Genomic DNA, 144,179 nt, shown 5'->3' on the forward strand with positions numbered 1-144,179 from the left:
TGATGATTGGAAATATATAAAGATCAGGAAATGAATTTGATAACATTTTAAGTGAATATACCTTTTATTTTTCACTGTGAGACCTAAATACATTTGAAAAATAGTAATGTATATGGAGAACTATTACTTCTTCAGAAAATGCTTAGTAGCCATATAAAATCTCTTATAATACTTTCAGGAGGCCTCAGGTCCATAAGTTGGGGACTATTAAGAACTTTTATACTTTTGTCTTCAAGAGATAGAGATTATATTGATTTTTCACTACTTATCTTTCCGTGACGTGACTGCCCAAATTTATAAAATCCTTCCAGGAAGTAGGAACCACTAATACATTAAATTACGCTCAACATATTATATTCCAATTGTTTGTAAATTAACCACCCATTTGTGGTGTCTATGATATTACCTAATAATTATAATGTTAGATTTCTTATATCACTGCATTTCTCAGTTATACTGGAAAATAGAGCACTTACTATGTAATCCCATATAAGTTATTTCTAAATGGGATATTTCTATCCTTCCATAATTAAAGATAAATTTCTCTAATTATAACTAATTTCTCTGAATATGTCATGTTTTGTGATATTTGCTCAATTTTAGGCCAAATATCACAATTTCCACTTCTTCTTTTCTTTTTTCTTCCTGTCTCCTTCCTTCCTTTAAAATGTCTAAAATCTAGCTTAGTTGCATATTTTCTAAATAATTTAAAGTTTAAGCTAAATAATTTAATTGGTTAATAGTTAAGTTTAGTTGGATATTTTTCTAACTGTTAAAAACTTCTAAGTGACATGGATTATCTTCTATCTTGCTAAACATCTTTTAAAAGAACCTACTGAAGGCTGGAAATTCAGCCAATTAATTGACTGAAGTAATTGATTTGCCTGACATTAAACAAATGGAATTTGTTTGCACTGAGGTTTGTTGAATTTTGGAGTGAATTTCCCTAAATATCCTCATTGTTTCTATTTTGCATAATGTGCACATATACTAATAAATGTACTTCTCTTTAAACTAATACAAAGAGTAGACAAAAACTTTAGTCTGGATTCCACCCAAGAAATAGCAGAAGAGCACTACTTTTGCCTGGCTGTATGGGCTTTTCCTCTGGCTGCCTAAACTCTGCCTTTATTTTAGATTTTTTTATTTTTCCTTTTTCTCCGAAATCCCCCCGGTACATAGTTATGTATTTTTAGTTGTGGGTCCTTCTAGTTGTGGCATGTGGGATGCCGCCTCAGCATGGCTTGATGAGTGGTGCCATGTCCGCACCCAGTATTCAAACCAAGGAACCCTGGGCCGCTGAAGCAGAGCACGCAAACTTAATCACTCAGCCATGGGTCGGACCCTGTGGGCAGCCTTTTGGTGATCAGGTCGGTGTTGCTGGTGCAGTCTGGCTGTCTGCAGCTTTTCTCTGGTCTACTTGGGACTTTAGTGACAGGCTGGGGCACTTCAGGAATGGCAGGGTAGGAGGTGAATGTTTTATGCAGTAAGTAATATCAGCCCAGGCAGCCTGGGCCACCAGTAGGGTGACAGGTCAACCTCTTATCTAGCTTTCTTTTATCCTTGAAATTCAGGTTAAATTGTCACCACCCTTTGGAATCTCTTCATAGTCCCATGGTCGTTGCTTCTTTTTTGTGCATTTTCCCTATTATTTCAAATATCCCTTGATCCCGACATTTATCACATTCTCTTGGAATTATTTGTGTATGTTTCCATCTCCCTCATCAGACTATGGACCCCTCAGGACAGTGACTTCTCATCTTCAGATATGGAAGTGTCCCGTGATGACTAGTGAACAAATGGAAGGCCAGCCACATTGCTAAGTACTCTGATGAGCATGAAGGACACGCAAAATCACGTTGCTGCCTGATTGTACATGGCATGTCCTCTATTACAACTTCTCCCCCTCTTCTATATATCTCCTAAACTCAGCAATACAGATACTTATAATTTTCTGAACATACCATGTTATTTCGTGCAGCTCTCTGCCTTTAAATTTTCAAATTTATACACACACCCACTTTGGGGAGGGGAGGGCTGGCAAAACCCTACCCTTCTCTTAAGTCTCAGTTCACAGCATCTTCTTCCCCAAGAAACCCTGCCATCTGTCTCCATTCTCCCTCCTCCCAAAGTTGAACAGGATGTCCCTCCTCTCTGCTACCACAAGATCCTTTCTTTTAACTGATGGGCCACTTTAATCCATGTTCTCCATTTCTTCCGGAAAAGATAATGACCGATGCCCACAGCAAAATGAATGTTCTTCAACAGGAGGACGCACTGGAATGCCCACACGCTTCTGTACCCCCACTCCTTAAGTTGGATGCTTACTGAGGTCCAATGTGTTTGTTCCCAAACCTATTTTTGCTAGTTGTACCCATTAGTGTAATAAAGTAATTTAGTTAGATGTAACTTACAGAATAGCATATGAGTGAAAAGAAAGAGTTGTGTTTTCTATGAAAACGGATGGATGTTTTGGAAAGATAAGCTGCTAAAAACTGTACTGTTGCATTAGGTGTAGGCAAGAGAACAAAGATGGGGGAGGGGTATGTCGAAATCTTGAAGGAATCTCCTCTCAGATTGTTTAAGTGCCTTTAATTTTTAACTCCACTTTAAAATCCCATACTGGTGGCTGGCCCAGTGGTGGAGTGCTTAAAGTTCTGTGTGTTCTGCCTTGGCGCCCCGGGTTCATGGGTTCAGACCCCAGGTGCGGACCTACACCACTCATCAAGCCATGTTGCAGCAGCAACCGACATACAAAATAGAGGAAGATTGGCATAGATGTAAGCTCAGGGTGAATCTTTCTCAGGAAAAAAAATTTAAAATAAAACCCCATACTGGAAATTGTTCAGGAGGCCTTATGAGAGTGGTTTTTGGAACTCCATCAGCATACTCATAGCACAATAGAAGCTTTTAGCCCTACATCAAAGATTATTGAAGTGCATGTTTTTTAAGTCAAAATAAAATGTCTAAGGCACGCATGTATTGTTTTTAACTGTCGAAGCCATGTGTTGCATTGAAATGATTGGGGTGGGAGCGAGGGGCAGTCTGTCTCCTTCACTAGATTGTAAGTTTCTTTCTTTCTTTTTTTTTTTTGAGGAAGATTAGCCCTGAGCTGACTGCTGCCAATCCTCCTCTTTTTGCTGGGGAAGACTGGTCCTGAGCTAACATCCGTGCCCATCTTCCTCTACTTTATATGTGGGACGCCTACCACAGCATGGCTTGCCAAGGGGTGCCATGGGCGCACCCGGGATCCAAACCAGTGAACCCCAGGCTGCTGAAGTGGAACGTGTGAACTTAACCGCTGTGCCACTGGCCAGCCCAGTTGTGACTTTCTTGATGACAGGGACCACATCTTGCTCATCTTGGTAGTACCTGTGCCTGGGAAGAGTATTTGGATCTTACAGGACTTTCACTAAGGGCTTGTTGACCCAAGGGAAATGCTGCATTTTTTTTGTACTGAGTGGCTTCAACAATTAGGTCTCTTTTAGGCATTACAGCCACTAGGGGGCAATGTAGCTGCATTCCTTGGGAAGGACCATCCAGGGGAGGTTCCTCCAAGTGAGATCCCCTAAAATGTGATAAGCCTCCCAAACTGTGTTGAAGATCCTGTGGCATAAACATCTCACCAACACTGGCATTCTTTGTATTTGTGTTTCTCTTGTTTATCTGATTCTATCTTATCTAAACAATAAAAGGACCAAGTAGTAATCACCACCTCATTAAGCTAATTATTAAAGCCCAGCCAGTTCCTGGAAGGAAGAAAATAGGAAGAAGAAAGAACCCTCATGCAAATTTTGTGAGTAGTCTCAAGGATTATAAATTGGTACAATGTCGGCCACAGTGCTTTACAGTGGAGTCTTGGAGGAAACACTGCGGAGAAAGTTGCGGAGAGTGTGTGCAGAGTGGACAGACCTCAATCCTTCCTCCCTTCCCCTGAGTGAATCTTCTCCCACTTGTGATGTGCTTGCATCAGACTCCCAAAATTAAGCTGCTAGTTGCTCCTGTCTTTTCAGAAGGAATGTCCCCTCCTAGGAGCGAGAGGGTAATGAGCTGAAAAAGAATTCAAGACATTGCCTTTAAAAGAAAGACCCTGGGAAAATACAAAAAGAATGATTATTTTACTTTTCAGAGTGTTGCCCTGCTGAATTACAACTAAACTGATGATCTATGATGTTAAGGGTGTTAAGCAATCCAGCTTGGGTTCAGGGGAGCTGAGGCCTCCTATTTCACAAGCCTTTGGAAGTCGTAAACGGATATCTGTTCTGAAGCACTATTTGAGGATTAATTAAATCTAAAGCAAGATAAACAGCCCAGCTTACAAGAATCCTGGGGTCTTGAAATAGTTGACCTGGAGGCTGATTTTGTGGACAGAGAGCATTTGGGGAGTTGGCTGACCCGGGTTTGAGTCTCAACTCTGCCCCTAACTAGTGACTAGGGTCAGATTACCTCCCTTCTCTCAGCCCAGTCTTACATTGCCCATATGTAAAATAAAGGGGTAGGGAAATTGGACAAACTATCTCAAAACCTCTCCCAGGTCTAAACAATCATATATTTCTTTTCCAGGAAGTAGCCTTTGGGGATTTGCCCATAACTTCCTACTGTTTCAAGAACACAGCGTTTTTAGAGGCACTATTAAAAAAAAGTCACGTAAATTGCTATGTCTCTATCCACACTTAATTTACCTTCCCTCTTAGGGCAGGATCTGGCAGGATCTGGCAGGATCCAAGATATGGTTGGAATCGATACAAAAGGATTTTTCCAATGAAATTACAATGGGATGTTACTGTTGAAACATCACATAAATTCAAAATGTGTTAGTTTGTGTGCAGAACAGCAACTCAAACCCAGTATTTGCCCCCTAGCTGCTGACAGTTGAAGGGAGTGGCGTCACCTTATTCGAAATGAGTAGGAAAATAAATATACTCACATTCCAAGACTGTACAAACAGGCAGGCTGCCTTTTAAGTTTTTTGACTCCTGGTTATTTCCCTTTCCCACCTTCCCATGGAGAAGGGCGGTCAGCAAATACTCAGATCTTCAGGTGCTGTCTGGAAACCTGGCAGTCTTCCAGAAATACAATTAGGTAGAAAGAAATGTTTCATCCCTCACCTCCTTAGCATATAACTTTTCTAGCCCTTTCACAGAAGGAAGACCAAACTGGAACGAGCAGCGTGGCCCTTGTGCATCTTCATGGACCTTTTGCCTGTACTGGCCTATTGATCTGTTTGTGACATTATGCAAGGAGTTAAGGTACAAAGTGGTGTGAGACCCCAGTAACTGCCCTCAAGGTGCTTGTCACTAAGCATAGGCTCTCTCCTCCTTACCTCTGCTTGTCCCAGACATTTGGGTTTTTTAAGAGAGTTGCCTCACGCTGTCCTCTGATAAAACCTTGCAGCCCCATGGTCTAGGCTGTGAACCTCAACTTGGGCCTCCTTTTTCCTTTCCCCACAGCGCCCATCCTAGTTACCGAACACACAGACGTACTACAAGAGTACTTGGGGGATGGACTGAAACAAGTCGCTGGGCTGCCCTCGGTCATTTTCTGGGGCTGGCCTTGCTTAATTGACTTCGTGAGGAGGGGCAGTGCTTCAGCTGGCCCATCTGTAACATACGGAAAATATTGTGAGCTCCAAACGAGTGAATTCATGTAACCCCTGAGCACCGTGCCGGATGCATACGGCGCAGGCAAGCACTACCCTCGTGATTTTATCTTCATCATGTATGATGACACTGGTGCAGAAAGCCCGTCCTGTGGAGGCTGACAGCCCGGGTTTGAATCCCCTCAGGTGGAATATAACCTTGAGAAAGTTTGAAAGCCTCACTTGCTTCATTTGTAAAATGGGGAGAAAGCAGGACTTGATGCCTGGGGCGGGGGGCGCATGAGGCTTAAGGCAAGCTCAGTAGGGCGCAGAGTGAGGATCAATAAATGTTCACTAACCGTCGCTGTTACTACTGCGAATGAAGACGAGCTGGGCGTCGGTACTCGCTGAGGATCATGCCAACAAGCCTGGCAGTTTCAAGCATCCTTGCTCTTAACCAACTAAGCCCTTAAGTCCCAGAGGCAGGAAGGCCTCCTTGAAGAGGCGGGGGTGGGGGGGAGGGGGTGGTGGGAGGAAGGGGACGCTGTGACCCGCCGGGCGTGGGAAGGGTGAGGGTGAACTTGACCCGGGGGTGTGCGCGGGGCAGGCCAATCCGCCCCTCGGGCCGCCAGGTCCTACCTCGGACCTGGGCTGGCGGGGCAGCTCCCGCGAGTAGGGAGCCGCGCCGGGGACCCCGCCCAGACGGCGGCCGGGTCCCCTGGGCTGGGCGCTGCTGGCGGAGCCGACGGGGCGGAGAGGAGCGCGGCGGGAGGAGGAGTAGGAGGAGGGGGCTGGTCAAGGGAAGTGCGACGTGTCTGCGGAGCCTTTTTATACCTCCTTCTCCAGAGTTCGGTAGCAGACGCTGCCGCCGCCACCGCCATCTGCGCGTCCTCGCGTCTCTGCTCCCAGGAGCCGGGCTCCGAGTTCCAGCTCGCCGGGTACAGCCGCAGCCAGCCAGTATGTCGGGGCTCAAGAAGCAGAAGACGGTAGGCTTCGAGTCGCCTGCCTTCCTCCTCCCCTCCAACCGTACGGCGGCGACCCCGCCGGGGCACTTGGATCCCACCCTCCCCGGGAGGAGGCGAGCGGCCGCGGCGCGGAGGCTCGGGCGCCGGGAGGAGGAGGAGCGGGAGGAAGAGGAGGGCGCGGCGGAGGGAGAGCAGGAGGGCGAGGCTCGGCTGGGATTCCCCGGGCAGCCCTCTCCTGGCAGGTCTCTCTCCACCCCGCGCCTCTGGGAACCTGCGCTCCTGAGTCGTCACGCCGGGTTAGACCCCCCAGAGCTTGCAAAGTGGGTCCCGATAAAGAGCAAGGACCAGAGATAGGAAATTTCCTTTCTTCCCCAAGAGCTCTTCCAGACCCGCCTTTTCTCCTGTATGATCTCCTCGCAGGTCGAGCGGGTGGTGGGTTGAGCTGACCAAGGATCTGCCAGGTCTGGTCGCTGGGCACACGTCAGCGACAGTCATTGGGGTTTTGTCCACGGAACCTCCTTGGAGTGGACGTTAATGACAGACATTCATAGAGGAAACGGCAATTATCTAGACTTACAGGAGGAAATTGAATTTCTACGCTGGCAGGATTTAACCTTCTAGCTTCGCTCAGCTCCCTGTTGGCACCGGGTGGCACTTCAAGTTCAGTCCTGGGGGACGACTCGGCTTGGGGGAGTGAGATGAGGGGACTGTTTGGAGAGGGCTCTGTTCTCTTCGGAATGAATTTGAGCCATCCCCTTTATGGAAAACAGAGGGCTTGCCAAAAAGAAAAGTTCCTTTCCTACTTAGCAATAGGGGCTCCTATAAATTTTGCATCCTTAACAATGGAAGCAGTAATCACAGACTCTTAGAGCTGGAAGGCGCCCTGTAGGCAGCATTTGGGCCACACCAAAGATGCTCTGCAAGCCTTGTTAAGATCCCAACCAGCAGTCTGACGGCTGAGCACTCCTCTTTAACACCACCCTGCAAGCCTCAGAAGATTATGGTGGTTATGGAATCGGCTGACCTCTCTCAAATAGTTGTGCTTGGCACATAGTAATAAACATTTATTGAGCACCTATTATTACGAGTAATGTATTAGTAATGTAATGCATTTGTAGTGTGTGTAATAGTATTATCACTATTATCTTATAATGTTTAGCACTAAAATATCTTTGAAGTGTATTTTGGTGGGCCAGAGGAGAGATGAAAAAAAACAAGAACTGGGAAGGAGAGTGGCGGTATCCTCGGGGACTAGAAGTGTGGGCTTGAGCACAAGGGAAAGGGAGTGAGGGCTCTGTGGTTTCAGGGGACCACACTGGACCAGCAGGAGGGGCCGGGAGGAAGGCAGCATCAATTTGAAAAGGGAGAATGGTAGGGGTCCAGCTACCTTCTATAGGAGGGATTTGAGAGTGGGAGACTCTCAGTATTGTAATATATTTCAAAATATAGTCAAGTGAAAATCACTTGTGTTACATTCCTATTTCATTTAATTTCAGTAAAATTCTAAATGATGTCTTCTAAATGACAAGCTGCTGTGGCACTTAGTGGCTTTTTGTATCGGTGGAGTTTTAATTATTTTTCCCTGCTTGCATCAAGAATTCCTTTCCAGTTCTGGTGGGGAGGGGGGGCTTTTTCAAGCATTAGTAATAAAGGGGCTGGTGCTCTTTCCCCTTCATGCCTCTAGTCAGCAAGAGCCTGTGAAATGGAGGGTTTGAGAACAGGACTTTACAAAATGATTGTGGGAACCGCACAGTCAGTTCTCAGAGAGTGAGAAATTTGAGGCCCAGAGGGTTCGTTTTTGGCATTGGTACATTTTGAACCTTCTGTTGATTGTTTGGGGTGTATGTGTGTTCTGTATAGGATTAAATTAACACCTGAAACAGCCAACAGGACTCCTGAACTTTTATTTAGCTAACATGATTATAATCCAGGCACCACCACGAGTTCCCAAATGGTCCAGAAAGATACTATGGGGTAAAGCAAGCCCCCTGTAAATGCGTATGAAATTTCTCAACCATTAAATGTTAACTCAAAATGTATTTTGAAATCTTGTAGGCCAAAGCAAAATCTGTCCAGACGTGTAACCTCCGAACTAACCAATTGTTTGAGAAGTGAGTTTTGCCAATCTAGGAAGCTCTCTTAGAAACAAGGTTGGGCTGACCTTTTCAGGGCCTCACGGAGAATTGTGGTGTTATTTTCTGCCATTGTCAACAGAGGACACGCGTCAGTCACTGCAGTCACTTCAGATCTTTGCTGAGCCCTACTGTGTGCCAGGCAGTCTACCGGGCTGAATACACCTTTCCCAGGGGTTTTTCCACAGTATCTGGATGAATATAACCTTTAAGTTCAGACCACTCTAAGAAGAGTAAATAGTTTTGGTTTAAATAAGAGAATGTAGGATAATTTTATCACAAACTTGAGAAAAAATGCAATGTTCTTTTATAAGGGAAGGGAGCATATTCCTTCTGTGCTAGGCCTCCTGACCATGGCAACCTGACAGCTACGTGTTGCATTCCTCCCTCCTGCCCTTGACTTACCTCCAGCTCTGGCCACCTCCCACCCCCACACACATATAGGTACCCAGGAGAAGGAAAGGGGCAGGTCTCCTCAACGACTGGAAAGAAAGGCAGAGACCTGATCCTTTCTTCTTGCATTGTTCCCTGGATTAGCATTTTTCAAGGCCCACAGACCATGTTATTATGTCCTGTAGGTAACCAGTCCAAAAAGTCAACTGAGATATTAAATATTTTCCAAAGGATCAAACAAGCCAATGGTTGAGAAGGAGTGAAAGGCTATTGAGAACTTAAAGCTCTCCATAAATGTAAGAGATTATCTACCTTTTTATCATTTTAAAAATTCTGGACAATACTACCTTATTTTCCTGGAAGTAACTACTCTTAAAACTATTTGAAGATGCTGCCAAATGCCAGACATGAATTTCCAGATAAGTAACCATTGGAAGGAAGGAGAAACAAGCAGTTCCCAGAGGCCAGGCCCTCAGACACGCTGTATTTCATTTCCTTCCTATGGCAGCCTTCACCCCAGAAAACTGAGTCTCCTTCTAGGGGAAGAGAAATGCCAGGGGCAGGGCAGGATTTAAGTTCAGATCTGTCCATCTTTGAGCTCATGCTTTTGCTCCCCCTATATCTCTGCTTCAGGATGTACCCTCTCTGGCCCATAGTTTGCTCCTCTGTAAGATGGTGGTAATAATGACTTACCCCTTAAAATCGTTGTGAGGAGTAAATAACTCCTAAAAAGTGGCTTATACAGTTCCAGGTGCCGAGGAAGTCACGTCTATGCAGTCGCTGTTGTAATCATTATTATTACACCACATTTGGTGTGTTTGATTACACCAAATCACTGTCGTGATTTGGCAAGCAAGGAGAAGAAAGCAAGCGCAGGTCATACCATTCTGATGATTCAGAAACTGGCAACTACCAGAATATCTAATAAGAGCGAACAAATGCAGAAGTCTAGAGCTGACAGTTTGGATCCTTATTGTGAAAAGCTGGAGAGAAGACAAAGGTTGATAATTGGTGTGGACGCAGCAGAGTAACCCAAATGTCAGTAAGATTTTGTCAAGATGTTGCCCAGGAAAGACAATCCCTATATAAGTCAATATTGGACTAACTTCTCTCCACCCTTCCTGTGCTTTCAGCTTTCCAGATCTACCTGAAAAAATGTTGTCCTAGTTTGTGCTGTTATTCCAAGATCATCTGTTTGAACATTTACAATTGAAGATAAATGTTAACCTGCATTTTAGGTCTCTGAGATAGTCTTTGTCTTCCATCACATTTCTGTTAATGCACGTGGCTCTGTGGTTTTTTAGGGGATTAGACTTAACTTGAACGTGGAACCTTTAGGGAATGAGAGTCTGGGAAAGGAATGAACGATGTCAATCTCAGTCCTAGGAGATTACTATTTATTTCACAATCTATCACTAAATAATAATGGGCACTCATTTGTCCTTGCGTTTGAAGCCTTAGGAAAGTACAGAAACTAAAGGTAAATAAACATAATGGTAGTTCAACTAACCTCTCATCTCCTGGGTGATTTGTTCAGATGACGGCTGAAATGGCATGTGCACCCCGCAGCCTGGCACAGAGTAGCTACTCAATAAACATTGTTGCATAAATGGCTGCCGAATTCGTTAGAGAATGAATTTGCTTTTGGGATCTATATTTTTCTTAGGTTTCCTCCTCTCCTCTCTTATCTGTGCTTTTGGATGCTCGCTTATTTTTGCCTGGATATTTGTCATGACCACTGAAAAATTACTTGTAGAGATTCTTTGAGGCTTAGGATGAATGGCCTTTTTTTTTTCCAGAGGATTTGCTTTTGTTTCTGCCAGGTGTGTGGCGGCACTGCTAGTCTGGGACCACTTCAAACTAAATTTACCTCTGAACGTGTTTTAGACGACCCAGGTCATGTGAATTGGAGCTGCGATTTTGCACACAAGGGCCAGCTTGTGAATACACCTTCTCAGGGACCCCACCCCCCTACATGTACTTTCAATGCCAAGGCAGCTGTCCTTGCAGTCTCTCGGGTGGGAAGTGGGTTTATTCTGGTTCCCTCTTATTTTGAGGGTGTGACTCTTAGGAGCCTCACCTTAATGTAAGGAAGGCCTTTTTATTCTCCCGACTTGGGTGGGTTCTGCCTTTGATTTCTGTTTCACCTCCCCTGTGAGGCTGTCAAACTCAGTTCAAATCTGCCCCCATCAGGATCCAAGTGTCTCCCTGCTTGCCTACCTCTTGGGCTCCTGTCTTCTCAAAGATTTTGGTCTGGCAGTTTCTTACTGTTTTGTGAGCTCTTTGATATTTTTAATTGGATTATTTTATATTATAACCAGCATTTTTTTTATTAATCTCTGCCTCTTCTTGATTCCTGTGTACCGTTAACATTTCATATCGTACCTACACCTTACCATACCTGTATCATTCTTATAAAGGGAGCACTTTAGGAACAAGTAAACTTAAGTCAAATCGCTAGACAGAAATATTTAATTTAATCCTTTTTCCCTACAAAGCGCTAAGGCCTGGGGTGGTGAGTGCTCACCATGCCTTGGTGGCCTCTGCCTGTGCAAGCATCCTTAGAGATGAGCGTTGTCCTGTCTCATCCTTAGTGTTGGTCCAGTTCAAGTGCATTCCTGTATGAAAGCACCCTTCAGTTTCAACATCCTCCTTGCTTCTTCTGTGCTCCCCTTGGGTACTCTAAGGTCACTGTGCTGCTCTGGCACAACTCTGGGGGAAACTCAGTGAGGCTGGCTAAGATCCTTGACACTTCCCCAGTGCTCCCACAAGTGTGAGAACTGGGCTCCTTCTCTGACGTGACCATTCTGGGACTTTGAGGAGCTCCAGGGGCTGCTGGAATCTGTCCATGCTTCCTCTCCCCTGGGGTCTCTCTGGGATCAGAAGCACACTGAGTGCCCCCTGCTTTCAGAGCCCCCAAAGCTTTTTGTCCCCTCTCTCCGGAAGCCTGGCACCAGGCACAGGACACCACTCCTTTTCAGACTCACACTGGCATCTAAGCTCCCTTTGCTTCTAATAAAGATTAAATACAGCTTTTCAGGAGGTTCATTGGTTAATCAACAACACTGGATTTGTTGCAAATTTGGTCTTGTTCCTCTTTTTGGCATTTTCGATCGCCAAATAATTTTTTCAATTTAGAATAAATTGGTTCACCAGATGGAAATATTTTTTCTCTCTGCAAGAGAGCCACTGTATTAAAACTTGAAATATAGCTTGCTTCTGATAACACATAGTGTATAAAAAGACTTCCATCAGTTCGCTGGTGTGACTTCCTTTAAAATCTTATCAGCAATTGTTTCTGCATTTCGAATTTACTCCTGAAGTTGATTTTGCTGTAACTAGTATTGTGGAAGCATGACTGCGTCATAAACATGACAAGCTCAGTCTGTGAGCACCAAATACTAATTTTTGGCAATAAAAGTATATGGTCTGTGACCTGTTATAAAGCTTTTCTAAAAGAGTTACATGACTACATTATATTAAAGGCTACATCATTAAAGATGATTATTTCTATGCCAGGTTAATATTTGCTTTAAATACCTAGTTAACAACTCCTTTATATGTTTTGTTATAAAAATGTATTAATTTTTATCCACTAAACATCTACGTCCAGTCTAATAATACCACAGTTACCTTTTCTTTTTAATTTATGCTGATGTGTGCCTTAAAAATCATTTGGAGACCTTACTCAGTGACTTAAACTTCCTACAGTAAAGTCTGATTTATCCCTATTACCTCATTCACCTATACCCTTCCCCACTCATTATTGATTTACGGATAATTCATGCCTTCCCAGTTTCTAGCAAAATCGTCAACTCAAGATATTGGTGATGATTTTTATTTTCATAATTTTCCTACTATTAAAAATCTGAATGAGTGGCCTGCCCAGTAGCATAGTGGTTAAATTCATGTGCTCCACTTCAGCAGTCCAGGGTTCACAGGTTCAGATCCTGGGCACAGACCTACACCATTCCTCAGCAGCCATGCTGTGGCAGCAACCTACATACAAAAATAGAGGAAGATTGGCACAGATGTTAGCTCAGAGACGATCTTCCTCAAGCGAAAAGAGGAAGATTGGCAACAGATGTTCACTCAGGGCCACTCTTCCTTACAAAAAAACCCAAAAAGCATAAAAACCCTGAATGAACTTTTTGGTCCTCCACTGCTGGTCCTGTTGTGTATTATTCTGTTTTCCGTATGGTCTCTAAAATCCCTTCCCTTTTTAGTTCCTGTCAAATCCTCACTTATGTATTTGTTCACTTCATTCACTAAATATTTATTGAATGACCCAATCAGGAACTGCGCCTGCCATAATTAGCTATAGCTACAAAGCCTTATAGTCTTTAATTATAGATTTTTAGCCCATTCAAACTCTGTTTTAAAGTATATTCTAAACATAGCCTTTACTTTTTCTAATTGCAATACCCTACCCACAGCCTTTATATTCTTTCAACCTTTTGCCCAGTCGGTCTTACCGTGGCCTTCAGCCAAAAGCAATAAAAATACCAACTGACTTTTTATATATTTTTTAAATTCCTTTTTCTACTAGGTTAAAATTTTAAATTATTTACTTTTTATTCAGGCTGTTCCTACTTTAAAAATATGTTTTTTAAAGAACCCTAGCATTTTACTTCTGGAAGGAAAATTAAGAGCTGTCTTCAAGCCCTTTATATTACAGTTGATACACAGTATTTAAGAGCTTTGCTACAGCCCAGGGCCATCTTCCCGGCCGGCTGTTCTCAATACTGGCCCTAAGCTGGAACTCTGACCTCCTAATTGCACACTTAGCACTTTTCTCTTTATCACATGCTCTTTGAAAGAGGCCCTACCCATTTTCTACAGCTTTATTTCTTCTTTTATTTACTGGGAAATATTTTCCTTAAATTAAAAAAAAAGAAAAAAAAAAAAAACGCTCCCAAGTTGATTATCGGTGAGTCATAGTTACACCCTGATTTAGCCTTAGCATTTTGTTTTGACACTCTAGAGATAGAAAATACAGACTAAAGAGCAGTCTTTGAAAAATGTACCTTTACCATTTTGAAATAGTTTTAGTCGGCCAGCCTGTTTCTCTTTAGAAAATTCAGCCCACTCCCCTAACCTTACTCACTTCCTTAAGCCTTCTCAAAAGGTTTAATCATTTTATGAAAAAAAAAAAAAGATGCCAATGATTGCATAATGTGCCATACAGATAAAACTATATTAGGCGAGAGTTGGGCCAAGTTCAGTTCCACACTAAAGCCTTAGTTGTTGTAGGTCTCAGAATTTCCCATTTTGTCTCTTAACCCTTCCATTTCCATTGTTTCATAAATTTGTGAAGTACCACAAAGTTGATTACAGTAATTGTGTGGTCCTGCCACATATATCTACCTAAGTTGCTGAGTCCCAATAGAGAGTCTTTTCTTAAATTGTATGAGTAATTACAGCTCTCGGACCCCTGGGCACTAATACAACAAAGTTTTGAGGAAAAATTTTTGCATTCATTCATTGTGTTTAAATTAGCCATATGAATAAGAAGAGATCTAATAAAACCTAGACATTAAAATTTCAACTGTGGGATTTGCATGTTTCTCAGGAGTTGTGATTTTTAGAGCATGTTTTGATAGAAAGTTACTCCTCTGTTTTGACTTGCTTATCACCGGCATTGAGCGCTTCTTTTGTGGCTGTCACAGTTCCAGAGGTTTCCTGCGTATTAACTCATTGAGTCCTCACCATCTCATGAAGCGAGTTTGTGAACAAATAGTCAGACAGGAACTCATTTAAGTGAAGTAAATCTTTAGAGAGTTACCCTTAGGAGAAGCTAAAATCTTATTAGCTCTTCTGTGGTTAGTAAGTTGTTTATTTCACAGAGGCAATGAGACTTCAGGCCAAGTAGCCAACACAGCTGGGTAGGTAACAGCAATGTTTTACTACTTCATTTGTAAAATATTTTGGCAGCTGCCTACTGCTAATATCTCAAGATAATAATAATGAATTCTATTTAGAGACGTTCCCCAACACTTTTTAAAAAAGACCGACTGGCTCCCACTAGCAAATGCATGTTACCTTCGTCATCACACACGTTTCTTTCCTTATGGTGACATAAAGTGAATAATTGGAAAATAAATTTTCTTTGTGCTCAGACTCAGCAAGTGTGGGTAATAGTTTTTCTTGCTTAGCCTTACCACCATGTCAGTATTCAGCAAATGTGAACAGAATGACTTGTTTCCGCCACAGCTGCTAATACTTGCGCCAAGTGATAAGTGTGGTTTGTAGATGATAAAAGGAAAGCGGGCCACCAATGTGTTTTTCACATTTGACCCAACTTGAAGTCAAGGCTTAAGGATGTTGGCAACCAGATAATGCTTCTATTTCACTGGGGACCAATAAGGAGTGCCTAGAAATAGGGAGATTGTAAAAGGCACCTTCCATGATTGGATGAAACATCTTGGGGAGTTGTCTCATTCTACACTTATAGGTCAGGAACGTCCAAGTTTTTAGCAATCCTGGGCCATAGTCTCAGTGATGGCCACTAGAAAGGCCTGGATTCTGATTCTGAGGAGACCATTTTGTGAGAGGCTGGACCCGTTGCTCATGTGGAGGAGAGTGGCATTGGCTGGGTGTAATTGTAGGAGGTGAGATGGGACTCCTTTACTGGAGAGGAGTTATGTTATTTAAATGAAGAGAGTAGTGGTGATAGTATAGAAATTAAATCACGGGAACCATGCCTTCCCAGGGTGAGACACCTTGGATACAAAATTCTGTCAAAAGGACATATTGTCTCTGCACAGTAGCCACATTTAGTGAATGGAAAAATCTGAGTCATCATAAATACCTGGTTTCTTCCATTTTCTTCTCAGTGTTGAGGCTGTGATTTAATAAGCCTTTTAAACATCACACTATGATATTAATTCTTGATGACATTATAAGTCTCCGTCAGGGTTCAGGAAGGTACCTTGTTGATCCAACTGGGTTCTTCTTTTTAGGTTCCTGGACCCAGTTCCAAAGTGTGTGTGTGTGTGTGTGTGTGTGTGTGTATAGGCTTCCCCACACCAACAAGTGTTCTCGGATGCCAGCAGTATCTGAGAATTATTCTGACACTACCTACCCAGAGACACAATCAGATTCCACAGGTAAAGAACTCAGTCCTACAAGACCGCTGTCCACTTCAGAGCCTGTCTCAAGTCCAGTTTGTTACCTGTGCTCCTGACTGACTGGCCATAGATCATAAGTTCCCAGGAACCACGACACCCTCCTCTGGTTTAATTTGCTACAACAGCTCACAGAACTCAAGAGAACCCATTTACTCACTAGATTATTGATTTATTACAAAGGATATTAAAGGATACGAATAAACAGCCAGATGAAGAGATACATAGGGTGAGGTCCTGAACAAAAGAGCTCCTGTCTTCATGGAACTTGGAGCCTGGATTCAACCTCAAGCCTCCCACCCCTCCCGGAACTCGGTTGGGGGTGGGGATGTTCTGAAAGCTCCAATCCTTTGATCACATGGCCGGTTCTCCTGGCAACTAGCCCTCACCCTTGGGTGGGGTCCACAGATCACCTTCGCTGACATAAACAAGCCATCCATTTCACTTTTATGGCCCTGGGCTATTTTCAGGAGCTGAGGACAATAGACCAAATGTTATTACAAAAGATGCTCCTGTTGTGTTTATCGCTCAGGAAATTCCAAGGATTTGGGGAGCTGTGAACCAGGACTTGTGGATGAAGACCAAATTTATCTGAGAAATATATTTCAGCCATCTGAATGACCAAATATATATATTTCTTATAAATGACAATTTTGCAGTTCCCTAAATAGGGGAAGGAAACAGGCATTTATTTAGGGACTTTCCATACAGTATTTCATCTCATCTTCATAATGGCCTATGAAGTAGTTGATGTTCTTATCCACATTTTATAGTTGAGAACTGTAAGGCTTATTGAGCTTAAATAACTTGCCTGAGGACAAACAACCGTAAGTGGAAATGACTACCTCCTAACCATCAATACCATGTTTTCAATCATTTTTTATCCTTCGTTTAATGTTACAGATGTAACGGATACTATGACTGTCGTAATGAAGAAGATTATTCTGATTATTTAAGCATAGATTTTAATTTTGTCTTTGTGGATGCAGATTAATGCAGTGAAGAAACTAAAAAGACGTTGTGGTTTCTTTGAAAGTGATTTTCCTCAGGGTTTTTTTTTGGAATGTTGTATAATTTTTAGAAGATGTGGATTTTAGCAAATGCTATTAAAAGGCAATAAATGTTAGTTTGGCTGAGGCTCCGCGGCCAGTTATAGGAACAGTAGTGTTTGGAATGGAACCCAACATTTCACCTTAATGATACAAAGCTTCAGTGTTCTAGTGGGTGAATGCATATACTCAAGAATGAGTGTCCCTGGAAATAATTGCAGTGACTTACATGTAACTCTAGACCTTGCCTTGTTCGTTATGTGAGCTCCGCACAGTCGAGCATTCATGAGCTACAAGTTCCCAAAGCCCTACAGGCTACGGGCCTGTTCTCTGGATGTACTAGAGGTTTCATTGGCATTTCCACAGCTCAGCACAGAATTTAATCTTTCATGGTTGAAGAAGCCCGTGTCATATACACAGCCTCATTACCAGAACCAATTGTGAAAGCATAAGAAAACACAGAGAGGTAACGAAACCTACCCTACGGTGGAACACTTACAGAGCCAGCATTTGGAAGGGCTGCTGGGACCTGTGTTGAACACTAGGCTCATGTAGTTTAGGATCATCTTCTGAGTGCAGTTACACATTTCTAGGAGACTTGATTTGATGTGCATTGTGTTTCCATGAGGGTAATTGCCACCTCCCTGAATTATAACGGGGTTCCTCTGGGTATGCCTAATACCTTTCTTTCGTCATGCTCAGTAAGGCTTATTCACAAATTCTTATTAATTATCCTAGCAGCTCCCCAGAATGGGTAGTTATCAGTATTATAAATCATAGATGAGGACACTAAAATAGGGAGCAGCGGTAAATTCCCCGGGGCATTCTGGTCTGCCAATATAATAATAGAGACAACCCAAGTTTACCAAGTTCAGTGGCCTAGTACTTTGTTTTGTTTCAGAATAGATAGAAGCTCAGGGACATCTGAATGACATTTGGAATGAAGGGTTTCTTACTGGCATTGTACCGAGTTAATTGTGTGCTGTGAAACATGATACGGCCTCGTTTTCACTGGGAGCTCTAGTTCTGGAAAGGCTACAACACACAAAGTAAGTGATTCAGCTGATTATACATATTTTTATAGGCTTCTAAAAAACTAACATATGATCCTGGAACTAGAGAAAGTTGTACATTCAAATTTTTCTGCCCTTTTTTGTATGTTTCTGTGTGTGTTTATTTTAATGAAGAGACTGGGAACTAAACCATTCTTTGCTGCTAGTTCATCCTAGATTACCTTCTTATTTCCATGGAGCGTGAAAATTCTGAAGCCGCGTCTGTCTTCGTTGTATCATGCTGGTTGTCTTTGTGTATAGTTGTATATAAAATGTGGACCTAGTAATTACCTGAAAATTTGATGTAGGCAGCGTCTCGAGGAAAGAGAAGGATACAAGAGTCAAGGAGCTGTCTGGGGGACCTCGACCCTGTGGACCAGGAGTTAGGAAATTATATCCTGTGGGCTGCATTCGGTCCCCTGCCTGTTTTGGTCTGACCTGTGAGCTAAGAATGGTTTTTACATTTTTTAAATGGTTGGGTAAAAATCTCAAAGGAAGAATTATATTTTATGACATGTGAAAAGTATATGAAATTCAGATTTCAGTGTCTATAAATAAAGATGATTGGAACACGGCGGCGCCCATTCATTTACACATTGTCTGTGGGGGCTTTCACAAGAGATAAGTATTTGCAATAGACCATACGGTCTGTAAAGCTGGAAATATTTACTGTCTGACCCTTTAAGAAAAGTTTGCCACCTCTTGCTGTTGACCATGGGGCCAGTGTTCAGTTCTGACTGACTGACCCAGGTCAGTGGCCTGTCAGGATGTCACTCACATCTGAATTCAGAAAGCTGAGTACCTGGCTTTCCTTCATGAGTCCCCATTGAGTTGTGTTTGGTGTGTTGCTATTGTTTTGTTTTAAAAAAATATTATTTTTAAAAAGGTTCTGTGGAACTCGTTGTGCTTCCTTTAATGATGTTATTGAGGTTATTCTTCCTTAGTTATGACACGTTAGTCTCCCTGTAAAGAGCCATGGAAGAAATTTCTATCTTGTTTTAGTACGAGGAGGGTTATACTTTTCTGAGGTTTGTTCTAGAAATTCCTAGAGCTCTCCTTATGGTCCCTCCTCAGAGAGCCCTTCACCTTCTCCCTATTATTTTAAGACTATCCAGGGCTCTGTGTCCGCAGGGCCTTATTGAAACCAGTTCATTGAGTGCTTTCTGGTCTAATGTTCTACCTTTCCCGGAGGCTTATAAACAAATCCCTTCAAGATGGATACAGACGGAGATCAGAGATTCTTCATCTAGAGTACAGAGAATTCAGGGAGGTTGTGAATATGGGTGGGGAAATTATATTTTATGACCTATCACAGAAATTTCTTGCTTCCTTTCATGATGAACACAGACAACAAACCACAGTAGTGTTAGCAGGAAGTTGTGATTGTGTCGCCAATAGAAATGACAGATATTTTCTTATCACATTATGTTGTTGCTTATGTCACAAAAATATCTGTGCTCTTTGCTACTACACGATTAAGATAGTTGTCACAGCTATCTAAACAGCTAGATCTTGTTATTTAATGTGTTGATAAAGAAGTATATTTATTACTGTGCTGTAATTTTTAAAAACCATTTTGATAACTGTAGTTAGTTTTTTTCTTTGTAATCTTTTGTGTTTTATTTTATATGTTTAAAAATGTTTTTCTGAGAAGGGGTCCATAGGCTACCAACAGGCTTCTTGACTCAAAAAAGGATAAGACACCTCCGTGCGTGGTATACCCATGCGGGCACAGGCACATAATTTTTATATGCAGTGTCAGAGGGTCCACAGACCCCCTACAAAGCCCATGTCTGCTATCTGGAGTTTAAGAACCCATGCCCTATTGGCTAAAATTCAAGATAGCCAGCCACATGAGGAAGGGTTTTTATCTTCTTTTATTTTTTGAGGCCCCATTCAAATGAATCACTTATAGGAATCGATCTACAATACCCACTTCGTCATGGTATTGATTCTGGCTGTCATCATTTAGTATTATCTCTTTATTCCATAAAACAAGGATGGTATATATCCTCATAAAATAATTCTCTTGGCTTTTGCCATATCATCTCTTGATGTTTTTCAGTGAGAAATTAAAAATCTACCGCTTAATACTCTTTGATTTGTAGTTTGTATTAGAAAAAGATTTTAGTCTTTGACTTTTCAGAGCTTGACATGTATGTATTTCAAAAGTTTGAAAGCAGAGACGAAGTACCAATGCCACCAGAGGTTAGTGACATGCTCCTATGTCATAGTGACATAGTTCATGTTGTTCTATGCCTTGAGTAGTTTTGTAGTTGTTTTGATTAATCAAGAGTATTCACTGCTCCTGTATAGGGAAGCCAAGTTTCATTTGAGAATATCATTCTCTGCTAATGCTTGTGTGCTGTAAGTCCCTGGTTAGGATTCGCTTTACACCTGCACAAGTGTTATGCTCTCTTGTGTTCCTTTCATAATGCTGGTATTCTGAATGCTTCCCTAATTTATTAAGATCTGAATGGGACCTTATTGATGATCTCATCTGGTGTTTCTCAGCCCTGCTATGCTTTACAAAATATTGATGCCTGGACCCCACTCCCAGAAAATCTGATTGAATTACTCTGTGTTGGGTTGTTTAAAAGCTGCCTGGGAGGCCCTCGGTTCAGCCTGGCTTGAGAACCACAGCCTAGCCCAGTCCCTCTCCCTTACAAATGTGGAGCCTTGTGACATGCCCGAGGGCCACTAGCTAGCTAGTAACAGCTTGGTTTTCTCTACTTCAGAATGCTATTTGCCCTTCTCAGATTTTTTTCAAAAACGTTAGGCCATTTACCAGTTAAGGCAGACTTCTGTGATTGCTGCATTCCTCATGGAGTATTTAAAATTAAATATTCCAGCTGGAGTGTTTAAAAGCTTGCCATCCATGTCCTGTTTTGCCATTACCTAGTGAGCAGAGAGCTTCCTGGAAAAACCTGAAGACCATTCTTCCTTAGTCAGCTGTTCTTGGCTGTGGTGACTATTTGTCCCTATTTATGGGAAATTTGCCCCATTCCCATATCACAATTAAGAGAGTGGCCCATTTTTTTAAATACTTTGTGATTCCTGATAAGTTTCCAGACCTCACTGTTGAACCTGATATGTTGCAATGGGAAGAAATCAAAATAGATTCCCTTGTCACATTTGCTGGACTTGAGTATTAAGAACTCACATTGGAAAAACCCTCCAAAAATGAGTGCCTTTCCTTTCTGAGTTGTCAGTGTAACTCTTGCATTTCTGGGAACGATATATAAGTACCTTAGGGGCAGAAATGCTGTCCATTTATGTATTTCAAACCTATCATCTAAAATTACTTAGAGTGAATCAAATTAATTTATAATCTTTGTGCCTTTTCCACCCAAGCTGATTTCTTGCCTTTAATGATCATGGGTTTTGATCAACTTTATCTCATTAGGTTCAAAAAATTAATAATACATTGACTTAAAAAGCACTTATCTTCACAGAGATTATTCATTATTAATGCAATAAATAAAAGAAAAAGCAGACATTTATTGCCAATATTTAGGCTTAAAAAGATTAGACGCATCAAGCTTAAATTCTTAAAATGATGCTTAAATTAACTGCAGGTTTTCTGATTTACAGTTGGTTTCTTTAGAACAGAAGCTTTCTTTTACTTTTTCCTTCTTTCTTATTTTGAAGTGAGTTTGGTTATAATTATTTTGAAAACTATATGTCCATATATGTTAAATCTAAAAGAAATTAACATTTTACCTTGTTGTGTACCTCTTCTGGACTGTCTTCATTTTCCTAGGCAATATAATTTTGAAATTTTGTAGAGTAGAATCCCTTTCTCAAGTTACTTCTGGAGAGCCATCCACTATGTCTTTATAGGATAACACATTAACTATATAAGATTTTTCACATGCATGCATGTGGATTGTACTTTAAACCATTCTATATCCAAGGCCGTATAGGCATGCACCTGCCAAAGTATGGAGGTTAAAACAATGTGATCACAGAGTTGAGAAAACAAACTCTTTTGTAAAGCTATATTTAGCCTTATGAATAGAGATAAGCATTTAAATGTATATTTTAAGAATTGATTTTGAAAATAAAAGATTTCATGGAGCAAAGATTTAAGCATTAAAAAAACCCCGTAAAATGGCAAGAAAAAATAAGAATCTTTTACTATTTCAGAAGCAGGAAGACCTAAGTGTGACACACAAACTCAGATACCACACACATATACACACAAAAAATAGGTGAATATAAAAACATTTTAAAAATTACATGCCCCCAATTTTTTAAAATTAAAACTAAGTCAAAAGACCAACAGTAAACTGGGGGAAGGTTTGTGACTCGTAGAAGACAGAAGGCTGCTTTCCAAAATATATAAAACTCTTACAAATCAATATTTAAAAAGTCAGCCATCCAGTAGAAAAAAATGTGAGGAAAGAATATGGAAGTTCACAAAAAATATATAAATGGCTCTTACACATATGAAAAGATGCTCAATCTCATTCTTTATAAGCAATGCAAATTAAAAGTATGAGATTTAATTTTTTTACTGGTCAGATTGACATAGGGAAAAACTTAAGCCAACATGTTATATTGGTAAGGGTGTGAAGGAACAAGCAGCACATATGTTGCTTGTGGAGATGTGCGACAGTACGATCTTTAGAGAGATGTTTGGAAATATCTATCAAAATTAAAAATTAAAAATTAAAATGAACATGTTCTTTGAGTTAGCAATTTAAATTCTAGAACTTTTTTCTATAGAGATCTTGCAAATGGATATTCTTGGCAGCATTTTGTAACAAAGGGTTGCAAACTAAGTGTCAATCAATAGGCTTGTTAAAGTACATTGTCTGTACTATTTTGTTATTATAATATCCATAGTAGAGACTAATTTGCAACAGTTAAAAAAGAATGAAGGACCCCCTAAATGTACCAGTATGAAAAGATCTCCAAGCATTTTGTTAAGTAAAAAATGGCATAGTACAAAACAGTGTCTATAGTCTGGTACCATTTAGGAGAAAAAAGAAAAAAGGATACATATATATAAAAATGCGTAGAATATTTCTGGAAAGACACATAGTAAGCTAATAGTATTGTTGCCTCCAGCAAAGAGAACTGAGTGGCTGGTTAGGAGATTTACTTTTCAAAAACAGAAAACTATATCTATTTATCTAATGTATAGGTATAGTCAAGAACTATGAAGGGTCTGCAATTTTATCCCACTTGCAATCTAATAGTTAGCTTGCCATAGTTTTATGCATGCTGGCAGAAAACATGAGACTCCTGGGTCAGAGACAAAAGACTTTATTATTTATGGCACAGCGAGCAGTATGAACATCAGCGTGTGTGTTGGTTTCTCTTCCCCCATCTCCCATTGAGGTGGCATGAATGCTTCTAGATGGATATCCACACAGGAAGTGAGTTGCATTACAAGAGAGGAACTGTAAGTGCAGGGAACCTGACTCTTTTACAATGAGCAATAGGCAGCCTGGCCCTTTGTTCTGGAGGGAGATATTATCTCTGTTGTACAAAGCTGTTCACTATACAGACATCCTTGAAGAGATAGTCTAGCATAAATGGAGTTAGCACCCCACTCAAAAGATATGGAGACACAAGAGACCCATGGAGAATTGTCTGTCTCTTATTTATTTACTTGTAAATGTGTGCATGCATATACATAGACGAGGTTTGAAGGCTGATTGTAACTCCTGATACTTTGAGACTTTCAGATAATTTGTGTGGAGTGTGAACTTGTTGGTCATTGGTCAGATTATTAGGCCTGGGTCTGGTGTCACCTAACTCTGCCTAGATCAAGGGACGCTGTGGTCACAAACTCCACTCTTGCACCTGATCCACTATCTGCAAGGACAAGTTATTGGTCAAGAGGGGCCCCAGCTGAGAATGAGAACATGAATTAATTAGCACAACTCATTCTCTGCTACTGTAACAAACAACAGTAGTTGCTACTTTGGGCACTCGTGGTACTCTCAGATTTGAGAACTAGACCCATTATTTTCTTTTCGCTGGAGTGAACCTTCCTTTGTTTGGCTTCATTTAGCTTGATTTCACACTGAAATCAATTTTAGGCCTGTGCTGTGCAAGTATGAATTGAAAACGGGCAGGGGGTGGGGGTGGCTTTCTTGGCTTTGGCACCTGGATGACAAAGTACTCCAGAAACAAGCTTTCATTCATCCACGGGACACACTGGATTTCTGTCTTACAGTTCTGAGTGGGCCAGAAGGAGTCACTGTGGATCTTTGGAGGGATGAATTAGCATCCTGTAAACAAGGTGTTGAGTCCCTCCTGAGTCACCTTGAATGCTCCCTTTTTTTGCAGGGGCAATGATCCATATTTTTAAACTTTAAGTATAAGATGTAATATACGTATAGAAAAAGATATAAATCGTAAGTGTACTGCCCAATGAATTTTCATAAAGTGGACACACTGTGTAACCAGCATCCAGATTAAGAAACAGAATACTATCTGAATCCCAGAAGCTGTTTCCAATCACTAAGTCTCTCTCCCAAGGTAACCATCCAATTAGTCTTGCCTAGTTTTGAACTTTATTTAAGTGGAATTGTGCATCATATACTCTTGTGTGTATGGCTTCTTTTGCATCCAAGTTATATTTGTGAGAGTCTGGCATATTGTCCATATTGTTCGTGTGTAGTTGAAATTTGTTCATTCTCATTTCTGCATAGCAGTGATTCTCAACCAGGGGTGATTCTGCCCCTCAGGGGACATTTGACAATGTCTGCAGATATTTTCTGGTTGTCACAACTTGGGGCGGGGGAAAGGCTGCTGCTAACCATCCTACAATGCACAGGACAGCCCCCTACGACAAGGCCCAAAATATCAATAGTGCTGAGGTTGAGAAACCCTGCTATATAGTATTCCATCATGTGACTATACCACAATTTAAGAAATACGTAGTATTTAGAGCCTCAACTTTAGCATTCACGAGCATTACACAGCTCAGCCCTGGCTTTGAAATTCTTGAAACCATGCCCTACCACAGTCTCCTCAAAATAAAGAAATACCAAACAGGAGATGTTTTTACATTTAAGATAAGTATTACAGTCAAAATGAATTATGTATAGTCTTGGTCATAGAAAAAAATTGTATATTTTGGAACTACTCCAAGAATTTAAAGAGATTCCCAGAGTAAGAGCATGAATTGGGCTAACTCAAGGTTTTCATCAAAGAACGAAGACATGAGGGATGGTTCTTAAAAACAGCTTTATTGAAGTATAATTTGCATATCATAAAATTCACCCAATTTAAGTGTACTATTCAAAGACTCCTAGTAAATTACAGAGTTGTGCAACCATCACCACAATCTAATTTTAGAACATTCATCACACCAAAAAGATTCTTTGTGCCCATTTGCAGTCACTCCTGTTCCTATCCTGAGTCCTAAGAAACCAGCAGTTTACTTTCTGTCTCCCAATATTTTGCTTTTCTGAATGTTTCCCACAAATGGAATCACAAAATACGTGGTCTTTTGTCTCTGGCTTCTTTCACTTAGCATAATGTGTTCAAGGTTCATCCATGTTGTAGCAAGTATTATTACTTCATTCTTTTTTATGGTAGAATAGTATTCCATTGTATGAATATATGACAGTTTGTTTATCCATTCACAAGTTGATGGACATTGGGTTGTTTCTAGTTTGGGGCTGTTATGAAAAATGGACATGGAGGATTCTGAAGCACAGCTAGGTAAATGGCTAATACAAATAGGCTTTTGAAAAAGGGACATGATTCTGCAGGAGATGATCTATATCGTTTTCAAGGATAATTTTTTGAGCACTTAAAAAATAGAATAAGAAGGAGAAAAGACTAGAGAATGACACAAGGAGTATTAAGACTTTACAGGGAAAAGAGACCTCTGATTTTTACCCATACAGACTATAGCACTTTTGAAGACATTTTATAAACAAGTAGGCTAAGCAAAGCTCTGCCTTAAAGGGAAGGATAACACATAATTGTTTGGTTGCAATAAAAGAAGTCATAAAGATGCCTCATTTTAGTAATCTCATGGTAAAATAAGTCATAATTCAAAAGGACAGATCGTTGCAAGGACAGATACCTATGGGGCCAGCGTATTCATTATGAAAAGATGTTGTAGAGAAAGGAGAACTCAGGTTGAAGTCAGGGCTTGTACCTCATAGGATTGTGAAGATCACATATAGGAGTTGCCTGAAAGTTCTTTTTAAATCATAAGGCATTCTATACAGGTGTGAGGATTTACTGTAACTAAACAAAGTAAGGTCCCTGAAGCCACTCATATGGAAATTGGATGTTGAGAGCCAAAGGAGTTACCTAGAGGCAGGATTGCATCCATAGGAGGTGAATTTGTGCCAAACACCAGTAGAATGGGATGCCTCCAAAGTAGTGAACCCCTGACCCAAGCCCCTTCACCTTTCACTGAAGATGTTCAAACAATGGGAATCTATTTAACTGTGTGGGATCACGTGGCTTCATGGAATGAAAGCTGTTCATTTTATTAGACCACAGTAATGATTCTGTAGCTGTGAGTGGGAGAGGTTGGGGAGAATGGAGAGGGTCAAAACACTTCATCCTGACTACTGCTTTCTCTTTCCTCCCCGTCTCCTCGCTCCCTCCTCCAAGGGAGAACACTTTATATAACTAAACAAAAATTCTTAACATAGCAACTAAACCTCTCCTTTGCAATAAAATAAACAAGATAAGGGACTTTTCACATTACGAAAAGATGTCAATGCCTTTTAGTAGTTCCTTCTCAAGGATTTGTTTATACAGCATTACATATACAACATTATATACTCAATAGGGCAAAATGAAGCTGAACTATTGAAAAAAGTTAAGATAAAGCAAGTCATAATAAATTTTTCTATCATAAGTTTTTTTTTCTCATTTTACTAGAAAGGAGGTTAAACTGGTATACCAGAAGGTCAAACCCATGTTGTTGGCAATGCTATTAGTGTTTCCCAAGCTAATGTGGCCTATGACCACTTTTTAATTTTTTTCACAGAAAACCATAATATCTCAAGAGACAATCCGAAGAACATGGTTTACAAAATGTGGATATGGCCAAACCTCCTCATTTGTGGTTGGCTTTTTATTCACATTATAGATTGAACTCTCATATGAATCAAATTGTTTATTTTAGATGAGAAATTGAGTGGCACTTCATTCTCATTCAATAAACTGTCAGGTTTTTATAGTGCCTCCGATGAGGTGGGTTGGCTGTACAATTACTGATCGTAATAATAGGACATCTGGTACAACTCATTAGCCAACTGCATTGCTGCACCCAAATGAATTATTTGTCTTGAAATCTTATTCTCAAATTTTAATTCCTCAATCTTAGTTGAATAAATATTTGTCGTCTTTAGTGTATATATATTCAGGCTTAATCTGTCACTCTGGCTGCTGGAAAATGTGAAATCTACGTAAGTAACAGAGAAAACAAAATTAAAGTGTAATGCATGTTCCCCCCCCCCCCCCCCCCCATCCAAAAGTAGAGCGTTCCTGTATAACCTTTCATAAGCTGAAATGGCCTAAAGAAAAGAAGCAGTTACCATTAATTTATACGGGAAAAATTTTTGAGCATTCTCAGACCCAAAATATAACCTAAAAAATCATACCAAATAACACATAAAACCTAAAATAACACTAACATATAGTAAAAGCAGGAATGATACGATAAATACACAGCCTATGTAAAGTAGGAGTAATGTCTGTACCATGTGGGTTCACTTACCAGAATCAAGAAGACAGCAAACACCCTGGAGAGCTGAGAAGTGGTGATGGTGATGATGGGGTGTGAGGCTGAGTTGTTGGAGGCTGGGGTAGGATGTACAGGAGACTGGGGTGGAGGAGAGAGAGGAAGAGGGGCCTCTATTAACATCTCATCGTTGTCTGAATCCATTGGGGCAGGCAGGTCGCTACCATCTACATCTTCTGTGTCTGCCTGCCTCTGTGTCCAAGGTCAAGGTTCGTCGTCTGCTGTGCTGATGTGGAAGGCTTGAAATACAGCAGTGTTCTCGACTGCCTGGCCTCTATAATGGCTCACTGCAACATGAACACAACGCCATTTTTGCTTTTCACCTTTTTTTGTAAAAGCAAAAGTCCTCTTGAGATTTCTTTCTTTCAGTGCAAACAGCTACTAAGCTAGGTCTTTCCTAAAAGTGAACTTTCGGATAGTGAGGGGACCTGTATTGGGAAATTAACAATATCCATGCTTTTCAAATCATGTTTTTATCATGTCAATTCAAAGAAATTCAAATTTACATTTCTATCCAAGTTTGACAAATGCCCTATACATGAAAAAAAGAAAGGAAGGAAGGGAGGGAGGGAGGGCAGGGGAGGGAAAGCGAGAGAAAAGGAAACACAAGAAATGAAAGCTTTTGCTCACCTCACCAGGTTTCCATTATGATGGTTATGTCCATAAAAGATCTCTGTTTGCTCAAGGTTGGTTCGGTCAGCGCGTTCTTGTGGGTCTGCAAGGCATAACACCCCGCCTCCCCTTGTCTTGCTTGCACAAAGGGACGTCTTGTGAGGCAGGTCCACAGAATCCAGTCAGCACAGCCTTGAGGCTAATTTTTCCAGTTAAACCAAGAAGACCCTTGTTTTTTGGTAGCTGTAATAGCTAACATTCAAACAAGACATCTTTATAATGTACACTCCAAGAGGATTTCCTAGGGCTGTAAAACTACCTTAATTCCCTGGGGCTTGCTCTCCATGCTAGAGTTGGAGCTCTAAGATGAAGTCCTTAAGATGGAAAGTGCATGTTTGACAGTCACACAGAATATTTGTGTTCAAGAAAACATGGGAAGAAGCGTGGCAAGAAAGCATGTTCAAGAAGCATGGCATCTAAAAAGATATTCAAAAAAGAAAGAAAATATTCACTAAAAACAAGAATGAAATGATAAAGAATAGTCCCACCATCAGTGTCAAGCCATCTGCATCAAAGGAAACTATGGCTGACAGTGCAGATGTTAGAGGATATGCAGAACACTAAAGAGGGGTGGCTGCAATGCTCCCCTTTTGGCTTCCTCTACATAGATAAGTGGAGGTGACTGGGTGTAGTCAGAAGGAAGAGACCTGAGGAAAACATGTCAGATTGAGAGGTTCAGAGGTAGAGCTGAGCCAGCTGACTGCTGAGAGTAAAGGTGAAGCATCTGGAAGCCTCTGGTTTTAAGTCCTGAGATGCAGCTTGTGCTTTCCCCACAGATTCGGAGGGCAGTGCAGAGTATTCCAAACTGGGTAGCCTTGCATATGCAAAGCAGGCCCAGAACCACGTTAGTTGAAGAAAGTGCGCCTTGTGTACATAGGAGGGAATATGCCTTAAAATTCACCCTGTTTCCACCAAGTGACAGGAACCAAACAGAGCTCTATGGTGTAAATTTGCATCAGTGTGTAAGGATGTGCATGATGATCCTGCATAACTGTGGTCAGAAACCTTTGTCTTCATGTGGATTCCTGAAGATTTAAACACATGGTCAGAGAATCAGGCTCACGATTACCTATTTTAAGCTGCTTCTGCTTATTCAGATGAAATATCTTGCATATACTACATAGTAGCAAAAAATTAGAGTTGATATGCAGCCTGCACAGCCATTTTGAATCCATTTACAGTTACATTGTATCAATACATGTCTGCAAAATAAAGAGTTACATAATAATTTTAGTACATGATCAATGAAGAGTGAAACCAGCTTTGAAGCTAGCCCATCAAGTTAATCTTGTTTAAAAAAAAAAAAAACTAAAAAAATCCTAGTCTTTCCCCTCAGGATCTCAGCTTTTGACTTGACTAGTTGGATAATGGTTGTGGGAGTCTCTTTGCATCTGCCTGTGTGAAAGCAGCCACGGGGTAGCTGATTAAATGTAGACCGTTTGTCATTCCAGTTGCAGTGGCAAAGGTACACCACGTTTCTCAGGCTCTCCTCCCAGCTTACTAATGCTTTGTGTAAGTCCTCAGGGAGCAGCTCACTGTGCTCGTGACAGGTCCAGTTCACCGTGTGACGTGTCAAATGCACAGTCACTCTCTCAGGATGTCCGCCCTGTCTTTGAACACTATGGATTATTTGCTTTGTCTCTTTTTGAACTTTAGATAAATGGGATCATAGGGGGTGTGCTCCTTTCATGTCTGACTTCTTTCAACATTGTATTTGTAAGACCCGTTCTTATGATTGTGTGTTGTCGTCATTTGTTCTCGTTCCTGTGTAGCGTTCCATTGTGTAAAGACGCCATGATTTATTTACCAGACTATCGTTGAATGGCACTTGGGTGTCTTTCAATATTTATAACAACCCTGTGAGGTAGGTGCTGTTATTTCATTCAGTCCACAGATGGAGAAACGAAGGCTTTGAGCAAGCTCAGTATTCATTTAGCTCAAGTCACACAGGTCTTTGGGATCTAGCCAGGCCTCGAGCCCAGGCAGCCTGACTTGAGAGCCCATGCTGTCCACCCTCACGCTACTATGTCACCATGCCTAACGAGCTCTTTAGTGAAGCAGTTCCTTGATCTGTTTCTGTCTTTCTTCTGTCCTTATAAAGGATTCAATTATGAGGCCATGCAAGCTGGACCAGGAGACAAATCTCTGTCACTAGGCTACACACAGGCTCATCCCTTCCCCTGAGATTAAAGCTTTGCTCCTAGGTCAAGTTTACTGTGCTCAGAGGACGGGCTTTCCCAGGTGGTCCTGTTAGTTCATCTGACATGTCTGAATACCTGGTAAATTCTGTGTATGCTCAGGCTGGGCCCCCGACTTCGAAAGTCTATTTAAAAGCTGAATTGACTCTTGAGAGGAGAATTTAGCATGGCTATTTGGTTAGTGTATCTTTGACTTTTACTGTTTAGGCTCCGCTTTTGTCACATGGAATATGAAGAAACCTGAGAACTGTTTGGTGGGGCTTTTTTTTTTTTTCCCCCTGTATTGAGCAATTCTTTTTCCTGTACTGAGCCTTCTCTAGCTATTTGTTGGAAAAGAAATGTCAATTCACATTTTATGTTTTTTAGGGAATTTTCATGAATGCAGACTAACATTGAAAAGAAAGATCAGTTTCGTAGCCTTGTGTCTGGACCTCTGTGCCAGGAAGTTGATGGGAGGTCAGTTCCTCTCCTCTCTCTGGATGGAAATGGAAGGACATAAATAGGGCCACCCACTTCCAAACTCCATTGTCAGTAGAAAATGAGAGGTTCTGCTCCTGCATGTTTCCCTGACGATCTTAAGTGCAAAAGTTTGTGGAATCTTTGGTGTGATCATGAGAGAGAGTACTGGGGAAGCCCACACCTCCTTCTCTCAGAGACCAGATATTCCCAGCCCAGGAAGGCAGATCCTACACTTTGTTTCCTTCCTTGGAAAATAAGAAGAGATTTTGACAACCACAAATCTGGATGGAAGATTTTCTTCTTTAATGACAAAGTTGGTTGTGTATGTATGTACAAATAGGTTAAAAATTTTTTTTCAAAAGGCATTTTATAAAAGTTAAATGTACAGGCTGCTCTCTGTAGAACTTCATCCTTTTTTTCCAGGCTCTCCTTTCCACTGTGGAATTTGTGAGCCTTGCCAGCCAAGGAGAGTGGCAGTTTTCCCAAAAAAGCCCATTTTACTCCTTGGTTGATAGAGGAGGAGGATGCAGCAATTTAGGGATGTCTGAGTTCAGTCTTTCTTGATTCTGAAATTGCCTTCTGTTCCTCCCAGTGTCTTCATGCAGTCCTCCTTGTGGCCCACTGCACACCCCCTGCCCTTCCCCCCAATTCTGTAATCCATCTCAGTCAGCCCCTGAAAAATGACCCTGCTCACCACTGATTTCAAGGTAATGTGTGAATGCTGTTAAGTTCTTAATATAGGGCATTAGGTCTTGCTGGAAAAACTTTCTCAACTTTGAAAACTTATTATGTCTGAAACTTCAGAACTTGTTGTAAAACTGCAGACGACACATTCTATTCTCCTATAATGTAGTTGTTTTCAGCAACTAACAGTTTGGAACCAAGACCTGTGAACCCTCCTTTCCCACTGATTGACACCAGAGAAGCAGGGCATTCCTTCAAAAAGAATTTCTAAAGAGAGAATTCTATAAATGGAGTATAAAAAGGAGTGAGGTGCAGAAGTAAACATCTTCAGTGTTCAAATGGCTTATGTATGTAATAAATGCAAAGCTAGACCTTGTTTTCAACCCCTTGTAGGGTGCCAGATAAAATACGAGATGTCCTGTCACATTTGAATTTCAGATAAATAAATAATTTTTTAGTACAAGCATGTCCCAAATATTGCATAAGACAAACTATATTTTTATTTTTTATTTTTTTAAAGATTTTATTTTATTTTTTTTCCTTTTTCTCCCCAAAGTGCCCCAGTACATAGTTGTATATTCTTCGTTGTGGGTCCTTCTAGTTGTGGCATGTGGGACGCTGCCTCAGCGTGGTTTGACGAGCAGTGCCATGTCCGCGCCCAGAATTCGAACCAATGAAACACTGGGCCGCCTCCAGCAGAGCACACGAACTTAACCACTCGGCCACGGGGCCAGCCCCTATTTTCATTTTTTAAATCTGGTAACTCTAATAAGGTTTTCATATATTTTCAGCACAATTTTAATCAATGACTATTTTCTGAGTACTTTCTGCATGCTGATTAGGCTCAGAGGTGGTCTCAGGAGCCATAGGAGCTGGCTCTTTCACCATTGTACCCACAGCTCCTAACACACTCTTTGGCATATAGTTGGTGCTTAATGAATATTTTTTGAAAAAATTAATCAAAGGAATAAAAGAAGTATGGAATATGATGAATTTATGATGCTTATAACCTAGGTAGGAAAACAAGCTCACATATATAAAAAGATAATGTGACTAATACGATCTTGTTTTAGATTTTAACTGGTTAATTTACTTATTAGACTAGCCCACTTAGGAAAAGGAAGCAGATTTTGAAATACGTGAAAGTTTACTCCCACTTTGAAAAAACCTGATGATTAAACAGGAAATTGAGCATGGTCGTATCTGAATTTGATGCAATCTTTAAAATTATCTGATTTAAAATTGCCCTACTGGACATAACATCTCCACCTTCCTTCATATACACTTTGTCCTAATGTTCTAATCAAATAAACCATATATCTTTAATACCCTTATTTCTGACAGGGTTGAATTTGGTCAAGAGGAAAACGGATGTGTGTTAACTAGCCAGGTACAACCTACAGCCTTACTCTAAAGTAAAAATCATTGTAGGTTTGATCTATATTGTTCTAGGGAATTTATAACACATTATAAGGCTTTCATTTATAATAGCACTAAATAAAAAACTAACGTATTTTTCTAGCATAAAAATTAGGCATATGGAACTTCTCATTGTTCTTTGTTAGAGTTTATTATTTTTTAAAATATGATGATAAAGGGGCTGGCCCCGTGGCCGAGTGGTTAAGTTCGCGCGCTCCGCTGCAGGGAGCCCAGTGTTTCGTTGGTTCGAATCCTGGGCGCGGACATGGCACTGCTCATCGAACCACGCTGAGGCAGCGTCCCACATGCTACAACTAGAAGCACCCACAACGAAATATACAACTATGTACCGGGGGGCTTTGGGGAGAAAAAGGAGAAAAATAAAAAAAAAAAATCTTAAAAAAAAAAATATGATGATAAAACATACCTGTAAATTTAATATAAGCATAAATTTATCTAATCTCAGGATTGTAAAGACCTTAAATATAATATTTGTAAATACAGTTACAATCTCTCTCTTCTTCAGAGGAAAAACCTGAAGAATTCTAGAAATTTCTAAGGAACAAAAGCCAACCACTCTTTTTCTTTCTTTCTTCTTTTTTTTTTTTTTTTGGTGAGGAAGATTGTCCGTGAGCTGACATCTGTGCCAATATTCTTCTATTTTATTTGTGGGATACCACCATAGCATGGCTTGATGAGTAATGTGTATGTCCACACCCAGGATTTGAACTCATGAACCCTGGGCTGCCAGAGCAGCACACGCAAACTTAGCACTATGCCACCAGGCCGGCCCCAACCCACTCTTTTTTATTCAGACTTCTTTGTAAGACTGATCAAAACAGCCCTCTATTTTTCTTTCTTTTCTTGCTTCCTTTTCTTGCTTGAAGTGGTCCTCACGTTCAATCCCAATACTGCATCCAAGCAGTAGTATAACCAGAAAAATTGGAGTCCCAGTTGAAAGAAAAGATTGATAGGTTTAACCACATTAAAAAACATCAAGCAACACCATAAACAAAGTCATAGATAACACCACTCACAAAGTCAAAGGACAAAGAGCCAATGGGAAGATTACCTAATGTATAAACAGCTCCTGTAAATCAATTTTAAAAAGGCCAAAAATGCAATCAAAAAATGGAGAAAGTATGAATGAGAGTTCATAATAAATAAATAAAGGAAATACAAACAATCCTAAACATAATAAAAGACATGCAATGTCATGCTTAATAGAAATTCAAATTAAAATCATATTGAAATACCATTTTTCATCCATCAGATTGAAAGATATCCAGAAGTCTTGCTAACACTCTGTGGCACTGCTGTCAGGAACCTGGAGCGCCCATGTATCCCCGGTGAAAGTATAGATTGGTATACTTTCCAGAAGCATAAATCTTCTGTGGAGGGCAATTTGATTATATGTATCAATATTACAAATGCTCACACTGATTGACCTGGTAATCCCGCTTTTAAGAATTCATTCCACAGACATATTTTCACATGTGAGAATCAAGTATAAGGTAATTCATTGCTGCATTGTTTGAACTGGAAAAAATTGGAAACCATCCAAATGTCTATCAAAAGGGAACTAGTTAAATATATCGTGGTATGTCCATTCAATGGAAGATTATGCTGGGGCATAATCATAATGAATAAGAAAACACTCAGTATTGATGTAGAAAGATTCACCAAGCTAGATCTGAAAAAGCAAGGCGTGTAACAGTGTGGAAAGGAGGATTAAACTAATATCTACATATTTTAAATTTTACTTCTATTTGCATAAAGAAACTGACAGGATATACAAGAAACTAATAGAAGTGGTTACCTATTTTCAGAGCTGGGGAGGGTGGAGATGGGAGAGTTAGGGCATGGGAGTGGAAGCAAGACTCTTCTGTGTACCTTTTTGTGTATATGAATTTTGCATCATGTGGACGTTACTCATTCAGCAATTAAATAATAAAAAAGAAGAAGGGCATGTGTGTGGACACAGAAGCAAGAGACAGCTTGGACTTTTGGGGGAACTTCAGGGGTTCTGACTGACAAGTATGTAGAATATGAAGGTAGAGAGTGTGAGAGATGAGATGAAAAGATGCAGGAGATACCATGGCAGAGGGCCAACCACTGAATTGTGTCAGAGCTGGTTCTTGAGAAAGAGTCCAACCAGGTGAGCAAAGGTGCTTTCTAGGAAGTCATAGAATGAACAGCTGGTACCAGAGACTCCCTGCAGAGGGAGAGGAGACTGGGCCACATGCAGCCCAGGAGTGGATCTAGGGTGGAAATGCCCAGGTGATTTCCAGAAGCCAGATCTAAGTAGATAGGAGTAGTGGTCAGGAATAAATGTCATCAGATAAACAAGACACACATTTTCTAGAGTCTAGACTGTGTCTTCTGAAAACCAAAAGAAAACAAAAAAAAAACCCAGCTTCCTTAAGGCAACATTTATGCAATCTTATCCTTTGCCAGGCAGCCCCAAGCACATCTTTATAAGTAAGCCATAGTAGCTTCTGCCAACTTCTTTGTTCTCTATGGTCTTATTTCTAAACTCAGCTTTTAAGATCCCTAAAGATTGCTTGATTTGGAATAAGAAGACTTGGATTTGAGACCCTGAGTGACCAGCTGTGTGACCTTGCACAAAACACTTAACGTCGTTGACCTCAGTTTTGCCATCTGTGAAAAGGACGAGATGAGATGTGCTTACTCCTCTGTGCTTTGTGAGGCTCAGGCATAGCTTTAAAAACTTAGTTTCTGTGGCAGGTAAAGGACTGACCACTGCCGCTATTTTTGCATATGCTTCAGTAGATGGACGCACTCGTGCATTCTGCATGTGAGTGAGAGGGCCATTGGCTGATTGCTCTGTGCTGAGTTAGAAATAGCAGGCCATGAGGAGCTTTCACAGCTGGTAAACAAAGGAGAATGCCTCTGAATTTTAAGAGAAATCATTAGATTTCTTTCTACACCACATGTTTCATGGCAGCAGAAGACTGAGCAGCGGGAAGCCCTAGGGCTGTCAATAATTTTAACTATTATCGTTCACTTAATTATTGTTGTAATTATTTTATTAGTAATAATAGCTATTTCAATTATTAATAACAACTAGTGTTCTTATTCTAGCTAACATTTAGTGAGGGCTTAACTATTGGCTAGGCCTTGTGCTGTTTTATGTATGTTTTGTCATTTAATCCTCCTAAGAGTACAGTAAGGCAGTGACTGCTGTGAAAACCATTTTACAAATGAAGGAAGTGATAGGTTAAGTAATTCGCTCAAGGGCATGCAGCCAGCAGCTGGAAGAACCCGGATGCACAGCCAGCTGCTCTGACTATGGTGCCATGCTCTTAACCATTATCCCATTCTGCTTCTTCAAGGGAACATACAGCTAATCAAGAGAGGTGGGGTAGGGGGCAAGAGCGTCTGTTTTTCCGAAGGCTGATTTCTTTTTTAAAGATTTTATTTATTTCCTTTTTCTCCCCAAAGCCACCCAGTACATAGTTGTATATTCTTAGTTGTGGGTCCTTCTGGTTGTGGCATGTGGGATGCCACCTCAGCATGGCTTGATGAGCAGTGCCATGTCTGTGCCCAGGATCCGAACTGGCAAAACCCTGGGCCGCCGCAGCGCAGCACGAGAGCTTAACCACTTGATTACAGGGCCGGCCCCATGCAGGCTGATTTTTAATTAATATCGTTGAATTCATCTGACAGTACTAACAGATATTTTGTTGTTAGTGCCATCGGGTCAATTCTGACTCCTAGGAACCCTGCTGGTCTTTTTGCGCCATCCTCTCACCTTCTATATTAGGCAATACTCCACTGCCATTTAATAAGGGTTTTGTGGCCAATTTTTTAGAAGTGGGTGGCCAGGTCCTGCTTTCTACTCTGTCTTAGTCTGGAAGCTCTGCTAAACCTGTCCACCGTGGGTGACCCTGCTGGTATTTGAAATACCGGTGGCATAGGTTTCAGCATCACAGCAACATGCAGCTGCCACAGTATGACAACCAACAGATGGGTGGTGTGGGTCCCTGGCTGAATGAACCCGGGCCGCAGTGGTGAGAGGGCCAAATATTAACCACTAGACCCCCAGGGCTGGCTACAAACAGATATGGCTGCCTCCAAAATCTGTAACTCAGCCAAGATTTGGAAAAAACTTTTACCATTCTTATCACCTGAGCCTCTTACCTTGTCCGCTATGTTCTTCCAAAACTGTTTCAGCACCTGGCTCTCTCCACCTTCGCCCATAAAAGACACTTGAATAACTAATCAAATTTTATGAACTATCATGATCATGACAAATTAGTTCGAGTGAAAATATTTAACGGTCATTCAGTAAATTTTAAACGCTACAATATTCCAGGCACATGGATTCCAAGACAAATGTGGGTAGAGCAGCCTCTCCGGAGCTCCTGATCTGGCGAAGCAGATAATCATAATTGACGTAACTTCTCTAGTATGGGTTAGTGTTCTCTAGATTTGCCTAAGCATTAAAATCACCTGAGGCATTTTAAAAACGAACAAACTACAGTTTCTTGGGCCCTCCCCTGGACCAACTGAATCAGAATCTCTTGGGGAGGGTCCTGGGAATCGTATTTTTAACAAATACCCCTTGAGAGTCTTATTATTAAGTATGTTTGGGAAACCAGCTATCAGTAGGAACAGGATACTGTGGGGGCAGAGGAAGAAGCTAAGTCTGTCTGTGGCTAGAAAGATTAGTCAAAGCCTCACAGAATGTATAAGCCACACCTCCAAGAGTGAGTGTAAGCAGTCACGTAGAGAGAGGGACATTTCAAGCAAGCAGCATGTGAGTGAAAGCCTAGCAGCATGAAAAAGAATGGCTTGTTCTGGACTCATGCATGGGTTTCTGCGACTGACCAATGGAGTTAAAGGCCAAGGAGGGCAGTTGATAAAGCTGAAAAGGAGGTCATGGCCCCAATGTGAGGTCTGTGGACTTCACAGAAGTCACAGGGATTTTAAGCAAGAGAATTTTACTCTGGTGGCAAAGAGGAGAATGGCCTGATGGGAGAGACAGGGAGTCCAGATGAAAGGCTGTCAGGAAGGTGCTTATGAGCGATTAGCTGACTAACAACAGTGGGATGGTTTGAGAGGTATTTCTTAGCTAAAATTGACAGGACTTGGTGATAGATAGAGTGATTTATTTTTTTAATGAGGGAAGCAGCAGTAGGATGACTCATAGCTTAGATAATAGAGAGAAGTGTGGGCCATTGCAAGTGGTGAGGAATATGGGAAGAGGAGCAAGGGGTGATGACAGGGAGATGAAGTCTGTCTTGTTATGCTGAGCTTCAGTGGCTCTGGAGGACCAGATGTGCTAGGCATTTGGATATCTGAAGATAGAGACTTGGCGGCCCACAGCGTCAATGGTAGACAAAACCTTGGGAACAGATGTGGGTCACTAAAGGGGCTGCAGCGGAAAAGCAGAGGGTGCTAGAGAGAGAACTAGAAGAACCCTGACATCTAAAGGTACTGTTTTAAACACTTCACATGCAGTAATTCATTTAATCTGTTTGAACTACCAGTGGGCGTAGAAGTCATATTGCAGTGAATTAGATTCCTCTGCTTCTAATAATAGTGACGATGAGTCTCCAGAAAGGCATTAATCTGGCTCTTTCACAAATGCCCTTTGCTTTGCTCTTCCTTACAGAGGCAGAAGCCTTTCTGGGTCCACTCTTGATGATTGAGTGGGAGACTGTCCTTCTGATCTCATTTCCTTTTCCTGAGTTCTCTTAATTGAATCATCAAAGTATTACACACAAAAGGAGGTCTTTGAACTGGGCAGGAATGACAGCACTAAACTTCTGTGATTCTGTTTATCCCAGAGCGTGATGGGTTTAGCGACCTTTCTTATCCTGGGGAATCCGCTGCCCTGTGTGCACAGTATAGGCAGTGTAGCAGATGAATTTTTAATTTAATTGTGCTTGAGCAGAGAGCAAGCAATGTTTGCATGTGCCAGCTTTTTGATGTAAACTTTTCAGAATGGTGATTTCAGGCCATGTCAAGCTGAAGGACTCTTTTAGTTCACAATAATATACATTTTACGTGGCTCTCTTTGGATTGTTTATGTTATATTTGGGGGGGGAACACAATGGAATAATCCATGTGAGGATATGTTCAGAGAGTATGTGGCTCATTTAACTTATTGAAGCACTGCATGAAATGTGTCCAGTTTAATATTTTATTAGATTTAGGTGATGACTTGGATTTCAGCACCAACTGAAATGCATCGGGTCACATCAGCTTAATTGATTCTCAAAGAATATGGGAAACTCACCAGAACTATAATCACAAATTGCTATATATGGTTCCTTGATGTAGATTTCAAAGAACATTTTACAAATGTATTTGTGAATGGGAGCTCTGTTATTTTCATGTTTGGGCTGCTTTGGCTGTGTTCTGTAGTGACATCTGTGAGAAGACTTAGGAGGTCTCTCTTTAAGCAGATCTCTCTTTAAGAAGATGTTAGCACATAACATAAAAGTGCTTGTAACCAAAGTTGGAAATATGCCATTTCACTGAGTACTGATATTAAAGCAGATGTGCTGATGAGGACCAGAGGTTGTTTAAGAATATCCAAATCAGTCAATCAGCCAATGGAATATTTATTAAACTTTTATTATTTATTCATCAAGTATTTACTGAACACTTAATAAAATCCAAGTACTCTATATTTGCTAGTTCTTTTTAATCCTTGCAACAGAAGGAATTATAGTCCCACAATTTTGCAAGATTTAGAGAGATCAGGCTTAACTCATTCAAGGTTCTAGTGGAGCCAAAATTTGAACTGACTGTAAACTGTGCAACCTTAAAATCTGTATCATTTCTTCTTAGCCAGTCTCTGCCAGGAAATCAAAGCTATATAAGCTATGGCCCCCACCATGGAGGATTTACAATGGAGTCTAAAATATAACTATAAAACATTAGACATAAATCGAAAACATCGAGGTAAGTGCCACAGGATCTAATGGCTGCAGGAGTTTTGGGGAGAGGCATCAAGGAAGGCAACTTGAGCCTTTGGGGTTTGTGTGGCTTGAAGACCAGGCAATATGCGGATAGGTGGAGGGTGTGGAGAGATTCTTCCGGGTACGATGAGCTGAATGAGAAAAGGTACAAAGCCAGAATGCGCAAGCTGTGTTCAGGAAACCTTGAGTAGACACCCTGCTTGGAACAGAAGTTCTGCAGATGAGAGTAGAAAATGTGGGTGAAAAGGTTGATAGAGCTGGCTAATGGAGGGCTTTAAATTCCAAGCTAAGAGTTAAGACTTTATTCTGTGGTTAATAGGAAGCCATTGAAAGTTTTTAATATAAAAGTAACATGATTAATGAGTGTTTTAGAAAATTAATCTGATTGTCAATTGGAAGAGGAAGTGATAGAACTGGAGATCATTAAAGGGGTTCTGAGCCACGGGGAAGATGACATATAATGGATGCTTTACAGCTTTGAAGAAACCCAGAAGGAGCATGGTTCCTGGGTGCCTGTGCCCAGGAATAAGGTCCAAAACACCAGGCCAGGCCAAGGGAGGTATTTATTCACAACTTCTGGCCAACTTCTGGCCCCGTGCTTCTCCATCCTGGGTCCACTCTAGGGCAGTATGCAATTTCAGGATTATTTGATCCAAAAATATGTACTCTCTCACCCTTCGATAAACTTCATCTAATAGCTTCTCTTCCACTTTCCTGTTTCTGAAGCAAAAAACATAGCCCTTTTGAGTTTTTCCCCCCAAGGGAGTTTCAGATCTCCTTTTTTCTCCTCCTTTCTCTTTATTTACTCAGATCCCTCTATATGGAAAATTAAGGGCTACATATGTCATAAGAGGAGGTTTGGGGACATAAAGAAGGCTGAAAGAGAATTAATCTCCATTTTGGAGGGACAAAAGGGACTCAGAAGAGGGCACTGCCAGGTCTCATCAGTTTCCTCTCAAATGAAAATCTCAGTCGTAATATTTTTAAATGTCCATAAACAATGTGGATATGTCTACACTTGTTATCTATGTACTTAACTGTTATCAATGTCTTGTCCATTCATTTTTCTGTCCCTTCTTTACCCCATGGTGTGCTTATAAAAGGATTTCTCAAATAACTCCAAGTAATTTTAATCCTTAAAATAGAAGTAAAATAATGGAGTCAGCTTTCCTTTCTTTGTCTTTTTTTTTTTTTTGAGGAAGATTAGCCCTGAGCTAACATCTGCTGCCAATCCTCCTCTTTTTGCTGAGGAAGACTGGCCCTGAGCTAACATCCATGCCCATCTTCCTCTACTTTATATGTGGGACGCCTACCACAGCATGGCGTGCCAAGCGGTGCCATGTCTGCACCTGGGATCCAAACCAGCGAACCGGGGGCCACCAAAGTGGAACATCTGAACTTTACTGCTGCCGCTGGGCCCGCCCCGGAGTCACCTATTTTAAGAAATATGATCAAGAAGGATAAAGAATCCATCAGTGCAGAAGCTAAAGTGATTATGAAATGTTTAGGCTTTCATGATTTTGTTTATTGCTAAGTCTTAGTAAAAAGCACTCTTTAAAAAATAGATGATATTTTGTAGAACAGTTTTCGATTTACAGAAAAATTGAGAAGATGGTACAGCATTCCATATACCCTGCACCTAGTTTACTCTATTATTAACTTTGACATCAGTGTGATACATTTGTTACAATTAACGAACCAGAAATAAGGTATCATTAACTGAGGTCCATACTGTTTTCCGAATTCCTTAATTTTTACGTAATATTATTTTTCTGTTCTGGGATCCCATCCCACGTTACATTTAGTTGTCATGTCTCCTTAAGTCCTGCCTTTGGCAATGACAGTTTCTCAGATGTCCTTGTTTTTGTTGACCTTAACGCTTTTGAAGAATACTGATCAGGTATCTTGAAGAATGCCCCTCCACTGGCGTTTTTCTCTTGGTGAACGGGAAACGACACGACAAGGTTATGTCCAATATGAATGTCAGGCTACCACAGGGCTCCTGCTTGGCCCGCCCAGTGCGCGCCCTGCTCTATTGGCGACTCCTAACAGTTGTGCCCCGGTGGCCCGGACCTCGGTCTGCCACCGCGGCGACGAGGGGGCGGCGCTTGCACCCGGGCTCCCTCGGTCCTTCGTTGCCCCGCAGTGGACGCGTGGTCAGCTCCCCTCGCCGCCTCCTGCGCCCCGGCAGGGGCCCCTCTCCCACTCCGAGCGATGGAGTCCCAGCCGAGCCAGACGCAGACCTCCGCCCGGGGCGCCCAGGAGCGACTGCGCGCCTGTGCTTCGGGAGCTCTGGGAGGGGCCAGGGACTGGGTGTATCGGTGGGTCGATCCGGTGGATGGTACCAGCTGGAGACTGGAGCCAGAGGAAGAGCCTGATGGTCCAGCAAGTGAGTTCACCAGGAAGCTGCAGTCAAAGGAAAATCGGACAGACTCCGGGGCAGATGAGTAAAACTGAGACCGAAAGCACAGAACATTTTATGTTCTTACAATCACTGATGTCTTAGAAGAGTGGGAAGATTCTGTGAATATGGAAAGGAAGAGAGAATGGTTCAAAGTAGAAGATGCAAAGTTCTCCAGTGTCATAGACCTGTCTGCATAGTATCTGGAAAAGCCAAAGCTGGGTTGTTCCCCAGCGACTGGCAACTCCACAGCCCCTCCCCTTCCCTTTCAGATGACGCCGGGTTTGTAACTGCTGCACAGTCTCTAGGTTGCCCTCTAGCGTAAAATGCACCGAATCTAGGGGACCTCTAACACCACGCACAGCCCATGAGGAGGGAGTCCTTTCTTTTCCTTGGCAAACATCTGGATGATCCTTGCAAACTGTCTGAATTTGCCATCTAGAGTTTCCTATTAATTTGCATGCTTTTCAGATGAATGTTTTTGAAAAAAAATGAAACACTGTAAAATATTTTAGTAAGCAAAGTTGTGGAATTTTTAAAAAGATGTCTTAACTAGGCCCTCCTCGTGTGCTTTTTTGTTATCATTGTTTCACAAGCATTTAAATTCTTGCCCGTTCGACATCAGTCTGTGGTTTATTTAGTCGCGGTGGCTGCTCAAAGGCAAATCAACTTAGTTGTGGGTGTATTTTCCCCTTAAATTCACAGCATTAACTTATTTAATAAATCCTTCTGTGGTAGGAATTGGTAAAAAATGATCATCTTTGATCTGAAAGAAATTTTACATCTATCCTAAAACTTCTTTCATAGGATCACAATTTTAATTTATAAATTCTGGATTTGGGCCTCTTCTGTGTTGTCCAGTAAACTGTTTTTGACAAATGATTTAATTTGCCCTTTTCAGGAATTCGTCAACTCACTTTTCTCAATTTTCACAGCTGGTATTTTGTTACTGGCTACCTGCTATGGTTATTTCTCTTAGAAAGAGTAGTTTCTTTTTTCTTTTTTTTTTTTTTTTTTTGAGGAAGATTAGCCCTGATCTAACTACTGCTAATCCTCCTCTTTTTACTGAGGAAGACTGGCTAACATCCATGCCCATCTTCCTCTACTTTATATGTGGGACGCCTACCACAGCATGGCGTGCCAAGCGGTACCATGTCTGCACCCAGGATCCAAACCGGCGAATCCCGGCTGCCGAAGTGGAACGTGCGAACTTAACCACTGTGCCACCGGGCTAGCCCCCTGGACAGAGTAGTTGAACACGAAGTATAACCCTATGGAGTCGGTGATTTTTAGGGAGGTATTGTTAGCATGATAAGAAGTAAATACGTCTCGTCGTGAAAACTGTATGCACGGACTTGGATTTCGTGTGTTCAGATGTCAACTCCCTTTATCCATAATTTCCCTTTCCACAGAATACCTTAGAACCGTATTTTCCTCAATATAAACTACTTTTTAAGACATATTATAAGTTCTTTTAAACATTGGCACCTGAGCTAACATCTCTTGCCAATCTTCTTTTCTCCTTCTTCTCCCCAAAGCCCCCTAGTACATAGTTGTATATTCTAGTTGTGAGTGCTTCTGGTTGTTGAGTGTGGGACGCCACCTCAGCATGGCCTGATGAGAGGTGCCATGTCGGCGCCCAGGATCCAAACCGGTGCAAAACCCTGGGCCACCGAAGCGGAGCATGTGAACTTAACCACTCAGCCACCGAGCTGGCCCCATAGTATCAGTGTTGATTTTAGTGATACTTCTTCAGTTAAAACTTCTCTCCTTCCCAGTAACCACGAGACTGGCATTGAACCTTACATGTCCGGTGGGTGGTGATTGCATCAAAGTTGAGTAAGACGTCCTTCTTGCTGTTCAGCTGTTTACAGACTTTACCAATATCCTTAGGGTGCCTTTCTCTGGGAGGTCCCAGTGGGTGACTGCAGCCGACTCAGACTCTGCGGTACTAAATAGAATGTATGGAAGAGGCAGCAGCAGTTTCCATTTGTGATATCAACTTCCAAAAGCCCCAATATCTTCTCCACAGGCATTTTTTCTCTAAATGGAATAACTACACACCGAAAACAACCACCACTGCGATCTAGTGGAATGGACTGTACTTTCAAGGTTGTCTATTATGGTTTACTGTACTTCCTTGTATATTTCAGAGGGACTAGTTAAAGATTTGTTCTTAAGATATCAGGGCTAATGTTTTTAAAATTTGTTGGCTGGGTCTGGTTATTGTTCTTTTGGTTGTAATCTACCTCCAGACTTGCTTATGTGCTCACATCTGTTAACCCTTTGAGCATCAAACCATTTGGCTTCACCATTTTCTGGTTGAGATATCCTTTGTATTTTAAAAATATATTTATTTCCAAATTTAATATAGAAAAATCAGAATTAGAGATAAGAAAAAAAAGAATTACCTAGAATCACCTGACCTTCAAGGTGATTAGCATTTTGTCCTCTGTTTTCCAGATTTTTTTCTCTGTAGACTTATACAAATAAATACATCTCTTTTAAAAATAGGATTAATGCAGGCTGGCCTGGTGGTCCAGCAGTTAAAAGTGCATCAGTGGCCTGAGGTTCACTGGTTCAGATCCCGGGTGCAGGCATGGCACCGTTTGACATGCCATGCTGTGGTAGGCATCCCACATATAAAGTAGAGGAAGATGGGCATGGATGTTAGCTCAGGGCCAGTCTTCCTCAGCAAAAAGAGGAGGATTGACAGCAGATGTTAGCTCAGGGCTAACCTTCCTCAAAAAAAAAAAAAGGATTAATGTTAATTTACTCTGTGGCCTGCTTTTTCATTTGGACATAACATGATGTATTTTTAGGTCAGTAAATATAGATATGTATATTCATCATATGGATGTACCGTAATCTATTTAACTGATGGACATTTCGATTGTTTCTGATTTGCCAATCTTTTTATTTGTTTCCTGCTTTTTCTCCCCAAATCCTCCCAATCCCCCCACAGCTGTATGTTTTTAGTTGTGGGTCCTTCTAGTTGTGGCATGTGGGATGCTGCCTCAGCATGGCCTGATGAGCGGTGCCATGTCCGCGCCCAAGATCTGAACTGGTGAAACCCTGGGCCGCCGAAGCAGAGCGTGTGAACTTAACCACTCGGCCACGGGGCCAGCCCCTGATCTCACTATTTAAAGTAATTTACTATGAACATCTTTGGGTAATGATTCCTTTTTCTGAATATGAGTTTCTTTGAGGATTAGCAAGACTAGCAGGGAAAATCATAGTTAGACATTGCATATTCTCAACAAAACTTGAGTAATTTTATTTCCATAGAAGAATATGTTTTAGAATAAACTAAAATTGAAAAAAAATTTAAAGAAAGAGATTTTTATCTTTAAAATTTGAAAACGTATTGCAGTAGTCCCCCTTGTCTGCGGGGGTCCAAGACCTCCAGGGGATGCCTGAAATTGCAGATAGTACTGAACCCTATATATAGTATTTTTTCCTATATATACATACCTATGATAAAGTTAATTTATAAATTAGGCACACTAAGAGATTAATAACAATAGCTAATAATAAAATGGAACAATTATAACAATATACTGTAATAAATTGCCAACATCAGTAGTCTTGAACTTTGGGGCCTTTATTAAGTAATATAAAGGCTACTTGAACATGAGGATTGCAGTATCATAACAGTCGATCTGAAAACGAAGATAGCTGCTAAGTGGCTCATGGGCAGTAGCACGTACAACATAGCTACCACTAGACAAAGGGATGAATCACGTCCTGGGCAGGACGGAGCAGGATGGCACAAAATTTCATCACGCTTCTCAGAATGGCAGTGCAATTTAAAACTTACAAATTGTTTATTTCTGGCATTTGCCATTTAATATTTTTGGACCGAGGTTGACTACAGGTAACTGAAACCGTGGAAATTGAAACCGCGGATAAGGGGGGGACTACTGTACAAAACACATAGGTGACTACACTAAAAGTAGAAAACTCCTGCAGAAATACATAAGAACACATAAAGTATAATTACAGAAGAATTATAAATACATAAGAATTCTAGAAAAAGATTCAAGCTATTAATTTTCAAAATAACAGGGAAATGAATTATGATATAACGTATTTTGAGGTCACTGGATATAATGATGGAAAAGAAATAAAATTGATCCATATAAGCACATGTCACATTATAAAAATGTCAGGTGTATCAAAAAATTAATACATCTTAATCATATAAAAATATATAGAAGTCTGAAGAGCATATTTGGCCAGCTATAATTAATGATCACATGGAAGCCATCAAAGACAACAGGAATACTTTAATATATTCTTAAAATACCCTATAATATGATATAATATGTAATATATATGATGTACAATAAAGTACATATCAAAAGGAAAGAAAGCGAACAAAAAGTATATAATTAATAAAAATTTTACTATACAAAAAAGAACCAAGATATATTTTTAAAAAGTGGATGAGGTCATTGTCTAGCGTGTAGTTAATTAATATCAAAAGGGACAAACACAGAAATATCATAAGTCGCCTATTACACGGAAAAGTGCATATTCTTACTAGTAACTAAATAAGTACAAAGTAATCTCAGCGAAAAAAACAGTAAAATTGCAAACATGACAAATTAGTTAGAATGTTTAGAAACAGGTATGTTTTGGTAGCCTGATAACTTGGCTTTGTCTTTCTGGAAAGGGACCTGATGATACATAATGAGACCTATGAAATTGTTCATAACTTTTAATACTCAATCATTTCCCTTTAGGTTATACAGCCCATGGAAATAATCTAAAAGGAAGAAATAAAAATACACATTTATAATTGTAAAACATTCGAAGCTACTCAGGTTAAGTAATGAAAATGAAGTGAGAATGATTTTTTAAATTGTTTACATTTTTATGTAGTATCAGAAGCCTTAACATACTTATCTCATTTAGTCCTCAATGAGTAAGCTGTGGTGCAGATAGGACTGGAAATTCAGAGTCGGGAAGCCTGGCTCCGTGTCCTGCATCTTCCAGGTGTGGGACTTTGGCCAGTAGTTTTCAGAGCTATAAATATTGGATCACACGCCCAGCCTCCTTAGCTCCCAGGTTTTGAGTAACAAATGAGATAATACATGTGAAAGTGGAGCTTCTACTATTGTTGCTGGCACGCTGGCTTCTTGTCCCCCAGGATAGAAATCAAGAGAAACATCAAAAGGGAGTAGAAAAGTAAAAGCTTATTAGCTTGTGCACAGGGGAGGCACAAGGGAGCCGGTGCGGAAAGGAAAGGGGCAGGTGACCAGCTCATTAGGGACTTAGTCTGTGGGGCTTTGATTAGGCAAAGGCTGGGGAGGAGGGCCTTGTCATGCATGGAGAGGCGGGGTTTTCCTTGCGCTTGCGCTGTTCGACGTGCCACCACATGCATTCCATTGTCATTAGCCTGCCAACCTTCCATCCCTGGGTGTGATTTTACTATGGTGTTGGGGCTGAAGTCACCGTCTGTGGACTCCCGGGTGCTAGGGCGCATGCGTAAACCTGGGAGCGTCCGGAGGCTGCGGAATGTGCATCTTGGTGGCCTCTATGTGCTTCTCCTAGCTTGCCTTATCTTGTTAGGCCAGGGGCCTTGCAGATGAACCTGTTTCTTAGGCCCATTCCTGTCTGACTATAAGCCTGAGAGGGCAATAATTAAGGTGGCTGCTTTTGGCAAATGAATCTTCAAACTGCACTCTGAGGAGCAGGTAGGTTTGGAACGCTTTTAATCAGAAAAGGACCAGTGAAACCAATGCCCAGCAACAGTGAGGGCCGAGTTCAAAGGGGACAGAGTGGAGGTGTAATTAGAGAAGTAAAGTGGGTTTGTTTGCACTGCGTGGGAGGGAGCAGAATGTAGAGGGAATTCAAATCCACTTGCTCATTTTTTTATTGAAGATATTATGCAGACAACAAAAAACCTTTGAGCCCTAGGAAACTCATAACCTGACTCTGGTTTGGCTTCTAGCTTCCTCATTCCTCCATCGTCCTGCCTTTCATAACACTACTCACTGTGACATATGGCTCACATTTGGCGCCGGGGGATGCCCCGCCCCACATCCTTCCCCCATGTCGTTTCTTTTCTTCTAGTCACGCAAAATCAAGGCTGAGGCTGTCTGCCATGACCCAGCCTACCCGACCTGGAGTTCTAGAAGCTCCTTTGGCACTCCCCTTTCTGCATCACCAATGGGAGAGAGGGGTGGATTTGGCAGAGATGCATGCTGCAGCCCCAGGTTGCATGACAAGGTCCCAACTCTAATAGCTTATGAGGCTGACCTGGGGCAAAGGTCATCCCTGTGCTGGTAAGCAGGGGTTCATGACTGAGACAGCCAGCAAGAGAGCTGTGAGTCTGGGGTAGGATGAGGAGGCTTCAAACCGGTGCACCTCAGAGTGGTGGACTTACTGACTGGGCTTTGGGTCAAAGATAGCAATAATCAGAGCAATAACAACTACAACATCTTGTCTGTGTGTGTGTGTGTACATTCTATGTGTGTTTCACTCTTCACCCCACAGAAAGTGCTGTGCTAGCCATTGTCTGATTTGATTATGAACCCCACCTCCCCACACTTGCCTCTGAGTGGACCCAAATCCCTAGACCATTTCTTAATTTGGGTGATTTAGACAAACTGCCACGATTTCTCCAGACTGGATTAAATGCCACTTGGGCCTCATCAAATTCAACATCTTCCTGTGTGTCCTGTATTTTCTTTGATACTTTGTATAGGAAATCATTATATTTAACCCTTTTGGCAATGCTTTGAGGAAACTATTCTTAGCCCCATTTTACAGAGCAGGAAATGGAGGTTCCTCGATGTTAGTAACTTGCCCAGTTTCGCAAAGCAAGTAGGCTTCAAAACAGGTTTCAAATCCAGGTTTGGGCTTGAATCCAAAACCCATACGCATGCTACTTCTGTGCATTCCGGAGGGGAGTTTTTCTGGGCCAGTGACCTGGAAGAAGGTAGGAATTTTTGCAAAATTTTCCTTAGGGACCCAGAATAGAAGTATGCCACCAACTGTGTGGTTTCTGGGCCACTTCCTGCTAAGTAGCAGTGTTAGACAAAGTGCCAAGGCTGTCTGTGTGCTCTGTGCCTACACACAAGGAGGCAAGCATTTTTTTCTTTAATGCGTGTGTTATTTATTTTCCATAGAGAGAACCCTTTTCCTGACAGCGACTTTCTTTCCGAAGCTTAGAACACTGGTTCTAGGTACTTTTGTTACAAGCTTCTTTGGCACAAGCATGTTTGCCACATTTTCCCTGCGTAACAAAGTGGCCGTAAGGCAATATTGTCGTAAAAGATAGAATAACTGGTTGACAGTTTGGTTTCAACTAGAAAACATGGAGATAAAACTTACTGAAAGTATGAAATAAGATAATATAAAGCCAGATTGCATACTATGCTAGAAAATGATAGCATATCAGTTTGCACATCCTTCGGTGAGGACAGTCATTTCTCACACCCGTCAAAAGCAAGAGTTGACCCAGCTATGACAACTATAAAAGGGGTGGCTGGTCGTTCACAAGGGTCTTCCAGCATTAATTATTGATACTTTAGCTAATTTACATACAACAGCTTATTCTCCAATGCCATCTTTAGCAAATTTATCCTGCAATATTAGAAATTAGAAGCAAAAGAAGAATCGAGCTCTTCTTCGTACCCCTCTCCCCCCCCGACAAAAGAAATGGTTACATGATTCCTGATGAGTATAAGTTTCTTGAAAACGGTGAAAATTTTTTGCTATTTGATCATGGAGAACATGATGTGGACAGAATTTGGGGATTTGGGGTTTGGGCACAGAATCTGGCTGAGACAATTTGGTGAAATGTCAGGACTGGGCACGTGTTGGAACATTTAAGTGTAGTCCAGATATGTACTCCATGTTTCATTATGTCCTTTTTAATGTCCTTTTTTAATTTTATTTTCTGTTATTTTATCTTTTACGGCAAAATTGCCTTACTGCCAATTAGTTATGTGGTGAAAATATTTGGGGCGAAAGTGCTTGTGGCAAACATGTCTACAGCAAAGATGGTTATAGTGAAAATACCGGACACATAGAAAACACCACATGCCCTGTAGAAGGACGGAAAGCTTTCAGCAAGGAAGAGAAAATTGTTCGGAAGCCCTGCCCCTTTACGGTTCAAATGCCATTCAAAACATCTGTTTCTATTTTAATTGTTTGTCTTTTGGAGAGAATGAAGGGTGATTTCAAGATAAATAAGAAGCAAAATATCCTCCTGAACCGAAAAAACCCAGTACCTGGCCATCTGGAAAGATTTGGTTTGTTTGTTTATTGCTGGAGTGATAGAAAATCTGTACAAACACCCATAATTAAAATGCAGCTAATAAAAACCAAAGGTTCAGAGATTATTAAATACTGTTCTATATTAAAGTAGTTCCTTCTGGCGGATTTTGAACTGTTTTTGAAAACCAAGCACTTGTTTGGAGGCAATTAGTCAGATCATAACAAAGTTTCCACAGAGGACTAACAAAGCCTGGAGTTTATTCTGGATCTCTGCCTGAAGGGAGAACAAACAGCCAAAAGAGAGAGAAAAACATTTCTGTGGACAGATTAAGCTCTGGTGGGTGTTCGTGCCCACAGGTCGCAGCAGCCCCTTAAGTCAAATATGCTATGATTGGGATCAGAGCCCTCTTCCATAAATGCAGCAGTGTGGAACAATATAATTCTACCATCTGAATCTTATGTATTTTCTTGTTTGCTTACTTTTCTTATTGGCTCTTTTTTGCCTGTGGTGAATGAAATTTGTGTATAATGAGATACCTATCCTAACTATACATTCAGTGACTTCCAACAAATGCAAACACCTATATACCTCAAACCCTTATCAAAACATCCAACAGGGGCTGACCTGGTGGCACAGTGGTTAAGTCTGTGCACTCCGCTTCAGCTGCCCAGGTTTGTGGGTTTGGAACCCAGGTGTGGACCTACACACCACTCGTCAAGCCACATTGTGGCAGCTTTATATGGTCCCACATATAAAGTAGAGGAAGATTGGTACAGATGTTAGCTCAAGGACAATTTTCCTCAAGCAAAAAGAGGAAGATTGGAAGCAGATGTTAGCTCAGGGCCAATCTTCCTCACCAAAAAAACAAAACATCCAACACTGCCGTTACCTTAGAGGCAACGGCTGTTTTGACTTAGCAAATTAGTTTTCACTATTTGAGGTTTTCATATAAGTGGAATTGTATGTAGTTTCTTCTATGTAAGACTTTGACTCAGTGTAGTGTTTTCATTCGATTTCATCAATGTTGCATGTACTGGTAGTTCATCCCTTTTGTTGCTGGGTAGTAGTCCATTATATAAGTATTCTACAGTTTTGGGTTTATGTTTTTTGGAGTTTTTTGTTTTGTTTTATTTTTTATCTGTTTTCTTATTGATGGACTTTTGGCTGTTTCCAGTTTTTGTCCAATTAAGTTGCTAAGCATATTCTTGTATTCTTTTGTGGATACAGGCATACCTCATTTTACTGCATTTTACTTTATTGCACTTCACAGATATTGCTTTTTTGCAAGACCCTCCACCAGCAAAAAGATTACAATTGCCTGAAGGCTCATGGTTAGCTTTTTTAAGCAATAAAATATTTTTTAATTAAGGTTTGTACATTGTTTTTTTAGAGATAATGCTATTGCACACTTACTATTACAGTATAGTGTAAACATAACTTTTATATTTACTGGAAAGCCAAAAAATTCATGAGACTCATTTTATTGCGACATTCACTTCATTGCAGTGGTCTGGAACCAAACCCGCAATATCTCTGCGATATGCCTGTACATATTTTCTCTTGAGCAGATGTTGGGAATGCAATTGCTGAGTTGTAGAGAAGGTAAATGTTTAGTTTTATTAGAAAGTGACAGCGCGCGCTCCGCTGCAGGCGGCCCAGTGTTTCGTCGGTTCGAATCCTGGGCGCGGACATGGCACTGCTCGTCAGACCACGCTGGGGCAGCGTCCCACATGCCACAACTAGAGGAACCCACAACGAAGAATACACAACTATGTACCGGGGGGCTTTGGGGAGAAAAAGGAAAAAATAAAATCTTAAAAAAAAAAAAAAGAAAGAAAGTGACAGGTTTTTTCCCCAGATGGTTGCACTACTTTACACCTCCGCTATCAAGGTAAGAAAGTAGGTCCTTGCTGTCATTAGATGTTCTCAGTAGCATTTCATTCAGTTTTAAATTGCATTTCTCTTATGACTAAGGACATTGAGCACTTCTGCATGTGCTTACTGACCATTTGTATATCTTCTTTCGTGAAGTGACTGTTCAAATCTTTTCCGATTTTTAAAAATTGGGTTGTCTTTTTCTTACTGAGTTGTCGGTGTTCTTTGTATATCTTCATATGGTATACAGATGTATGTACGAGACCCTCCCTTTCTCTGGGGAGTGGGGCCCCAGGCACTTGATCTTTTTGTCTATATTTCCCCTGGAAACGATGCCAGGCATTCTGCCTTGTTTAGTACTGTATTTTCAGTGTCTAGGATGGCTCTGGTACATAGTAGGATCTCATTTACTGAAAGAATCAACAAATGAATAGACTAACTGACTTTGAGGCCCTTTTGTGCATCCACACATTATGTTCTTGAATTTAATGGCAGTGGTGAACAAGGAAATAGAAAAAAGAAAATTTTAATGTCACCCTTGAGTTATAAAGTACACTTGGCACAAAGGACTCAGGATACCTTCAGGGGACTTATTCATGTAGGAGAAATACTGTTGGATTATCTCATGGACTAGCCTGATTTGTCCCTGTTTATGAACCTTCTGGTGAAGCCACCACTGCTGTCTAACCTGCCACATTCTCTGGACTCTATCCCAACCCCTTCCAAGTCTTGGGTTCGGACCAGGTTTGCTTGATGGATGATCAGAACATCTAGCTTTGGAGGGTTTTATGTGGCTTAACCCAGCAGATCCTGCTGTGCCTTCAGCACCTTCCTCTTGGATCTCTCTGACACTGATGTCCATCCCCTGTCTGACTGCCCCTTTGCTGAGCTCTGTGCCTCACTAGCAGGCCCTTCTCCCTTGGTCTCGAAGCCATTTTCCTGATCCTAATCAAGCTGGCTCCAGCCTTTCCTGCTTGGAGTATACACTGAATAATCAGCAGTAGCATCCACAATGGTAGAGAACTTCGCTATTGAAGGAGCATTTTCACATCCGTTATCTCATTTAAGCCTCTAGACTGTCCTAGTTGCATTCCTTTTTTTTTTTTTTCCCCAAAGGAGGCAGATAAAGAGTTGAACTGATTTGCTCCGGAATATAAAAGTTGCCCTCACATGGCCTGGAGTTTTCTAAGCCTCGCTGGGTCTTGATCAAAGAATATGAGTGCTTTCTTAACTCTGGTGGGTGTACACGGGTGGCGTTTAAAAGGTTCCAGAGACTTTTTACAGTTCAGAGACGTGGATTACATCTGTCATTAGAATTTTAATTATCACATCAAAGACATATATGGGTAGTTCCCAACTGTTTTTTTTTTTTTAAAGATTGGCACCTGAGCTAACAACTGTTGCCAATCTTTTTTTTTTTTCCTGCTTTTTCTCCCCAAATCCCCCCAGTACTTAGTTGTATATTTTAGTTGTGGGTCCTTCTAGTTGTGGCATGTGGGACACTGCCTCAGCATGGCCTGATGAGCAGTGCCATGTCCTCTCCCAGGATCCAAACAGGTGAAAACCTGGGCCGCCAAAGCAGAGTGCACGAACTTAACCACTCGGCCACGGGGCCAGCCCCTCAACCTTTTAATTTAACCACTCTTATGGGTTCCCCTGCCTTACCCTCCTTGGATCACATGTTATTTAAGAGTGTGTCCACCAAAAACTGTATTTATTCGTTCATTTTATCTTCTTTATTCATCAGACATATGCCTTCTGGTCATATGACTGGATCCAGTTTAGGATCAGGATCAGATAATTTGTGCCCTCGCTGGGCTGGTTTTATCACAGCCAAAATAAAGACATTCGAGATTTGAATTAGCCTCCAAGACTGATAACTGGTACATCCGTTTCTGCAGGGCTTTTTGAAGGATTAAAAAGTTCATACTCTGATTCTTCGGAAAGTAGAAGCAGAGTTCAGTGCTTGTGAAAAAGTAGCCCCAGGGCATCGACCTCCACTCGAGAACTAAACTCTTAAGTCCCTGATGTCTCATATCTGGGTGGGACTAAGACACGTATTACCGACTTTATCCCTTTACTCTGTGATCTGGGCCTCTCCCTGGCTCCCTAGAGAGTGGGTCTCAACCAGCCTTACTCTAGTATTTCCTCAGTGGTTGGAATATTCGGGTTCTTTTCAGTTCATGCCCATAGGACTTGGGGAGAACAGGCGTTTATAGAAACAAAGACATTCACCCAACCATTACCTAAAGGTGCACAGTTTTATATGTCATCGAACCAGAACTTTTACATTGTAGCAATAATTGTCTCATTCAAATTATACTTTCAAAGGGTCATGAAGAGTATTCTAAAGGTAGTCTGTTTCTAAAGTAGTGGAATTGGTAAATGATACTCTGTATGCCAATTATAAAAGAGCCATTTCAGTTAAGGAAGACTATTAACATAATTTGTTATTTTATTTCTATATATTTATTATTTTATTAATCAAATATTGTGTTTGATTTTGGCTTGTTTTGTAGGGGACCGAGCAGAAATCCACCAATGTCATCTATCAGGCCCACCACGTGAGCAGGAACAAGAGAGGGCAGGTGGTTGGAACAAGGGGCGGATTCCGAGGATGTACCGTGTGGCTGACAGGTATGCCATGTTGCTATGTGTACATTTTTTCTAATTGAAAATTGACATGTGACACACAGTTTTGAGGAACTTAGTATAACATATTATATGTATTATGTATTTATTTTAATGATAGAAGGAGGCTGAGGGGCTGGCCCAGTGGTGGAGTGGTTGAGTTTGTGTGCTCCTCTTGGTGGTCTAGAGTTTGCGGGTTTGGGTCCTGGGTGCAGACCTACACATTGCTCATCAAGCCATGCTGTGGTGGCATCCCACATACAAAAAGTGGAGGAAGACTGGCACAGATGTTAGCTCAGGGTCAATCTTCCTCACCAAAGGAAAAAAAAAAGAAGGGGGCTAAGAGCTGTAGTAGAAAGCCTGAATGTAAGTCCTAACTCTATCATCAGTGAGAAATAGGACTTTGATCAAGTTATGGAACATCTCTAGTTCTGTTTTCTCCTCTTTGGCAGGAAAGGATGGGACAAGTTGATTACGACATTCCTTTTCAGCACTAAGGAATTCCGTAATTCTCGTGTTCATGGCTAAACACATTTACTAGCAGTTATGAATGGAGTTTTCCTAATTGGACCTCAAGCATTTGGCTGTCCATAAAGTTTTGAATGTTTAGAGCTATTCTTTATCATTTTCTGATGTTTTAACATTCTAGGGAACTGTTTCACTCAGGGTAAAAAAAACACATAAGAATCTGCACAAGAAGGAAAACAAGTGATTTCTATTTGGCTGAGGATTGCTCCCCCCCAATTTTTTTTTTGGTGAGGAAGATTGGCCCTGAGCTAACATCTGTGCCGGTCTTCCTCTATTTTGTATGTAGGACACTTCCACAGCATGGCTTAATGAGCAGTGTGTAGGTCTGCACCCAGGATCCAAACTTGTGAATCTGGGGCCACCAAAGCTGAGCATGCAAACTTAACTGCTACACCACTGGGCCGGCCTCTCTTGTGTTATTATAGTACAGAATGTCAAAGCTAAGAGTTAGTGACAGAACTGGAGTTAGTCCTGGGCTGTTACGTTATACTCTGAGTGCAAGGTAGAGGAAGTTGTTTCTTGGGACTGTAAGTCTGACATAGCCTGGACCTAAAAGGAAAAACCGTGTTCATTGCATGAACATGGTATTTCAAATAGAGATGAGTTCAGATGCAAAGATAGGTTTATCTAGGTTATGAAATCAACTCATGTGTTATGATCTGCTCACAAATGCTGACTTATCTGAAGATAATTCTAAAGAATATCGCAGGGAGGGACCTGCTTTGCATCTTTCATTGCTCTTCTGAGTGTTTCCCATTCCTGTCTAAATCAGCCTCATTCTTCTTTTTTAAGTTTGTTCCTAGTGCCTACGGCACTTGCTTTGGTTTCCTGATTCCATTCATTCCTGGTAAAACAAGTTTTTACAGTTTCCAGGGTGAGGTTAGACAGTGGCCAAGGAGCTGCTATATTCCAACAGGTGGTATTCACCTGTCGTGATTCCTGAGATGTTTCCCCGGCTCCCTCTGAGAGGCGTGGTGTTTTCTGGTAGATATATCACAGCTGTGTTCCAGACGGTTCCCTCTTGTTATGTATTTGATTCATATGTTTGCCTTCACATGTTTGCCCAACTTTTGAATTGGGACATAAACACAGAGTCCATTTTTTCTTAATGTGGAACACCCTTGAGAAGAAAAGAGAAATGGTAGAAAAGAAAAAAAAGGAATCTGAAGGATATACTTACCCTTTTTCTACCTGTTAAAAAAAATCATCTTTTCCCAATTTATTTTGTATTCTTTTGTTGCAGAGGTAGGATATTAACCAGGCAGACCAGAAGAAACCAAATCCTTCAAATCCAGGGACTTGGATTTGAGCCCCAGCTCCACCTACATTAAGTGTGTGACTTTGGACAAGCCAACTAACTTCTCTAAATCTCGGTTTTCCTATTTTTAAAGTGAGAATAAAGATAGTACCTGCCTCCTAGAGGTGTAGGTACAATTAAATGCACATGTGCACTTAGCACAGCGCCTGGCCCGTAGGAAAACTCTCAGGGAATCTAATTAGTGCTTCCTCAATGTATTAAAATAACCATGGCCAACAATCTAGTTTAATACGATCACTGTGATTTAGCGCTTACTTTCCAGAGAGCTGAAGCGAAATTGGGGGAAATTTCTATGATTTCTCTCATTTTGTGATGCGAGAGAACATACCAGAGATTCAGGAGTTCCATTTCTCCTACCCCACAACCAGACATAAATTTTAAGAGGAATTTATCACATTTGTCTTCATTCAAATGATATTTAGTTACATCGTAATATAATAGACAATGTCTTCAATAATGATGTACAAAGATTGCCAACATATTCTTCGTGTAGCCATTTCTTCTAATGATCCTTGTCAAAGCCAAGGGGATGACTTTAAAACCTAGCTAAAAATATGGCAACTAGTGGTTTACGCCTCGTATCTTGCCTTTCTTTCCAAGTCTCCTTTCTGTCTTTCCTCTCTGTCCTTCATCCCTGCTCTTCTCTTACTTTTTCCATCTTTTTCCTCTTTCTTCCTGCTGTCTTCTTTGTATTAACTTCTTGACTTTCTTTTCTTCCCCCCTAACGTTTCCTCTTCCGTGCCCGGGTACTGTCTGACAGTGGCTTGGCATGATGGAATATTCTTCAGGTTCAGAGATCTTTAGGACAACTGAATTTTTAGAGTGCTTCTTTTCCTGGGTAGTTCAGATTTTGAGCTCTTAAGTAATTTTGGCAAGTTGTATTTCTTTCTCCTTATGGTTTCTCTCATACACAAATTATAAAGTCTGTTCCAATCATTGTGCTGTGAAACCATGGTAAAAGGCACCAGGTAACTCTGTTCTCATGTCAAGACTCTGAACACCTAACAGTAAATGGCAACTCAAATTTATCTACAGGATGGTTCTTTGTCTTCATGTGGGCGGTGGGCCTGCCAGTCTCCTGGGGCCGACTGCTGTCAGAGGGAGATAGGAGAACACTGTTGACAGATCTGATTTTTTCAAGAGAAGCCAGAGTCTGAATTTGTATGCACAACTTTCTAATCTTTAAAACACTCTGTAGGCAAAGTAGAACTCATCAAGGACCATACGCAGCCTCCCAGGTCTCCCTATTTTTGAACCCGCTAGCTTTGAAAACCTATAATCCTAATAATGAACAAATTGTTATTTTAAGATTTGAAAGAAATACAAGTACTTAAGTTGTAGAAAACTGTGCCTTTTCTAGATTTTAATTTGAGGTCAATCAAATGATTGCAATGAGGGTGTAATTACACAAATTACTGGACCAAGTCACAATCTGTCATCTTAAACAATCGGGGACAATGCCAGTCTTGTCTTGCCTGTTCTGAACAGGTCTCTCCGGTGCTGGAAAAACAACGATAAGTTTTGCTCTGGAAGAGTACCTTGTCTCCCACGCCATCCCTTGCTACTCCCTCGATGGGGACAACATCCGTCAGGGCCTCAACAAGAACCTTGGATTCTCTCCTGGGGACAGAGAAGAAAATATCCGGCGGATTGCCGAGGTGGCCAAGCTGTTTGCTGATGCTGGTCTGATCTGCATTACCAGCTTCATTTCTCCTTTCACAAAGGTAACATGATTTGGCTGCACGTAACTCCCACACACAGCGCCAGTGCTCTCAAACTGCGAGGAAAATGAGGAGGGGGAGAGGAGGGCGAAAAAGAATGTTATACTTTCAATTTTCCTCACTTGTTTCTTCCTTCCCTCCCCTGCTCCCTCATTTCCTCTATTTAATATTGGTTACATGAAGAGAGTTCCTTCATTTCCAGATGTCAGGGCACCAGCTGGCATAAACCCTTCCACGTTCACAATTGTAAGGGACATCTGGCCAGAGGAGAAAGGAAGAAAAACTTTAAACTGTAATTTCATTTCTTTAAAAAGTCAGAATGCTTAGCCTGCTAAAGAAAACAGCAGTTCATTACCAACTAGAGCAAAATTTCTGGACTTAAGGACAAGTGTCCCACCACCTCTGCAGAAACCTCAGTGTTATCTTAAGGCTATAAAATTCCAGAGCACACGATGTTTTGTGATGAATTTCATTGTGAAACCTCTTCTTACATTCTTACTCGTATTTTCTTTCAGGATCGTGAGAAAGCCCGCGAAATCCATGAATCGGCGGGACTGCCGTTCTTTGAAATATTTGTGGATGCGCCTCTAAACATTTGTGAAAGCAGAGATGTCAAAGGCCTCTACAAACGGGCCCGAGCTGGGGAGATCAAAGGTAGGAGAACCAGCTCAGCGAGCGGCACCCTTGCCAGTTACTTAGCTGCCGGTCCCTCTCAGTCTGTCCCCAGAAATCCCTCTGAAGTTTCAAAGACTGCTTTCCAAAATTGCATACAGCATACGCAAGTTTTTATCAAACCATAATATATTCATTTTGTTCATGGGCTTATTAAAAGGTGGGCTCGTAATTTTCATGAACTGTCACCTCAGCCACAAGCAATAAAGTTCAGAGCACTCCAATGGTTATGGGTTTGTGAGTGTGTAGAAGGAGTGTTTCAGACTTTTTCCTTCTCCTTGTCTGCCTTTTTGATTCTAATCAGCTGCAGAGGGCTTGGACTTAGCCAGATTTTGTTGAAAATTGGGGCCTCGACAATATAGTTGTATATTTTCTTACTATGGCCAGAGGTCAAGGATGGCCGTTTGACCTTTTCTGTTATAATCTGAATTCTTACTTTAATAAATTATTCTCACATATGTTATGTCTTATTGATTAAAAAGATTGTTCTGTAGGTGCAGGTGTGACGTTCATCGTCTGTCTTGCAGGGTTTACGGGTATTGATTCTGATTATGAGAAACCTGAAACTCCTGAGCTTGTGCTTAAAACCAACTTGTCCTCAGTGGATGACTGTGTCCAGCAGGTAGTGGAACTTCTGCAAGAGCAGGTGGGTGGACTGGTTGTCTGATTCTTTCTAATTTAATGAAGTCGTGAGAGATCATCTGTTCACTGAAGCATTCTTTTTACTGTCTTCATTTCCAATTGTTACCAATTCCGCTTCATTTCAGAACATTGTACCCCACACTGTAATCAAAGGCATCCATGAACTCTTTGTGCCGGAAAACAAACTCGACCAAGTGCAAGCTGAGGCTGAAGCTCTCCCTTCATTATCAATTACCAAGGTAAGAGGGTGCAGACTGGCCAAAGGAGACTTAGGCTTCATGCCAGTCATAAGAATCTGTTTACAGTTCCTCTGAACAATAGGGAAGGTATGCATAAGGGAAATGCAATGTCCAGAAAGAAAATCACTTCATCTTGCCAATTTTTTTTTTTATCTCTTCTCCAAACAAATTTGTCACCAAGAGTTGCCAGAAGGCAGCTGATCAATGCCATGTAGATGCAGACCAGGAGGGTAACTTCTGTATTTCCCTAGGACAATTTTACAGAGTTGTCATTATGCCTTCAGTAATAGGCAGAAATTATTTGTTGGCAGCTGCTAAGAAAACAGTTTGTCCAGAATACAAGTGCTTCTTGGGCAATCTAAATGGAATTTGAAGAAAACAAAGAACAGCTCGGTCCTAAAATAATATGAATGCCTTGATCTTTTGCTGCTCTGCAAGTTCCGCTCTTCCCTCATCGGGGAGGGTCCAGTCTGAGGAGAGAGGGAAGCAGCTTTGGTTGCATTGATTTTACTACCCCAAAGATATAAGATGCAACCCCAACACACTGTCCTGCAGATGCCTTGACCTTTTTATGGGTCAGTGTTAATTGGTCCACACAAGGTGATCAAGTCTTCGCTGGTAACTTTACATTATCCATTAAAACCTTGGACACCTTAATGAGAGACAGAGTAAGTTGGGAACTTGCTTCAGCTCATGAAGTCTCCATACTCTAAGAACTCATGACAAATTTATATACAGAGCCCCCTGAATCTAAAAAATAAATTCTAAGTTCTCCAATGCTCTGGGAAGATGAGAAACTCTTAGTTATGATTACAGTGTAGATGGGTAGTTCCGATAACAAAATGGGCTGCCAGGTACAGAAGAACTTCAAATAATTTAAGGATTAATGTTTTTGATCCTAGAGATGACAGGAAAGGCTTCATAGCAGTAACGCATGAGCTGCAATTTAAAGGATGAATAGGAGTTTTTAGGTGGAGAGGAGGATAGGCCTGAAACCACATGTATGTTTAGACTACACCTTGTCTGGCATTTTTGGTGAATAGGCCCCCAAGTGGGGAGTTAGAGTGGGTAGAAATCCCTACGCAAGCCCCAAAGGACCAGAGCTTGAAGGGCTTCCAATATCATGCTGAGAATTTGGACTTTTATGTTAGAGTCAATGATTTGCCCAATTCACTCAAATAACTAGTACATTCAGTGAAAAAGCATAGCCAAACTGGAATTATTGCGGAAAAAAAGAAAGAATGAACAGTGAATTTTCAACACACTTGCACATCATATGGGTAGAAAGAGCCTCAAGTGTTCCAATAGATCATCTCAATTTGAAATCTTTTCACCACTCTCCTGTAGACTCAAACTCATCTGGCCCCTAGATCATGAGTCAGCATAACATACAGGAATACTTAAAACATAAAAGGTTCTGACCTCATTCTCCTGTTAACTGTGTAAGAAAGGACTCCCCTGGCGCCAGATGGCTGGAAAACAGAGCTTATGGAAATGTTCACCTGCTTTCCTGTTTTGCAGCTGGATCTTCAGTGGGTCCAAGTTTTGAGTGAAGGCTGGGCCACTCCCCTCAAAGGTTTTATGCGAGAGAAGGAGTACTTGCAGGTTTTGCACTTTGGCGCCCTGCTAGATGGTATGAGTTTTTTGTTTCTTACTCTTCATTATTAAAGAAAAAAAATATTTCTCAGAAGTCTTCACAAGAACAAGAAATGTTATGCCTTGGTTTGTAAATCTTATTGTGAAAATATCTAGATCATTTACAGTGCGTCCAATTCTATTGTGTATCAGCCTCCATTTTTAGCATTTTTTTGGTTATCCTCAAAGGATTATTGATTATTTAAAACTAAAGAACTGAAAAATGAAGGTTTAACTTGCACACAAAGCTGAGAGAAGGTTAAGTCTGCTTCAACTCCACCTGCCCTTTGCTGGCCCTGGTATTCAGAAGGCAGTAGACAGTCAGAAGCACTGTTGCCAGCTGCTGGGACCATCCTGGGGCAGCCAGGATGCACTCAGTGCACACTGCTGACTGGCGGGGTGCCTCCCACCCTCCAAGTTGGTCTGCAGCTGCTCTCCTTGGTGGATAGTGAAGTGTTGATATTCATGTCCACGCATGAAGTATATTAGGATGGCTTCACCCAGTAAACTCCAGCAGGGGTTGTTAGGGCAGCTTCCTGTGCACAAGCTGAATGGCTTTTAGAGAACTGATCTGGTCCAGGTTGGAAGCATGTGTTATTCAGAAAACTTCTGGGACTTTCTATGATCATTTTCTTCCTAGAACTACCTCAGCTTATCAAATGGAGCTTGTCTATGTCAAGACCTTGGGGAATGACTGATTAGTGGGGAACGGGTGGTGGTAGAGTTGTGCTAAATTTGTAATACTGAGCAGGGCTCCACACCCTTTAGGAAGAAAAATCAAATCAGATGTTCTTTCTTGGGAAAGGTATTCATGTTCTGGGCCTGTGCCTCTGCCTGGGGAATGGGGCGTAACGCCAGAATCAGAACTCAAGGACTCTGGTCAAAATGAGGTCTCTCTCCTTATTCCTCTGCTGTGGCTGATAATGTCCCACAACCTGAGACCTTCATTTCTTGGATTAAATAGCATTCCAAAAGACACCTGATTTACTTATAGCTTGCCTTAACAATAATAATGCATATCTGTACAGCATTTCTCTGTTTTCAGAGCATTCTCTCAGGCATTATTTTATTTGATCCTTATGAAAGCCCTAGAAGAGAAGCAACTATTATTATACTGCTTTACAGATGAGGAAACTGACCTAAGGTTAAGTCCTTTTCTCAAGTTCATACCATTGATAAGTGAGGGGTCCAAGACCAGAGTTGAGAATCTCCTGACTTCTGGCCTGGTGCTCCCTCCATACCAGGCTGCTCTCCTGATGTCCTTTCCAATAAAAGCTAGAAAGCCAGGATGTGTGTACAAGAAAGGCTGACATTTACCTTGATGTGTTAATTTTGACACACGCTGAACACAAGCTGGATCAAGTAAATGTCGCTGGACTCAGCAACCAGCCACAAACAAGAGGTTGAGTTGACCATGAGCATTCAGGCCAGAGCTGTGAAAAAGACAAAGTGAACCACATTGAAAGTGAGGACCTTATTACAGACACAGTACTGTCACCTTTGACAAGTATTTGTTCCATAAAGAAAAACACCAGGGCAGTGGCTGTGGTTGCAGAAGTAAATGTTGATGGAAATCAGGGTCCTTAACCTGGGCTCTAGGACTTCAGAGTGAAGGGACAGAAAACATCCTAGACTAGGCAAGAATAGTCTGTGTGTTAAGAAGGGGAGAAGGGGAATTTTCCTGGGCTAAGAGTTCATAGCTTTTGATAGATTTTTAAAGGAGTCTTTGATCCAAAAAGAAGAACAGCTAATGCAGATATTCTATTTGGATAATTTAGGCAAAATCTCTTGGCCTCCCTCTCACACCCTTCCAATTTCATTTTATGGTGTTCTTCAATTTGCAAAACATACTGCTTTTCTTTTTCTTATTTGACCCTCACTACCATAAGGTGGATGAAACACTTATTATTGCTCCCACTTCCCACATAATCTGGTGTCTATTCCCCCAAGCCCACCAGTCTGGGGATATGAATGAGGTCACTTTCCCATTAATACTTGAATCCCGCTAGTTCCCAGCCCCTACCTGCTCATACAGAAATCCTAGTTCTTAACAAAGCCTACACCCACGTGTTTGTGGGAGTTCTCAAGGAGTATGTTTCCTGTGCTGTCGAGTCAGGCCCACAGCCGTATACCACTTGCCATGTGGATCTGTGTGGCTCTCTGCACCCACAGAGGTGCAGATCCTGCCCATTCACTCCAGCCACTGAAGTCCTTGTACCCACAGGGCTGTGGCAGTTCACCGACTCTTTCTCAAGTGGGAGGAGGATGCTCCTTTCCTCTGTGCTAACCCCGGTAGAGGACCCTCTTGCAGGTTGCTTAAGTCCCACAGAGTTAGAGAACTGAGTGAAACAACTGTAATCTGTACACAGGCCTTTATTCTCCTGTGGTTGCTGGTGTGGCTATGTGAGGGGAGGTTAAGACCAGAGGTCATGCTGTTTCTATAACCCTCACCCCATTCCACCTTCAGGCCTGTTTCTGGGACTCTCTGCAAGACTCTTTCTTTCCCTGCAGGGCTTCTGTGCTGGCTGTGCTGTGCATCTACCCCTGAAACCAGAGTCCACTAGACATGTGTATGCAACCTCAGTTGTAGTTAGGATTCAAAAGTTCCAACACCCTCCAGAAGCCTCCTCAACTCCCAAGTAAATCAATTAATAAAAATAGGTACCAGGGATATAGTATGCTGCCCCTCTTCACCTGAGCAGAGGCAGGAAATCAGAGTGGGTAAGAGTGAGCTGTGGAGCCAGACGGTCTGGGTTCACAGCCAGTGATGAGCTATGAACCTGGGGCAAAGGCCTTAAACCCACTGGGCCTCAGTTCCCTCATCTGTAAAATGGGGATTTAATAACCATACCCATCTCATTCAGATGGTGAAAGTTTAAAAGAATAAACGGCTTTCTAAGGCAGGACTTGAGGGCTTTCCATATATACTGCCAGCATTTATTCAGCACATAATGTATTCCGACCCTGGCGTTTGACATGGGATATCACATTGAATCTGGATAACACACTGTGAAGATATTTTGTCCGTATGAGGAAACAAGCACTGGAAAGTATAAGTAACTCACTCAAAGAAGCCTGCATTCAAATCCAGGTTATCCCGGGTCTAGTATCTGTACTTCTTCTACTGGGCAGTTTCACGTCCTCTAAACATCTGGGATTCTAGGATGTTCGAGAGTAGTTTGCTTCTACATCTCTTAAAGTCTGGTCTGGAACCATTTGACAGTAGTTATAATAACACATATTTGTAAGAGACAGCTTCTTGCTGAAGTTGCGGGGGGGTGGCTACTGACATATGTTACAATTATTATAAAACAAGTAATTATCTGAATGATGCTTTTGGGTTGCATTAAACAATATTCAATACAAATTCTGGTTTCACCAGCTTTTGCCTGTCAGATGTTCTCTATTTTTAAAAATAGCAGGCGCAAATATCTTAGTATGTGTGAATTTTCATAATAGGAATTTGTTCCTTGACATTGTTGCTTTAAGATTATTTTGGTGGATAGCTGAAAACGTTTCTTACTTGTGCTTGTATTTCTCTAGGCGTGGTCGTTCCTGGTATGTACTTTAACTTTCCAAGTAGTTAAATTATTGTAATTCAATATGTTACATTAATTAGAAGTGGTTAAGAACATAACTAAAAAAAAAAGATCCAAATGAACCAGTTGGAATTGCTAACAATTCATGATCCAACCAGTTAGAATAGAATAATGCTATATCCTTCTGTTGACGGAGTCCAAAAAACAGAAAATTTCTGGATCAGACACAGCTGTTGTTTTTAGTGTTGTCTTTAGCTGACAAAAGTAAACTGGTTTCTAAATTATTGTTGCACATTTTGTTCCCGAGATTTTAAAAATTTATGATCCTTTCTGCTAATTACTTCTACTGAATGTTGGTCCTCATTTAGTTTCACAAATCTGGACCTTTTTTTCCTATTGCATTTATAAAATGTTTTCAATGGAGGATGGATAGGTCAATTTTAGATGCAATTTAAAGTAGATGCACCTGGTTGGATTGTGGATGATTGTCCTTCATTTGTTTGTGATGTGTGATTATGCATGAATTTAATTTCAAGCTGTGATGATTGATAGTTAGAGAACTTGGAATAAATACACAGTTGCCGTGACTGTAAACATCTGCACTGTGCCAGAAGGAAAAGGTAAATTTCTGAAGATATCATTTATCTTTGGTATTGTTTTTATCATTGTTGTTTTCCTGAAAAAAGTCTAGTTAAGCAATAAAAACTAATTTAGTTTTTGTGTAGAAACAGTCCCAAACAACTGAGGAGCAGCTCTACAAGGTTAAAACGACAGGCTTGAAAATTATTTAAAGCAAAAGCAAAATTATTCAATTGAACATGGAGTGATGTCTTGGACTAACCATGCCTAAAAAACTACACTACTCTTTGCCAAAGTGAAATATACCACAATCAGATCATCAGGGCGGTTCCCACCAGAGCTGAAGCAACAATGGAAAAAGAATGACAGCCCTAATCAATGTTTAAAGCCATGGAGAATGTTTCAACACAGAGTTAAATTGTTGGATAAGTTTATGTTTTAGGAAGTTACTAAAGATGACAAAACCACGGGAAATCTGCTTACACTCATAGGGAGTTGTACCTATAGGTGTCTGAAATCAGTTGGCATTACTGCTCAGTAGAACTCCTTTCCATAACATCCCACAGATTAGCTCTCTTATCCTGACGACCTGTCAGGGAGTGCCGTTCCCTCAGTTCAGATTTTCACTCAAGGCTGAGATGAAGGTGGATCAGACGCTACACTGGGCAGGGTCCTAGTGGACCGAAGGAGGCGATTGCGGCAGGAAAGTGGAGTATCCCTTGCATTTCAACCCAGAATAATGGATGGGAAACAGCGCTGCAAGCATGTTGCGGACAGAGCTAGGCTTCCTCCAGCGTCCTGCCCACCTTTTGCTTTGATTTTGTTTTTACTTTGTTTTGATAAAGTCACTCCTTATAAGCAGGGTGGTCAGTAATCCACAGAATGCATGATTTCTAGTGAGATCATCAACATGTTATTCTTTGTTAGCTTCTCCTCCTTTTTCTCAACTAGACTATGTGGTGGGTTCAATGATCTTTTATCATAAACCTCCGTTGATCTAGAGCTTTACGGTCTGCCTCCTCCCAGCAACCAAGGGATTTACATATTATTTATTATCCTTTTCTTCAAGTGAGGAAACTGAGCACAGAGAAGGTGAACAACACAGGTAGTACACGTGAGAGCACTTGACTTTGAGTTTGGTGTTCTCTGCACAGGGCTTGGACTGCTCTTGTTGCCCACGAACTTTAAAACAAAGGAGTTACTTGAATGGCAAAACCCATGCACTCTGTGCATAGTATCTTACTTGTGGTTTATAAAGGGTTCCAGAGCAGGTTGCAAGATTTCATGAGAGGCAGGCATTCTTTATTGCTGGCGGTTGCTGTCCATATCCTGTGACATTCTTTAGGTCCTAGTAACTTTTGGAAAGTATTTGAAAGGTGTGAAGTGATATACCTGGAGACTTTGGTTTCATAGCTACTAAGGAGAGTGTTATGTCCAAAGGAATATATATATATATATATATATATATTTTTTTTCTTTTTGAGGAATATTAGCCCTGAGCTAACATCTGTTGCCAATCCTCCTCTTTTTGCTGAGGAAAACTGACCCTGAGCTAACATCCATGCCCATCTTCCTCTACTTTATGTGTGGGATGCCTACCACAGCATGGCTTGACAAACATTGTGTAGGTCCACACCCAGGATCCGAACCAGCCAACCCCGGGCTGCCAAAGTGGGACGTGTGAACTTAACTTCTGTGCCATCAGGCTGGCCCTGCTCCAAAGGAATAGAACTCAGATCTCAGATCTTTACCTCTATGAGAGGTGCTCTAAATGTTGGATTTTGAAAGTTAGCTTTGGAAGACTTCATTAATCCATGGTACATTTCCTGAAATCCATAAATCACAGCATTTGTTTCCTCTGGAGTTGAATGTTTTCTTTATTCAACTTCCTTTCATTCCCTTCTGAGGCTTGAACTTGAGAACTCCCCCAAAATCTCCCTAATATTCGTTAGTGTTATACACTTAACTATGTGCCCCCATTTGCTCACCTGTAAGTACAATTAAGAGACTAACATATTTGTTAGAATGTTAGGGCACCATTACAAAAGAAGGAAAACAGGTGTGTAATTTCTTTTACATTATCTGGCTTCATTAAGAAATTACATGTTTCCAGGGAACCAAATTGTATCCTTTTAAGCTCCAAACTAAAAAACAACTAAACCTTTTAACCATTTTATCTAGAAACATTTAAAAAATGTTCTTACCTCTAAAAATACCCAAACAACAACTTCTTATTCACTTAAAAAAAAAAAAAGAATGTTTTAAACATATGGAAACTTTAAAAAATGACTCCATCGTCACTAGTTATGCAAGTTATTAAGCTGAGCTCTAATGTACTAATACCCTGAGAATTGGGGAGCTGTGGGATTGTTGGCCCCATTCTAAAGGACCCCCCTGACTTTGTATTTTTAGTTTCTGTATTAATTAGGGTTACCAGAGAAACAGAACCGTTTGTGTGTGTGCACGTGCACAAGAGAGGAGATTTTTAAGGAATTGGCTCATGCAATTATGGAGGCTTGGCAAATCCAAAATCTGCAGGGTAGACTGGCAGAGTTACAGTTCAAGTCCAGAGGTGACCTGCTAGCATAATTCCCTCTTCTTTTTCTATTAAGGCCTCCAACTGATTGGCTGAGGCCCACCACATCATGGAGGGTAATCTGCTTGACTCAAAGTCTACTGACTTAAATGTTCATCATATCTAAAAATGCCTTCAGAGAAACATCTAGAATAATGTTAGACCAAATATCTGGGTACTGCAGCCTAGCCAAGTTGACACATAAAATTAACCATCTCCATTTCTAATGTGTGTTTTTAAACAGTCTTCCTGTCCCTTCCTTTATTGTCCAGCTGTCACTTGACATTTCTTGAGGCTGAAAACGTAACTTTTCTGAACACTCCACTCCACTCCTTCTCATTTGTTGCCTTGAATACGGAGAGACCAGAACACCCAGTTGATTTAAATTCCTTTTAAAGTAAGAGACTCAGCATGAAGGTGAGAGGCACTCACTCTCCAAAGAAAGTGCCTGAGCTTTAGTAAATAAACTTTATGTTGTTTTTCACTCTGGGTTTTTCAACTGATGGTTCCCCATTGTAGTTGAGTTAGCAAGACTTGTGATTCCCTTTTCAAAAATATTTCAAGGTGAGGCTGTGCCTGGAGCCTAGTAAACAAACAACACCACGGGGACCACTTGTTTAGGGTTCTGTTGGTTAATGTTAGTTGTCTGCTTTTTTTTCTTTTTCAATTCAATGTGTTGGTGGTGAAATTAGAGCCTAAACAGATAGTAAGAGACTTGCCAACCTTGTTACAAGTTTCATTTCCAAGAAAGACTGGAGGCTTTTGTTTTGGTTTGTTTTGCCTACCTTTATTTTGTTACTTGGGTTTTTAAACACTAAGCTCCCAAATGCATTGAGGTCAGGATCATTTTTAAAAAAGGAATTCAGAAGGGAGACACCCGGCCCCCCCATCCTGGTCCTGCAAATTAGATCGCTTACTGAAGCCACCTCTGCAATTTGAAACTCAGCCCATTTTTCACAAATGCCGCATCTCCTGCTTTGAGAAGACCCCTAAGGACTTCTCATCATAGACGCTAGAGAAACCAGTGCAGCCAATGCACCACGTTGGATTTAGGTCTTAATGCCTTTTGCAGGAAATGTTTGGAAGGGACATTGTGTACATCTGAGTCATGCTTAAAGGACAGCACACCTTTATCCCATATTCACACATCACATGGCTCTTTCTACAGATGGCGTGATCAACATGAGCATTCCCATTGTACTGCCTGTCTCTGAGGATGAAAAGAAGCGGTTGGAAGGGTGCAGCAAGATCGTCTTGACACATGGTGGACGGAGGGTGGCTATCTTACAAGACCCTGAATTCTATGAAAATAGAAAAGAGGAGTATTGCTCCCGTGTGTGGGGGACAACATGTGCAAAACACCCCCATATCAAAGTAAGTTGCAAAATCTTTGGAAAGGCTTTCTTGATCCCTTTCAACTTAGGACAAAAATAATTCCTTTTAATTCCTTCCCAAATGACTTAGGAAAACCGAGGTTACATGGAAGAATGCATTTCTAAGGGAGGTTTTGCAGGCCTTGCCTTGGAGATCTTTTTAGAAAGAGGCAAAGAAATGTCTTTGTGTTCGAGGCCTGATCTAGATGACATCTTCAGTCCTGGGCTCTTGTGATGGCTGTTGCCCTCAGCTCAATGGGAAACAGCTGGACTGGGTGGAGAATTTAGTCAAGCATTATGAATAGAGGACCAAAATCATAGTCATAGCTATGCACAAAACTATAGCCAGAGCTTGCAGCCTTGCTTATCTTGAAAATTCACAGGGAAAGTCAATTTCTTCATACAGCATGGGTCCAACCAACCACTGGAAAGAGACACAGAGTTTATTCTCTGTGGCCAGTGTTTGGGGGGGGGGGGGGGGGCGGTCATTGACATCCTTTGGGTAAACAAACATCAGCACAGATAGTGGCTGAGTTTCCAGAGGGAAGATACCACATTTTCATCAGTGGATATTTTTAAGATTGAAAAGTGTGTTTACCTGATTAGGATTATTTTGAGGCTATCCTCCCTGAAGGCAGAATAGACTAAAACTCCTCAGATTCCTTCACAGCTTCTAATTGCTTTTGGTGACGGTGTGGGACTGGAGGGTATTAACGGAATTGCTGGTAGCGGTTCATTTCCCATAAAGAAAAATATGTGAAATTGAATGCAAAAACATTCATTCAAGGTTAGAGCATTAGGGTTGAAATTTAAAGATATGTACTGCTAATTTGACTTGTCACATTCCCTAGTCAGAATAACTAACTTTCAGAAAGTTCACAGGATTAGAGAACAGTTGAAAGCCCTGGAGACTCTAGAAAACACATCCTCTCTCTGGGCTCACTTTCTTCATTTATAAAAAGAAGGGGCGGGGGGCCAGCCCCGTGCCCGAGTGTTTGGGTTTGCGCTCTCCACTTCGGTGGCCCGAGGTTACGCCAGTTCAGATCCTGGGCGTGGACATGGCACTGCTCATCAAGCCATGCTGAGGTGGCATCCCACATGCCACAACTAGAAGGACCCACAACTAAAAAAATACACAACTATGTCCTAGGGGGCTTTGGGGAGAAAAAGGAAAAAACAAAATCTTTAAAAAATAATAATAAATAAATAAATGGAAGGGGCCAGACTCAAAATAACTCCGAGATCTCTTCCAGGCCTGTGACCCTGTAAAACGGATGTTTGAATAAACCTGTCTGAACCTGTCAGGCAAAATTATTTTTTGTTTTGTTTTTTTCAGTTGTGGAATGTTGCAATGTAGGAAGGGGTTTTTAAGGTCCCTGGCGGTGGCCTCTGAACACAAGAAGTCAATGGGCAAGCAAAGCAGCTTTTCATTTATTGGACACAACTCCCCATCCTTCAGATAAGCATCTTTAATCTTAACGCACATCCGGCTCAGGGCCATCTGAGCAATTTCTCTCCCAGAGGCTGGCAGACAGTCCTTGAAATTGCTTGACACTGACTGAGAGCTACTTGAGGAATTGTGTTCTGGGCCTTAATTATGCCTCTGATTCACTCCTTTACTGATCGTAATCAGATAGGTTTGGAATTTTATCTTCACTCAGTGACTTAAAGAATAGTGGCTTTTCATCATGACAGCTCAGATATTTCTGCTTTTTGGGCCTAACATCCATGTACACATGATTATCACTAACAGAAAAAAAAAACTAAGGAAGCTCTTAAGCAATTATTTCTTTTCATCTTGTCTTGCAACATGTGTTGGCAGTTGGAGCTCAGAATTTTTTTAGAATCCAGGAAGACTGGTGGTATAACTTGGGGCCTGGACGATGCAGTCAGTGACTCTATACCGATAGGTCATTAGAGGGACTCTATCAACATCCCCAGTGAGCCAATGGTGAGAAATGGGCTGTAGATAACCAGAGAGAGAAAGTCACTCACCCTGTGTACACTACACTTGGAGAGTTGAAGGTTGTGACTACCAGACACACGACACAGGTTTTATTGGGAAAAGAACTCTTCATTGCACTTTTTTTTAGCATCTTGAAATTCACAGTAATATTTCATTATGAGGGTTTTTTAGAACCTCAAACCTTCCAAAAGTAATTCCTTCCGAAAGTAATCATGGGCCTTCTTGTATTTCCATGTGGCACTGGGAGAAATATTTGCATGGAAAATTGTTAAAAGTCACCAAGGAAATCGTCTGCCTCTGTTGCATAGCTCCTCACTGAAGTCACCTTGACCTCCCATTTAGGTCATCCCAACCCTTTCTCTTGAGTCACTAATGTGGAATCACGTGATATGATCGCAGATGAAATCATGATGGGGAGCAGGTGAAACTTGTACAAACAATGCTTAGCGGGTCCTGTTGCTTTTCATTCATGGCTTTCAAAGCTATTCCAAACAGTAATTATTTTTCACAATGCTCTTGTGAAGTAGCTAAGAATCATTACTCCCATTTTACAGATGTAGAAACCAAAAGAACAGAGTGGAGAATATATATGCATTTATATTTAGCTCTGCAATGAAGACCCTATGATCAATTAGATCAACAGAAACACTTGGGGAGCTTTAAAAGTTACTCATGACTGGGGGCTGGCCTCGTGGTCTAGTGGTTGAGTTCGTGCACTCCACTTCGACAGCTCGGGGTTCACGGGTTTGGATCCTGGGCATAGACCTACACACTGCTCATCAAGCCATGCTGTGGCGGCGTCCCACATACAAAGTGGAGGAAGATTGGCACAGATGTTCACTTAGTGATAATCTTCCTCAGTGAAAAGAGGAAGATTGGCAGCAGACATTAGCTCAGGGCCGATCTTCCTTACAAAAAAAAAACAAATTACCCATAACTGGATCCTACACTTACAATTCATATTTAATTGGAGTGAGGTCAGTTCTGGGGGTTGGGGCTTTTAAAACTCCCTGTGACTCTGATGTACCCTGAAGGTTGAGAACCACAGCATTAGATAATTGTCTGGAGTCGTTCCTTCCATGACTCTGCTTGAATAGATCCTGCAAGCACCTCACGCTCAACGTGTGCAACCTCTCCCCAGCCTGTTTCCCGTCCCGTGACCCCTAGCGCAGTGAACAGCTCCACCATCCAAATGGTGGCCCATGTCCAGAACCTGGATCTCATTCTTGCTTCTTTCTTCTCCCTTGTTCATTCAATCACCAAGTCCTGATGAGTCTGTCTCCCAGGTATTGCTTGAATGGGTTCACTTCTCTTCTGTTCCAGCTTGGGCCGGGACATTTCATTTCTTCCTTGTCCTTTGTCTTACTCCCTTCTGATCTTTTCACCATTATTCAGCTAGAGAAAACTTTATTTTGGAACTCCTTTATAAAGATATGACTTCATATTATCACCTCTCGCCACCACTATCAACATATTCTCTCCTCCAGTCATTCTCAGCAGGTCATTATATCATCCTCTCTCTTAATTTTGCACATGGTAGTCCCTCAACCCTAGGGCACTGTACCTTCCACCCCTGCCTCCTCACCTTCTCTGCTACTCCTTTCCTCCTTTAAGCAGTTGGCCCTACTCCTATGACCCATAAGCCTGACTGGGTACCCCGTCTTTGTCCTCCCAGAGTGCTTTGCCTTGTCCTGTGCACACCTGTCCCATGATATTCTTCCCCATTTACTCTTCTGTCAATCCACTCAGACTGCCAAACCAACAGATCCAGGACCACATCTAGATCCATCTTGTTTACCATCAAGCTCCCAGCAGCAAGCCCGGCGCCTAGTGCATGAGTGCTGACCGGATGGAGGAGGAATGGAAGATTCTCCTGAAGGCACTGCTGAAATATCAGCATGGAGACCACTGATGAGAGGGAGTGGGGGCAGTGGGAAGAAAACCCTGGTTTGGAGGAGTCCTAGATTTGGCTCCTGGCTTTCTTAAGGCAGCTATGTGCACTTGAACTCAGCCACTTCCTCTCTGTAAAACTGCCTTCTCATCTGAAAATGGGGGCATTACGTGCACGTGACCTACAGGTTCCTTACAGCTCCAGAATTCCGTGACTATGATAGATATCACAGAAATGCATATATATTCTCCACCTGTGTCACGTGTTATTCTTCTCCTCAATTCTGTTCTCTGAACCCTTTCAGCATGACCTTGTATTCCTGAACCCACCATTGCTTACCTTCTTTCTTGTTTCTTTCCCTTCTCTCTTCTCCCCTTTTCATTCCCACCTCTGCACCTTCCCACCCTTAGCTGCTCCTTTCTTTCCAGTTTGCACATTCCATGTTCCTCTCCACATTGTTTCTTTCCAGTCTTCCTCTCCTTGCCCTCTTTGAGCTGATTTACCATAGCTTCCTTAGTCTTCATCCTTGTGTTTAAGCTCATCCTTCCCTTCTTTTTGCATTCCTGTTGTCTGTGATTCCGGGCCCAACTCCCCTTTCACTACTTCACTATCCTCCCTTAGAGCCTAATCCTCACTCCCCTCTGTGCGTCCAGTTCTGCAAACTCTCTAGCTGTGCAAGCTCTCTTGCCTGCCTTTGGCAGGAGGCTTGGAAGGAGGTTGGGACTTCTAGGCCACAAAGCCCTGGGAAATTAGGCAGAGCCACTGGACCTCCCTTCCTGATAGCTGGACCACAGTTCTGGGGACAGTTGGACCATCTTGGGGAGAGAGATGCCTTTTGTCTCTTGCCATCCCAGAAAGGCCAAAAGCATCGTTTCAGCATTGGTCTTCAAACAGACACATTTTTAGGCTGGGTAGTGAAGGAAATTGGTTCACTGTTGCCTTCACCCACAGAACAATAGAGGGTGGACCCCTAGCATCCAGAATGAGTTACTGCACTCCCAGGGATTTGGGGTCTTAAGTCTTTCAAAATTTATCTGTGGTCTAACTCTAAACAAGGAGGAGAAAGTAAATGTATAGGTATGGGTATTTGACAACGTTCTTGGTGAGTGATTTTCCTGAGCACAGAGTGTACAAAGGGGGCCATGAAAACATAACCAAATTCCTTGCACAATCACCCTCTCTCTACCCAGGGTTTCCCAACCATAGTATTATTGACCTTTGGGCTGGATGATTCTTTGCTATGGGGGCTGTCTCGTGCAATGTAGGATATTTTGTAGCCTTCCTGACCTCTATACACTAGATGCCAATAGAACACCCATCCCTGCTCCAGTCTTGACAATTAAAATTGTCTTCAGATGTTGTCAAATGTCACCAGGAGAGTCAAAATTGCCCTCTGTTGAGAACCATGGCTCATTCCTTGAACCCCTATGGAATGCAAGTCATTGTAAACCCCAATATCTGGCCATGACAGGGAATGTGAACCAGGGGTTTGCCATCAACCCCTTCATCAGTCAGCTTTCTCTCCCCTGCTCTCGCCTCCCTCTCTTCTGATGATGTTTCCCATGGCCACATTGTTCTTGGACAATGTAAAAGGCAGGGTTATGGAATTAGATGAGGGGAAGGATTGTGAACTGTTATTTGACTGAGGCAAAGACTTTCTGCAATGTTTGTCTCAAGGGTTGAGGGGAGACACTGGCTGTGAGATAAGTTGTAATTGATTGCACTGCAATATCATATGGAATGTATCTAAGTTTAGAGAAAAACAAAGGTTGTCATGTTTCCTTTTTTTCCCCCAAGTTTATTGAGATATAATTAACATATAACATTGTATAAGTTTAAGGTGTACAACGTGGAGACCCTGATTAGATGCCACAAAGGAGGTGGCAATACCTTAACCATATGTGTGTTGTCAGGCCCAAGGGCCTCTTCCATCCTTGTCAAGGGGAGTGCTAACCTTCTCTCCTTTCATCCAACTGTCATGTTTTTCTTTTTTTATTACTTTGACCATTCTTCACACCAGGCTCACCTCTAACATTTGTGGGGCCCAGGGCAAGAATACAAACGTAAGCCCACATACCATATTTAAAAGTTACATACCTAACTAACAAACTGTTAAATAAAATATGTCTTATCCTTCTACTTTGACAACTATGCTTTGATAATTATCTGGAAGGCCAGGTTCAAATTTAGACTTCTTGGCTCTGCACCAGAATATGGTAGTGTGTCAACAGTTGGTCTTGACCTGCAGCCAAGCTCTCCTTCTCTTTCCATGCTTGACCTTGTCCCATGCCATGAGGGTCCTCTGGATCATCTGTGGGCACCCCAGGCTGGATGTATGAACTCTACCCACAGCCCCTGCAGATGCCACTCGCTTGACCAGTCCTAAGAATTAGGACCACCCTGGGCATGTGGTCCACCGTGGGGAGATGAGGTTTTCCCACCCCATCAGCCAGCTCAGGGCTGACTGGGCAGGGAATTCCAAAGTCCTGGTTTCACAGATCATGGTCAAGAGAGTAGATGCCGATTCTGGGTAGGCCTGCCCGCAAAGGGTTTCCTTGCCCTGACAGGAGGAGCACAACCCAAGGGGGCCAGAGTTGGGCCAAATGAAGTGTGGGACACTGTGCCGATGGTTCTTTCTAAAGGTCTCCATGCTTTTTGTTCCTCACTTACCTTTTTCCTGAAGTCACTTGTTCAACTGAGACTGGGTATTGAAAAGTGAGGGTATTAATATTAACCTCAGTGAAATGCTCAGTGAGTGAAAAATAGGTCTTATCTATCAATCTATCTAGGCAAAAAACTTATAATCTAAAATCTACCATCTTAACCATTTTTAAGTGTACCGTTCAGTAGTCTTTAGTATATTCATATTATTGTGAAACAGATCTCTAGAACTTTTTCATCTTGCAAATATGAAACTCTACACCAATTAAACTCCCCTTCCTCTTCCCAAGCCCCTGATAACAACCATTCTATTTTCCATTTCTATGAATTTGACTATTTTAGATACCTTATATAAGTGGTATGATACAGCATTTGTCTTTTTGTGACTGGCTTATCTCACTTAGCATAATATCTTCAAGGTTCATCCATGTTGTAGCCTGTGACAGAATTTCCTCTGTTTTTAAGGCTGAATAATATTCTGTTGTATATATATATATACAACTTCCATTGTTTATCCATTCCTCTGTTGATGAACATTTGGGTTGCTTCCATCTCTTGGCTAATGTGAATAGTGCTGCTTTGAACACGGGTGTGCAAATCTCTTTGAGACCTTGCTTTCAATTCCTTTGGATATATACCCAGAAGTGGGATTGCTGGATCATATGGTATTTGTATTTTCAATTTTTTGAAGAAATTCCATACTGTTTTCCATAGCAGTTGCACCATTTTACAATCCCAACAGTGCACAAGTGTTCTAATTTCTCTACGTCCTTGTTAACACTTATTATTTTCTGTTTTTGATAGTAGCCATCCTAACAGGTGTGAGGTTTGTATTTCTCTGATGATTAGTGATGTTGAGTATCTTTTCATATCCCGATTGCCCATTTGTATACCATCTTTGGAGAAATGTCTATTCAAGTCTTTTGCCCATTTTTAAAATCAGGTTATTTAATCTTTTGTTGTTGAGTTGCAGGAGTTTTTATATATTCTGGATATTAACCTCCTATCAGATATGATTTTCAAATATTTTCTCCCATTCCATAGGTTGCCTTTTCACTCTGTTGACTGTATTCTTTGATTGACAAAAGTTTTCAAGTTTGAAGTAGTCCCATTTGTCTATTTTTTGTTTTGTTGCCTGTGTGCTTTTGGTGTCACATTCAAGAAATCATTGTCAAGTCCAATGTCCTGAAGATTTTCTTCTATGTTTTCTTCTAGGAGTTTTATAGTTTTAGGTCTTACATTTAGGTCTTTAATCCATTTTGACTTAACTTTTGCATATGGTATAATATAAAATAAAATAAGGCTTTGACTTTATTCCTTTGTATGTGGAAATCCAGTTTTCTCAACACTGTTTGTTGAAGAGACTCCTTTCCCCATTGAGTGGCCTTGGCATGCTCAAAGATTATTTGAGAAAAATGGGGTTTTAGCTAATCAGTCTGTGCTTAGCCTTGGATGTAGATTTGGCAACATTTTTCCACTCTTTGGACATTTCCATTTGTTGTTAAAGTAGAGATAACTAAGAAGGACGCTTCTTTTGGGAGTTTTCATAGAAATTGTGCTTAGTGGTAATTAACTGGTAGAAAAAAATTTGTCTGATTTTTTTTCCAGAGCCTCTATTTTGGGTCCTTATTGAAAGTAGTCTAAGATACCTCAGGCTGTATTATGAATATGCTGCAGTGGTTCCCAAAGAGTGATTGACAAAACACTGGGGGTCCCCAAGACCTTTCCACAGAACCCCCAAGCTCAGAACTATGTTCATAATACTAAGACATTATGTGCCTTTTTCAGTGTGCTGACACTGGCACTGCTGGTGCAAAAAACATTGGTGGGTAAAACTGCTGGCACTTCAGACTCGAGACAGTGACAACTGGCTGTGCTCGTATTGTGCCCCTCGCCACCATGCGCTTGCAGTAGAAAGAGTGCCAGCTTCACTAAAGAATATTCTTGATGAAGCTGTAAAAAGGATTATTAAATCCTGACCCTAGAGACCATGTCTTTTTAATAGTTTGTGTGGCAAAATGGGAAGTACACTTTAAACCACTTCTGCCACACACAACAATGTACGATGGTTGTCTCAAGGAAGAGTACTTGTGCGACTGAGCTACAGGAAAAACCAGCCACTTTTTTTCATGGAACACTATTTTTACCTGAAAGCATGACTGATAAACTATGGTTATTCAGACTTGGGCATTTGACAGATATTTTTCAAAATGAACAAAGTGAACCTGTCACTTCAAGGCAAACAACTGAGAGTACTGGTTGCCAATGATAAACTCTGAGCTTTCAAGCAAAAAAATTTTGGAAAGCTTTTATTTACCACAGTGAGTTTGGCAGCTGCCCAATACTTAAAATATTTTCAGATGAGACCAGTAGTGATATTAACAAATGAGGGTTTTTTTAATATCCTAAAATGAAATATTGTCAACCATTGGGAGATTTACAAACTCAGTGAACCAATACTTTCTAATTAAGCAATATATAATGTCACAAAATCATTCATGAGTAAAAGATTAATTCAACGTACAATAGATTTTAACATAAATGAGTATGAAAAGTGTGTTGATATGGTTTCATATTCTGGTGGAATTTACCCTTAAGAAACTAGCAATTGTTGAGTTTTGGTGTAATATTAAAGAATATCCAGAATTATGTAAAGAGGTTATTCAAATATGCTTCCTTTTTCCAACTACCTACACATGTAGTTGGATTTTCTTTATATATTTCAGCCAAAATAACATATTGCCACGGAATAAATGCAGAAGTAAATATGAGAATCCAGCGGCTTTCTATTAAGTCAGACATTAAAGAGATTTTTCAAACATGTAAAACAATGCCTTTTTAATCTTTTTTTGAAAATATTTATTTTTTACTAGAAAACAAAATGTTATTTATGTTAATATTTAATAGGTTTATTATTGTTAGTTTTAAGCAAACTAATAAATACTTTTAAAGTTTCTCAGTTTTAATTTCTCTGATATGGAAAATGATGATAGATATAACCCACATAAACAAGAGCCCTTTGGGGAAGCCTCAATAATCCTTCAGAGTATAAAGGGGTTGAGAGAACAAAAAGTTAGGAATACTATGCTAGAAATGCTGAAGAACTGAAGGCTGTTCTTAAACAGTAACTCAAGATTGGTCCAGAATGAGAAAATTTTTTCCAGATAAAATAGAAATCGATATTAATCACTAACAACTTTAATAATGGTCTTTGTAGATGGTGATGGAAAGTGGGGATTGGCTGGTTGGTGGAGACCTTCAGGTGCTGGAGAGAATAAAGTGGAATGATGGGTTGGACCAATACCGCCTGACACCTCTGGAGCTCAAACAGAAATGTAAAGAAATGAATGCTGGTATGTAGGCTAGCTCTATGCTTTTGTTAATACTCCTTACCATCCTCTGAATACAGAATTGAGGATATCAGGAATCAGTATGTTTATAGTTTTAAAAAGCTGGAAACACCTATCAATATGTCTATTGATATGAACTAGAAATAATTTATAAAGTTGAAGTATATCCATTTGTTGGAATACTATACAGCAGTTAAAAATATGCACTGACATAGAAAGATGCCCAAAGTGTACTTATTAAGCAAAATGTAAATTTCAGAACAGTATATATAGCATAATTTTAGAAAACAAAATAAAATATGTATTTTAAAAACCCTAACCTACTTCGGTGTATAGAAGCAGAAGTCTCTGGCAGCATGTGCACCACAATGCAGATGACAGTGGCTACTTCTTGGGGATGATTTGGACCAAGGGGAGGGGAAGATTTTCACTTTATATATTTTGAAAAATAGAAAAAGTAACGATAGGATTACAGGTGATTTTTATATTCTATTTTTGGCTTTTCTGTATTTCCCAAGTTTTCCGTAATGGATATATATTAATTTATTTCATAACCACAAGGAAAAATTAAGCCTCTCAGGAGTCCATCACTCAGCAGAGTAGTTTGGAAGATTTCTTTAAAGTGAGGGTGAAATACTTTTTACGTCTTTAGATTGTTAAAGTCTTGCACAGGCCCCAGAAAATGTTCCTTGTCATTATCCGCCCCTGGGAAGAGACTGGAGCCGAGTGCAAGAGGACTGATTAATGCCAGCCCCTGCCTGAGCCTTGGTTTGCAGGAAAGGTCCTCACAACAAATGTTTTCATTTCTGAGTCAGGTGCTCCCTTTAGGGCTTCCTGCCTCTGTGTCCTGTCCCTGTCCAAGCAGTCTGGCATTGGTTGGTACCTTTAGAAGAACACCTCTAAAGACCAGGTGGATTTTCCAGCTGATTATCAAAAGCAAGAGAATATGATAAGTGCACTGAACAAGAAACATAGCTGCGTCTTTCCTTTCTCTTCTTGCGGACAAGTGACACTGTGCATTTCTTTGATCTTGGCTTTTATGTGTTCCTTTCCCAGATGCAGTGTTTGCATTCCAGCTGCGCAATCCTGTCCACAATGGCCATGCTCTGTTGATGCAGGACACCCGCCGCCGGCTCCTGGATAGAGGCTACAAGAACCCAGTTCTCCTGCTCCACCCTCTGGGTGGCTGGACCAAGGATGATGATGTGCCCTTGGACTGGAGGATGAAGCAGCATGCAGCTGTGCTTGAGGAAGGGGTTCTGGATCCCAAGTCAACCATCATTGCCATCTTCCCATCTCCCATGTTATATGCTGGCCCCACAGAGGTGAGCAGTTCCCTGAGCTGGGCTATGGGACTCAGAAGTGCAGGCTCAAACTTAGAAGAGCAAATGAGTCTCTGGGATCCTTCTTGCTCATGAGCCGATTCTGGAATCTTCTGGTCTCTCTTCTTCATCCAACTTAATTATCTTTCCATTTAGTATTTGTAAGAATGCTAGAAACCTCAAATCAAACTTGTTATACATTGCCTTTGAGAATATGGAGGTTGGCACGTGAATGAGGTGAACAGTGCAGCTTAACTGGATTATAGGGCAGGTTGTATCTAACCTAATATTCAATTTCCAAAGTTCCAGTTACTCTTAAGTGATTCATCATGCGCTGTGAGCTATATTAGAGAGGAAAGTATGTGTTTAAAAGATTAATGACTCCTTTTCATCATAACACAGTGAGCTTTTCACACAGAGACTTTCTTTGTCCCACTGTACCACCAGTGGAGTAGATTTGAACAAGTTTTCGGGGAGTACAATGAATTGAAAGGGTCTCAACCCTTTGGAATGCCCCAAACTGAGTTTAATAAATTAATTCTCTTCAACTAGATCCAAGTTCCAGGCCCTTAGCTCTCCTCTCCATCCTCTGTACTTCTATCTGAGCTTGAAGAGGGCAATTCATTTTGAAATCCCAGTGTTGTGTTGAACTAGAATCAATGTCTGCATATAATTAGCTCATTATTGGCAGTCAGATAATAAGAGATGTTGGAGTTTGTAATTTGCTTTAAACTCTGATTTATTCTGGAGGGATGAAGTGGACAGTAAAATTCACATAGTTCTGTAGAACAGTAAGATCGGAACATTTCTGGTTCACTAACCTGTTTGGAGAGGATATTGGGAAATACAACCGCAGGTTCGGGGGAGGGGGCGTGATTCTTATCTTAAAACTCCTCTCCTACCCAATGTAACAAAGGCTGAAGAAGAGAGCATGGAGTCTCAGACACCTCACTGACTTTCTTGCAATTATTAGTTGATCCACATCACTGAATTACTTTTAAAGCAGAATAAAGGCATCTCTGTAAACAGGGACCCAAGAGAATTGGTCGGTGATGACCAGCATGTCCCTTATGTAATGTTTCCTAGGTCCAGTGGCACTGCAGGTCCCGGATGATTGCAGGGGCCAATTTCTACATTGTGGGCCGGGACCCTGCAGGAATGCCCCACCCTGAGACCAAGAAAGACCTGTATGAACCCACTCATGGGGGCAAGGTCCTGAGCATGGCCCCTGGCCTCACCTCTGTGGAAATCATTCCATTTCGAGTGGCTGCCTACAACAAAGCCAAAAAAATCATGGACTTTTATGATCCAGCAAGGTAGGTTTTTCAGAAGAAAATTCTTTAATCAGCATCTATACAACTGGAATAATAAGGCAAAATTTTGGCTCTTTGGAAAATTCTCCAGTGCATCTCCACATACTCCTAATTGGAATGAGAGTCCCTTGAAGGCCAAGACCTGGTCTTACATGTTTTGTGTCCCTAAAGTTGTAGCACAGCCCCTTGCATATAGTAGATGGTCCATAAATATTTCTCTTTCAACCTACATTGCTTGAGCGTGCACTGAGTGCCTGGCACATTTAGTGAAAGGAAGTCAATGCAGGAAAAGATTTCGATGAGTCTTTATGGGACATTCACCATGGTAGGAGCTCACAGAAGTAGGCAGAGCAATGAAAGACACTTCCCATGAACAGAGTAGGTACATGGTACATATTGAATGGATAGCTGCCGTTATTTCCCTTTTCTTCTGGAAGTTCCTTTACTGAAGAGTTAGCAAACTGCCCAATTCTAGAAGATGCTACATTTTACAGAAAGAAAAAATGTGCTCTAAGAATCCATAAATGCATTCCAGAAATCTTTGGGGTAGATGTTATTTACCTGCACTGAGTTCTTTGTTGCTACCCTGTGACAGGCACAACGAGTTTGACTTCATCTCAGGAACTCGTATGAGGAAGCTGGCCCGGGAAGGAGAAAATCCCCCTGATGGCTTCATGGCCCCCAAAGCCTGGAAGGTCCTGACAGATTATTACAGGTCCCTGGAGAAGGACAACTAAATGCCCTTCGGCTCCAGAGTTTCTTTCTGAAGTGCTCTTTGATTCCTTTCTCTATTTTTGTGATTAGATGCTTTGTATCCAATTGCTTCTCAATGACTGATTTTAGTGTTTTATAATGAGGGAAAAATTGTGTTTACAATTTAAAGTCAACTTCAAAATATATATAAAATCAAACTGAAGACCAAATCTTAGCAGATAAAAGCAATATTATCATCATTTCAGGATGAAATTAGTTGCATTCTCTACTGCATCTGAGCAGGAAGGTCCCAGATTTCTTAAAGCTTTGACCTTGTGTCTAGTTTACTTGCCAAAAAGTAAAGCATATTTTCCAGCTAAAAGCTTGCCCACCAGCACTCACCCAATGTTGTACACCAGTAATAAAGTAAGTCAGATGAGGAGCCTTTTCTATACATCTGACCAAAAAAAAAAAAAAAAAGATTTCTCACCCTAAATGAAGTGTCTTGACACGTCAAGATTCTTGCTAACATTTCACCCCTTGCCTGTATACAGCCTTACTGCCAATCTCTTCTGTGCTGAAGTATGACTTGACTGGAGAAACCAAATGTGTGAAAATGTGAATTTAATCTCAGATCTATGCAACCTAGTTCTGCCGTGAAAGTTATATTGTCTGATAAGAAAATAAGTCAATGCCCTTCTGTGAATAAGATAACTCCAGTTAATTGGCAACTTTTAATTAAATAGCATAGAGTGCTTTGATGAAAAGATTTGCACCCAGGGCTAGACAATCTGGCAATGTTGTGGAAAGTTGATTTTTCTCCTCTTTGCTGTGGTCATTGGGTCCCATGGAGAGGCTGTGCCTGTTGACTGCAGCAGTGTCTGCTGTAACCAAAAACAATTCACATTAGCAGACTAGCGAGCTGCTGGAACTGGAAAAGACTGCAGAAAACATGGAATCCAACCCTTTCATCTTACAGGTGACCAAACTAAGACGATGCACAAGCACGTGCTTCGTGAGCTGCTGAGCACTATAACAAAATGCAAAACTGGCATTATTAGGAAGTACAGGTGGCACTACAAGAGCATCCAGGCCACTTGACTCCCTGTCCAGTGCCCTGTCTACACTGTACAATACAGGAGCTGGGTCTGATTCCCCTCAACTGCTGAACAAATCTCCTTGAACAGATGGAACTTACAAAGCAGTAAGTGGATGCTGAAAGGTCCCGAGTTTTCTAAACCCAGCTGATTTTACTGCAGTTGAAAAAAATATTGTTCCAAAGACTCATGCTGTTCCGAAACATCCAACCTCTGATGACTTTACTTCCTGGGAGGCAATCTTTTGTACTTCATGCATAATTCCTTGTTGCTAAGGAATATATGAAGAAACAGTACCTTTTGTACATAGATCTCTCTGGAAGAGACAAACTGAAAAGAGAAAACTGTGATTTTTTTCGTATTCTCAGTTTTTTTAAAAAAACGCTAATCTTAGCCAATGAAAGTTCTTTTGAGAATAAATTACATACAATGGCCACAGCAAAGTCTAACTGTCTTTAATAGCTTAGTGCCTGTATTCATTTGATCGGAGGTACTCATTACTGCCTTTTTTTAAAACAGCGTATTTATTGAAAACATGAGATGCAGTGCCTTAACCAATATATTTAGTGATTTTTTAATATATTTAAAACTGTTCTGCTCTAGGACCACACTTAATGACAAATGATCATCTCTATGTACAACCGATGCTTGTTCTTATTTTAATAAATTTCTCAAAACAAAGGCTGAGTCGTTTCTGCCTGTCACACTGAGTGTGGGTTGACCACATGACTGTTGAGGGCTTTGTGACTTTGTATAATTGGAGAGAAACAGCAGTAGCTTTCTTTGACCGTAATTAAGAGGCTGTTGCCCTTGTTTGTGTCATTTTTCAAACTGTGCTGTAGGTGTGAGTGACACGTGGCCTCAGCCAAGCACTACAGTGATATTTTCAGAGTTGCTGGGGGTCCTCAAGGACCTCACCCCAGGATTTCACTGCATGAGGATCTGACCTGTCGTTTTTTCTTTTTTCTAACTTGTTCCCCTTTTCTCAGTGACCCCAAGGAGTTGCACCAGCAGCGTTGGGAGCAGTTGTGTTTTTTGCCCCACAGCAACTTCTGTACCTCCGCTAATCTCTGCGGTTGCTACTTTTCTATGCAGAAAGGATCTAACCTGTTTCCACCCATGCTTTCAGGCAGGCCTGCAGTTTTGGTTTTTTTCCTCCGTGAGTGCCTGCCTCCTTTTTGTCCTAAAGGCTTCATGGAAGTTTTTCTATTGGTCCTCACTTCAAATAAAACTTGTATAATAGCCAACTCACAGCCACCACTTGTTGCCCCTCCCTCTTTCTCCCCAGAGGCTTGCTGGCTCCTAGTGACAATTAGCAGGACAAAAAAAGGGCAGGAAATGTGTAAGTCCTATGAAGACGTAAGTGGTGCTGAGGGAGCATGCCAAACTGTACGGGGCAGTGTGAGAGAATCCTGGAAAGGCATATGTAAATCATTGGGTCAGATAACGGCAGACTTACAAATATATCAACACTTATGTCAGCCACAAGATTTCTTTCCAACCCCTATTCCCTGCAAGAAGAAACATATCTTGGTTACTTGAGAACAGCAAGTTGGTTTTTGCTTTTTCCTCATCTTCCTATTACCTGACTTTTAGGTCTAGCACTGATCTTCAATAGACTTTCCCGATTGGTTATCAGAAATTAGATGGGCACCAGATCAATCAACTGTTCTCATGTCTAAAGCATTGATGGAACAATAGTGCAGGTTTTGCCTATGAAGTTGAATGATACAGGTTTCTATTATTCAGGCATATCCCCTAATATCCCCTTGCATAAATTATCAAGAATCGACTATAGCTATCGAAAGAGTAACCACTTATTTTTGTCTTCCCCCAGGATGCATTTAATTCTTTGGTCAATTTTAACTATTATTGGGCCACTCATCATACACATTCATCAAATGTGATATACAAGCAATTCACTAATATACACTCCAAAGGGCTGCCTAATTGTTTTGCTTATAGTTTTGTTGAAATTATTACTAAAAACAAATGGGGCACTGGCTAGAGTTTGGACATTTTAGTTGGATACAGAAAAACCTAGACAAAATAAAAATAAGACTTTTCCATAGGGCTAGCAAAGAATGGTGGGTGCAAGGAAGTCTTGAACTCAGAAAGAAGCCTTTCAGAGGTGAGCCCTGGTAGGTTTTCAATGGCTTATCTTTTGTAATCGAGGTGCTTCCCCCCAGCCCCCAAGCCTATTACCCTTTTCACAGACCTTCTGATTTGGATTTATTGGAGGGAACACCTGTCTAAAGGAGTAAGAAATCTAAATTATAGAATGTTTTAAAAAGTAATACAGTTTTATCACCTTCAAATAAATAAGCAACAACTGATGGGCACAGCTCTTTTAATGTCATAATATATGTTTGTAATTGCTGGCATCACTAATACACACTTCATTTGGTAAAGTTCCTAAATATAGTTGGTTTGTTTCAGAAGCTTAAACCTGCTCTGCACCTATTTTACTAAAATCATGTAAGTGAAATTTCTTATAAAGTGTAATATATTACACAAACTTCCAGGTAAAGAAAAATCTTGATTTATGTTTATTGCATAAGCCTGCTTTCCATAAATAGCTCAGAGGTACAGTTCAGTTGAGCACAGGTTGTCATAATAATGGACTGCTTTCACGTAAAGAACTCCAATACTGATCTGGTATTTTAAACTAGTTAAGATTGCCCCTATAAATATATCTGCTAAGGAGAACCTAGTTATGGAAGAAATGAATTCCATCAACCACTAAAGAGGTTGTATTACCCCATCCTATTCTCCGATCATAAAAAGAATTATATAAAGTACCAGGTCTTTGGATATTCAAGGTAAACCACCAAAGAAAAAGCTTACAGCTCCAACAGAGTGAAGGAAGTAAGTTTAATAAACAGAAACACCAGGTACATGGAAGTGTCTGTGACTTGTCTACCTCACAGCATGTCTCAGAATTTGTGCCTATTAAAACAAATCCATTTACCAAGGCTGACACAAATCAGAGGCTAAGAAAGCCACCCAGTTTAGAATTCCTGATGATCAGGTCAGTATTGCGAAGGGCCCTATGTCTGTCAGTTTGGCCACTGTTGCCACAGTGTGCTGTTTAGTGAAAACTGGGATGGGAACTCAAAATGCATCTATTTCAGCATCTCCATTATTGTACAGATAAGGAAACGGAGGCCCATAAATGTGAGATTTGCCTAAGGACATAACCTACAGCCATTTCACTTCCCAACTTCCAAAGCATTTTCACAGGCTTCTTAGAACAATCCCAGAACGTACATGTTAAGATTCCTATTTACAGATAAGGGAACAGACGCCAACAGAAGTAAAGAGATTTGCCTAAGGCAACTTTGCTTCATATATACATATTATATTATATATATTATAAAAGTTCCACACGTGGGATTGAAACCTATAAAGTTGAAAATGACTTGTAATAAGCCTCTGCACAATTTCTTCTGCTAGAATGTACAAGGATGTGAAAGACCTTCACTCCCACAGTAACGAGAAACCTAGACAAAATAAAAAATAATACCTTTCTACGAGGCTGGCAAAGAATGGTGGATGCAAAAAATTCTTCATGAACTGACTTCTGGGGAGAAATAAGCCCTTCAGAGGTGAGCACAGAGCCTTGGGACTTGTTTATTCCAGGGGCAGACTCCTGATTCTGGATGTAGGGTATGGAAGAGCAGGCAGGCCTGCCTTAGATGGAGAGACTTTGCAGGGATGAGAATTCAGTCAACCCTCAGACAATGGTGACTGCAACCTGGAAACACATTCAAAACAAACTGCTAGACTAGACCATCCCCTTTCCCTGCATTCTGCAGAGAAAGTGGCAGAAGAGGAGCTGGGAGTCCTGTGCATTCTCTCAGTGACTGGAGGCCAGAACTCTGTCAGAACTGAATACAAGGAATCACAAACATCTGACCTGCAACCCAAACTCCTCCCAGGTCAAATACTGCTGAGATCAAAAGGCTGCTGCACAGGAGAGCAGGGGCTGGGCTAAGCCCTGTCAACACAATCTTATTAAAGCAACAGGCCATGGGGCCTGGCTGGTGGCATGGTGGTTGGCTTTGCGTGCTCAGCTTTGGCAGCCTGGGGTTCATGGATTCAGATCGTGGGAGTGGACCTGCACACTGCTCATCAAGCCACGCTGTGGCGACATCCCACGTACAAAATAGAGGAAGATTGGCACAGATGTTAGCTCAGTGACAATCTTCCTCAAGCAAAAAGAGGAAGACTGGTAACTGACAACAGATGTTAGCTCGGGGCCAATCTTCCTCACCAAAAAAAAAAAAAAAGCTACAGGCCAGACCCAACCTAACTAAACTCTAGGAGGAATGGGAATGATCACCCTTGGTCCTAACTGCCTGTAAGAGGAAAGGGCTTGCACTCCCAGAAAATAAAACAAAAATCAATGTTACACTTCAGTCTCCACTGTTTTTTCATACCCATTATCTGGAACAAAACAAATTACAAATTAAAAAGTGGTCACCTCGCTAAAGAGTTGGGCATGCCTGGAAGCACTCCATCATCAAGTGAAGTAGAACTTATGGGATTGGACCAAGCAGTCCCTGAAGGCCTTGCACACAAACTGTACTGTATGTTGCTCATACTTGTAGCGTGCCCACTTGAGTTATAACACTGCCTTCATTTAGCATTATGGCTTCACGTGACCAGCTGGTTGTCATTGTTTGTCCAGACACCTTCCTCACAAACTCAAGTTCCTGTAGATGAAATACTGCTCTCCTTTTGCATTTAGTCTTGACGAGTCAGTAAATGCAGATACTTGCTCTCAGACCATTTAAACCAAAGGAGTTCCTGGAGGGCCATTCTTTCAAAGCTGTAGACTGCCAGGGCTGATTTCTGACCTGGGTTTGCACGCTGATTTCCAGGACTTTGAATCTTGAATGTGGAAATTTAAAGATAAACAGTTGGAGTTTGTTTAATCCACTGGAGGAATAAAAGCAAGATTCTTAAGCAATTCCTACTAAAAAACCTTCTAGAGCTTTGAGTTTCTATCCTAAGGCCAGTTCTATGGCTTCCCTTTGATCTCCTGAGCTCCCCATACACTTCAAATAACTTCTATATTATTGCTTAGGTCGGCTAGAGTGGGTTGCATGCAAGAGAACCCTAACTGGCACTCTTTCTAAGACTATGACTATGGCCCAGTAGATACTGCTCACCTCCCTCAGACACGTCTGCAGAGGACTTTACTGGATGCAGTACCATCCCCTATTTGAGTATCTCTGCCATTCTTAGAAGTTCTGGAAGCTATGCATCTTCAGAACAGTGGGGCATATACCATTGTGTTCTGTTCTCAGTTCCAAGTTTTTCACGTCAGTAATTATTTCAATGTTTGGCTCTTGTTTTAAAACCGAGCTGTCATGAATCAAACCTGTATTCTTGACGCATTCCATACCAGCATTAACATTCACTGGCACTATATTTCAAAGCATAAAAGCTTACATCTAAAAGTGTTTTTAAGTCGATTGATAACTGCAAATATTAGACAATCACAAAAATGTACTTCCAGTTCAGTGTTTTAGTAATGAGACCCTTATGCACTGTTAGTATTAACCAGTGTTACTGAGGATGTTTTGTTGTTATTCACATTACTAACTGGTTTTTTAAGTTTGATTTCATTTGTATCTGGCATCTATGCTATACGTCTTCTCCTCAATGCAATTTCATGAACATGATGACTTGGACAGAATTTTCACCTATACTTGTAAAGAAAGCTTTAACTTGTGAGATGATTAGGGAACTCCATCTTTGATGACTAAATCTACAATAAATCTAATAATGAAGGCTCTCTAAAGATTTCTGTCACCTCTAAATGGAATGATTCTGACTTTAGTTGAGGCTTCCAATCGGTGCTGGGGTTTTAGTCATGCAGGATATATGCTCAGCATATCAGAATTCTATTCAATATTCTGACAGTGACTTTATGAGAAGCTAAAAAGAGAATTATAAAAATATACATCATCCCATTTATTTTCTTTATCCAGAAGAAAGTTGTAACATTTGTCCACAAACAGCACAATTCTAGTAAATAAAAAATTCCTACCAAGGAGGGATGCTGCCATTTTTACACAGGTACTCAAAGCTTGAGACAGCCTCATCTAACACTGACTCTGTAAGTTATAGCTACTAACCGTTAGGTTATTATGGTCCATATAGAATATTTAGATTATCCCAACCCAGTTTTGATAAGATGGTGAGTTCTGGGTCACCCTGCAGGTTGGGGTTTGAATGAGATAGAAAGGAGAGAAATCGTAAAAGAGATACTGAATCGATTCAAATATTGAGCTACTAAGTTCTATTTATCTATTTATTTATTTGAGGAAGATTAGCCCTGAGCTAACTGCTGCCAATCCTCCTCTTTTTGCTGTGGAAGCCTGGCCCTGAGCTAACATCCATGCCCATCTTCCTCTACTTTATACGTGGGATGCCTGCCTCAGCATGGCTTTTGCCAAGCGGTGCCACGTCCGCACCCAGGATCCGAACTGGCGAACCCCGGCCCGCCGAGAAGCGGAACGTGCGAACTTAACCGCTACACCACAGGACCGGCCCCAACTAAGTTCTATTGAAAAAAGGGCCTGGTATAGTTTGAAACACATCAACTTATCAGAAGTTTCCCAATGATGAGGCTTTTAGAGAAACATCACACAGGTCATCATTTCAATCACAATCCCCAGAGTACAGGCCTAGGGATCATGGAAATGCTTTGAGTATAGAGAATGCTCAAAAATTGAGCCTGGTCAACAGCTACGTACATCAGTGTGAAAAAGTAATAAAATAACATGGTAGCTAATATTTCAGCAGTAATTGTGCCAGGCACTGTACTGAGTGTCTTACATGCATCATTTCATTACACAACCCTCTAAGGTGGGTGCCACTGTCGCTCCATTTTATAAATGAGAAACTGAGGCTTAAAGAAGTTAAGTAACTAGTCCAAGGACACATGGTTAATTAATGGAGAGCCGGGATTTAAACTCAGGCAGTCTAACTCTAGATCCAGTACTCTTAACTTACCCACAGTGAAATACCTTAGAACCTAGAATCCAACATATGTCAAATGCATGGAACAGAAGAAGAATAGATTATCTAACACTAAATGCTCTTTAAAATCATATAATAGTTTCCTCAATTACTTTAAGGCATTAAGATGCCTAGATGAGTCATGATTGCTGGGATTAGTGTATTTCTCTAACTTCATTGATGATTAAAATCATGATAAATTTAATAACTTCTACTGTAAGATATTCTGAATTTAAGAGAAGATAACAAGAAAGGACATAAGGAGGAATATATCACCCCTTATTTTTGACCAATAAATCCTCAGATTAAAATTAAAGGATTACTAAAATTCATACTAAAACAAAATAATGATTAGATACTAGAATGTATGCAAGAGTGAAAGCAGCATGGCAAGATAAAAAGAGTCTAAGTTTTAGAAACCAAAACAACCCCAGAAAACTTTACATAACTGAAAAGACCAAGGAGTAAGTAGAGAAAAATCAATAAAGAGGGACCTTTTTATTACATATTTATAAAATAATAGTATAATATAGTTATTAAAAATGGAGACGAAATTTTTTATTTTTGGTTATCTCATGTTTTGCATTCAATATTTCGATCTTCACAATTTTTCAAAACTTGCTTTTTGTTATCCAAAGTGTTCTCCTGCAACCTCTACCCCACCCACCACTCAAAGCACAACTGAATAAACTATCCAATAGGTTCTAGTGAAAGACTTATTATCAAAGAAATTAATCCAATAACTCATGAATAAAGACTGTTTTCAAAGAAATACAATTAAACAATATGAAGCATAATTTAATCTTTCTGATTATTCAGAAGGCACCTGAAGATCATATTGTGCCATTTTCCTCATGCTGTGTGTTTAAGTGCTTCTAACAGAATTCTGGTTAGTGAAATTTTGAACAAAAAAATGTTTCATATGCACTGCACATAGCATCAAATGACTACAGTTACAATATGGGAATTTTGATGTGTACATTTGCACTAACTAGGGCGTAATTTATAATATGCTAAGAAAACTGTAAAAATTAAAATTATAAAATGAGTATTTTTAGCACATTTAGTAATAGCTACTTGTTTTAAACTATCATTTCATTTTTGATGATGAAATTATATTTGACCATAATTAAAGAACATACAACTTTAAAATAACATTTAAAAAACCACAGTTACAACAGAACTATGTTACATTAAATGAAGAAAGGAAAGTCACACACATGTATTGAATGGCACCGAGGTTTTTCAAAGCCATTCTTTTGAAAGGCTTTCAATCCACCTTTACATATATCAATTTAACAAATGTCTCTACTCAGTGTGTTTGCATAAAGAGGTGAAATCACTGTTGATCACACAACTGCCTGACAACCATTCAATGCTGATCAGTGAACAAGTATTTTTATTTGATTATCCTGACAACTGTAATAATTGAGCCACATCTAAATATTCAGATGTGCCTGTCCAACTATTCAACTGCAGAGAAACGCTCAACTTAAAAAAAAGTGAAACAAGCAACAACTGGAAATGGCTGAATCACTGTACCTTTTAGACACAACCTTAAATCTCAGTTTTGCTATATATACTATGTGGTACTTTTGGATTCAGTAGTTGGGGTAAAAAAAAGTTTCTGTATTCAAACGTATCTACAGAATGTCAATATAAAATGTGTGAATATATACATTTAATACACACACACACACGCACACACTCACATATCTAGAAACCAGCACTTAACCACATCCCCATTTCTCACTAATGACTCAATGAATCATTTGTTACTTTCAGACCAGCTTAGATGCTATAAGGCTGCAACATATGGCTAAAGAGGTCAAACACAAGCACCCACATTCAAGCTGGATTAAATTGTTCCTCCTCATGATTTCTGACAAGTAGTAATACCGTTTATATAACAACTGTGTCTTAATAACTTAGAATTCAGAGTATAAAACCAGTGTCATAAACATTTAACTCTCACTGTTTACAGAACGCTCCTCCTTCCATTCTATTTCCAATAACGGTAAGAGAGCACACCAAACTAGGTCACACTGAACTGTACAAACCATCTGTACTCTTAATCCAAACAAACATGTGTTAACACATTCTGAAATGCTGCATCCTTTGATTTCTTCATCTTTTCTATTGCCCGATGCAGATCTTGTTGTTGCACAGGCCGAATTTCATCTTCATCATGGCTAAAATGCAAACAAAACCACCAAATATTCAAATAGCTTTAGAATACACATCCCTAAAATATTTTACTAAGATTAAAAATCTCTTTCCCATCCAAGACCCCAAAGACAACCAGAATTAAGAGCCTCATGTGAAGACTTTCAGGAATGATCTATGCATCTACAAATCTTAAGAGCTTTTTAAAAAGCACTGACTGCTAAGAGGTACGAAGCTAAAATGGCTGGCTATCAACATTATACCTATGGCAACTAAAATCAAATACATCACATAAGAATATAAGTAAAGAATATTCTCATAAGGTGAAAATGTTATATAAAGGAGTGTCAGTTTACCTAAATGGGAATATAATTCCAGTCAAAGACTCTAAAGTTATTTCCATGAAAACTGGAATTAAAAAGTAGCATTCCTAGGTATACGTTCATGTACATGTTTAGCTTCTGATGAACTGCAAATAAAATCCTTTGCTAGTATTAAAACACAACTAAGCTAAGTTCTCCCCAAGTCAATAATGAGAAAAACAAAATAGAGTATACCTCCTTTGCAATTTACAAACAGGGAAAAACATTCAGGGAAAAAGTTATGATAACCTAAGTCTATTAGTCAAATTTTTCATACTGAAATACAACATTTTCTGGACTTTGGGGACAGCAGAAAAACAGGACTTTCATTAGTAAGGTAATTTATTTAAGAAAAATTTATTCATAGGTTGTTTTTTCCCTCCTCTGAATCTTACATAAAGAATAAAAACCTTTGGAGGGCAGATTCTTGGCTACAGAGATCAAAAGTATTCCCAACTTTAGTGCTAGAGTAGCTGGATCAATCTGGCAACAAATAAATCGAGTGACCCTCTCCATGAAGAGGCCCAAGGAGCACTCAAGACAGGTCCTGAACTAGTGCATACATGGCTACTAATTAACAGGGTAGCTTTCATGCAAACGTTCCTATACCAAAGGAAACTTTTAGGGAAGCTTGCTATGGCGATGCACTGTAACTAAACATATGAATAAAACAAGCAAACCCAGGTCACTTGGAGTGAAAGCCTCAGGGGGATGAGAAAGGGAGACTTAGAAACAAAGGGACAAGAGGTGGAAAACTCATTCAACAGAAGCCGTCAAAACTACACTGGTTTGCTGTGTCAGAAATTCTTCATTGGCAGGTCGGTATTTTGAACAGGGGTTTAGAAACGCAGTAGTACATGGGTTCAGGGCAAGTGGCCTTTTGGGAAACTTCCTTAAGGGACATGGTTCCTCAGAGCTGAGTTACTCCAGTTCACCAGTATCTTTGCTGGAATAAGGGTGGTCCAAAATTGGTTTTGCAAGCTCACGGTACTTTGAAACTGGTTTTACATGAACTTTTTTTGCAGCGACAAATGGTTTCTTTGTTTAGTAAATACATTACTGTTAACAAATTGAAATTTAGTCCCCAGCAATGTCCTCCCATTTACGTGTGAAATTTCTGGAAGACCAGGTACTCATTTCCATAAGAAATGAAACTTAAGAATTTAATATACAAAAGCAATCCTAGGGTACTCGAGAACCCTGTTTTCCTAGCAGAGATGGGCAAGCCTAAGTTTCTGCCAGTTTCTGTGATCCAGCTCATGGACTTCTAGTAGAAATTCAGCTTTTATTTCTTCCTCTTCATTCCAGACCCTCCCCACAGTCCCCTAACCCTAATTCATTTTCAGAACTTCCTTTTAGAAAAAATGCAATAAATAAAGTTGAGGGGCAGGGTGTTAATTCCAATTTAACTTTAATTCCATAAGCAAAACTGGTATTGTAAAGCAAAATAAAAGAAACTAACCTAAAAGCTCTAAAAGGGTTTGACTAACATTAGAGATCAACTCTAAATACACATACCTTTCTTCTGATGTAGAATTAACATATTCCCTGACACAGAGGAGGGCAGCATCTCGACACATCTCTTTTAGGTCACTTCCTGAAAACCCATCAGTTTCCTGGGCAACTTCTAGCAGGTCCACATGCCTATCCACCTTAAACACATATAAAACAGGCTTAAAAAACAAATACAAAATATACTGCAGGGGCAGGCCCCATGGCCAAGTGGTTAAGTTCGTGTGCTCCGCTTCAGTGGCCCAGAGTTTTGCCGGTTTGGATCCTGGGCAAGGACCTAGCACCGCTCATCAAGCCATGCTGAGGTGGCGCAAGTAGAAGGAACTACAACTAGAATATACAACTATGTTCTGGGGGGCTATTGGGGAAAGAAGAAAAAGAAAAAAAGACTGGCAACAGATGTTAGCTCAGGGCCAATCTTAAAAAAAAAAAAAAAATGTACTACTGTTCAACGTTAATTTAAAAAATAAAATAAAATAAAATATACTGCAAATGGTATATCCAAACACTCTTTTTAAAAGATTTTATTTTTTCCTTTTTCTCCCCAAAGTCCCCTGGTACACAGTTGTATACTCTTCGTTGTGGGTCCTCTAGTTGTGGCATGTGGGACGCTGCCTCAGCGTGGTTTGATGAGCAGTGCCATGTCCGCGCCCAGGATTCGAACCAACGAAACACTGGGCCGCCTGCAGTGGAGCGCGCAAACTTAACCACTCGGCCACGGGGCCAGCCCCCAAACACTCTTTTTAGAATTAAAGAACATTAAGCATATTGAACTAGCAGGAGTGGAGAATCACTAAAAAGTATTTTCAGTTTCTGGGAGGGTTTTTTTTTTTAGCCATAAAGCTTAAAATTTGAAATCTAATTTTCATTAATTGTCGTTATGACCAAAAGAGTTAAATAAGTTTCACTACATATCTCATGGAGTGAAGAGGAAGAAGAGGCATTTAAACACTACTAGATTCACTGCAGTACCTCTTAGGAAGGTCCTCTTTTCTACAATATGCTCAATGTACTTGGCACATAGCCTACATCATTAAGTCCCAAATCTGTAACAGAAAACATATTCCGCTGAAATATTCTAACATTCAGTTAGCTGTAAAGTTTTGACATTTTACCATCTCAACACTAATTCAGCACCTATAGTCTTGCTCCCCAACCTAAGCTTAAATAGTCAAGCCAATTAAGTGATTGTCCTGGGCACATAACAAACTTGGGATAATATCATCATACTAAACTTACTGTAGATTAAGAGAAAATGAGTAAGAAAAAAAGGTACTTATAATAATTACCATCTATTAAATGATTCCTTTATGTCATTCACTGTGCTAAGCACCTTACATGTATTATTCTCATTTAATCTTGTCAGGTAAGTATTCTCATTTTCATTTTCAGATAATAGTGAGACCTGGAAAGGTTAAATAAATTGTCCAAGGTCACACCACTGCCAGAGCCAGGATTTGAATACAATGCAGTAGAGGTCCAGCTGTATTTTTCCCCCATATAGCTAAGCACTTGTTTTAACATTTACCTTACGCCATTGATTTAAAATACCAACTTTATTAGTTACTAAATTCCCATTTGTTTTTGTGGAAGTGTGGAAACCCAGTGTTTAAGTAAGAACAGCAACTCTGCACAAGGACAAAAAACTGGGAGGTGAGAAGACATGGGGTCTACTGTCAGCTTTGAAACTGGGACCTCACATGATAGTGTTCTCATTCCTAAATATGGGAGTTCAATAAAGAAAAATCATATTCTTCGATAAAAAGAGAAGTGAACCCATAAAGTAGGTGTGGAACAAGCAGCAATTATAAACAAATAAATAAACTGAAATAAGCTTTAATATGTAAGCAGTAAAATAATCATTTAATTTGGGGTAGAAAAACCATGTAAAGACTAGGCCGGTGAAAGACAAGATTAGACTGTATAAAAAACCAAAACGTAGTTATTTGAAATTTATAATAGTCACACTCTGTTGAAAGGGAAAATAAAACAGGCTGGGTGCGACATTTGAAAGGAAAAACCCCAAAAGTTGCAAGTAAAAGATTGAAAAAGGTACACAAGGCAAATATTAACCAAAAGAAAGTGAATGTAGCTTCTATTTACATCAGATCAACAGATTTTTAGTTGAAATGCATAATTGGAATAGAAATCATTACATAATGATAAAAAATAATTCATCAGAAAAACCGAACAATTCTGCACTGGCATATCCCTAATAACACGGCCTCAAAATATAACAGAAAAAATTAACATAAATTCATAGAGAAATGGAGAAGTCCACAATACTGGGAGATTTTATTTACTTACTTTTTTTAAAGATTGGCACCTGAGCTAACAACTGTTACCAATCTTTTCTTTTTCTTTTTTGCCTTTTTATTCTTCTCCCCAAAGTCCCCCAAGTACATAGTTGTAGATTCTAGTTGTGAGTGCCTCTGGTTCTGCTATGTGCCTCACGCTGCCTCACTGTGGCCTGATGAGCAGTGCCATGTCCGCGCCCAGGATCTGAACCAGCGAAACCCTATGCCACTGAAGTGGAGCATGCAAACTTAACCACTCGGCCACGGGGCTGGCCCCTGGGAGATTTTAAACTTATGTCTCATATACTGATACATCAGAAAATAAGTTCCTACGGTTAGTTAAAGTTAGCACCTATGATCTAATTAATAATGTACACACATAAAACTTAACTAACTGCTTATAGGAATTTTGTATAATTTGAATATTAGTCCTTTGTTGGTTACAGGGTTGCAAATGTTTTCCCAGTGGCTTGTTCTTTCACTTTGTTCATGTTATCTTGCCATACTTCTAGAAGCCTTAAGGCTGATTATAGTCAGACTTTTCTTTCCTTTGTACTTTATTTTTTGTGTCTGAGAAACTCTTCTTACACATGTACATAAAAAATCAAACACATACAAGGATCCAATTTTCCTACTGTTTGTAATAATGAAAGAGTAAAAATAACCTACACCTACACGTGTATTATGTTTCTATCCACATGTATTCATGGAACTGATCACACTACCAACTTCAGGACAGCAGGCTACCAATGATGGTAACCAGGGGGGAGATACGAAGACAAATATATTAAGATCATCTCTTAAATCTGGGTGGTGGATATAAGGTTATTTGTGTATATGTTTCAAATATTTCATAAATTTAAAAAGTTACTTAAAAAGACCTTCCAAATTCTACTTGGAGATTTAAAAATCACTTCTCCTCCCTAAAATAACCAACACCTCCACCCTATCCTGTGACCACTCCTTTGTTGGGCTACACCATGTTCTAACCACTCACAAATCTTGTGCATGACAGGTGATAAAATTCCAAAGATGAATAAAACAAGTATGAGAAAAGGAGAAAAAGGAGAAGATTCCAGTCACTAGGGGAGCAAGATTACCTCACACCATAATAGTTGCACACCATAATGGTTAAGAGAAAGGCTCCATCACTACTTTGCTATGTGAGCTCGGACAACTTAGTACATAACTTCTCCGGGCTTCAGTTTCCTCAACTGTAAAAGAATACTAACATGTACTCTTTAGATGAACTGATGATTAAATAAAATAATGTATATCTCACCACAATGCTTGGGACATAGCAAGCACTCTAAAAGTAGCCCTTTTTATATGATAATAGCTATTAGATAAACCATGAAGTAATGAGAATTATTTTCATTAGGCAACTTGCAACTTAAAAAAGGTTTTGAGTATTGGGAGCAATACTGCACTAAATTAAGAGACACAAAATAGCTTGTTGAAAGAAGAACATTTACTTGTGTGCAGTTATTTTATGTACACTCTGTACTTGCACGGTACTATAAGTATTTTCATGTATCATTTAATTTACATTCTCAAAATGATTCTATGAGATTGTTGACATTATCTCCAATTTCCAAGTGAGAAAAAAGAGGAATACAGATGCTAAACAGTATTCGCCCAAGGTCATACAGCAGGGAATGGTCAAGCCAGAATGGGGAACCCTCAGGTCTGTCTCCAAAGGCCATACTTATTAACCATTCCTGCTATGTTACAGAAAATCCATAAACTGAAGTTAGTTTGTATAGGGAAAAAATCCTATTTCCTTACTGCAGTGTCAAACATAATGCTTGTATGAGGTATAAATTTTTTTAGTTCTAATTCTTTTTATACTTGAAACTTTAAGCCAAAACCCCTATACTGTCTTCTATGAGCGAGCTGCGTAAAGGACCTATCAATAAAGAATTGTGAAAGACTGGAAAACAGTATCATTTCAAAAGCTTTATTCTTTTCTTCAGAGAAGAAAGACTCATAAAATATAAAAGCCTGGTAGTCTATTTGCATCAAAAACCCTAATTCTGATCAGCAATATATAAGCATGACGGTGCTCAATTCATTAAATTAATGTGTGGTGCTACTGACTCAAGGCATCTTTTAACCAAATTACATTAATTTCTTTCAGATTCTATTGAAGTAACAATATGTCTTGCGCGTACAAATACCAGCTAGTGGGAAATCAGCCGTTCCCATGTCAGCAATTACCCAGAGAGCATTCATATTTTGCATCATAAAAGTGATTAGAGACTAATCCTTTGTGCTTTCATGAACAAGAAACAGAATGCTAAAAATTCCCTGTACCCATGACAAATGTAATGCTCAAAGAATTTCCAAAAATACTACTGTTTAAAAAAGCAGAATACTGACACCAAAGTTTAAACTAATGTGAAAACTTAAGATAGCCATACTTTACACAGGCTACTATGGGACAGAGCTTAAATCTCATCATTTATATTCATCATCTGTATGTAAATCATCTAGATCTACATTAGACCACATATGTGTGGTTCAAAAATGCTAACTTCCAGTCATGTAATACCATCCTTCATTAAAAGTTTTTTAATTAAATAAATGTACTAGTTAACTTGTCTCTGCAAAACCGTCATCAACTACCTTCTAATAATTCCCAGCCTCATCATAGCCACCCTAATTCAAAAGAACTTGTGACACTATTTTATCCACTTTGTTTTCTTCTCTGAACTGTACACTAATGCCTATCTTTGTTAAAGGTTTAGCAATTAAAGGTGGAGTTTTTTGTGTTAGAAAATATAACAATGCTTTTTAAGTGTGTTTTATGTAAACAGTACTATAAATCATATCTTTTTGAAAGCAGTTAACAAATATTCAATTAAAAGGCCAAAAATAATTTGTTGCTTTCTCACTCATCTAAGACAGGAGTTCCTTGCCTAGAATACATGGAGGGTTTTAGGAATTTCTCTGAAATTATACAAAACATTTCATGTATATATACAGTTTTTAGAGGAAGGACTACACAGCTTTTATCTCTTCATTAAAGGGCTCTATGATCCCCAAAATGGTTAGTAGCCAATGATCAATCTCTGTAATTTGCCAGGTTCTTTAAACTTCTGCAAAATAGCATATATGTTATATTGATATTTTTTAAAGAAATACATGAACAGAACACTACTGAAAGATACAAGAGAAGACCTGAACAACCAGAAAGACATAAATGCTTTTGGGTAGAAAGATTCAACATCAAAAAGATCTTAATTCTCCTGAATTATGATCCACCAAAAACACTAGTGTTTGTTTTTTCTTGAATAAAACAAGTTAATTCTAAAATTCATACAGAAAAATGAGCAAAAATAACCAAGAAACTTTGGGTTGGGGACAACAAGGAGTGCCTAGCCCTACTTGCTATTAAAACTTATAAAGCCTCAATAATCAAAATAGTGTGGTACTGGTGCATAAAGACATAAAAGACCAATCACCTGAATTCAAAGTCCAGAAACAGCCCGTACATATAAGAATTGAGTATACAATAAAGGTGGCATCACTAATGAGAAAAACGACTATTCAACAATTGGTATTGGGAAAACTAGGTATCCATCTGGAAAATCAAAAGCAAAGTTTCATTTATATTTCACACGAGTATCTGGATATATACCAAATATAGCAAAGATTTAAATGTATAACATAAAACCATAAAGGACATCCAGATAGTATGTATCTCCTAATGGAAGAATATAATTTTACTTAAGTAGTAGTCCTGTTTCCCCTCCCTGACAACCTGAATTTGAATCTCATCCAATCTCTTGATCCAACCACCAATTTTAGAGGAACAATTTAAGTGCAATGAGCAAAATTCAGACTATAGAAAAATCTGGACAAATTCAATCTGGTTTTTTCAACAAATAAATTGAAAGGGAGTGGGAGGAAGGAAGAGAGAGAGATAAAGGAAGAATCTATAGCTTGTAGATTAAAAGAGATTTTAAAGCTATCAAATAATTGCAAATTATGAACTTTATATGGATCTCAAGTCAAATACTTGGTTAAAAAAAGACATTTAGGAGTCAACTGGAAATTTGAACAGACTAGATATTCAATGATAATAATGAAATATTGTCAATTTTTTGTTAGGTATAATAATGGTAATGAGGTTAGGTTAAAAAAAGAAAAGAATTCTGTCTTTTAGAGATAAAACTAAAATATTTAGATGAGATATGATAGGAAAACACGGGAGGTGGTGAAGCAGATAGAGTATGGATGGAGCAGAATTAGCCATGGGATTGATGGTGATGCAGAGGAGGAGCAAAATCATTGAATTACAAGTATCCCTCACCATGGGAATCCATTTGGTTTCTCAGTCTGGAGAGCAAGCTCAAATAGTGAGTTTAGGTATGAAGTTTAGGAAAGTGATGAATACCATGTTATTAAAATATACTTGGTTATAGAGTTTTGGGAAAAAGAACAGCCAAGAGTTGCAAAATTCCTTTACAAATGTGGAAGTGGAAAAGCCTTGTTAAACTTAGATTCAAAACCCAGAAGCTATAAAGAAAAAAAAAACACCCTCGTAAAATCAAAAGCCAAACTCGGAAAAATATTTTCAAATCGTATAGACAAAGGGCAAATCTCCCTAATACATCAGAGTTCCTAAAAATGTGTAAGAAAAAGAACATTGCATTAGAAAAATGGGCAAAGATTATGAACAGTTACTTCACAGAAAAAAATTCAAGTTCTTAAGCATACAATGATCACTTCATCCCTAAAGAATGCAAATTAAAACTACAATGAGATACCACTTTCTACCCATCATGTTGACAAGGCTATAGGGAAAGAGGCACACTAATACTGCTGGTATAAGAGTAAACTGACACAATTTGGCAATAGCTACCAAAATGATAAATATCTAGCAATCCCTCTTCTGCAAAATTCACCCTACTAATATTCCTGCACAAGTGTGAAATGACATATGTACAAGGTTATTCAATGCAGCATTTTATAATAGTGAAAGACTGGAATCAACCCAGATGTCCTTCAATATGGGACTGACTAAATAAATTAGGGTATATCCACACAAAGGAATCTTATGCATTGTAAAAAAAAAAAAAAAAAAAGGAGAGAGAAGAGAATAAGGAAACTATAAGCTAATATGGAAAGATCTCAAAGATAAGTGAAAACAGCAATGCACCAACACCATACACAGTTTAATATGATTTATGTAGAAAAGGGGAGATGAATAACAGTGTATTTTAATTTGCTTGTATTGGCGTAACACCATCCGAAAGGAGACAGAAGAAATATAGGAGAAGAAGTGAGACTCTTTCCTGCATACTATTTAATATATATTTTTAAATTTTTGAAATGACTATATTACATATTTTTAAAAACTTAAACACAAAAGCTATTTAAGATTTTGATTGCCATACTTTTTAAAATCTAAATTCCATCTTCAAAAAATAGTGCAATTAAATAAAAACCAGGGCCCGTCCCGTGGCTGAGTGGTTAAGTTCACGTGCTCCACTGGGGTAGCCCAGGGTTTTGCTGGTTCAGATCCTGGGCGAGGACATGGCACTGCTCATCAGGCCATGCTGAGGTGGCGTCCCACATGCCACAACTAGAAGGAGCCACAACTAAAATAAACAACTATGTTTTGGGGGGACTTGGGAAGAAAAAGCAGAAAAGAAGATTGGCAACAGTTGTTAGCCCAGGTGCCAATCTTAAAACAAAATAAAAAAATAAAACCCAAAAAACCCCCACAACCTCCGTACAAAAATAAGCATATCTTACATGACTGGAAAACAGTCTGAAAAATATTAAAGAAGATTTTACTGTGATGATATAAAAACACATGGCTTTTTAAACAGCAGATTATCTTTAATTAGTTCAAATACACCACAGTTATTGAGTTACATGAGCAGCCAAGAGTTTTACAATAATTTACGTCAAATTCAAAGCTACATTATTCTCAGGTTCCTTTTTCATGTCTCTCTAAAATGATTTTATGAACATAAACATCACATTTATAGGACAGGGAAAAACTGCATTTTTCTACTTACATTTTCATTTTTCAAGATGAGTTTCAGGATTGCTTCTCTTTGTTTTAGAGCCTAAAAAAGGATAATTTCCAGTTAGCATTTTTTAAAAAACAAGTTCAACTAGTTTTCCTAATATTTCTTCCTTCCCTCTTAGCTACCTGACAATACTTACAGGAAATGAAACTCTGACAGAGGTCATGGAAACTATTGGCTAAAGTATGGTCTAGATTCTAGACTCTACAGTAATCATTTGTGGCTGTCCTACTGAACGATCTTATTCTGAATCCCCAGTGCCTAGTGGAATGTCTGGGAAATAACACGCCCTTAAATGTTTCTTGAGTGAGTAAATGAATACTTGTGACTACCAGGGTCTTTCATCTGCAGCTCTGCAAATCTCCTTTTCTTCATTTAGGAAACTTCTAAAAACTCACCACTGCCATAAAATTTTACCAGTAAGTGGAAGAGATGGCCACGATACCCCTTCAGTTCCTCCATTTCAACATGTAACTTCCATGTTCACTAATTTACATTAGTGAACTTTAATTTAGCCCTGATAATATATTTGTTTATATGCTTGTATGGTCTTCCCCCCAGTGATGCCTTATTATTACACCAGAGAATAGAAACTTGTATAGAATCCCTTACATATACAGTAAATATAAATGCTTTTAAAAAGTATTGTGGCTGAACGCATCTCTTTTCCCACAACTACTGAAAAAACAGAGCTGGTTACAATGAGTATCAAATCAAATGACCTGAAAAACAAAACCAAACCCCGCTGTTTCTGTAATTCAAGTGCGTTACGTATGAAGGTTAATTTGGTATGTTATGTGATCACCAATAACTACTTTTTGTTAATAAACATCTATCTTGGAGAGACATTTTAAGGTAAGGTTAATCATAGACTTTGACGTCATAGTTATGCAACAAGAAAAATAATAGCCCAGTATGTGTGCGTGTGTATTTATATTTGCTCAAAACAGAATGAAAAGGGGCTAAAAATCTCAGTTTCACATTAACAGTATACAAATTTATAACAAATTTGATAAAATCTGTTACAACCCATTTTGATAACTCACACAATTAACATATTAAACTCACAACTTTAGTAAAGGCTACTTTCCATGCTGTTGTATCCTATGTTCTATTCCACTGTACATCAAAAATCTGTTTCCTATTGGACTACAGGCAGAGATTCTATCAAGGTAATCTCCACCTTCAGAACCACTGAGGTAAATTAATTTTAAAAACAAATGTTCAGTTGTCTTGCTAACAAAACGGAAATTCTTATGCAAAGCATACAAAGTTCATCTAAACCTGGCAGCAGTCCACCTTCCACGCCTCGTCTCCATCTATTTTCCAGATGCCCTAACTGAACTACCCCCAGAAATCAGAAATAAATGTGTGCTTCCACATCTTTGTTCACTCTGGCAGGAAAACTCTTCCTTGTCTCATTTGACTATCAGATTCCCACCATCCTTCAAGGCCTACCTGGATTCTATAAATTTCACTAACTCCTCAGATAGAACTATTAGTTTTCATTATCACCTCAGGTTCTCACAATTCTTTAAAAATGCCCTTGTAAAGTACATTTTACATTATTTATTTATGTGTCTGGCCTCCCAGCAACATAATTCTTTGAGGACAGGGGCCACGTCCCATTCACCAGAGCCTAGTGTGTGTCTGACACATATTAATGCTTACTAAATATTAGTCATACTAAATAAATTTTACACACTCTTACATCAAGTTAAAAAATCTCCCCATTGATTTATCAGGTAAATTTTCTAAGAGAGTGGTTAAGCATGTGCATCCCCTCAGATGAACCAGACGTTGTAGCTGTAGCAAACAGGTGATCAGAGTAATTTTATAGAGGCCACACTCATCAATTTTAGAAAACCAGGTTTACTGCCACAAACTAATCTGATAAATTGTAGAATATAAAATGGGACAAATGATTTTTAGCCAGAGATTATAAATGGCATGATCATATTTTTATTTCAAAATTTAAAAGGCATGACACTAAAAGTTCCTCTACATGGCTATACATGTAACATGCTGATTGTATGGAGCATACCTTCTACTACCAACCATGTTTTATTTCCCTTTCTTCTCCAATCTAAAGGCAGACAAAATTCAAGATTTAAGGGTTTTGTGCAAAAGTTATAGAGTATTAATAAGTTATAATCATCTACTTGAGGATTTTTCTTAAGTAATAAAAAAGACTGTTAGAAAAAAAATAGTACTTGTTTAATATCACTCTCTCATTCGAGTTCTTAAAGTGTAATCTCTTAGCTACTGGTTAACCATTAATTCTGTCAGAGGAAAACACTGATTACAACCATCAATAATTAATCAAATAAATCCCAGTTGTTCTTCCTGTCAGGCCTTTTGAACGCAACAATTCTTTAACCTCAATCTCCCTAATTTTGTCCTATGCTAAACCAGAGCTATAATTTAGATTTTCTTATGTGGCTTCCATAGATAACTTGCTACATTCTAAAGAAAAGCACTAAAGTGGCTAGGCAAACGAGGTAATCATATACTTTGAAGAGAAGCAAACAATATTGATCTTAGAAAAAAAAGAAATTAAAAAAGTGAGGAAGAGAGTGGAAAGGATAAAGAAACAATCGTGGAGATTCTTGCTCTATTCCTTCTCTACTTGTCATAATTAAGTTCTGTTAAAAAAATCATTCTCTTCTTAAAATCATAGGTAAAGACTTGTAAAAAAGTGAATATTTAACTTTATAATAACATTCAAAAACACCTACAGGCTGGTTGATATGAAATCTCGTAGGCATTCTTCTCATTATAGCTGAGTCAAGATCCTGAGGACGATTAGTAGCTCCCATCACTATAACCTAAATATACAAAGAAAATACAAGGCATTAAATCTACCAATAATACTCCTTTTAGGTTGCTATTACTAAGGCTTAGAAGGTATAAAAAAGCAATGGCATTTAAATCTTCTATAAGAAATCTGATTTTAATCCAGTATTACTCAAATATTTATAGATACAAATTGAAGTTAATCGTAAATAGATGAAATGACAGCAAAGCTGGTAAAACTGAAGCATTGCAATGGTTAGTAACTAAAATAATTATTATTCAGTTACTGAAGAATTATAAAAAATTTTAAAACTACTATATTTTGCAAAATACAGTTGTTTAATTGGCTACATGGTCATTTATGTTACAGCTTGGGAATATATATGACAGGAATCTTCAAGTCCTTTAATAATAATAGTAAGGAAACACTTCCCTTAAGGCTGAAGATTCTGGTACTAGTAATAGATATAACGTATTTTTTCCTCTAGATTTCCCATCAGCATCCCATGACACTATCAGCACTGTGGGTGATAGCTTCTCAATGCTAATAAAAACTTAAGCAATCCAACTCTAAACAAGAGCAAGAGAACAAAAACAAACAGCAAAATGCTGGGTAGAATTAAAAAAGAAAGGGTTGGCCCCATAGCCGAGTGGTTAAGTTTGCATCCTCCACTGCAGCAGCCCAGGGTTTCGCCAGTTCAGATCCTGGGCAGGGACATGGCACTGCTTGTCAGGCCACGTTGAGGTAGCATCCCAAATGCCACAACTAGAAGGACCTGCAACTAAGATATACAACTATGTACTGGGGAGATTTGGGGAGATAAAGCAGGAAAAAAAAAAAAAAGAAGAAGAAGATTGGCAACAGTTGTTAGCTCAGGTGCTAATCTTTAAAAAAAAAATGCTGGTGGCCCTGCCAATTTCTGGGTCTATGTTACTTATTTATAAAGGAAGCAGAGATGAAAAATCAACATGAACAAAGACAAAGATAAACAAAACAAGTTAATTTCTGAAGGGCTTCAATGTTACCATTACTGTAATAATAATGCTACCCATAATGAAACGTATCAGTATTCTATGGAAACTTTTATTTCTTTAACATTATTTTATTTCAGCCTAAGAAGTCTCAGATCTTTGAAATAATCTAAAATCTAACTCCAGAACATTTTGAAAGATCCACTCAATCTTATATTCTGCTTCTACTCTTTATATTCAACAGCCAAATTACTTTCGATTAACTGTGAGAGGTTGCCACCTAGAGGAAACAAATATAAATACAAATATAAATTTGAGAAATGTTAGTTCCACAAGATAATGCAATTTTTTATTTGGGTTAAGTGGTCCTAAAATCAAAATATTAAATGCTCTTACCTGTTTTTTTTTTCTACTTTCTACAACTCTACAAAATTAATAAGAAAGGAAAAATTTCTACCAAATGTAAAACAAAGTCTTAAAAGTGATCAAATGAATTGTGTAAGACAAAGGATGAGTATAAGTATATTTTGAGACAGAGTATATTAACTGTTAAAAGAGAGATTCTAAGCGACATGAAGCTTGCTGAAGACTGACCATATTAGGTTGCAGAGAATCACAAAAGGCATTGTAATTGAGGCAATACCTGAAAAAACTTGAAAAATAGGCTGCATTTTGAGAAACATTCTAGGTAAACAAACAGCCTAAAACAAAACAAACAAAATACAAAAACCCAGTATGGAAGATGGAATGCTAAAAATTAGGATCAAGGAATCCAAATACAAATGCGTACAGGATAATAACAGATATTCCTAATGAAAAAGCAAGAGTGACTGAAATCACTTACAGTTTCACTTAAAGAAGCAAATGTTAAGGAGTGATTTAAGGTAAAAACAGATAACCTTTATACATACATTAATTCTATTTAATGCAAATGAGCTAAAATTCAAAATGGGAAGCAACAGTAATTTTTTAGTACTTAAGCAGCAAAATTAATGCACCTTTTAAGTATTAGTTAAGACTTTTAAATTTTTAAAACAAAATATGAGGAAACTATCATGTTACATTTTAAATAATCAGATCTAATTTTAGGCCTCATAACTTGAACTATGTCAATGAATAGCCTAAAAACAGTGTTAGCTTTTATGTCTCACGTCTTCATCTCAAGGTGAAGAATATGGATTTCCAGCAATGGTAATGGGTTTAATTGGGCCATTCAACTATTTCTGTTTCCTTTGTAGCTGTATCATACACACAAGAAAGCTAGCCCGATACTGGGCTTCATCCCTCGACATAGAAGAGACAACTTTAGAGAAAAGCTAACTGGTTCGTATGAAAGAAGAATATATCTAAAACTTTTATTCAAATTAGTAATATCCATTGTAACCCCCTCAACACAAAAAAACGTTAAAACAATTGTTAATGGAGTTTACTAAAAAAGCAACACCTTTATTTGCTCCCTCAAATAAAAACTTGTCATAATGAAAATTGTAAATACTATAAGTCTAATAAGGAACTATGGTTCTGAAAACTGAGTTTTAAACCATGCTGTATCAGAGCTATGCTGTGGGGCTCTGGATGAAGAGGCTCTGGAGTATACTTCACCCAATTGTCTCTCTTTGGCTTTAAACAGGTGAATGTTATACTCTAACAGGATGTAATATAATATTAAACTATTTTCTCTTACATGGGCTAACTATTCAATTGTCTAAGTGCTTTAAAATATTATTGCTTAGGACAAGAATTAGCTTTTGGAAAGCTGTAAACTACTTCCATTGAATAGATTTATCAGAACCAATTATTAATAAAAATTGTTTCTATTAATGTCACCTAAATTCATCTTTGTTGTGCTTTTTTCTCTAATCATCCAACAAACACTAAAGGCAACTTTCCCTTACGATGAAATTATACTTTCATAAAGGGGATGTAGAAGGACATGGCTTAATTTTCTTCTTGAGAATGAAGCAGTTCAGACTTTTGGTTTACAGTAATGTGGTGGACATAGATGATACTTAAACCCTCTGGCTACAGAACACATAAAAATAATGAAGTATAAAAGAATTAAAATAATTGACAAATCTGCAAAAAAGGTAAATGAATTAAGCTGAAGCCAGCAGTGAAGCTTATGCATAAATGAGGTAAGCAAGGGTAGAAGTTGCCCACATACCATATGGACAGACACAGGTCTTAGAGAGTAGGGTGTGCACTGGACACCATACAGGCCAGAAAGCCCGATGAGAAACCACCCTACATAAAGCCAGGACTCATTAAGTACTGCAGCCAGAGAAACATGGTGAAATATGAGAAAATCCATTCAGCAGAGGCAAGCACTGGTTCTTGGATAGACATATAAACTCATAAACACACATGAAATCCCTCAGATTTCATTGTTCACAGCCAGCTAACACGGATCTTAGACCTGAATTTACCTATTTGTGTTGGGAAAAAAAATCTGGCAGAAGATAAACAGAAAATCTTCTTAGAGCAATAGATCTTCAACATAGATTCCAAAAGTTCACAAAATGCTACCAAACATGATTTTTCCCATGAAACCAAAAAACACAGAGGAAAATAGCCACCATAAACTCAAACAAATGACAGAACCAGATTACAAAGAGTCATAAGTTAGAATTATTTAATACAAACCATAAAATTAGTATGTTAACATATTTAAAGGAATAAATAATAAAAAAAATCATACAGCAAATTCTTATGTATCAAACATATACCAAGCACTAATATAAGCACTTTATTCAGATTAATTCTTTAAAACTGTACGGTAATTCCGAGGTAGACACCATCCTTCACTTTTTATAGATATTACTCCCTCTATACAGATACAGAGCGGTTATATAATTTGGCCAAGTTCCCACAGCTAGTCGATGCCAAGGTTCTTGTTTTCTAATCCAACTGGAAACACGAGCTGATGGGCAAGAGCCCATCAAAATTGACCTAGCAGACTTGAAAAAGAATTTAAAACAATTTCCAGAACTGAAAATATAATAACTGAAAAAATAAGCTCAATGAAAGGGTTAAATAGCAGAAGAGATTCAACTGAACCCAGAATGATCAAATTGAAAGAAAGAGGCAAAGAAATTACTCAGAATGTAGCACAAAGAGAGAAAATATGAAAGAGAAGTTAAAACACATGGAATATAAATAAGGTACATCCAACTGGCAATCCATAACGAGATCACATGGGGGGGATGGAGAAGAAACAACAACTGAAGAAATAATGGTTGAATTTTTTAAAGAGATAAAAGATGTAATACTAAATATACGATATTCTTAAAAAGGCAAAAACAGATTACAAAATAGAAAATACCTACTAAAGTTAAAATAACAAAAGAACACTGTTAACTTTTCCAAAATTCTTCCATGAGATATAAATAGGTGATTCATGAAAAAAATAAAAAACAGAAAAATGGTTACGGAACTTCCATTTCCAGTAATACGGCAGAAAAACAAACATGCTGGATAAATTTTTTTTTCTTTCTCCTCTTCAAAGCAGACAAACTAAGTGAAAATGGGAACCCAAAGAGGTAAACTGAACAACACAGCTGGCTTTCTCTTTGGGTGCAATGCCAAGGGAACCTTAGTTTTGGTTTCACAGCCTTGCCAGGGGAAGAGACAAAGCCTAGGATAGAAGACTGTCTGGCATAAAATTGGGATTCGAAAGGAAGGTACATGTGATAGGAAGTGGGCAGTGTGTAAGTTTTAGCAACTAACAAAAACGGTAAAATGGAAATGAGGTAGGTAACATAAGAACTGAGAAGAGTCAAAAGAACACGTACAGAATACCCACAACCACTAGTCATTTCCTCTTCTTTGGCATAATGGCTCTGAAAATTCCAAGGAGAGGCTTTTATTCTCTTTTCTCTCTTCTATTGCATTTGTTTCAGGCATTTAAGCAATCTAATAACATTTTCTTCATTATGAAGCCTTCAAAATTGATGAAAATGTATACAAACCATATTCTTTCAGATCCCCATCACTTAATGATAAGTATAAATAGTTACTAAAAAGACTTTTGTAAAAAAGCCTAACAAGTAGCCCAACAAATTTTCTATCAACACTACTACCACCACCACAAGTTTAAGGCAGATTTCCTTCAAATACCTGGCAGCTGTGATCAGTATCCAATCCATCCCAGAGACTCATAAACTGAGCTTTCATCATGGCTGTAGCTTCATGGTCAGAACTTGAGCGGTTTCGTAGAAAGGAGTCTAGAAGGAAAAAATCCTTAACCTTAGAAATTAATAATGAATTATTTACTATTTATATAATTTCAAAGCATTAATCAAAAGTCAACAACTTTATGAAAGGATTACAAAGAAAAGGGTTCAACTATGCCTTTTTACACACTGTTCTGGTATAACAATTTTGGCAAATTATTGGTCAAATTAATACATAATCAATTCACAACCTTCATTTCTTTCCTAAAAATACATTCATGCCAACATATATAAAAGAAGTGAAGGATATGGTACTGAAAGGCTGGAAAAGGATCAAGTAGTATCTGGGAGGAAAGTGTGTGTGCTTTGGCTCTAACTTTCCAGGTTATCTGCATCCTATGTATTCTTAATTATGGGGTCACATCCTTTTTCCTCACACACTTTTCCTGGTAACAAATAAAGATGACATTGGAAAACGTCAAAGCATTATTAAGTGGGAAAATGTAGGACAGAAAATGGTTTAAAACACACATGTTAGCATGCATGTACATAGGTTATACAGGGTAAAAAAGCCTTTAAGGAAATACACCAAAATGCTATTAACTTTGATTCTCTCTCAGTGACAGACTTAAGGACAATTTAAATTTTCTCTTGAATTATTCTTTGTCTTCCAAATTATCTATAATGAACATGAAACGCTTTTAAAAGGGGGAAAAACATTTTCCTTCTAGAATGAAAAGAGTGAAAGGTGGTACACATCCTAAGAATGAAAAAAAGACAGCAAACATAAATCCTAGATTTTCTAGTACAATCCTGTTTCAAATGTTTTGTCTTATATTCCCTCAAATCACTGGCATTTCTGAGTAGCTTTCATATTTCAGCATTAAAACTGCAACTTCAATTCTGTCTGTCATACATGTAAGCGGCACAAAAATGCTTTGTAATGTGCTAGGTCCAAGCTTCAAGAAAAACCCTTTTTAAAAAAGTAATTATAGCAAAAATATGTTACCATGACATGACAGTCTTGTGATGGCAAACATATACCTTCGATTTTCTTATATAGTTCCAATTTTGTACAATCTGTCCTACTGTCAGACTATGCATCAAACTAACCCATCTATTACGGATGTAGAAAATCCAGTCATTTTTAAATTGCTTATTTTTTTTAAAGACAAATTGTCTAAGTTCAGCTGCCTACTTAACCACTGTAATTCTGCTATTAATTATTCCTAAATTATCTTCATTACTAAGAAGTGGTTCTGACAAGATGGCTGCTTAAAATAATATGAAAAACTTAAAATGCTGAATAAGTATAAATACCCTAATTATATCAGTAATTAACTAAATGTAAATGGTCTAGAGTCTCCGAGAACACAATTAAGATACTAAACTGGATGTAAAAAGAAAAAAAAAACAACAACTGTGTGCTGCTTACAAGAGACATACTTTTAAAATAAGGGCTCAGAATGCTGAAAAGGATGGAAAAAGACGTATGTAAACACTAACAAAAAAGCTAGATAAAGCATTTTTTTAAAAAAGTTAACGTATATCTCCTCTGGTGTTCTGAGAGCAATTCCAATGTGGGGAGGGGGGCGTTTCCTATACCAACAAGCAATTCTCAGATACCAACAGGCTGTCTGAGAATTCAACGCAATTCTGACAATATTTGCCTGGAGACAGCATCAAATTCTAACAGGTTAAGGGTTCAGTCCTACAAGACTACCCACCATCCCCAGCCTTCCACTTCAGAGCCCAACAGCAAGCCCAGGTCATGTGAACGACCAAATGTATATTTCTTATAAATCACAACATCTGATAAATACTGCTGGAACAACTGGACATCCATACACAAAAAAACAGAGCAAGACACATACCTTATACCTTTCACAAAAATTAACTCAAAATGGATTACAGATCTAAATGTAAAAGACAAAACTATAAAACTTCTAGAAGATAATATAGGAAAAAATCTAGGTGACCTTGGGCTAGGTAATGAGTTTTTACATACAACACCAAAAGCATAATCCATCACAGAAAAAAACAGCTAAGTTGGATTTTATTAAAATTAAAAATCCTACCCTGTGGAAGACAGTGTTAAGAGAAAAGACAAACCACAGACTGGGAAAATACACTTACAAAACACATACCTCATAAAGAACTTGTATCCAAAACATATAAAGAACTCTTAGAATTGAACAATAAGAAAGAACCCAATTAAAAAATGGGCAAAAGATCTGAACAGACACCTCACCAAAGAAGATATACAGATGGCAAATAAACGCTCCATAATATGTTAGGGAACTGCAAATTAAAACAATAATGAGATACCACCACATACTTATTAGAATAGCTAAAATCCAAAAAACTGATAATACCAAGTGCTAGAGAGAACGCAGAGCAACAGGACCTCTCATTTATTTCTGGTGGAACTGCAAAATGGTACAGCCACTTTGGAAGACATTTTGGCAGTTCCTTGAAAAGCTAATTACTGTTTTACCACACGATCCAGCATTGTGCTGCTAGATTTTTACCCAATTGAGGTGAAAACATGTCCACACAAAATCTTGCATATCACTGTCGTTAGCAGCTTTAGTCATAATCACCCAAAACTGGAAACAACCAATACGGTCTTTCAATAGATGAACTGATAAACAAATTGTGGTAAGAAGATACAATGGAACTTATTCAGTAATAAAACAAAATGAGCTACCGAGCCACAAAAAGCATGGAAGAAGCTTAAATGCATATTGCTAAGTGACAGAAGCCAGTCTGAAAAAGCTACAGAAGACCATATGACATTCCGTAAAAGGCAAAATCATAGAGACAGTAAAAAGATCCGTGGCTGCCAGGAGTTTGGGAGGGAAGGAAGGATGAATAGGTGGAACACAGGGGATTTTTAGGGTGGTGAAACTATTCTGTATGATACTATAATGGTAGATTTGTCAAAGGCCACAGCACTCTACAACACCAAGAATGAACCTTAATATAAACACGGACTTTAGTTATTAATAATGTACCAATACTGGTTCATAACTGTAACAAATGTACCACACTAATGCAAAGTATTGGCAATAGGGGAAACTGTGTATGAGGGGAGTAGTATATGAGAACTCTGTACTTTCTGTTCGATTTTTTGTAACCTCGAAACTGTTCAAAAAAAGTCTAGTAATTAAAAAAAGAAAGGTTAATGAATATCTGAGATTGCAAGAAAGCAAGGAAACAAATCCGAGAGTTCAGGATAAAAGTGAAATGAAAATAAGAGTGGTAAGAACTTGAAGTGATTACACTGCTGTTTGTGTGTGTGTTTGTGTACATAACAGGTATGCATCTGTAGCATCAGAAGGTTCTGCTTTGATGTTAATATTCATGCTAAAGCCAAGATTCTCAAAAGGATGTACACTCACAGAAAGTGCAGACAAGAAACAAATTCTGCTCACCACTATAGACAGTTAAGGAAGCTTGTCTGTTTTGGCCTGGGCTCTGGGGGGAAATACGTCCATCCTGAAAAATAAAAAACCAGGACCAGAGGGGCTCTGTCTCAGGCTTGAAGTCTAAATTTGTACTGCCATTCAACCCAGGAACGTCCAAGTTGAGAAATTATCATAGAAATTGGTCCTCAGCGATTAGACCCCAGAGGTTCTAAGTTGAAGATGGAAAAACTACTCTGGATCTTCTTAGGCAACACAGAATTCTGATACAAAAACAAACCGTAAGCCAACTAATGTTAGATATGACATAAGGAAACAAATTACTATGAAAGACTTCATAATATAAAAGAGAAGGAGAATTTCAGACAATAGAACAATCCAAAAAAACTATATAAAAACAGTATGTTTAAAATTCTGAAGACATAAAAGGGGTTGAAATTCTAACAAAAGAGCAAGGTACAGTGAAAAAAGATAAATTTGAAAAAGAACCAAATAAAACTTCTAAAGTTCAAATAGAATCAACAAAATACAAACTCAATGATTGTTGAGATTAGACAGACAAGCAACACAATTGCTTTTTACAACTTACTGATTGATTTTTGAGTTGCACTATTTTGTATCAACAAAAAATTTAAAATGCTGCCAATTAAATTATAATACTAGAAGAAAAAACATTGCCAATTAAGTTATAACATGCTATCCCAACTCCAGGGATGTTAAAACGTTAAAAAAAAAAAAAAGTACAACAGTATGTTTTAGAACTGATGAAGTATGGTAGAGAGACAGATGATGAAACTGTGAAAATGACTAAAAATTAAGTAGAGAGTTGAAGAATATGTTTTGTTTTTTAATAAAATGAAAGCCATGCAGCATTCAAAAATATATAGTGGCTGAGAAATTTTCCAGAATTAACGAAAGCCATGAATCCTCAGATTAAAAATCACAGTAAGTCTTAGCAGGATAAATAAAAATAAATACAGACCTAGAACACCATAATCAAATAGAAGAACAATATAAAAATATAACAGCAATTAGAGAGGAAAAAATGGATTACTTACAAAGAAATATTAGCTTATAAGTAGAATTCTCAAAATCAACAAGAAAGACTGGAAGACAATGGATTTGTAGTTTCAAAATGCTGAAGGAAAATAATTCTGTATCATTTAAGAGTAAAGGTAGAATTAACACTTTTTCACACAAAACAGACAGAATTCACTATATTCATGATCTTTGCTGAAAGAACATCAACAGATTTCAGTAAGAAGGTAATTAAATCCAGAAAAGGCAGGTACAAGAAGCAACAGTGAGCAAAAAAAAAAGACAAACGTGGGTCTCTAAACAAGCACTGCCAGTATAAAAATAAAAATATGGAGGGTAGAAAATAAGAGAAAACATTAACAACAACATGTAAGAGATGAAGGGAACAATTACTGTTCAAGAGTTCCAAGGTCCCTGTATTATTTGGGAGGAAGGAAAGCAGAAATGATTAGCCTAGACTTTTAAGACAAGTAGGTATGCTAAATATTTCACTAAAAGAAAAAGAATATATAACTTATAAACTTGTATCAGGGAAAAGGAAATAAAAAAAGCAAAAAAGTCCACTAGATTGGTAAATAGAAAGCACACAGTAATGTGGTAGAAATAAATCTAAATATATCAGCTATCAAAATGAAGGCAAACTAACCACACTACCTGGTTAAAAGTCTTAGATCAAACTTTTTAAAAATCCAGATATATGCTCTTTTGTACAAAATGGACAACAAAAATCTAAAACAGTTGGAGTACATTGACAAGAAAGATACAGAAGGCAACAAGTAACCAAAGTACTATATATCTAAACCTATCTTTCTCTCTATTTCTATGTAGCCTATATTACATATAACTATAATAGCATAATTAATTCAAAGCTATAGTTTTAATTACTATAGCTTTATCATATATACATAACTTACTGTAACAGGAACAGAACAAAAATATTGATGATCTATAAAATATAGAAAAGTCCACTAATGTAAAAAGTCATGACATACAAAGAAAGATGATTTTATAAGTTGGCAGTCCATATGAAAAAGAATAAAATTATTAGCTAGCCCAGGGATGTAGTGGTTAATTTCTCGTGCTCTGCTTTGGCAACCTGGGCTTCACAGGGTTGGATCCCAGGTGTGGACTTACACAGCGCTCATTAAGCCATGCTGTAGTGGTGTCCCACACACAAAATAGAGGAAGATTGGCACAGATGTTAACTCAGGGACAATCATCCTCACCAAAAAAAAAAGAAAAGAAAAAAGAATAAAATTAGATTTCTACTTCAAACTATATATTTAAAAAATAAGGAGAATATGGGCATAATGAAGTAAACCAGACACAGAAAGTATAAATCATAAAGAAAAAAGACTGATAAATGTAACTACACACATTTAAATTTAAGTCTCTGTATAAGAAACCATCATAAAGTGAAAAGACAAGCCAGTCTAGAAAATATTTGCAATGATAATATGAACAAAGAATTACCATGAAAAATGCAAATAACTCCAAAGAAATGTGGTAATTTACAAGTAAGGAAACCCAAATCACTAAGCAACATGTTAAAAGATGTCCAAATTTACTAATAAGCAGGGAAATACAAATTAAAACAATGATGAGATAATTCATGTTCTTAAATTGGCAAAAATTAACAATGTGTGAAAAAATTAATTTTAGGGAGTTATGAAGGGAAACAACCTATACACTGGTGACAGTGAAAACACGTATAACCATTTTCAACAAGTGGAATCCTAGTGAGGTTGAAGATGGAGACCTCATACAACCTAACGGTTCAACTTCTAGGTATCTACCCTGGAAATACAAGTGCCTGAGGAAACATGTACATGGAAGTTCACTGCATACTGTTTGAAAGAGGGAAAAGAATGAAAAAACTTATCAAGCAGGGGAATAAATAGACTATGGTTCACTCCATAACACAAAAATTATACATAGCATATTAAGATGTTGGTTATCTCTTTTGTTCTATTAATTTGGCCTAATAAATGTTAAAAACTCTATCTGGTCATTTAATACCACCCTTAAAAATGCTGTTTTAAAATGCTCACATAGAAAACATAGCATACCTATTTCATCTATAAAGATGATGGAAGGCTGTAGCTTTATGGCAAGAGAGAAAACAGCGGCAGCCAATTTCTGAGATTCTCCATACCACTTATCTGTCAGTGTAGAAGGCTGAAGGTTAATAAATCGACAGCCAGCTTCTTTGGCTGTAGCCTTGGCAATCAACGTTTTGCCACAGCCTGGAGGCCCATAGAGAAGAACACCTGGAAAGCAACATGTTATTTTATTATTTCCTTTAAGAGAACGAGCCATTTGCTTCAGTTTAAGTGATAATCAACATAATAATTCTGCCCACACTAACATTTTTCCCAATATTCACTTGTGTTTACTAATCATTTTTTATAGTAGAAAAGGAAGACACCATATTCTCAGCTCAGTGTCAGGGGTGACATGTACTTGGGATTACAGTACCCTTGTGCCTCCTCCCTTCATGAAAAGGTTCAGTTTAGGATACTAAAGACAATCATCTTGACATCCAAACTCACATCACTCAGTCAATGGTTGGCAAATAAACTCATCTAACACCCTCTACCTTCACAACCTAATGGAGCACTATAGCACAGTGACAACAGCCCAGAGAAAACTGACAACTTCAAAACAGAATGCAGCAAACACTGTTTTGCTGTTGCTGGGAGGCTTAAGTTTTAAGGTAATTCTTTAACATATAAGGGATCTAAACAGGTTTGGGTCTTGAGTACTCTGGGAATCATCACCAACTGTTTTTCAACTAAAATGAGGTGTAGTTCATTCCCTACAGTAGTTCTAAGTTCATATAATACTAAAATTATGGCTCTATCTATAGATCATCCACAGACAGGCCTGACAAAAACTGTAATCTGTAGACCTCTTTAAATATTTGCTTAATTCAGAGCTTCTCAACTTTTCTCATGTAATATAGCACCTAAAGAACAACAATATCTATAGGAGGCACGCTGGGTAAAATGGAGAGGATTTGGAAGTATCCAAAATATTACTATGTAACATAAATAAAATACAAAATATAAGGGAAGAAAAATATAGTCATGCATTGCTTCACAACAGGGATACATTCTGAGAAATGTGTTGTTGGGCGATTTTGTCATTGTGTGAACATCACAGAGTGTACTTACACAAACCGAAATGGTATAGCCTACTACACACCTAGGCTCCATGGTACTAATCTCATGGGACCACTGTTGTATATGCACTCTGTCATTGAGACTGAAATGCTGTTATGCAGTGCATGACTGTAAATATTTTATATAAAATTTCCCTCACAAAAATTTTCATTTTTTTAAAAAATAAGAAACTTGAGCTTGATTCCATAAACCTAATAAATTTTTTTTCACATCAAGCACTTCAAACTAATGTTCAAACTTTTCCTCAAGCATACACAGATTTTTCTAGTGGGCTTAGTAATTCTTAAGACTCAAAACTAACCCAAGTTTAATCATTCTAAACTAAACTTTTCTAAAGCTGATTTTAAAATTTAAAACCATAAACTTCGCCAGTACATGTTAATATTTTCAAGCAGTGTTAGCAATTTTTCATTAAGTTCATGTAAGTGCTACAAATTTAGTTAAGTCAGTTATAATTTAAATCTTCTACTGACACTTTTCTTTTGGATGGCTCATGTGAACAACATAAAACTGGTCTAACAGAATTTAATTTAAATAAAGCTGAAAACATATGGGATGACTGCAGAAGCTTGTAATTATTATTACATTTATCATTCTGAGCATAATTTAATATGGAATGCAGATCCACCAGCAAACATTTATATACATATTACTTGAATCTCAGGATTTTTAGAAGTACTGATGCAAAAAGTCTTCATATTTTGTTGGTTTTGTAGCTACACCATCACTTCATAAACTTATGCAGTACGCTTAGAATGTTATAATTGTTTTGAAGTATTCACTTATCCCTTTGATTATTTCATTCCTAATAGTTTAGTTTTGGTACTTCTTAGCAGAATTAAGTTTTCCCAATATTACTCTTCAGGGATTATAATTAGTGTTGGTAATCGAGCAGTTATTTACTAATGTCTAAAGATTCAACATGCAATGAAAGCTTCTGGATTTCATAGTGTTCTAGAGGATGGCGCCATGATAGATAAGATGCATATGAGGAGCAAAGTTCACTTCCTGACCCAGGTGCTAGTTACATTAGTGTGAGCTTTATAATTATTCATTCAACTGTTTTATCACCATTTCTCTCCATGTTAAGTTTCACTAAGATTCATATTGTCTCATTTAACATGTTATCAGTGAGTCCAGCAATAATGTCATTTGAAAGTGGCACCTTCTTGATACCCTTTGTTGAAGTAGACTCCACAATGTTAATATTTATGAAGGGTGGTAAATGAGTGGTTCCACAAAGGAATGTGGGGCATTAGGCTTTATTAGTTTTGAAACCTTTTAATTAGTTTTTTTGAGTTTAGTCTGATACTTCTATAACTGTTTTCAACAAAATAACTGTTTATCTGGAGCTTTGTAAGGCTTAAAAATTTAAATCCCTTTTTAAGATGGATGTTTTTGGTAAGGGCTTTGCTTTATAAGTACTGCATGCAAATAAAAGATTTAGGATGAAGAAAAGAAGTATTAGGGCAAAGAGATCCAAATTAGAGATAATCCTCATTAGTAACAAATATATTACCTTATTAGTGAACAATTTTTCTTTCTTTTTTGGACTAGTTTAGTGACTTTCAAACTTCAATAAAAATTTTGTCCAAATGGTGGAAAAATAAATATCTTTAAAAATTAAATCTATTTTAATATAAAGTACTCAGGAAGGGGAATGTAGGCCTTTATAGGTTCAGAAAATCAATTTTTCAAAATATATTTTTCTTAGGTGATTAACATTTTTAAGAATGCATCAACACATGGAATATGATGACATTCACATAAAACTTATGCACCAAAATGATTACTGAATTCAGAGTTTACAGACAGAGCCATGGAGTATTTAAATAGCATTTTTTAACTGTTTTAAATTTTTAAATGTTTGGAGGAAAAAAAGGGTTACTTTTTTAATACAAGCATCGATATTTTATGGCATCTTCTTATAACCAATTAGAGGCATAACAGCTCTATGTGATCCTATTAGTTAAGTATGATTTCACGTGTTGCATGGATAGTACATAACAAGGTATTCTCAAATTTTCTTTTTGTAGACTGTGAGGCAGTCACTTTCAGCTTAGAAAGCAATCAACTCCCCAGGGATAACATAAAATTGAAGTAAAGCAATGACTCTAACCGAGGTAACCTACTTCCAGTCCAAAAATGGAACAAGGATGGTATGCAACTGATCTTATACTCTGCTTCTGTACACTAATATCCAATTTATGTTGAGTGTCAACAAGTAAATCAATGACTTTTCAAGCTTTTGTTCTTGATAAAAAATTTTCCAAAAATGCAAACCTGGAAAAGCTCAAAAAGTAAAACTTTAGATTACGTATCAGGAGATACTCACGTAACTTAGAAAAATTTTAAATACACACAGGAGCCACCTCCAGTTTTGGATAATGCTTTCAAATAAGCAGCAGATTTAACCATAACAAGTATCCCCTCATAATTTTGTATCTTTTATGCTAATCAGGGCTTTAAACCAAGTCTAACTGGTGGAGTCACCCAATTACCTGGACTGAGACGTCGCTGATGAGAAAAGGAGCTTTCTCTAAGAGTATATAAAAAACATTTTACTTTCCGAAATTCATTAACATTGTGAAACCCAGACATGAAATTCACAAAATTTCTTTTTTGTTCAGACTCAAACAACCTGGAAGAGGTTAGTCAAGAACATAATTAAATAATCCAACTTTTACCTTACTTTTTTGATCTGGGCTCAAATAAATAATTAGAAATTTTCTTTGGGGGAAAAAACCCATATAAACTAAATGCTTTTTGTTAGAAAGAAAAAAGCAGCTCTGCTGTTTCAGAAAATAAAAAAAATACATAATAAACAGTTTTGTTTTAGTTAACAAAAAGAACATGTCACTTTTGGTAATAACTGTCATTCTTTCTCACAAACAAAAATCATCTACTTTATAAAAATGTACAGGTATTGGCTTCAATTACGTTTGAAATATAAATTAATGCACTTATGATACAGCTTCAAAATCAGTATGATTATAAGCAACTACAACTTACACATAGCGCTATTTTGATATTTCTAAAAATCCCACTTTTTTTGAAAAATCCTTGTGTCTAATAATTTGAGTTCAGTCTTGACTAGTAACATAAATCAAACCTGTCTAGTTTTGGAAACCTGTCTAGTTAGTGGAAGAGAAGCTTCCACTAAATGGAAAAAAATAAGCTACCCTATAGCATTTGTATCTGAAAGCCACGGTAACACACCTCTATTTAGCTCCCACTGTCAATTATCATGTAAGCTCCATTTCAATCACCTTTAACCCTTAAATATGATTAATATTTGAATGAACAAGAATAAAAGTACTACATTTAAGGATGCAGTCATAAGTACTCTCACTTCTTGAGTTCTAAGGTTTTCAAAGTGATGGCTATCCAGGAATAGGAGAAGTTTCCCTTTATTAAAAATAAGTAGTATTTAGGGGCCAGCCCGGTGGTGCAGGAGTTAGGTTTGCACATTCCACTTCAGCGGCCCGAGGTTCGCCGGTTCGGATCCCAGGTGTGGACACGGCATGGCTTGTCAAAACAAGCTGTGGCAGGCGTCCCACATATAAAGTAGAGGAAGTTGGGCATGGATGCTAGCTCAGGGCCAGTCTTCCCCAGCAAAAAGAGGAGGATTGGCAGCAGATGTTAACTCAGGGCTAATCTTCCTCAAAAAAAAAAAAAAAAAAGTAGTATTTAACTTCTAGTTCATTTGTAGTTCAGTATTTCCCAAAAAAAATCACTGAAATCTAAAAATAATTAAGATTACTAAAAAGAAAAAAAATCACTAGAATTGTGAAACACCAAAAAGAAGTCTTATCTTGAAAACAAAAAAACTTATATTGTGATTTTGGATTGTTTTTTAACTTTGATTTCCCAAATCTCATTTACTTGGAAGTAATAAAAATGAGTTTAAAATAAAGGGATTATTTTGACATGTAACTACAGGGAAAAAAATTTATCTAAATTTGGGAAGCTAAAGAATGAGCAGTTATGTTAAAACTATTATTTATAAAACAGTTCACACGATCTCAGCATTCTCTTGAAAATCCATCAAGTTCTATAATGGCAGAAAGTTCCAATGTTTTCTAAGTTTTTAATGCTTTAGCAAATATAAACTTTTGCCATACCTTTTGGAGGCTGCAGAAGCCTGGAATTTTCAAACAAATGCTTCTTTTTGATAGGCAAGATGACTGTGTCTTTCAGATCTGTAATGACATCATCTAAACCTGCTATATCACTCCATGTAACCTGGTAAAAGGTAAAATCAACATGAGTTTCACAAGTAATGTATACTCACTGAAATTAAAAAATGCCCCTCAACTGGCAAACATTAATCTGATAATTACACATAACAAAAGATTAAAATGTTATATTAATGCGAGTAAAGACTTTTCACAGCAATAATGAGATTATTAAATTGTTATGAAACTGTAAAAAGGAATTTAATAGTCAACAACTTACTATTAAAAAAAAGTACTAGGGCCAGCACTCAAAATTCCACAGGGATTTAATAACTGAATTCACTCCATTTAAGAGGGAGAAATACTCTGCCAAGAAGACTGAGAACCAGCTCAGACAGATAATTCAGCACTGGCCGAGAGGGAAGAACTCATCAGGACTGCGCCTAATTCATATACGATGCTGCCAAATACAACAGTCATGAATTTTTGAAATAAGGTCTATATCCATCAAACTGGATTTCTGAATTTTATTAATCAAAATTGTGTCAAAACTTATGTCTTAATAAACAGTAAATAGGAGATACTACATACTTCCAAAACAGACACAGCTTGTGTACTTTAAAGCCTTCTGACTCAAGTTAAAAAAATTTTTTTGGAAATAAACTAACCTAAAACGACCTAAAAAAAAATCTTCGACAATCTAGCTCTAATCTGATAGAGCAAAAGGGGTGGAGGTGGGGCCGTCAGAAGTAATATTTACAACAGATTTACTTTCTTTACCATCTAAAATAAAAAAGGTGAAAACCAACAGCCGAATCTGAAAAAAATCATCACACAGTTTCACTATAGCTATGAAAAAAACTGGGTACAGCCTTAGTCAGACACAAATGTAGGTAGAAATATAGGTAAGAAAGTACCATTGTAAATTTATAAATCAAATTCAGAGGATTAATTCTGGGAGCATGTATGTCTCTGTGCACATAGATAGTAAAAGACGTAGATTTTTATTTCCTAGATTTGGAGAAAAGGATATCATATTTCATTCTACTCACTTATTTATACCTATTGTTACAAAATTTATTTATATCTGCTGTTACAAAATATTCACATAGGACTTTAGAGTTTATAAATTACATTACTCTGATCCTCAAAATAATCCTTTGAACTAAGTAGAGGAGGTATTACACTGCCCCTGGATTATACAGGAGGGAACTGAAACTCAAAGAGGAAATAATCTGTCAAGGCCATGCATGGAAAAACTGCAATTCAGAATCTTGTATTGTCTATCATATTTTATCAGTAAAATCTACATTTAAACTCCAAATCAAATATCCACATGACTTAAAACAGTACATTTTATATGCCACAAAGGTAAATATATAAAAGTATAAGATTAACTAAACAAACGTGTAAAAAGTTAACATAGCAAGCCTGAGACTATTATCCTTAGAAAGACCTGCTTGCAAGGCTGGCCTCTGGCTGCAGTATGGGAACTTCAATTTCGAGAAAGTTCACACTATTCCCTTATAAAAACAGCTCACTGTATCTAAACTGTGCAAACAATATGGTTTATGATGAATACCTGTTTTTCTTCTGGGAGTCTAGAATTTTGGTAGATGCTAGGAAGATGGAGTCTACATGACCAGTCCCAGTTAAAACCCTGGGCATTAAGTCTCTGAAGAGTTTCCCTGATGGATAGCATTTTACACGTGTTCTCACAACTCACTGTTGGAGCAATTAAGTGCATCCTGGGTGACTTCAGTGAGAGAAGACTCTAGGAAGCTTGTACATGATGTCCTCCAGACCTCATCTCATGTCCCTCTTTCCCTGCTGATTTTGCCTTGTATCCTTCTGCTGTAATAAATCATATTCCTGCGTATGACTATGCTGAATCCTGTGATTCTTCCTAGAGAATCATCACACTTGGTCACGGTCTTCGGGACCCGACACAAAATGACAGACAAAAAAAATCTTAAAAGATTAAAGATACATACATGCATGTTAAGAGGATCTACCAGATGAGCAGCAATACTCATTTCATATTCTGAAAGCTTCACATTTTTCACACCAATTTGCTTCATCAATTTTTCTGCCTAGAAAGAAGAAACAAGCAACCTCTTTTAGTTTGATATTTAGATACTAGGACTTCAAAACAGATATCTGTGAAGTCTAAAAAGCAATGGATATATAGAGTTATCCAGAGATATTCTAGGCTCCTTGATCTTATCCTTCTCAATCGTAAGCCTTTCCTGGGTAAAGAAAAGATCTGAGGGTCTACTCCACAGAAACCAGGGCAATTTAAATCAGCTTTTGGGAAATAAGAAAATAGGGTACATGATTGTAGAGACATATATAAGGCCTTGAATTGCTCCAATAAGACTCTAGGGTCCAACCTGAGTCCTCTTTCCTAGTAGGACTACCATGACAGGTGCAGATAAAACTTCAAAATGAAAGACTGAGGAGTTAAGGATATTAAGAAATGGACAAATGGAGTTTCTTTCTTTAAATTAATAGAGTATCTGAAAACAGGTGCCAAACTTCCTTCAAATTACCCAGGTATCTAGAATGAATGTCCATATCTATCTAATTTCAAATTATTCTGAGATTGCTGTCCCTTTTAGTTAAAGTCAATTCCTGGGGCTAGGCAATGAGTGATAATAAAATTAATTCTGAATTAGAAGTACACTTGCATATACTTTAGAGCAGAGCAAAACTAGCCTTAAATCTATGAGTTCCAGCAATGCAACAAAGCTTTTGATTAAAATGATGATAATGATAAATAATCACTGAGTGTGCCAAATATTATGCCAAAATACTGTAAATGAATCAACTCATTGAATCTTCAGCGTGATCCTATGAGGGAGGTACAATTTTTCCCCATGACAGTAAGAGAAACTGAAGTTCACCTTGGATTACATAATTTGCCTTAGGTTAAAAGTTAGCAAATGGAAGAGGCAACATACGAATCCAGGCAGCCCAACTCTACAGCCCATACTCTCACCGGTACACAGATTACTTTGGTTTCCCCAATTATAATTTGTGACCACTAATGAGTCTTTAAAAATCTATAGATAACATATTCAAATTTCAATTAAGTGAACATTTTTAGGAATGAAGGTGTTCTGGTAAATCATATTTACCTAAATTTTTGTTGTTACATTTTCCTAAAATACTTTTGATTATATGAGATCTTGCTGTTCATCAGGGGTACTGCTGCTCTGAAAGGAAATTTACATCACACAGCATTATGGATTAGTTAGAGGATTAGGAAAAATGTGTGTTGATCATATCCTAGTAATATAGTAGTTTTTCATACGTGCTATAAACCACATCATTTTTCCTATTTAGCTACCCTCCTTGTAAAATTACTGAATCAATGGATAAAGTAGCCTTTTCCACGTTCTTTTATCCCTTTCTTGTAAATAAGTTCTCTTTCACTGACTTTAAATCTTTTTATATGTCAGCTATGAAAGGTATCCTATTTTAGTATCTATAATAACATTAATTTACTCTTCTTTTTCATTATGCTTCTATACATGTGAAGTCATCCCACATGTGTTCTTTTTAGGCCATGATCTAAAACAATAGTTCTCAACCAGGGGTGATTTTGCTCCCCATGGGACATTTGGCAATGTCTGCAAATACTTCTGGTTGTCACAACTTGGGTAGTGGGGAGGCTGCTACTGGAATCTAGTCAGCAGAGACAGGGATGCTGCTAAACATTCTAGAAGGCACAGGATAACCTGTCCCCTACTGTCTCCACTCCCAAATTATCTAGCCCAAAATATCAACAGTCCTGAGCTGAGAAATCCTGCTTTATCCCCCACTAACTAGTCCCCCTTAAAATATCTAGGCCACAACTGCCTCTTGTTTTAAATAACAACAACCTTTTTCTATATCTCGGATTTCCTATATAAAAATTATCAACTATGTTGTTTACGTTTATAGAGATAGAAAATGCTGTAGTCAAGTTTACCTAGAATCTTTTCCCCCACAACAGACATTTAACAACGTCTTCAGGTGGCATTAATAACACTGACAGAGGGGCTGGCCCGGTGGCACAATGGTTAAGTTTACACGCTCTGCTTCAGCAGCCTGGGGTTTGCTGGTTTGGATCCCAGGTACAGACCTATGCACCGCTTGTCAAGCCACGCTGTGGCAGGCGTCCCACATATAAAGTAGAGGAAGATGGGCACAGAGGTTAGCTCAGGGCCAGTCTTCCTCAGCAAAGGGAGGAGGATTGGCGGTGGATGTTAGCTCAGGGCTAATCTTCCTCAAAAATAAATAAATAAATAAAATTTAAAAAAATAACACTAACAGAAACGAAATGAACATTTATTGAGCACCTACCACATACCTGGCACTGTGCTGGCTACTTTATTGTCAACCCTCAAAACCATTCTGAGAGCTTGCTACAATTATTCTCATTTTTCAGATGAGGAACTCAAGGGTCAGAGAAATTAAAAGAACTGCCAAGATTACACAGCTAGAACTGGCATTACCAGAGCTCAAACCCTTATTTGCCTAATTTCAAAGCTCATGTTCTGTTGAAACACTAATATTCCTCATGTGGGAGAGCAGAATATGGTTAGCAAATAAATGAATGAAAAGAAAGCACTCTAAAACACATTATACCAAGACCAAACTGTCTTCCAGGAATAAGTTATCCAATTATCTAGCTTTGATACCTTTAATTCAGCCCCTATTGCTAAAATGTTTTATCTAGAAATACAAAATTATGATTGGACTACTCCAAAAATGGCTTATATTCATGCACTGCTTTATCATTTACAGCTTAATGACAATTATATTTTCTAGTCACCAACATTTGCTTGGGTTTTAATTTAAAGTGGGTTTCTTCAAGTAGTAGCTGTCTCTGTGGAAGGAAGAAGAGAGTCAGAAGTAGGAGGGAAACTTACTTTTTACCGTATAGCTATCTTTTTAACTGTTTCATAATAGTTTTTATCCTTTCATGGTATTTCACTTTTTAGCATGTGAGGTAGAAAATAGTAAACTAATATGTTTACCTAGAATGGGGAAGGAGGAAATGGAGAAAAGGAGCAGCAGAAAAGAAACACTCATTTCATTCAGATTCTAAAAGATTCAAAAAATCGATTGTTCTTTTGGAAGAATAATTTTAGAAAAGTTAGAGATGGAATTAACAAGTTAAGAGTGAAAATATGCAGAAGACCTAATTAAACTTAAGTCAAAAACCTTTTACTGAGGTCGTAGCTAAAGGACTCCAATTTAAGTGTACACAGATGAAATCACTGATTTAAAGCTTTTAAAAATGCATTTAAATAGGAAACAGCAAAGAATTTGAGTAATTATCTTTATATACTAGGTATAAGCCCTTATCACAAATTTACATTAAAATTCTAGAAAACATTGTTTTCTAGACATGCAGAGACGGTCATCTTCTCTTTTAGGGTTGGTGCACTTAAATTTCTTCTTTCCAATTTTACTGCACGTATTCTGAAAGTTACTAGGTAAGATGGCTTTCCACTACAGTGCTCTTCTACTACACTTGCGTAGAAAACACAATACTGCACTGACTTTTTCTCCTCGAGTTTCCCTCCGTTGTTGCTTTTCTTTCCTCATCAACCATTTCTCTTGGCCACTGAAGCAACACCAACTGCTTATTCCTTACTGATTTCCTATTTAAATTTCCTTATTTACTTCAACTTCTCATTCTTCTAAGATGAAGGTTCAGTGAACAATAGTTTTAAAACCCATTTGACTGATAATGCAGTTCACAATGCCTTCCTGGCATCAACAAACGTTAGCTCTGCCAAACGGTAACTGGCATTCTGTGATGGCTGCTCTTAAAAATACCTGGCAGGTGAGAGTTCCAATTATTTTTAAGGTTTCAGTGTATCATCTCTTCACAAAATATTTCAGCTATGACTTCTCTCAAAATAACTGAAAAGAAGTTTTGAAGACCACAGCATAATGATAGGACTAAAAATAGGAAGACATTAAGTTAAACAACTAAGGCCACGGTATATGACCTTCACATATATGAAGAATTCTCAGTAGTAAATCTTTTCTGGTCTTTGACAACTAAACTACAATCTCAGGAATATTATATAGCTCAATTAAGATGCTAAACAAAATACTGTATTCATAAATGCCCAGAACAGGTCAAGCATTGTTATTCATCCCATACTTGAAAGCTCGGAAGAGTAAACCTAGATACTCCCTGTTTTTCTACATCCCAGTTAAGCCAACCCACCCGTTCATCACAGATATGCCTATCAAAACTCCTCTATTACATCTAAAATACAATCCAAGCAGCACCATGTGCCTAGAAAATCCCTGTCCCTGTGTAACACTCTGCTGAAACCATCCTCTCTCTCATTACTTATTATCCCACATTTCACCAGGCTGGAAGTTTTCCTGGCTTCAGGCTAGAAATTATTAATAAATATCCTGCTTAATCTAAACATAAGACTACTTCTAGGTTACTGTTCCTGATTTGAATGCACCTGTCATCCTTTACCCTTCATCTCAAAATTGCACTGCCTTAAAACTCACAAAAGCCCACTGATGATATCTGGTAAGCTCAAAATGTTATCTAAGCTTTTATATTCAGTGCTCTTCCTTTGTGACCACAGAAGTCAGACCTTCCCCCTTTCCCACATTCACACCTGTTCTTTGCCCTCAATGTGTACTCTAATTCCTTAATTCCTTTCTATACTCCAACTAAATTATCCCCCATTTGACTTTCTAAATGGCCTGGACCACGGGTCATTATTTCAACAATGTCTTCCACAGAACCTTACAACTCCTTACACTTCTTGTTATGCCAGTAAGCCCTAGCCTCAATGCTGCTTCAGCACTACCACTCACATCTACTACTAAGTTGCTCAGAAATGCTTGAGAAGTTAATAAAAACAAAACAACTGAGTTTCCAATAAGCTCATGTTTTCTTCAAGTACGTCCTAATGTTCCATAATCCACAATGATTTATCTCATTAAACACTGATCACACATTTACCTCAGCAGGTCTCAAATTTCCTCCAGTCCCATTGGCATTTAGTTATAACATCTCCCCTTCTTGATGATAAAACAATTGACTAACTTAAAATGTTCCTATAACTACTGACCCCAACCCCTCCTGGTTCCCCTGGGACCTACCTCCACCCTCCTTGGCAGCAACTCTCCACCTCCTCCTTGTCTGCTATTCTTTTCCCTTTTCTTCATCATCTTCCCCCCAGCAAACTCTGGAATGGCCAAGTTCTTTTACTCCAGATTACACTGGCTGTCCCCAATGAATGGAAATTGCTCTCTCCAAGTTTAATGATTTTATTACAGATCGCTTTCTTCCATCACATACCTCATGACTTCCTTTTCTCCTTAATCATTTTATAACACAACATTTACAACCAAATGCTCTCTTTTGCAACCTTCTTTTCCTTTGGTTTTGGCGACTTTACACAAATGATCTTCCAGATAGTGAGAGAGAATTTGAGGAGAGGCTTTTAAAAATCATAACACCCCACCAACTTCCCCAAATTCTCATATTTCCGATGTAGGCCTTCCAGTTGAAAATCTCTGCTACAGTCAACCAGTATTACAGTCCGCAGTGTTTAGTGTATTTCAGGTGTGTTGGGGTGGTAAAGACTGGTACCAATACCTTACATTATTCTGGTTATAGTCTTGCTCCTCTGACCATTTTTTTTTAACGTGCTTTTATTAAAATTGGGTAGATAAAAAGGACATCTTTAAAATATACAGATGTGGCATAAAGAACCGTGGAGTAGGTGCTCTATAAATACTTGTAATATGAATAAATTTAAGTCTTTAATCCATGGAAGAGATTATTGTGTACAGTATCAAGTAGAAATCAAATTTTATTCCCTCCCTTATAGAACCAATTGTCCAAGTATCACCTATTGAAAAGTCCATCCTTTCTCCAATAATTGAAAAGCAAAGCCAGTTCTGGCATACATCAAGCTCCCATATTATGCGTAGGTCTGTTTCTGGACTCTAGTCTGCTAAATTTGCTAATTCGCTCCTGTGCCAATAGTACACTGTTTTAATAACTATAGCTTTATCATAAGTCTTGATATAAATTAAGGCAAATCCTCTCTCTCCTAATACACATATGTCTTATTTTTAGGAGTACCTAGCCTATTCATAAACTTGTATTCTTTCACATACATTTTAGAAAAAACTATAACCAACAACAAAAAAACCCAGTGGTGGTGTTTTTTTTGCTGAGGAAGATTCACCCTGAGCTAACATCTGTTGTCAATCTTCCTCTTTTTAGTGTGTGGGTCACCAGCTCAGCATGGCCACTACAGTGATGTAGGTCTGCACCCGGGAACTGAACTCAGGCCGCAGACACGGAAAGTACTGAACTTAACCATTAGGCCATGAGGCCAGCCCTGTTGGTATTTTTTTATTGACACTGAATTTAACTTAAGCTTTCAATAGTTTTATAATTTTCTCTATAAACGTGTTGTACAATTCGTATTGGCCAGTTACTGTATATTTTTGATGTTACTGTAAATAATATCTTTTTTTTTTCTGCTGAGGAAGATTCACCTTGAGTTAATATCTGCTGCCAATCTTCCTCTTTTTGCCTGAGGAACATTCACCCTGAGCTAACATCTGTGCCAATCTTCCTCTATTTGGTATGTGGGTCACTACCACAGCATGGCCACTGCTGAGTGGTATAGATCTACACTGGGGAATTGAACCTGGGCCACCAAAGTGGAGCACGTTGAACTTAACCACTAAACCACAGGGTTGGCCCCAATCGTAGCTTTTTAAAATTGCATTTTCCAACTGTGGCGGGTAAAGAGAAATACAGTTGATTTTTGCATTCAGCAGCCCTTAAATTCTTATTAATCCTGATAGTTTATCTATAAACTTCCTTAAAGATAATCTATGTAGATTATTATACTATCTACGAATGATGACTGCTTAGTCTCTTCTTTTCCAACCCTTCTACCTCTTATCTTTTCTTCTTGACTTACACATTGGCTAATAATCATTTAAATGTTAAAAGAAATGGAGTGACGTCAGCATCATGGTGGACTGAGCTTTCCTAGTAATCTCTCCCTGTCAACATACAATGAAAAAGACATTACACTGCAACAAAGGACATCCAAACGCAACAGAAAAAATGTCAGAGAGACCCATACAGCCATACGGCAGAGCACGGGGAGGCTGGAGTACCCCTTGCAGGAGGTGGAATGGGGTGAGAGAAAACTTCCCTCCCTCCCCTAAAGACTGCGATCTGGGACCGTGGGCAGCTTCCGAGAGGGAAGGAACAGGAGAGGGGACATTCGTTTGTGGGAACATCAAGGATCCCCAAGGGCCCTTGCACCCTAGAGAGAAGCCCTCTATCAGAGTGAAAGCTTTCGCAGGGGGTGACCTTACCAAGCCAACACCCCAGGAGACCAGATAGCGAGGGCAGAGGGAGAAAAACCTCAAGAGCACACAGGAGAAAGCGCCCCTCCCTCCACCTGCCCAGTGCTGGCTCCAGGGCCTGGGATCTCAGCTGAAGGTGAAGGGCTCAGAATACCAGGCTCTTGACCCCCACCAAGTGGCGATAGGTGGTAACTGTGACCAAATAACACCAGGAAACAAAAAGAGAAAGCCATGTCTTCTGGCAATATCAAACATATTAGATCCCCAGACCAGAGAGAAAATGACAAGTACCCAGAAATCAGTCCTGAGGACACAGACATTATGTAATCTAAATGACAAGATTCAAAATAGCTACCATCAAAAAACTCAAAAGAGTTAAAAGAGAATGCAGAGACACAATTCAACGAGTTCAGGCGCTACTTCAGAAAAGAGATTGAAACTATAAAGAAGAATCAATCAGAAATATTAGAGATGAAAGACACAATGGAAGAGATAAAACAAAATACAGATTCCCTGAACACTTGAGCAGACATCACAGAGGAGCATATCAGCATCGAAGATAGACATATAGAAATGCTTCAGATAGAGTGGGACGGAGAACTAAGACTAAAACGAAATGAAGAAAATCTCCAAAAACTATCCAATTCAATAAGGACATGCAACACAAGAATTATAGGTATTCAAGGAGAACAGAAGAATGGAGCAGAAAGCTTGTTCAAAGAAATAACAGCAGAGAACTTCCCAAACCTAGGGAAAGAAGGGGAAATCTATCTGTGTGGAAGAGGCTTCCAGATCTGCTAGATATGTCAACATAAAAAGACCTACTGCAAGGCATATAATAGTAAAACTGGCAAAAATGAATGACAAAGAAAGAATACTAAGGGCAGCAAGGCAGAAGAAAATAACCTACAAAGGAACCCCTATCAGGCTTTCAGTGTAAGGGTTCTCAGCAGAAACCTTACAAGCTAGGAGAGAATGGAATGACATATTCAAATCTTTAAAAGACAAAAATCTTCAGCCAAGAATACTCTATCCAGCAAAAATATCTCTCAGATATGAGGGAGAAATAAAAACTTCCCCAGACAAGCATAAGCTAAGGGAGTTCATAGCCACGAGACCCCTCTTACTCCTCCCAAGATATCCTCAAGAAGGCCCTCATACCTGAAAAAAGAAAAAGGGACAGAGGGGTCACAAAACACAGAGTAAGGAGATAAACAGGTAAACAGAATCAGTATAGGAAATAAATACTCAAGTATAGCATTAAGCTAAAGGGAAGGAAAACAGCAAAAACAAAGATAATCCTGTCACTTTAACCACAAATTCACAACACAAGATGGAATCAGATGTGAGAAAAACAAATTAGGAGGGGAAGAGGAAAGGGACTGAATTGGTTTAGACTAAGGAAATAAGAGGCCATCAGAAAATGGACTGTCTTATCCACGAGATTCTGAATACAAATCTCACGGTAACCACTAAACAAAAAAGCAGAACAGAGACACAAATAATAAATAAGGAGAAAACAAAGAAACACATCATAAAAAACTACACAATTCAATGGCTAGACCAAAACAAACAGGATGAGAAACAAAGGAAATGCAAGAAAACTGGAAAATGAGTGATAAAATGACAGCATTAAGCCCTCATACATCAATAATCACCCTAAGCATAAATGGATTGAATTCTCCAATAAAAAGACACAGTGGTGAGATGGATTAAAGAACCAGACCCAACAATATGCTGCCTCCAGGAAACACAGCTCAGCTCCAATGACAAACACAGGCTCAGGGTGAAGGGATGGAAGACGATACTCCAAGCTAACGGCAAACAAAAGAAAGCAGGTGTCACAATACTTATATCAGACAAAGTAGACTTCAAGATAAGAAAGTTAAAAGAGAGACAAAGAGGGGCAGTATGTAATGATCAAAAGGACATTCCATCAAGAAGAAATAATACTTATGAATATCTATGCACCCAACACAGCAGCACCAAAGTTCATAAAGCAACTAATAACAAAACTAAAAGAAGATATTAATAATAACACAATAATAGTAGGGGACCTCAACAGTCCACTCACATCAATGGATAGCTCATCCAGGCAGAAAATCAACAAGGAAACAGTGGAATTAAATGAAAAGCTAAACCAGTTAGACTTAAGAGACATATATAGAACACTCCATCCAAAAACAGCAGAATATACATTCTTCTCAAGTGCACACGGAACATTCTCAAGGATAGACCATATGTTGGGAAACAAGGCAAGCCTCAATGAATTTAAGAAGACTGAAATAATAACAAGCATCTTTTTCAATCACAATACTATGAAGCTAGAAATTAATTACAAGAAAAAAGCTGAGAAAGGGACTAAGATGCGGAGGTTAAACAACATGCTATTGAACAAGCAAGGGATCACTGAAGAAATTAAAGGAGAAATCAAAAAGTATCTGGAGACAAATGAAAATGAAAATATACCATACCAACTCATATGGGATACAGCAAAAGCTGTGTTAAGAGGGAAATTCATCGCAATACAGGCATACCTTAACAAACAACAAAAATCCCAAATGAACAATCTCAAATTACACCTAACTGAATAAGAAAAAGAACAAACAAAGCCCAAAGTCAGCAGGAGAGAAATAATAAAAATCAGAGCAGAAATAAATGCTGTTGAAACAAAAGAGGCAGTAGAAAGGGTCAATGAAACAGACCCAGTTCTTTGAGAAGATAAATAAAATTGACAAACCCCTGGCCTGACTGACAAAAAAAGAGAGACAGCTCAGATAAAGAAAATTAGAAATGAAAGAGGAGAAATAACGATAGACATCACAGAAATATAATGCATTATAAGAGAATACTAGGAAAAACCAAATGCCAATAAAATGGATATTCTAGAGGAAACAGATAAATTCTTAGACTCTTACAATCTCCGCAAGCTGAATCAAGAAGAAACAAATAATCTCAACAGATCAATCACAAGGAAAGAGATTGAAACAGTAATCAAAAGCATCCCAAAGAATAAAACCCCAGGACTAGATGGCTTCCAAGGGGAATTCCACTAAACTTTTAGAGAGGATTTAATATCTATCCCTCTCAAACTATTTCAAAAAATTAGGGACGATGGAATGCTTCCTAATACATTCTATAAAGCCAATATCACTGATACCAAAGCCTGACAAGGACAACACAAAAAGGGAAAACTACAGGCCAGTATCACTGATGAACAAAGATACAAAAATCCTCAACAAAATATTGGCAACCCGAGTATAGCAATACATCAAAAAGTCATACATCATGATCAAGTGGGATTTATACCAGGGAGACAGGGATGGTTCAACATCTGCAAATCAATCAATGTGATACACCACATTAACAAAATGAGGAATAAAAACCACAATCATCGCAATAGATGCAGAAAAAGCATTTGACAAGATCCAACAGCCATTTATGATAAAAACTCTTAACAAAATGGGGATAGAAGGAAATTACCTCAACATAATAAAGGCCATATACGACAAACCTGCAGCCAACATCATACTCAATGGGGAAAAACTGAATGCCATCCCCCTGAGAACAGGAACGAGACAAGGATGCCCACTATCACCACTCTTATTCAACATAGTACTGGAGGTTTTGGCCAGAGCAATTAGGCAAGAGAAAGATAAAAGAAATCCAAGTAACGAGTGAAGAAGTGGAACTCTCGCTGTTTGCAGACGACATGATCTTATATATAGAAAACCCCAAAGAATCCATCGGAAAACTAATAGAAATAACTAACAACTACAGTAAAGTTGCAGAGTACAAAATCAACTTACAAAAATCAGTTGCTTTTCTATACTCTAATAACAAACCTACAGAAAGAGAACTCAAGAATAAAATTCCATTTACAATTGCAACTAAAAGAATAAAGTACCTAGGAATAAATTTCACCAAGGAGGTGAAGGACTTATACAATGAATACTGTAAGACATTACTGAAAGAAATTGACAATGACATAGAGAGATGGAAAGAGATTCCACGCACATGGATTGGAAGAAGAAACACAGTTAAAATGTCTGTATTACCAAAGCAATCTACAGATTCAATGAATGCAATCCCAATCAGAATCCCAATGACATTCTTCAAGGAAATACAACAAACAATCCTAAAATTCATATGGGCAACCAAAGACCCCGAATTGTTAAGGCAATCCTGAGAAAAGAGAACAAAGCTGGAGGTACCACAATCCCTGACTTCAAAAGGTACTACAAAGCCATAGTGATCAAAACGGCATGGTACTGGTACAAAAACAGGCACACAGATCAATGGAACAGAACTGAAAGCCCAGAAATAAAACTGTACATCTACGGACAGCTAATCTTCCACAAAGGTGCCAGGAACACACAATGGAGAAAAGACCATCTCTTCAATAAACGGTGTTGGGAAAACTGGACAGCCATGCAAAAGAAAGAAGGTAGACCATTATCTCACACATACACAAAAATAAACTCAAAATGGATCAAAGACTTGAAGATAAGTCCTGAAACCATAAAACTCATGGAAGATAATATAGGTAGTACACTCTTTGACATCAAACTAAAAAGGATCTTTTCAAATACAATGTCTTCTCAGATAAGGGAAACGAAAGACAAAATAAACAAGTGGGAGTTCATCAGACTGAAGAGCTTCTGCAAGGCAAAAGAAACCAGAACCAAAACAAAGAGACAACCCACCAACTGGGAGAAAATATTTGCAAATCATTTATGTGACATGGGGTTAATCTCCATAATATATATGGAACTCACACAACTGAACAATAAAAAACCAAACAGCCCGATCAAAAAATGGGCAGAGGATATGAACATTTTTCCAAAGAAGATATACAGATGGCCAATAAACATATGAAAAGATGTTCAACATCACTAAGCATCAGGGAAAAGCAAATCAAAATTACACTAAGATACCACCTTACCCCTGTTAAAAAAATGTTGGAGAGGGCGTAGAGAAAAGGGAACCCTCATCCACTGCTGGTGGGAATGCAAACTAGTGCAGCCACTACGGAAAACAGTACGGAGATTCCTCAAAAGACTAAAAATAGAACTACCATATGACCCAGCTATCCCACTAATGAGTGTCTACCCAAACAACTTGAAATCAACAATCCAAAGTAACATATGGAGCCCTGTGTTCACTGCAGCACTATACACAATAGCCAAGACATGGAAACAATCCAAGTGCCCATTGACTGATGAGTGGATAAAGAAGATGTGGTATATATATATACAATGGAATACTACTCAGCCATAAAAAAAGACAAAATCATCCCATTTGCAACAACATGGATGGACCTGGAGGGAATTAGGCAAAGCAAAATAAGCCAGGCTGAGAAAGACAAACACCAGGTGATTTCACTCCTATGTGGAATATAAACACACACGGACAAAGAAAACAGCTCAGTGGTTACCAGGGGCAGTGGGGTGGGCACAGAGGGTGAAGAGGAGCACTTATATGGTGACAATCAAGAAATAAGGTACAACTGAAATTTCACAATGATGTAAACTTTTATGAACTCAAAAAACCCCCCAGAAATGATATATATGTGACATGATAATGGTGTTAGCTAATACTACTGTAGTAATCACACTACAACATGTTAAGTGTATCAAACTAACACATTGTACACGTTAAACTTATAGAATGTTATACATCAATTATATCTCAATTTATAAAAAAGATAATGGTAATGGTTGCACAACACTGTAAATGTAATTAATGCCACTGAATTGTACACTTGAAATGTTTAAAATGGCAAATTTTATGTTATATATGTGCTACCACAATAAAAAAAATTTTTAAAGGACAAAAAAAGGTTAAAAGAAGTGACAACAACAGGCTCCTTTGACTTGCTCCCAATCATAAATGAAATGCTTTCAATTTTTTACCATGAAGTATGTTTCCTGTAATAAAATCATTTTACTAGGTTAAAGACATTATCTTCTATTCCTATTTTACTAAGAGCTCTTCTAAAAACCAAGAATGAATGTTTAATTTTAACAAAAGCTTTTTCCGCATTTATTGAGATAATCATAGTTTTGTCCTTTAATCTGTCAATACAGAACATTATATTTATTTTTTTACCCGCAAATGAAGCCAGTCTTTAATTCGTGGGATAAATCCAACTGGTCATAATATCTTATTTTTTTAATACGCTGCTGAATTCAGCTTGCTAATATTTTGTTTAAGATTTTTACATTCATTTACACATGAGATAAATTACAGCCCATTACAAATTTTGGAATTGTTGTTATGCTACCCTCATAAAATGGTTTGGTGAGTGTTACCTCTTTTTCTACACTCTGAAAGTATAAAATTACTATCATTAATTTGTTCCTTAAATGTTGCTAGAATTTGCCAGTAAAATTCCATGGGCCTAAAATTTTCTTTATGGAAGTATATTTCCAATATTAATTTATTTCATAGTATGGGACTAATTATGCATGTATTCTAATTCTTAGATCAGCTACACTAATTCATATTTTTCTAAGAGTTTGTCCATATCATCTAGGTTTTCAAATTTATTGACATAATTATTAATTGTCCTTACTTTTTTTTTTTTTTAAAGATTTTTTTTTTTTTTTTTCCTTTTTCTCCCCAAAGCCCCCCGGTACATAGTTGTGTATTCTTCGTTGTGGGTTCTTCTAGTTGTGGCATGTGGGATGCTGCCTCAGCGTGGTCTGATGAGCAGTACCATGTCCGCGCCCAGGATTCGAACTAACGAAACACTGGGCCGCCTGCAGCGGAGCGCGCGAACGTAACCACTTGGCCACGGGGCCAGCCCTAATTGTCCTTACTTTTAACGTCTCATTTATCTTTCCTGGTAATATTTATTGGCAGCTTCATTTTTTTCTTGATTGGTTTTACAAAAGTGTCAATTTTCTTAGCTTTTTCAAATACCCAACTTTTAGTTTTACTGATTTTCTCTATTGTGTATTCATTTCCTATATTTCTCTTCTCTATAGTACATTGTTTTCTATGAATTTATCTTATCTTTATTATGTTCATTCTTTCATTATCTATGGGTTTATTGTTAAAAATCTTTCATCCAGCTTAAATTGGATACTTATTTTACTAAATTTCTACCTTCTTTTCTAATATAGACTTAAGACTATCAATTTCTCTCGAAATACTACCTAATATTTTAGCTTTAACTCAATTACAAATATTTTCTAATTTCCATTGTGTTTTCTTTTACCTAGGAGTTATTTAGAAACGTTTCCTATTTTCCAAACTTACTGAATATTTCTAATGATCCCTCCTGTACTGCACTATAGCCAGGGAAGGTAATAAATATGCTGCCAGTACTGTGAAACTTAAGATTTGCTTTATATCTAGCATTTGATTCAATTTCACAAATCTTACATGTGTGCTTGAGATATGTACTCTGCATTTGTTTTGGGTACAATATACTATACAAGGCCACTAGATAAAGCTTGCTATTTGTTTAAATCTTCCACATCCTTACTGATTTTTAAAAAATGTTTCATCTACCAATTATTGAAAGAAACGTTAAAAATCTCCCACCATCATGATGGATATGTTATTTCTCCCTGTAGTTCTATCAATTTTTTGCTTTATATATTTTTGAGGCTACATTAATAGATGCACATAAATACAGAAATGTTGTATTTCCTGGTGAATTGAATCTTTAATCATTCTGTAATGAACCTCATTTCCTCTAATAATATTGTTGCCTTAAAGTTTACTTTTGTTCAACCAGCTTTCTCTTTGTATTTGTACTGTATATGCATTTATCATCCTTTTATTTTCAAACTTTCTGTTATCTACACTTTATATGCGTCACTTCAACTAGTATATGGCTTAAATTTCTCTTTTTAAACCATTCATACAGCTTTGTCTTTAGCTGAATTACTTACACAGGGCGTACGCTTTTGGGGTCAAAGATTTATGGGAGTACAGTCTGAAACTTTCTACCTTGGATTGGTCCTGTGCTTTGTATCCTAAGCTCTTTTGGGTCTTTAGGTTCAGCAAATTCTCCCAATGTGAAAGCTGGCCATCAAGCTCATCTTTCTGAATATTTGCTGTAAGTTTTTAATCTGAATTTCTTACTCGCTCATGAATGCCTTTAAGAAGATTTGAAAAAATACTTTATCTAGATTGTTTGGTTGTTTTCAGCAGGAAGGTCAGTCCGGGTAACTAATTACCCATACCGACCTATGCGTTCTCCACTGGCTTCACATCATCTTCCCAGTCCCTAAATGAAGGCTTACTCTGCAGCCTACTATTTATGTTTTGTAACATCTCCTTTACAGACCTCATTACTGTCAACACAGTCCATCTATCAAGTGACAATTACATAAGAAGCTCTCAGTAAATATCTGAATGTATATATCTTGATGGTTGTAAGAGGAAAGTGGAGGAGTGGTTTGGGGACAACTCCACAAATGATACATATCTACACGGGAATAACCCTGGGGCAGCCCAGTGAGACTCACTACTCTAATGAGTCCAACTACTTATGAGCATCTGATGAAGAACCTCGAAAGACTGACTTTTTTTCTGAGATTTAGATTCACAATTTCAACTGCTGGTTGAACATTTGCCTCTAGATTCCTACCATCAACACAAACTCAATATGCCCAAATCAAATGTCTTTTCCATAACCCTGCTCTATCTACCAGTTCCTAAACCTCTATAACAGACACTATGAGTCTTTGAGGATTCATTCGTAAGACGTCCTTTTTCTTTTCCCATCTCATCACACAGTCCTTCCAGTATTCATTCTTATTAGTCTATTTCCCCCTTTCCACTCCTTTTGTCAAAGGACTTACTCTAGGTCTTTGCCAGGACTATAGCAGTCGATAATCAAGGGATCTTGCTTTCAGTCTAACTGACTGCAATTCCTGCTATATATTACTGTAGGGAAATTATCCTTAAAACATTGCTTTGCACAGCACCCACCTACTTAAAAATCTTTAATGGTTTACCACTCCCTATACAGAAGACGTCAACTGGCCAATAGCATATTTCAATAGTTGGCCAGGGAAGCAAGGAAGGAAAAAGGCAGAAAAACAGAGAAGCTATAGGCCTGGGGCCAAGCAAAAAGCATGCCTCCTTCTCAGTTGATGATGGACTTCTCAAATGCTGAGCATTTCTTATCAGCCTCTATCCACTGACCAAAACATTAAAAGGACTGAGTAAGGAAAAAAGTAGAGCTCTGTTCTTTAACTTTATACTCTGGGTCCATTTAGTCCTTTACCTCCTCTCCCTCCAGGTTCTCCTAGTTAGTTGCATAAACTCTCTATCCCAACATGACTAGTCTATTTACTGTTCCTTTAACAGGTCTTATTATTCCTACACCCACCATGACTCTGTTCATGATATTCTTTCTACTTAAAATTGTCCTTGCCTATTCTAGAGGCCAAGCTTTTTCATGAAGCCATCCTCAACTGCCTCAATTATTAGTGAATGTTTCCCCTAAATGCCATAGTTTCTATCTATACAACTCATTAGGCAATTAGGATATGGTACTTACTATTATAATTTATATTATCACGGACAAGTCTTTTCTCCCTACCATGGGCACTATGAGGACAGACAGGGTGCCTAATACTTCATATACCTGTTATTTAGAACAATACAATACACAGAGTTTTCAGTAAAAGGTTAATGATAACAATCCATTAAAACATTACTTAAATATCTACATTTGGCTTTCTCCATGTCTTCTGTATGTGTGTTCTAGGGGCTCGTGAATGCCAAGAAAATAAATGACAAAAATTCCCTGTTTAAAAGTCATATCTCTGCTTTTAAAAATTCTGAAAATCTTACTTATCAATATTTTGACCTCAGACTGACTCTCATGATTCAGGTGGGGGGGAAAGCTGCACTTCGGGGGACACATGGATATACTCTAATTTTTTAAAAACCAAACCAGTCATACTTCCTGAGAGTAAACTGATTTGATATTATGAATTGATTGATATGATGACATAATTTAGACCTTGAGTCAACTATTTTACAATCAAAATCAAAGAACAAACTCACAATTCCAAATTGCTTTTCATATATATACAGAAAGCAGTATTTATGAAACTGTGGTTTTCACTGATTTAAGAGCTATGCATAACACTGTAAAACAGTCACTTATTTATATCCCAATTTCCCAAACTAGCCTACAGCATTCTGAAAGAACAAGATTTATTCATCTTTCATCCTTAGCACCAAGCATTTGCTAGGAGCTCAATAAATGTTTACTAAATGCATCAATGTCACAACTCACAGAAGAAATCCAAAATTCCATGAATATGAACATCTTGTCCTCAAACAGCAAGAAAAATCTGAAGGATTCCTATAAGGCTTATTTTTTTTGAGAAAGAATAAAAACCAAAAAAAATACATCATCCTAATAAGGAAATGATCACAAAGGGAAGTAGCTGAAAAAATAAAAACTAAAACTTAATAATAACATCTTTTAGCAATTCTTTAATTAGAAATTAGTGTAGTTTGCAAGTCTAAAACTGACAGATTGTCAGTATTATCCACACTTCAAATGTCATACAAAGCAAAATACCTTTACTGAAGACACATTTTTTGGTTTACAGTCTGTCGAAAAACTTTACCTAGATTCCTTCATTTATAAGCTGACAAAAATATTCTAACGAGGATGTTTACAAAAAAATACTGCAATATTTTTCTTCTTCATTTTTTCTTCTGATAAGTTGCTTACATAGTCAAAAAGGATTTGAGAAACAAATACTCTTTTAGGAATAATGAAATGAAATATGACAAAAATACATCTTCATGTGGGTCTTATAGAACTTCTCACTAATTTATAATTCTACTATATCCTTAGTTTTATAGAAAAATATTTGCTGGCTACAAGAAAAATGATCCTCAAATATTTTAACCATACCTGTTTCTGAGCTTCTACTTTTTG

General features: G+C 38.8%; 2 protein-coding genes and 1 non-coding gene across 5 annotated transcripts in view; 1 reads left to right on the top strand and 2 right to left on the bottom strand.

Moving 5' to 3' along the window:
- Nucleotides 1–6,184: 6,184 nt before the first annotated feature.
- PAPSS2 (3'-phosphoadenosine 5'-phosphosulfate synthase 2) lies at nt 6,185–85,364 on the top strand. 2 transcript variants are annotated; one of them, XM_046654466.1, is made up of 13 exons: nt 6,185–6,564; nt 55,452–55,569; nt 58,898–59,133; nt 59,646–59,784; nt 60,330–60,448; nt 60,570–60,683; nt 62,205–62,316; nt 65,862–65,876; nt 70,180–70,385; nt 80,120–80,255; nt 81,309–81,577; nt 82,661–82,890; nt 83,483–85,364. In XM_046654466.1, the coding sequence occupies exons 1-13, from the start codon at nt 6,538–6,540 to the stop codon at nt 83,622–83,624; spliced, it is 1,863 nt and encodes a 620-aa protein (XP_046510422.1). In that variant the 5' UTR covers nt 6,185–6,537; the 3' UTR covers nt 83,625–85,364. The 2 variants fall into 2 exon arrangements, with proteins under 2 accessions (XP_046510422.1, XP_046510423.1); XM_046654467.1 differs by lacking the exon at nt 65,862–65,876.
- LOC124236536 (U6atac minor spliceosomal RNA) lies at nt 76,092–76,217 on the bottom strand. Its single transcript, XR_006887771.1, has one exon. It is a non-coding gene; the product is annotated as a U6atac minor spliceosomal RNA (small nuclear RNA).
- Nucleotides 85,365–92,191: 6,827 nt separating the features above from the next.
- The window catches only part of ATAD1 (ATPase family AAA domain containing 1), a 55,816-nt gene continuing 3,828 nt past the window's right edge, over nt 92,192–144,179 (bottom strand). Inside the window, exons 2-10 of one of the 2 annotated variants that reach the window (XM_046654772.1) lie at nt 144,156–144,179; nt 125,860–125,958; nt 123,812–123,932; nt 118,572–118,772; nt 111,981–112,087; nt 106,835–106,924; nt 104,085–104,135; nt 95,759–95,892; nt 92,192–93,904 (exon numbers count right to left, since the gene is read on the bottom strand). The exon at nt 144,156–144,179 is cut by the window's right edge and continues 151 nt beyond it. In XM_046654772.1, coding sequence (XP_046510728.1) covers nt 93,784–93,904; nt 95,759–95,892; nt 104,085–104,135; nt 106,835–106,924; nt 111,981–112,087; nt 118,572–118,772; nt 123,812–123,932; nt 125,860–125,958; nt 144,156–144,179 — 948 coding nt within the window. In that variant the 3' untranslated portion in view covers nt 92,192–93,783. The remainder of the gene's footprint in view (nt 93,905–95,758; nt 95,893–104,084; nt 104,136–106,834; nt 106,925–111,980; nt 112,088–118,571; nt 118,773–123,811; nt 123,933–125,859; nt 125,959–144,155) is intronic. The other variant, XM_046654774.1, reaches the window with a different exon arrangement.

This window comes from Equus quagga, chromosome 2 (genome assembly GCF_021613505.1).
Source record: "Equus quagga isolate Etosha38 chromosome 2, UCLA_HA_Equagga_1.0, whole genome shotgun sequence".
Taxonomy (NCBI): domain Eukaryota; kingdom Metazoa; phylum Chordata; class Mammalia; order Perissodactyla; family Equidae; genus Equus; species Equus quagga.

Excerpts from the sequence above, each read along its gene's own strand:
- PAPSS2 (XM_046654466.1), top strand. The coding sequence starts at position 6,538 with ATGTCGGGGCTCAAGAAGCAGAAGACG. Across the intron at positions 55,570-58,897 it reads ATGTACCGTGTGGCTGACAG|GTCTCTCCGGTGCTGGAAAA; the intron begins GTATGCCATGTT and ends TGTTCTGAACAG. Across the intron at positions 59,134-59,645 it reads TCATTTCTCCTTTCACAAAG|GATCGTGAGAAAGCCCGCGA; the intron begins GTAACATGATTT and ends ATTTTCTTTCAG.